Source organism: Acromyrmex echinatior, chromosome 7, assembly GCF_024713525.1.
Source record: "Acromyrmex echinatior isolate Ae372 chromosome 7, ASM2471352v2, whole genome shotgun sequence".
NCBI classification, from domain to species: Eukaryota; Metazoa; Arthropoda; class Insecta; order Hymenoptera; family Formicidae; genus Acromyrmex; species Acromyrmex echinatior.
In genome coordinates this window covers 11,912,268-12,042,489 of record NC_141858.1, presented here as the reverse complement: position 1 = coordinate 12,042,489, position 130,222 = coordinate 11,912,268, and the positions used below count along the sequence as shown (strand labels likewise).

At 35.6% G+C, this 130,222-nt stretch overlaps 6 protein-coding genes and 3 long non-coding RNA genes across 16 annotated transcripts; 4 read left to right on the top strand and 5 right to left on the bottom strand.

The window, feature by feature from the left end:
* Positions 1-17,257: 17,257 nt before the first annotated feature.
* Positions 17,258-65,810, bottom strand: LOC105149990 (homeobox protein Nkx-2.4). Its single transcript, XM_087407592.1, has 4 exons — positions 62,035-65,810; positions 53,498-53,799; positions 35,569-35,655; positions 17,258-21,954 (listed from the first exon to the last, which is right to left on the bottom strand). The coding sequence occupies exons 1-4, from the start codon at positions 62,798-62,800 to the stop codon at positions 21,604-21,606; spliced, it is 1,506 nt and encodes a 501-aa protein (XP_087263718.1). The 5' UTR covers positions 62,801-65,810; the 3' UTR covers positions 17,258-21,603.
* LOC147909206 (uncharacterized) lies at positions 22,830-26,150 on the top strand. The gene is made up of 2 exons (XR_015545722.1): positions 22,830-24,610; positions 25,552-26,150. It is a non-coding gene; the product is annotated as an uncharacterized LOC147909206 (long non-coding RNA).
* A 3,099-nt stretch (positions 65,811-68,909) lies between the features above and the next one.
* Positions 68,910-72,539, top strand: LOC105149989 (luciferin 4-monooxygenase). The gene is made up of 5 exons (XM_011062767.2): positions 68,910-69,278; positions 69,456-70,252; positions 70,734-70,912; positions 71,303-71,710; positions 72,056-72,539. Exons 1-5 carry the CDS (start codon positions 69,162-69,164, stop codon positions 72,175-72,177), a joined length of 1,623 nt encoding a protein of 540 aa, XP_011061069.1. The 5' UTR covers positions 68,910-69,161; the 3' UTR covers positions 72,178-72,539.
* Positions 72,540-72,830: 291 nt separating this feature from the next.
* On the bottom strand, positions 72,831-77,000 carry Tbp (TATA binding protein). Its single transcript, XM_011062765.2, has 6 exons — positions 76,714-77,000; positions 75,916-76,327; positions 75,167-75,294; positions 74,829-75,072; positions 74,458-74,656; positions 72,831-74,237 (listed from the first exon to the last, which is right to left on the bottom strand). The coding sequence occupies exons 2-6, from the start codon at positions 76,183-76,185 to the stop codon at positions 74,161-74,163; spliced, it is 918 nt and encodes a 305-aa protein (XP_011061067.1). The 5' UTR covers positions 76,186-76,327; positions 76,714-77,000; the 3' UTR covers positions 72,831-74,160.
* A 1,134-nt stretch (positions 77,001-78,134) lies between these two features.
* LOC105149986 (tonsoku-like protein) lies at positions 78,135-82,844 on the top strand. Its single transcript, XM_011062763.2, has 2 exons — positions 78,135-78,269; positions 79,018-82,844. The coding sequence occupies exon 2, from the start codon at positions 79,074-79,076 to the stop codon at positions 82,842-82,844; it is 3,771 nt and encodes a 1,256-aa protein (XP_011061065.1). The 5' UTR covers positions 78,135-78,269; positions 79,018-79,073.
* Positions 78,144-82,735, bottom strand: LOC147909205 (uncharacterized). Its single transcript, XR_015545653.1, has 4 exons — positions 82,646-82,735; positions 82,291-82,516; positions 78,774-78,919; positions 78,144-78,343 (listed from the first exon to the last, which is right to left on the bottom strand). It is a non-coding gene; the product is annotated as an uncharacterized LOC147909205 (long non-coding RNA).
* A 36-nt stretch (positions 82,845-82,880) lies between the features above and the next one.
* LOC105149985 (U6 snRNA phosphodiesterase 1) lies at positions 82,881-84,980 on the bottom strand. Of its 2 annotated transcripts, none has more exons than XM_011062761.2 (4): positions 84,728-84,980; positions 84,300-84,442; positions 83,806-84,140; positions 82,881-83,483 (listed from the first exon to the last, which is right to left on the bottom strand). In XM_011062761.2, exons 1-4 carry the CDS (start codon positions 84,820-84,822, stop codon positions 83,295-83,297), a joined length of 762 nt encoding a protein of 253 aa, XP_011061063.1. In that variant the 5' UTR covers positions 84,823-84,980; the 3' UTR covers positions 82,881-83,294. The 2 variants fall into 2 exon arrangements, with proteins under 2 accessions (XP_011061063.1, XP_011061064.1); XM_011062762.2 differs by having other exon boundaries at positions 84,736-84,980.
* Positions 84,981-101,553: 16,573 nt separating this feature from the next.
* Sidpn (bHLH protein similar to Deadpan) lies at positions 101,554-127,279 on the bottom strand. Its single transcript, XM_011062758.2, has 3 exons — positions 126,079-127,279; positions 115,996-116,223; positions 101,554-106,125 (listed from the first exon to the last, which is right to left on the bottom strand). The coding sequence occupies exons 1-3, from the start codon at positions 126,241-126,243 to the stop codon at positions 105,112-105,114; spliced, it is 1,407 nt and encodes a 468-aa protein (XP_011061060.2). The 5' UTR covers positions 126,244-127,279; the 3' UTR covers positions 101,554-105,111.
* Positions 106,132-123,971, top strand: LOC105149982 (uncharacterized). 7 transcript variants are annotated; one of them, XR_015545622.1, is made up of 4 exons: positions 106,132-107,069; positions 107,688-107,776; positions 112,965-113,185; positions 121,803-123,971. It is a non-coding gene; the product is annotated as an uncharacterized LOC105149982 (long non-coding RNA). The 7 variants fall into 7 exon arrangements; XR_015545621.1 differs by lacking the exon at positions 107,688-107,776; XR_015545620.1 differs by lacking the exon at positions 107,688-107,776 and having other exon boundaries at positions 112,954-113,185.
* Positions 127,280-130,222: the final 2,943 nt, after the last annotated feature.

Sequence of the window (130,222 nt, the reverse complement as noted above, 5' to 3'; positions counted from 1 at the left end):
CTCGTGCACGCGGACGCAGGCATCTAAAGCTTGAAGAACGAGGGGTTTGCTGAAGAGCCGTTGCGCGAAATGGATGGTGGATGTAAATGCCAAGTAGCCAAGTGCACGCCGCCTGCGGCTTTCTTCTACCTTCCCGCTTCGCGTTCCCTCTATCCGAGAATAACGCTGCCACCATTTAATAAGCAGGCATTGCCCGAGAATCGTTTGTAAGACGCATACGAGACCGCGCGGAAAGATCAAGCAGCTGCCGATAATTCTTTTTATTTTTCTCTTCAGTTTGTTTTTTAAGTGGCACGCCGCAGCACGCAACGGTACGACGAGACGTTCTTCCCGGTTTCTCCACCGCTCGGTTACGTTTTGAATGGTTCGTTTTTAACTTTAATCGGTTTTTATAACCCTAAAACGTTTCGCTCTGAAATTTTCTTAACTAGTCCAATTCGCGAGTAATTCAGTGTATTTCAAATTAATATTCTTTGCTTAAAGTTAACGTAATTTGAACGATTTTTTTGTTTTGAAAATCTGAGGATAAGATTATGTTATTTAAAATTATGTAAAGTTGTGAAAAACATTTGTTATAAATAATTTTTCCCAATGTAGTTAAAGAAAATATCCACGTCAAACTGAATCCGAGAATACTGATTAGGATTAAAAGAAATTCTTTATTACGATTCTGTTGAATGAACATAAATCGCATCCAAAATTCATGGCTATCTTCCTCTATATTTAAAAATCGATATTAATATGAAAGTATTATCATATATTCGATTAATGCATCGAAAAAAAAAAAAAGATCGCAATTGCATAATTTAAGCATAATTTGTCATTTGTCATTTTTTTATAAATATAATTATACTATATTAATATTAGAATAGAACTATAAATATAATTATTATTACTATCATTACAGCAATAATAAATATAAAAATGAAGTTTCTAATTGAAAGGCTTTTTAGAAGAACGTTACATCCAACATTTTTTTAATTTTACGGGAAATAAAAAAATATGTGAACATGTGCACAAACAAAATTTTTTTAAATTAAAACATTACTTCATTCAAAAAATAATTGCAATGGTTTTCCAGGGAGCTTTTTAATTATTTCATCATGTAATTATAGTCACAAATGCCAATACTTTTCTTGCAGTTAAAACCACACTTATTTGTTGCTTCAAAAATATTCCCATAATTAAAAGAAAATAACTATGCAGTTTTGATTAATGAAACGAGACTTTCGATTTTGATTTTTACTTATACTGATAATGAAAAAAACAATTTTTGATATTTGTGGCGGTAATTACATTTTACCATAATTATATGGTTACTGATATAATAAGTTAGTGATAATAATTCTTACGCATATATATGGTTCTCAATTCTTAACAAATATATTAGTTGTCACTGAAAATGACTAAATTATAGTTATTACTATATTATTATAAAAATGATTACAGTTGCTACAATTTAACTATAATTTATAATATTTAATATAATCTTAACTACAATTTAAAAATAGTCATTTTTTACACAACTATATTACATGTAATTATACATATCACAAATATCAGAAACTTTTCTCTCAGTGCGTACAAAACAAATTAAAAACGGAAATTATGAGCAGAGGAGAGGAACATTTAGGACCATCACACACAGAATAATATAAGTTGCATAACCACAACATAACCACAGGTGGATCAACATGAATTCGATATAAAAACGCCATATCGATTTACATAAAATGCTCATTGGTCCACTAGCTTTATACTGTAGTTATGCAGCTTATGTGATTTTGTATGTGATGGCCCTTACTATTAAAAAGACATGCTTACTATTAAAAAGACGGAATGATTCTAATATTAAACAGTAATAGTGACAATTGAGAGGAACACGCGTATTTAATACGATCGTTAGATAATGCGGCGCCGAGGAGGACGAGCATCTTGGAGGGAAACCGGTGGGTGGTCGGTCCGCATGACGGGTTACGGAAAGGTGAGTGAGCCCTTCATGGGCGCATCTCGTTACCGGCGACGAACCGGGGACGGGCTCCAAGCACCGCGATGACGCAGCACCAGCTCCTGGTTACCTCTGTCCATTGTTCTCCCCGCATTTCTTCTCAGCTCGTGTTCAAGTGCTCGAGAACTCAATCGCTACCCACCCTCGAAGCCCGGATCCCTCAGCGTCGTACTTTTAAACGTACCCCCGCGCGCGCCTACCGTATACAAATGTCGGCTTCTATTCGATTTCGCGGCACAAAGCCGCCCGATTTAGCACAGTCACCGCGACAGATTCGTCGGACTCGTTTTACGAATCTCCCATCTCAAAAATTTTTCGAATAATATTGTCGCTTATCGTCAAGAATTTAAAGAGCGAGCTAAGCAGAATAGCATGTAACAGAAAACACGGAAAAATAATCTTTGAAAGTAACGATTTTATTAATCAGTGCCATACACTGCTATTATTTAAGATTCAAAAAGTAGTTTCGAATTAATTTGCATTTTAGTTTAGATTTTGATATCTCATAAATTCAGCATTTATAACAATTTAATTTTCATCACGTATTGCATTTATTTACCTAAATTTACAATTATATCAATACATGTAGATTTCACAATAAAATTAAATTATTAATAAAAAAAGTAAATTATTAGAATAAACGAGCAGGCTATATAAATGATTAGAATAAAATTAATATGATGTTATGACGTGTTTTTTATAATACATTTTATAATTTATAGTCATTACCATAGATTTTTATTAAATAAAGTAATGAAATACGCTACGTGATTATAGAATATTTCTCGTCGCTGTTTCATTACATTACATATATCCAAATTATTGAACAGCGTCCAAAATGGTTGATATTCCGAAAAACAACAATTAAATCGCACGTGTCAGATAATTGTAAACGGTTAAATCCGCGCAAATCAAGCTAATGTAGCCAGATTATCTGCGATTTATGATCCATCAATTATATAATGCAGTTATACAAATTTAAATGAATAAAAATAATTTTTGTGACATATTTCTTTATAAAAATCTAATACTGATCAATTTATTATTAAAAGGCAATAATTAATTACTTATTTGGAGTATTAAAAAACAGTGCTTTTAATATTATATTATATATAATATTATATACATAAAATAATTAAAACGTTTTTCAATGTTAAATTTTTCCAATAATTTTCTGTAAGGTTTATATTTCACATTTATTTAGATTTTCAGTTATAATATTACACAAAGATTTCAATAAAATCATATTATTAAAATTAATATTCCAACGACATGTTAATGATGCAAAACATTCGAACTCTTTTCTGGAAAATTTTATTTTTTTTAATTGTATCATTATGTAACGAATGTATCTAAAAATGGCAAGCAAATTGCATTTAAGTTCGTAAGAAATTCGAAACGCAATGCGATATAATAAAACATCACACTTCAAATGTCTCACGAACTTAATTATTATATTTAAACAGCATCATTAAGAAAATTATGATCATTTATAGTATAGTAATCTGTAACTCTTATTCTATATCGGTTTAGTTCCAAAGAGGAACAAACCGAACGAGATATTACAAGTGATCATTACGCTCATGGATCTTTAGTTGTATGAGCTAACAATCGCTTAATGTAGCAATTAAGATATCTATTTAAAGTAAACTGTAACGAGTTTGGAGAAAGAAAAAGTAATAGCCCACTTATATGGTACATACAGCGACGAATATTAAAATGCCACGGACCGATTATTCAGCATTTACTTACATATTTTGTAATATACGTACGTTAAATTTAAATATTATTTTGACGTCGAGATTGTTGGTGCGTAGCCTCGGTATATTTATGTTCATGATACGGCCGTTAACAATGAGCAAGGTCGACGCGTTATCATTCACCCTGCGACATTCGAGCGAGCAGGTAGCAGTGTGTGACGCTCCACAAATCTTTGTATTACCTTTCGATATTTAATCATGATAAGTATTAGATTGATATCAAACGTCGTCGCAAATTCTCAGCTCGCGCGGTTACAGATTTATGTACAGTTTAACGACGTGACGATCGCTCGTTGATCACAATAAATATTTCGTGTGATTTATTCATTTAGAATCAAAATGATAAGAAATGGAAATTATAATATCGTTTTGCGATAGTTAATTAGTATCATAATGACGCTTAAACTTGCACAATTCGTGTTCTGTACATTTCTTTTCTTTGACTAGAAGTATTAAGTAATTAGTTTTAACATTTATGTATATATTTTTGTAATACAACTTTACACTAAAAAAAGAATCTATATTAATTGAAATTGTGATTTAAAATAGACAAATCAGAATTTTCTGTATGTATAAGTGGGCTATTATTTTTTTCTTTCTCTAGACTCGTTACAGCTTATCTGAAATCTATTATAATTCTAGTTGAGATAAATAATATCTTGATATAATCAAAATTCTGGTTTATTTTCAACTAGAAATTTTTCTTAGTGTACAAATACTTTCTAAAGATGTTAAAGTACTTTTAGATTATATTAAGAATATTCTTACATGTTTTTCCCTTAATAATTTTTGTTTACTCGTAAAAGTGATATAAATTAGTGTTGAGAGAGAAACATCTGCTTAATAAAGCACTGGAAAATCATCATGTATACTCACGTCAGAGTAAAATTTAATTTGTCTGGCATTTTGAAATCGACAACGTAGAATAATACGAATTTCTGAATAATATACAGATTAAATAAATCAACTAATGAAACTTCATGATAAATATTTTTCAAGCCGATTTTGAATTGAAACGGCGAGCCGTTTAATTTGTAAAATCGTTAATTTAATATTTAATATAAAAATATATAGATATAAATTCATTTGTATGAATTTATCGATGCTATTCGTAAAAAAAAGTTTCTATATCAGTGATTCTTTTTGAGAGCTTTCGCTTCTAGTTCAAAATTCATTGCGAACTTAATTGTGAGACGTTACGAATATCAAGCGGAGTTTTCTTCAATCGCACAACGATTTCTTGTTATTTCGCAATGAAATGAATATATTTAAACAAGAATGCCATATTTTCGCGAGTGTGTTGTGTTGTGTAAGTACAACGAAGGATTCTGAGCATCCTGAGAAAAGGAAAAGGCGATCTGAGAACATCAAACGAGCAATCATATGGAACGAACAATTTTTTACCAGGTATTTATGCATTATTTTTTAAATCATTGTTTTAAATCATTGATTATGCCGATTGAATGATTCGTAAATAGTACGGATGGCCAGAATTGTTGAATTCGCATTCATTGTTTGCCATTCGTGCCGATTTGGCGGAGAGATCTTCATGGAATCAAAGGGCGTGAAACTATCGGTTTTAAATTTGCATAACAACGAATGTGTTATTCGCGTATTGAATCAAAATTTTCTCGGATGGGATGTCACATAAATTCAATTTTTTAATTTAATTCCGATGAGTATCTTATTTAATAAAAATTGCTAATATAATTATAAACGATATGTGTTAGAAGTACACTATATTATCAAATTAATTTTATTTTAATTATTTATATGATCTATTCGTCTCCATTTATTCATTCAATTTGTTTTATTAATATCCAATTTTGACGTGTGACTGATTATAGAAGAATAAAAGTATGTTCTTTTAAAAGTATGTTCTTTTTTTTTCTAATTCTCTTCCTAGCAATTCTAATAAAATAACAATTGTTAAGTTATGTTGTTGTTATAAATGAACGATATGTATATCGCACGAAATAATATCCTCTACTTTAGTAATTATTTATTGTATATGTGTTGTAACAATTATAAGATATCTTAGTGCTCTCTTAAATGAGTATAACGAGTCTAAATATAAAGCGAGAAATAATCCGCTGCGATAATAATCCGTTTGTTTAAATCGATTTGAAGATGTAGGAAATAAAATTTATTCGGCTCTATTTCGAAAATACAATTTAAACGTTTTGTAATGACGATATCGGCCGGTGCACGGCCTTGGTATTTGTTATTGTAACACAGTGTTTATGCAAAGTTGTCGCACAGGCTGGTCGTAATTCATGCTGTGTGGCTTCGTATCATTTTTCGAGATTCAATCTTATAAGTGTTTTAAAAAACGACACGTTTATTACGATAAAAGCACGTTTAACATTCGAGACCGTATCGGGTCACATTACGCATCGCACTAGAGACTTTGAGAAATTTTTCCGTTTGAAATGTGAAAATCGGAACGGAATAAACAGATAGGTGTATAATTTATTGTTTCACGTAAACTAATTATCGTGTTATTTCAAGTGCTGCAATTTTTTACATAGTTAGAAAAATTTAAAACTTTCAAAAAACGATTAACAAAAAGCTTTAGTCCCAAAGGCCCATATATTCCTTTAGTATCATAAAAATATATATTCCTGTTACGAATTAAATGTAATTTAAGATTTAACATATCTTTTCGAAATTGATAACGCTAAATATGAATGAGCATTTCACTGGATCGAATAACAAATGATACACACGTTGTGCCATTTGTGCATGGAAAATAGATAAATCAAAAATTTTTTTGTTGAATCTATACACATAATTCTGATCTAGTGAACCATGCTTAATTGACTAACAATAGAAATGACTCGATGATCTACGAATAGATTAAATTTTGCAAATTGCGATCTGAGAATAGTTCGAAACAGAGTCGAAACATCGCAAGATGACATCAAATAACATCTTAATATCTTTAATATTAATAAGACATCAAAACGTCATCTTGTTATGTAATCATTGTAGTATTAAATTCACTGTATTTTACTTTATTAATTTTTAATTAATTTCTATATATGTCTGACTGTTATATGCGTTTTTCCCATTCATTTATTTATTTGAATTTTATCCAATTAAAACACAAAATCAACAAAAATTCAAAATGACTTTATTTTAATTCTCGACGTCAATGAACAATCAAATTTTATAACAACAAAATCATTTCGATTTTCATGACGTTAAAATAAAATCATTTTGACTTTCTCAGTTCTCTTTTGCAGTTCATCTTTCTTCCTTTTCTCTTCAGGAGGAAAGCAGAAGAAGAAAGATGAACTAATGTAAAAGTTTAGCCAAAAAGAACAGGACTAATTAGAATTCTAACTGACTATGATTAGAACCTTCTGGTTCGTTCAATATCAACCAATGTTTCTCAGGCAGCACATAGGTACTAACATGACGTCGATTGACTCCCATCTCGTAGCAATCGTAGCCCCCCCGCGACGTTTCCCGCGCAGGGCATCCGCCCGTCGATAATGTCCCGCACCGAGTTACAGGACGAGGACAGGGCCTCACCTGCGAACCCGCTCCCAATCCGCGGTTGACCTGTGGCCCCCCATGCGAGAGTGAAGGGCCCCACCGAGTGATCGACTCCTTGACTCCCGGCCGTCCAGTCTCGCGGAAATAACGACACTCTCGTTCACGGAAAACGCCTCCGAATACCTTCACTACCTTCACTACTCGTCTTCGTCGTGGGGTGCGGGGCCCACCATCGCCCCTGGTGGGCCGCAGGCACTCCGTGTGTGGGAACCGTGTGCGATATTATTCTTTCCCGTGCATTCGTCGCACGTTTCATCGAGTGGTCTCTCTCGTCTCTCTCTCTTACTCTTCCTTCCCTTCTCTCTTCTTCTCCGGATAGGTCCGACATGTTGATGGATATTACGTGCCCTACGTTCGAGCGCAAAAAAAAGGGAGAAAGAGGGGGGGGGAGGGGGGAGCACATTGGCATAATTTGACAAAAGCCGCGAGTGTGCAGCGCGTCTATGTGCCAGCCGCTCGATAAACAATGTGCCATCGTGTACGCGCCAATGGAGTCACGAGTGCCACGCCAGGCACAATGCCATCTTATGACATTTTTCGTGCCAACCGTCTTCGTTCTCGTCCTCGTCGCCGTCGCTCGTCGACGTGGAGCTTAATCGCTTGTTAGACAGGCGACGGGCTTTTGTGCTCTCGCAACTGTTTTTCCGACCACCGCCTGCTGGCTGCTGGTTACTGCGCCTGAATCGGATAGAGGGGGAGGGAGAGAGTCCTTGATTTTGCAGGAGATTTCTGCATGTTCGTTGAATTTAGATCTTTCAATGTGATTCGATAGTTGGAACGTTTACTCGTTCATTTACGGGGACGACTTTCGCGATGGAAAAATAAAACTAAGAGCATTGCGCGCGGTATAAAATAATTAAGGTAACCGCTTTCCTTATAATAACAATATCTAATAATATAGAATTATTGCGGTAAGTAAAATGATTATCGCGAGATATTGACTGTTTAATTACTCAGATAGAACAAAATCATAATTAAATTATAATTAGATAGAAACCATTTTTTTGGAAAAATCAGTGATTTCATTTGATGATTTTATGATAAATTCTTGACGTAATATAATGATTTTTAAGTAATTTTTTTAACTAAAATGGCATTAATTTTGTATTTTATCTGGGTTTTTATATAGATGGAAAAGGAAGAAAGAAATAGGAAAAATAATATCGCTACTTAAAAACTAAATTATTCTTACGATTTATCTTAAATAAATTTCTCTGATAAAATCGAAAAAACAATTATTAATATGATTATTTAGCGCGTCGTCATTTTTATACTATAAATGACCTTTCTTTTGGCATATAATTTTGCATTCATTAATTGTATTTGTTATAGTCATGTTGTGATCACTCAGAATTTTTATTACAATGTAATTATAAATTCTAATAATTCTTATACAACACATACACACACCACGTCACATAATCCAATAATAATGTTACTACGACGTGCACGATCATTGCAAAAATATTAGATAAAAAATCTTGTATCGCCTTTATTGTAAAAGAACGTTTAATGATTCCCTGCGTTTAGCACAGAAAAAACAGCTTTACAATTATTATAAGATTTCTTTAATATGATTCATTTATACCAGATTCAATGTTCAAGCAGAACAAGTCACAATAAATAACGTCAAAATGATATTAAAATGAATGAAAAAGGGCTTTTAATGATCATTTTGAAGTCATTTTGACATCATTTTGATATCATAATGACTTGTTGTTCTGCTTGGATGAGGAACTAAGATGAATCGTATTCAAGAATTTTACAACAATTTCAAAGTTGCTTTTTCTACCGAACGCAGCCATTGTACTTGTTCGAACAAGTGCAGCAAATGTGCTGGCCCAGCTTTCGCACTGAGAGAAAAAAATATTGTCATCGCCATAGCTTCATCACGATGGCGCAAGATGCGCCTCGCTAGTAACCTGTCTTTTTCCGCGTGAATGTTCAGAATTTTAACAGACTGACAGTCATTTCCTCCGGCTTGCCGATTCGGCGTTGCTATTTTTCGGCAACGTCGAATCAATCGGATCGCTCAGAGCAATCACTCGTCTCCGTGTCCAGAGAGTCTCGGTCAGTAGGTGGAATGTCCTGAAACGATTCGTCTCATTCGGATAGAAAGAGAAAAAGAGAGAAAGAGAGAGACATCCCTGCCACCCACGCTGCCGCTCTGGGCTTGTTCCTGGGGCGTATCCGTGGGGCGTTCACCCGCCGTGGGGTAGGGATTCGTTATAGGCGGAGATGTTCCCACCAACGCGTTCCCCACCTCGCGGTCCACGCGGCCGGATGGTACGCTCGCGCATATTTGATCGCGAGAGTATGCGGACATTAACGCTCTCCTCCGCGGAAGACGGGAACCCCCTGCGCGGCTTGAGCTGTGTGTGCGGCTAATGTCTTCGTTTTTCCTTGCGACCGTACGTCATCACGGTCCGTCATCGGTGGAAGTTAGTCGGAAGTTACGCGACGGCTTTTTTTGGGGTGGGAGGGGAGGGGTTTGTTTTTTGTTAAGCCCATCTCGCGATTTTCTCAATAATATACGATAGTCCACATATTGTGCCAAAATGATGTCCATCTCGGTGTCTTATTTGTCAAAAACATAAGCGGAAGTTGGAAAATATAGTGGCAAGTTAATAGGATGCTGTATATGTTATGTATTTATTTTAAAAATGTATCACATATATCGCTTATCTAGACGTTGTTACGAGCCTGTTTTATTCTCGAATTAAACGTTACATTGAAGCTTTAACAATTATTATTATTATTAATTTTGATTCATACGTATGGAAATAAATAAATGGAATTATTCGGAAGAATGCATCTCATTCGTTTTGATTACATGTAGATTGATTAATTCATGAATTCACGCTGTTGATATGCTACATAAAAAATTATCTTTTTTATTTGCAAGTTATGAGATAGAGTTTACATTAACTTTGTCTGTTTTCATTTTTTTACAATATAAGTATCTTTTACAATATAAATGATATCCTAAAAATATCGCTTTAACTGCAAATCTTAGAAAAATTAAGTGTTGAAGTAAAAGATTCTTTTAGAAAGATTTCCGAGTATTAACGTTGTTCTGATTTCGTAATTTTTAAAATAATAACTTACTGTTGTAACACGAGACACATTTCCAAGTTAAATCATAAACATGCAATCTATAATTATGAAGTTCAGATTGTAACTGACAAGTTTATAATGAATATTTCTATAGCATAAAATTATGAAATTAATATCAATGTCGATACATGAAGACTTAATATTGATATAATTTTTATACAACATGACAGATTTAAAAGAGATAAATGTTGCAAAGTATAAATATATTATGTGAAATTATAAGGAAAAATTATCTTGCAAAATATTACTTTCTTTAGTCACCGAGATTAGAGACAAAGTTTCGAAATTTTTTTCTTATACATGTCATCCTTTCTATTAATCTCAATTTTTGGATGCAATAATAGCAAATGAATTTTAATAACAATAGCAGAAAATAAGAATTGGAGTTTATTTTTAGATTTATAGATTAGGAATTTAAGCTTAATGGATGAATCTTTTTCCACACTCTCTTTTTAATCGATTGAATTTCGATTCAGATTTGTCTACCGAGATTAAAATTTATTTGGGATAATGCAAAATTTATGGCGTGAATATCTCACAGACGTTCGTTTACACAGATGGAAATGCAGCCAGTCGGCGACACAAAGCATTCCAGTCGGGATAACCGAACTGAATAACGGTCCAGATATTGCTACTCGACTCCCTTGTACCGTAGGTAATTGCCATGGTAGGATGCCTTTGCCCTATGGAGGACAAGGGAATTCGCGATATTCGCTCTTGCACCCATGTACCAGGTATCTATATCGCGCCATGGTATAGCATTACCTCTGGCAAGACAGAAATTGGCTCTGACTCCGTCGCCCTGCTAAAGAGATGGCGGATTTGGTCGGGGCGTGGATCATTTATTCAATCATGCATTTTGATTTTCCTCATAAAGTACGATCTTTGCAAAAGTGCGGTGTTTCCGCAAAAGAATCGTTACGTTACAATATATAAATTATACGTACTTCCTACAATCTTCGTGAGTTCTTGTTTTGCAAAAGAATCTCGTCGGACGTGAAGTCATTTATTATTATTCACTGAAAATAAGTTTAACAATAATAATCAAGTTAGTTGGTAAAACTGTAGAAAAATAAGTTAAATCAAAATTAGTTAAATCTGGTTGAAATTTATGCAATTTAAATTTAACTCATCTACCTAATATTACTAATTATTAAATATCGAACGGTTGTATAATTACTATTATTATGCTTGATTTACGAAATATTGTATCAATACATTTTGTTCGTTTCTACGATTTTTGCATAAATCTGCGTTTCCTGCAAAAAAATGATCGCATTCTACAAACTATACGAATTAACTTCTGCATATCTAAACATCGTAAGTTATTGCACGTTCATGATTTATCTCGCCATCTGATGACTCGCGGCCACTGATAATGTAAAATCGTTATCAAAATTACGGCATGAAAAATTATAACAACGTTAATATCAAACAAAAATTTATCTTTCAAAACATGTTAAAAAACATTCTCGACGTCACTTTCCATGTCCGCCGCGAAGACGTTTGATCGAGGAGCTGCGGAGAGGAAGGTATTCTTGCGGTAATTAATAAGCATTTTATTCGGGACGGCACTTCCCTGTAATAACAGTTTGACGGGAATCTAATTGAGTCCCGGGGGCGCGCGGCACGCCGGGGGTAGACTCCGATATAATCTACGGTCCCATGAATTACGAGTACCAGCTCGAAGACTCGCCCGTTCCTACGGCAAACAAGGCAACCCTTTGCGAGGGAGGCAGCGACGACCCGGGCGGGCATTAGCATCCTCTGCAGCAAGAACGTGGCACCGCCATCACGTCACTGCCGTCACCGTCTGCCGCCGCTCCTGCGAGGCATCTTAGACCGAGAGACAACCCCATGATTTTGTCTCCTCGGTATTCATGAACGGGGCTGGTGTAGGGTGGCAGCGTCTCTTCTCCTTTTCCTTCATGAATTTACAATCGGTACAGCATCGAATCGCAACGAGATACCTGCGCATGCTGATTTCGATAAATCGAGAATAATAATCGTTCGCACGCTCTATTAATTTTATTGGATTGATGCTTTATTAACCCTACATTACTCACGTGACTTTTTAATTCTTTCTATATGTACAGTGGTATTGTCAGTAGCTTTAAAAAATTATACCTTTAGTGAATATTAAGTTATTCAGTTCAATTAAGACTTGTGTTAGAGTAAATTGTTATATATTGTTATTTATTATATATTGTTAAACGAGCGTAATTTTCAAGTCTTTTATACTTCAATGATTATATAGATAAAATAACTGTTGATGAAGAAATACTATTGATTGACTTATAGATGCGAGGAAAATTTTTGAATCTTCCTACGTAACTTTTACCAATTTCATTATCAATTACTTGATAAAACATTAATTATAATATTATTTGATAAGTAAAATTGTCACATTTTTTTCATTTTTCAAAGAGTTTCGATCTCATCCGTCAATTTTTACGTTTCAATCTCATTTTTTAGCGATATCCCATACAAACTTTTAAAAATAATTAAATAATACATGTCCCATAAAAAAAGTCAGACTTCAAAGAATTAAGGTACACTAAAAAAAAAGAGTTTGGCAATAGTTAAATGCTCTGTGATAATTAATTTTACTTTTTTAAATATTTAATAAGTATTATAAACATAATAATTAATATAACCAATCGTTGATAATAATTGCTAAAAATTTAGAAACTATATCAAATGATTTTTTATTATAATATATTATAAACATTTAATTGAAATTATTTCACTCAACATTTGGTAGCTATTACCAGACTCTTTCAATGTAATTACTCGCGGAATGTTTCTGACATTTCAATATGTATTATATTTCAATTTTCATTGTTCTCTTTAATAATTTACAATTGAATAAAGACTGATAATATTCTATATATTCTTTAGATAAAAATAAATGCAAAAATTTTGTTTAATTATGAAACAATTTATACTAAATATAATTTTATATATATATATATATATGTATATATAAAATGTTTAAACTTTTAGCGATGGTTTTATAAAGTTGGGATTCTGAACCCACACGAGTAATGAAGGGTTAATGATTAACTTCGTCAGTGGTTAATAAAGAGGCATGATCTATACGCGTTAAACTATTGTACTTTTTTCCCATTGCTAACTAAAGTAGTTGAATTGAAATATTTCGAGAGAAATGATTTTGGATTATTTATCAGGTATTAAAAATTGTCTATGTCCGTTGCACACGTGATACTTTATAGCTAGTTTCATTGCCTCGTTGTCACGATATTGCGCTGTATGTTATCGTGTAGAGAAACGGGTCTCGCTGCGGGAGACAAGCCCATATAGCACGATTGATTTAAAATCACCATGGAGATTATAGCGAGCATGCTACTTGTACGCGGCAAAACATGCAGAGAGGACGACGCGGAATTTATCATCGGAAATAGGTAACAAAGCAGACAAAGCTGCCTGCAACCAGCATCGCGGCAATTAGTATAGCTTGCATAATGAACCGCAAACTGATCCGACAATGAAACATATACAATGTGGAATTATCGACGTATCTTTTTAATATAATCCTATATGGATTCTTGTAACTCTCTATCTCTTTCTCTCTGTTAAAGTGGAGAAATGAAAAATATTCTTTCACATTTTATTCTCAATATTTCGTTTTTATTATCCGGGAAATCGAAATTAATAAATAATGAAAATAAATAAATTGAAATAAATTGAAATAAAATAAAAATTAATAAATAGGAATAAATAAAAGAAATTTGACTTTGCCTCTGAAGACCGAAGATTAATATTTTGCGACATGATTTTTCCTCCAATTACAATTTTATGTTGAGTACATTTTATCTTTTATACATTTTTTAAAAAGTTTCTACAGTTTATATACGATAATTTGTAGTGCAAATATATTTCAGCTCGAATATTTCCAAAATTTTTCGAATAGCCATAAGAGAAAATCTTATTCTATGAACTGAAAAAATGTTTCTTAGGATACGCCAGAGGTAAAATCACTTTATTACGTCCGTCCTGAATAGATGATCATGAGTTCTAATTCAGGTTCGCAAACCCAGACTGGAAAATATTTTTCACACAGTAAATTATTTACAGATCTTTAAGATGTTTATTAGCTAGCTTCACTATTAAAATGGACAATCAATCTAATTTGAAACATTAATTTCAGCTTCCAACAAACCTTATCGACAGTTTATAAAACTGAAATAACATATTTACAAAAATATGCATTTTATTATTAAGTCCTATGATCCGCTTTGGCCAAAAATAGGATTACCTCTATTAATTAAATTATTATTCCTTTCTCGAATTTAGAGAAACCTCGTTCATTCGGTCCAAGTTGAACTTACGTGTGCGTGACACCTTTTCACAACCCCCTCACGCGTTCGTCACAGAGACCGTGTCCAGTCTGAGCTTCATAGCGTCCCTGATATAATCGCATCAAACGACAAATCTGCAGCACCGGAACATAAGGGCGCGAACTGCGGACGGAGAGTCCCGGGTAGGGGAGATGAACCGGTGCGGTGTGCAACGGGTGAGACGGCGGGAGGGGTCGGGGTCGGGAGATGATCGTAGGCAGTGTCACGTGCTGCTGTCACTAGCACGGATTATATTATATAGGAATGGCAGCGAATAGGTGTAGATATAAGCACCAGAGCGGCAGTTAATAAATATGATAATGGCGGGCGGAATGAGAGAAAGAGGGGGATGTGTGGGGTACGATATGGGATACCACTGTATAAGAGTGACCACCAGAAGCGGAGGCCTGTCATCGTCAGGACCTCTCGTCGTATGTCACACGACACACAGCCATGTGGTGCACACACACACACACACACACACACACACACACACACACACACACACACACACACACACACACACATACGCCCCCAAACGCGCGCGCGTCCTGGCGTGGATATTATTTCCATGATTGTGTTTTTCTTCCCGCGCGGGGTCCTCGATCGAGCAGCAGAATCAGCGAGTTTCAAGGTGGATTACTTTCTCGCTCGTTAATTTTGTTAATTCTCTTGTCCCTGTCGCTCGCATATAAATTCACGGCATATAAATTTACCCGACCGTTCCGTTCCGTTCCGTTCCACCCAGCGCGCCGTCTGTTTGAGTTAATAATAATTTGTCGCAACAATAATTCGCTCGGTTTCCGCTCTTCCTCTACCTCTTGACCCGACGGTATAATTTGCGTTCTAAACGTGCCAGGGGGTTATTCCGTCGGCGCATTCCGCGCGTTCACGCGTATCCGCGACGCCGAGCGTCACGCCGCTCCGCGTCTCTCCGCACCGCACCGCGCGGCGCGGCGGAGCAATTAGTCACGGTGCATTTAATAAATCGCCGGCTCTCCCGTTTAGCGAGGCGAGGGTTAAGTCTTGCCTCTCTTCCGCTTACTCTCCCCCTTTGGAAAATATCCAATAACGACCGGCCTGACTCCTCTCCGTCCGTCAGCGTGATCCCGCTCCGCTCCTGCGCCCAGCATTAAACCTTCACCTATCCGTTCGAGGAGATCGGCTTACCTTAATAATTGTAGGTACACGGTCGCGCTTCAAGGGGGTTAGAACGTTACCGGGCCGTGCCCTCGGTTCTCTCGTCAGGGCGCGCAGGGAGTTCACCCTTCGCGCAAGGGTGTTACCATGGCGTCTATCCGGCCGACGCCGAAAAGCGCGTTGTCAAGGCGAAGTGATCGAAAGTCGCGAGAGATGTAATGAAACATTCTTAGCGCGACGAGGGCTCGTATTTTGATTGGTGAATGGCACTCCTCGCCCAGGTGATGAGAGCGCTCGTAAGGGAGTCGGAAACTGACTCGATGAGGACTAATGCAAGGTATCTTAGTATACGGCTAGTGCTTTTTTTTAACGCCATGATAATCTGTAAATAGATAGCGCTGCGTTGATAGGAATGTGGCACAAAATGACATAAATGGTACAAAAAATAGTATTTTTGAGATAATGAAAAGAAAGGGCTTTCTTAAAGACTAACATATTTCTGTGGAAAAACACAGATTTGTGATTCATTTGCTTATGTAGAAAAGTACGACAATTTTGATAAGATAAGTAAGAGATGAAAACACTCGATTAGGGTTACAATGCTCGAATTTTGAAAGTTCATAATGGTTTTAAAGAATACATTATAATTAAAATGGAAAGAAAATGAAGATATATGCGGAAAGGATTTTGTTGTTGGATCATCAAAATAATTATGTAGCTAATTGCTAGAACATTAAAACGTTTTGCAACATGATTAATTATCATGCTTGAGATTCTCATGTAATTATCTTAGTGATTCAAGACAATTATTATTAAATCTGTTATTTGTAAATTAAATTTTTAATATTGCAGCATTTTTTTCGTGTAGAAATTGTATATATTCGCTTTTCTAATTAAAATTGTTTTAATTGAGAATTTATTAATTAAAAAGCTCTAATGAAAAAATTGCTAATTTTGAGATGTATCACTTTTCTATTAACGCAGCGATATGATTTTTGATATTACATAGAGCAATAATAAAATAGATAATATCAGAAAATATTCTGAATAAACAATCTATAATATAAAATATTCTGAAATTCTGTTTTATAATAGAAACTATTAAGAATAAACAGATCCAATTATAATTTCATTATAATAATTCAATATTAATTATATTCTGAAGAGGGCTACAACAAAATATGAAAGAGGAGTATATACAAGAGCACAAAGAGTACTTAAGCGTTTTTGCAATATTTGTATAAATAAATAATTTGTAAATAGCACTTGATGATATCACAAATTGTCAAGAACAAGATTCGTTGATGTTTGAATAAGTATCGTTTTATTAATATCTCTCTTATTATTTACAAAACTTTATAATAATCTCTAGCTGATTTTCTCACCACGACACACTACTCACTATCGTCAATTCTATACTTTTTTTTTGTTTTGCGTAATCGTTATACTGTAATGCTCGATAATGCTCATCCTCTAAATCATTTATGTATAATGAACGTCGCTCGATTTAGAAATTCGTTGTCGACATGCGCGCGACACTTCCGTCTCTCTTCGCACCACACAACGTCGCTTATAACAAACGTGTATTTACAATATAAGTGTCATTTACAATTGAACGTGCGAAATCGTAAACTTGTTCTAAGATCCTCACTCGCGACGCGAACGCGCGGAACGCTCGTCGAATTTCAAAAACGCTTCGGTCTGTCCCTCGCGTTCTCTCGCAATCTTTCACTGTCCCATTTCGTTTTTTTTTCGCCGAAAAGGAAAGCTTCGAGAGCTCTCTCTCTCTCTCTCTCTCTCTCTCTCTCTCTCTCTCTCTCTCTTTCGCGAATAAAATCGCGTTATTGATTTGTAGAAGTAAAGTCGTCTCGATGAATCGACATATCTCGATAAATCTTGAGTCTTAACAGAAAAAAGAAAATAGAAAATTTTACCATTTAATCTAATCCTCTATAAACTTTTCTTGCTTCTGAAAAAAATTACACTGAAGAAAAATAATGTTGTATTAACAGCGTTATTCTAATTGATAATAATCTTGTTAATTAATTCAATAACACTATTAACACCTAAACGCTTTTTTCGATGCATCATATCTAGCTTTTTCCAATGCTTATTTTCACTATACTTACAACTTTTTTATTAATCAAGAAAAAATTACACATTTACGGACTATTGCTTAAATAAATATTCATTAATAAATATTCATAAAAAATTAATTTTGGAAAAAAAAGAATTGAAAGTAAAAGTTATAGAAAGATTTCCTAAGAATCGAAGACGGCTAGTGTTATGAATTTAAGTTTTTCCAGTTCGAAGAATTAGTTTATAATTAAAAAAAAATATAATGAGTTAGTAAATGGAATATGTATAATTTTGTGATTTTTTTTATCTGTCAATAATTAATTAAAAATAATATAAAACAAATCCAAGTTCAATAGTCACTAGTCGACTATTTTTACTTCCTCCTCAAAAGTCTCAATTCTAATTTATCCCCTTCCTCTAAATAAAATTTTAGCTACACTCATGATTAGATATCCATATTCAAGCACTCTGATATTTACTGCCAGTGCTGAAAATAGTGCACGTAACGTAGATTTTTAGTACTGGCAGTGAATATCGGAACGCAGCCCGAGTATGTGTTCTCTTATAGCGTTTTCGAGTGGAGTGGGGTTGAACTCAACCCAGATCGGTTAACTCGAAAGTACCATGACCTCGTCCAATCAGAAACCAAAGTAGAGCATATGACGTCATTAATCCGACCTGGGTTGGGTTCAAACCCAATGCACTTGAAAACGCTATACGTGTGGTGTTTAAAAGTCAATGAAACAAGTATATCGTTCTCTTTTAATAAAATGTCGTCTGTTTCATAAATACTGTACTATAAATTAACAAGATTATTTTCAATTAAACTAATGCTATTAATACAACGTTATTTGCTTCCATGTACGCAATCGGCAAAAGGAACATATTAAATTATTAAATTTAAAATTAAGATTTAATTTAATAATCTTAATAATTTAATCTTAAATTATTAAGATTAAAAAGATTGTTGATGTTTACAACTTTCAAGTCATTTGGCGCTATAAAGGATTAACTTACATATCTGTGTTGTGCGAATGTAACAAAATTTTGCTTGAATTTGACGGAAAGTAAAATCGTTATCCATATCGCAAGCGTCCAGATTGACGAGGTTCTGGCATAACTGATAAAAATGCCATATATGTATATAGATACATATCGCGGATAAAATAATACACGTCAACGCAGCGACATATCTATATACATATATACACACACACACACATATATATATATGTGTGTGTGTGTGTTGTATATTGTATTTGCGCGCGACAATGCAGCAAAATCTGTCGCGTAAATACGGGGCGCGCGCGGCGCCGGAAATTCGTCGAACGTTTGACAAACGTGCACATTGTCTGGAAGCGACTTTCCGAGCGACAATGTCGCTCGCGAGAGCGTGTCTCGGATGTCGCGCTGTCGGTGAAATCGAGTCACAATCACGCGACGCCAGTGTACTATTTCGTAATTCGAATCGACGGATTTCCAATCCATCGAGTGGACACCCGGGCCAACGATAATTTCGCGAGCGAACAATCCGTTTCGGCTCCCATGCTCGATTGTAGCACGGCGCGGCCGTGTTTTGTTTCCTGGCGCCGCGGCGCTTTACAATGTCGTTTATTTCGTGCACAGGCGAGCGATCCTCCGCAAATCACCGAAATTCGGATATACGAGCTTCCCCCGCGCGCGATTCTACAAAAAAAAAAACTAGAACTTTTTTTCTCCCTCGACCGAAAACATTTTTTGCATACGTTTTGCGAAAAATAGTGTACTTTAACGACGGCGTTGACGCTAATAAAAGTCGATTATTATTTTACACGAAGAGATCGTACGAATTCATAAAACTCTTTTTATTATATTCTATTTTTTCGAAACGCTGAAGTCTGAATGTCGAGGTGTATAATATTATATATTAAAAAACAGTTGAAAGAAATAAAACGAGTTAAGTAAATTTTTGTTAAAAAAAAATCAGAGAATACCGTTCGCAAACAAATGTGTTATCTCGTTCGCAGGTTTAAAAAATACGGTGATCTCGGCGGGCAAAGTGAGAGATTAAAATGCGTTACTGAAATTTTCGAATGCAGGCGATTCTTCTTCGAGAAGAACAAAGATGTGGATCGCGTCGCGAGCACTGTTTAATGGTCGTTAATTGAGATTTGAAGGAAGTGAACACTGGCTCCGGTTGATCCGTAGAAAGATTTACAACATGCGCGTTGTAAATCTCTTCTCGTGGTGCAACTCCGGGGGAGCCGCCATTCCACGTAAAACGTGAATGCGTGAGGCTTCATTCGATTCGACGTGTGCACTCACGATCGATTTACGCGATGACAGATGTAAAATCACGGTGACGGTTACTATAGCGATGCACGATGATCCCGATTCGAGTGTTCTCATCGTAATATCACCCTTGGCTGGCGCATTTTCAACCGCGAGCGCGTACTCACCGACCACAGGCGGTCGCTAATTATCACACTAATAGTCCCTACAATCATCGAGCAAATACCCATCGATTGTCGATTGCCGTAACGTCCCAAACAAAGTCCATAATCGGACGTAAGATGTCTTGAGCTGGTATCGGTACATTAATCGCAAGTCAATCCTAAGCTTACTGCGTTCAGCAGAGAAAACTAATCAATTAGTGCTTAGTGATTATCCTTAATCCTTAATATGATTTCTTACTTTTAGTTCTTCGCTGGATCTAAGCGTAGGATCCAATCGTATTAAAGAATCACTAAGCGCTAACTGATTTTTTCTACTTGGGCATTCAAAAACGTCAATAGTGTTACTGTAAGAGGCTTACGATCGATTTGCGACTAACGTTATAGAACCAGCTTTATAAAGACAAACGGGTATTTCTTAATTTTCCTATTTCTTATAAGATCTTTTAGACGATTTTCGTAAAAACGTCTTTGAGATGTCTTTTAGACGTCTTACGTACCAACTTTGGATTTTTGTTGTCTGGGGTCACGTTTCTAATCGGGCAGCATGTTACCGGACTATGTACGGATGCACTTCACAAAAAGGAAAGAAAAAGAAGACTGTCCTTTTGGTATCCACGTGGGCATGGCTCACGGGGAGTCTTTCCTTACAGCAGATACGTAGAAAGAGAGAGCGGTCTCACTCGCGCAATCTCGAACCCGCGATGGATCAGCCGTGACTGTAGAAAGCCAGAAGGGAGAATGAAGCAAGAATTACTTGCCTTGAGCAAGAATTACTTCGGCCAATTAGAAATTCGGCGCTCCTAAGAATTATTTCAATCACAGAGAGACTCGCACGACTATTGGCGTCTCTCTCCCTTTAGGCTCTCTAGCCGACCGCAAGCGGCGGAGACGAGGCTCCAGGTTCATCCCGAGCCATCGGCCGTTGATTCGTGAATCACGAATGACGATTCGATGAAACGACAGCAGAGCAGATCCGCGTATCCACACACACACACACACATTTCCCTCCCACTCTCTTAAGAGTCTTAAGGACTGTCGTCGGGTATGGCGTACCAGGCAGCTGGATCCGCGGCGAGGGCCCATGGGCCTGCGACGGAGGGATTGGCGTAGGCCGCGGCCCCCGCCGCGGATGGCGCGCACTACCAGGCTCGACCCTGTAACGGTAGATACGCGCCGCACTGTGGCTGCTGTTGCTGCTGCATGCCCTGCTGCGCGCTGGACCGCGTGTACGAGCAATGCTGCAGGCTCTGGCTCGAGCTCATGACGTGGCTGACGCCAGCGACGACCGAGTGATGGGACACCGAGGAAGTCGCCGCGTGATGGGTACCATGAGGACTCGAGGCCGCTGTCATGTGCGGCGCAGGACTTGCCAGGGCCGCGCTGGGCCCGCCGCGGCTACCCTCGTTCCCGCCGCCGCCGCCGCCGCTCCCGCACGGCTTCCCGTCCTTCACCAGCACCGGTACCGCCACCCGCCGCGGCGAGCTTGCACTCTGGAACAAATGTATCATTGCTTCTTGATGCGACATTGCGACGTGCACAGGGAAAACGCGAATTGTCAAATATATATATATATATATATATATACAGAGTGGTTTGGAAAATAATGATAAATCTTTTGCATAGGGGTAGAATAGACTAAACTGAGAAGAAAAGCCTTCTACCATTTTGCAATTTTCGCAATAGTTAATAAGATATTAATTGCTAAAGTATTAATTGTCGAAAGTTGATCTTCAATAATTTTTTACTCAAATACTTTTACTCAAATACAGAAAAACTGCAAGAGACAAAAATTGTTTATTTTCTTTTCATGGAATTGTAAGAATTTTTTCCAGAATTTTTTATCAACTTTTTAGAACATTTTAGAATACGCATACGGTATTAAAAAAAATTCTGAAAAAATTCTGAAAAAATTCTCAGAACTTTATGAGAAGAAAGTAAAAAAAATAAGAAAATTTTTGTCTCTTACAGTTTTTTTGTAAAGTTGATAGTATTTGAGTAAAAAATTATTGAAGATCAATTTTCGGCAATTTTTAACAATTAATATCTTATTAACTATTAGCTAAAATCGTAAAGAGAATTTTTTTCTTCTCAGTTTAATTCATTCTGCCCCTATATGGAAGATTTATCATTACTTTCTAAACACCCTCTATATACATATATATATATGTTTATAATAATCCGTCTACATACTTTATTTATTCGTATATTTTAACATCTCGAAATAATATACGTCGCGATATCGCGATACAAAATTATTCGATCATAATCGATTATTTTCCTCGCATTCGTGATTAGTCAATTTCTTTCAGCTTAAGACTTAAATAGGAATTTCGGAAAAGTCATACGATCAATCAGAATTGTTATTTTGTATATCATACTAAACTTAAAAGATTCTGATTGATCGTATGACTTTCGAAATTCCGACTATCATGAGGAAGCACCCTAAATTTCACGCCTTAAAATCTCATTGTGGACGCCGCTTTAGAACGTCACGGATTTGGAAACGAATCGAGCCGAGCGATCATTTCATCTGCTAGTATAATATCGTAATCAAATTCTATATTCTATCATTTATGAATTAACATAGATCTGACTTTTGTATATACATCGATGATTTGATATAATAGAAAGCGCGTTTCGGAAAATATCAATATAAAAAGTTTTTACGTGATTATAGTAGTCAACGAGACGATGCGACGATCGCATTCGGTTTACGAACGTTTAATCGCACGGATATTCATTTTAACTCATATATTTACTTGTTTGTGATATTAATTGTCACAAGACACATACAGCATATATTATTTATTATTTCAATATACAATTAGGTACGAAAGTGCACGGAAGTGCAGTTAGGAGCAACAGGTGTAGCGTCGCCGCGACGGGTATACGCGTGAAGTTGTCCGCGCGACATTCGCGAGTCTCATCCGCCATTAGCATTTTCGTCCGATTTTGTCGGTCGCGATAATTCTAGTCAGTTCTACGAATTCGTCGATCGGTGAACATCCATGGATATCGTGGCTTCGTACAATCATATTCTTTTTCGGAATGTAACAAAGTGTGCGAGAAGTGTGCAGTTAACAACCGGGAGTGCCGTGAAAAGTGTCGCGCGTCATTAATTTTGTTTCCGCGAGTGTTGTATTGTCAAGTACGAAGGAGACGCAGAGAAGCTGAGAGGAGGCGGAGGCTTGGAGGCGTCGGGCAATGGCGGGGCAATCACAAGTGATTTGTTTTTATTTGTTACTTGCGATGTTAATTGTTTGTCGCACAGTGTGTTTCATGTATCATTTTGAATAATATAGAATGTTAATAATATAGAATTATTAAATATATTTCATGGAAAAGACAGTTTTGCTGAAATATCTAAAAATTTAACTAGATACAAATCTGAAAATAATTTTATTGGACATCAAAATAATTATGTAGGACGCTCAAATTAGATTGCTAGAATGTCAAAAGTTTTCACAGCGTTGTTGATCATGCTCGAGATTCTTACATAATTATTTTAATGGTCCAATAAAAGTATTTTCAGATTTGTATTTAATTAAATTTTTAGATAAAGCAAAATTGTTCTTTCAAAATAAATATTTAAAGATTAAAATATTAGAAAGTTAAAATATAGAAATATTTAAAACTTATAGAATCATAATTTTCTTTATTTATGTGTTATTTGCAATGTTAGTTGTTTCTTTGCAATTGCATAACGTATTCCATAATAATATATATTAAATATTTGTTATTTAAGCTACTTAAAATATTCAAAATATATTTTACTTATAATATTTTATTTATATTTATAATACTTTCAATGTATTTAAGATTTAGAAAATTACGAAAATTATTTTAAAAAAAAGTTAGAAAATAAAAGTTTATTTCTTTAACTAATAAGATAACAATAAGAGTATTAATAACAATAAAAGATTATATTAATATTTAATTATAATAAAAATTTAGATACAAAAATTTTCCTCTAAAGTTATATATATATAAATATTTAAAAACATTTAAAACATGAGTAAAATAATTATCTCACAATAATTCACTCTTGAGAATGATTAATTATCACAGACATTACTTTAATTTGGATAAATTTGTTTTTGTTTACAGATTACGTACAAATAAACTCCGCTGCTGTGCATTGTATCGGTGAGTTCGATAAATCATTTTATTGGATTGAAACAAAAGTTTGTAATGATAACTTTAAAGTATGTAATTTCAAAATTTAAGCAGCTGTAACTTCGTTAAAAACAAACAAAATTTAAAATTTTTTATAAAATTTAAAATTTCTATACTTTCGAAAGGTCACTATGTTTTTTTAATTTTTGCGAGTTTAATGATTTTTGCAAATAGAAAACTACAATTAAGTTGAACGAAATAGAAAATTTTTGTTCACTTTGTGAGCCAATCACGTTCCAAAAAAAAACATGCAAAAATTTTCGACTGTTTATTGTGAAAACTAAAAGTTTTTCCTACGAAATCGTTTTTAAAAATTTTCTAAAATTTTTTGTTATTGAATTATCGCGGATTAAATAAAAAGGATAACATTTCAACTTTGCTCATAATTTCGTTAAAAATAATCGTATTGCAATTCAAGAAACAGGTACAATTGCGCAAAATTTTTTAGAAACATGGTACAAATGAAATAGCGCTGTGAAATTTTTTGTTTCGACCCATATTTCAATTTAAAATAAAAAAAAAGGATATTAGGATCTACTGTGTGTGTGTGTGTGTGTGTGTGTGTGTGTATTCTCTAAATTTGAATCAGTGGCTAATCACTGTGATATCAATCCCAAGTATGCCACTGAGAATTAGTACATTCACAGCGAAATTCAACTAAAAAAGTCAATGAAATGTGGAATCCTTAATCTAGCTAACCTTGCTTTAATGTATAAATTCAATGAATATGATATTGGAACTGCAAATATCGATAGTTTAATCACACGATACTCGAACTTCCTTTCTTTTTCAGTCGAATTTCACTGATCCAGAGAGTATAAATTCAGAGAGTATAATTTATTTAGAGAATAAATTCTATCTAAGCAAATCCATTGACTCGACACAGATATTTACGAACTATTCGTTTACAGTCTTTTTAAACGGACCTGTGTGTGCTCATGCACGCGAGCTACCGATCATCTCCGATGGATTATCGAAACGCCACCGTTTGCCAAAGTTTCTTAGTACAAGTGTACGCACTTTAAGCGCACGTTCCAGCGCAATTTCCCAGCTCGACGAGCGTTGCGTGAACAAACGCGGGATACGTAGGCTGGCAAGGACTTGAGCTGAGCGCTTCTGTGTTCCGAGTAAATACGCGCAGCGCGGTAGGCCCGGTAAGACACTTAACCCGCACGATATCCCGCGATCAGCATTCACTGCTAGACGAAGTACACGATGGACTCTCTCGTTACGAATAAACAGTACCGGCTACCGTAGACTCGGCCCGCGTACTCTCCCATAGCATAAAATTTCCCCAGTTTAGAAATTTTGAATCAAAGTGAAACACTTCTTGATATATCTATACGATGATCTATCATATATATGATGATCTATCTACGTATTGTATATGTAGAAAATATATTTCAAGTTCATGTATTTTACAATTGAAGAGGGAGGCAATCTTTCTCGTATTTCTTTAATTTTGTATTAAATTTGTAATTCTTAAATGAATAATAATTTTTCTTCTGTTGATTTATATCTTTTATATTTCAAATTTGTATCTTTAATTAAAAGGAGAAATCATTCACATATTTTCTTAATTTTTATTAACTTGGTAATTCTTAGATAAATTAATCTTTCTCGTTATTCTTTAGATTAATTGACTGTATTTCTTTCGCTTTGTATTTCAAATTTGCATCTTTAATTGAGAGGCATTCTTCACATATTTTCTTAATTTCGAATTCTTAGACAAATTAATCTCTTTTTTTAATCTATGGGTTAATTAATAAACTTTCTGTTATTAATTTACGTTTTCCTGCTTTGCAACTATGCGAGTAGAAGATTCTAAATTTTGTTATCAACTCGATTAAAAATTCAAGACTGCGATATGTTAATTCGAGGGAAATCATTTTCTATTCGCACAAGAGATCCGTGGGTGTAGAGACAGCCCTGTTCTGTACATCAACCCCACGAACCTCACGGCATACCAAACAGAAGCCGGAGCAAGCAGACCGAATACCTGCCAGAACGACCACTCAGCTGTATCAACATTCGGTACACGACATTCCTCTTCGATCTCTTCGCCAGTGAGACTTTAATAATACGATTGCGCTGAAAAATAACGTCCTTTGCTCGCCTGATGCTCGCGTGATTTCTCGGTAATCAGTGTCATCTGCGTGAATTTTTCGAATTTTATTTATCCAATCATCTCGTTACATCATTCGCCTTTACTGTGGTTAGATCAAATTAAATACAGCAACCTTTTAGAAAGTTAGTAATAATTCTGTATTCAAAAAAATCAGTGTAGATTTAACACCATATGCGGTGTCTATATAATTCTCATCGTGCTGATATTAATATTAACACCAACATGATGTGGATTTATAGTACAAAATTTAGAAAGAGAAAATATGATAGTGGATTTATAGCTCCTGGAGTTAATATTGATACCATCATGGTGTGAATTTAAAATTCATAATGTTAAATCCACATCATTAATATTAATATCAACACAATAAATTATATAGATACCGCATGGTGTTAAACCACACCGATATCTTTTAGAATGTGACTTTCTATTGTTAAAAAGACAAAATTATCAAGGAATTTATCAAGGAAAATATGTAGAATATAATTATAATTTCTTGTTCTTTATGACGAAAAAAAGAGCTTCAGAATTTATGATATTTTCACGTTTATTTCCACAGTTCCAAAATCGCTGCGATGAATATGTGTAGATAAAAAAAGGGGGCGAGAGAGAGAGAGAGAGAGAGAGAGAGAGAGAGAGAGAGAGAGAAAGAGAGAAATATTAAACCGACCGATGGAACGCAGCGAAAAGGTTTATGCGGGCAATGAATTTTTTTTGTCGCGCGAGAGCAGATACTTTTATGCAAATCCGGCCAGTGTCGAGTGCCCGGGAGGTATACGACCGATTTGATTCGAGTGGCCGGTACGAACTTACGTTTCGCGTTGCCGTTTGCGAGGGCATAAGTGCAGGCATGCCGTGCACTTCAAGCTGACAAAGTGACGATTACGCTAAACGCATGACGGTCCGCGCGCGCGTCACGCGTCACGCCACTTTAGCCACTTTAACGCGCGTTAAACGATTTCCGGCGAAAATGCCTGCGTTGTTGGGTGCCCGAGTAGTAATACCTTTATGAAGGCCAGGCCTGGGTCGCGTTGCCGAGATTCTGAACTTCTGCACCCCGATCGCCTGGACCGATTGCAACGAAATCAATTCTCGAAATCATTTCTGTTGTATCTTATCGAATATTTTTATATTTTTATATCGTGTAGTAGATAATCCATTTCCCTTCATTTCATGAATTAATTGTAAACAGAAAGAACGGATGAAAGTATCTATAATCAAAATTTAGATACAGTTCTGAAAATAATTTTGTTTAGACCATCAAAATAATTATGTAGGACATTCAAATTGATTGTTCGAATATTAAAATTTTTTATAGTATTATTATATCAACATTTAAGCGTTTCACATAATTTTTTTTTGCTTTGATAGCTCAACAAAATTATTTTTAAATTTTGTGTTTACTTTACACGAAAAAATGTTTATCTGAAAATAATTTTGTTGGCCAAAATAGTTGTGCAGAATGCTTAAATGTTGTGATAATGCTGCAAAAATGTTTAATATTCTAGTTAAAAATTTGGTTACAAAAATCAAATTTTGATTAGAGCAATATTTTTTAATTATAAAATAAGAAAGCTTTGTTGCGTTTTTATTTGTATTGTTCTAATTAAAATTTGATAACTAATTAAAAATTAACCAAATTTTGATTGTGGAACAATAAAATTTATTTAATTAAAAAGTTTTTGTTAGTCACACCAACAAAATAAATGGTTATTATAGTATCAAGCACTCCTTTCAGTATACAATTTGAGCGTTCTGTTACATGTAATTATTTTGAATCTAAACAAAATTTTGAAATCTATATTTAATTAAATATTTGGATACAATTCTTCATTAAAATTTCTTTTCGTGTAGCTAAATTCTTTTTCTGTTTAACAATTCTCGGATGATAGATATACAACAAAAATAGAAAATCTATTTTTAACCCATTTTGCAAATGTCCGCATGAATTCATAATTACCAGTATCAGTGTATTTCCGATATTAATTTCAATTCGCGTTCAGTAGACACATTAACGCGTATGATTAATAAATCATTAGTAAACAGAGTGAAACTAGCCTTCACCATCTCAAATGCACGACACGATGTGTAATGCAATTACGCGCGCGCGCGATGACGTAACAGTAGTTATTAGATTTTAAAAGCAAGCAGTGCGTTTGCGAGACTCATTGAATTCCATTTCTCGCGGAAACGAGAGGTCCCGACGGAAATCTTTTAATGTCTCCTTTGTTCGGCGGGAGGCCACTGGGAAGAAAAAGGCGGTGCTATCGCATAACGGGGCGGCTTTCTGATTAATTACATTGCCCTTCCCCTTGCAATACATTCCTCACATCGTCAGAAACCTCGGAATACTTAATTCTAATTCTTCTAGTTTTTTTAACGTTAGCTTTGCTAGGAAAAAAACAAACAATAAGAAACCCTAAGTTGTCCTTAGTGAAGAGCCAATGAGTGAAATTTCTTCTCATTGTCAGACAATAAAAAGTCCAAAATTGAGATGTAAGATGTCTTAAAGATGTTTTTTAAGAGTCCTTTAAAAACCGTTTCTTTAAAACGTCTTATGTTTTTGGACGTGCGTGTTGTCTGAGTTCTCTCCGAGAATGGAAATCTGCAACTCGTGGAAAACGAGAAGTTAGTGATAAAACTGAAAGTTAAGCGGCAGGTAATCTCTATTTGCGCTCAGGTATTGCGCGTGACTGTACTCACGGCAAGATGGCGACCGGTCCTCGAGAGCCTGTTTCGGTGCTCCCCTGCAGAATCTCTCTCTCTCTCCCCCCTCTCTCTCTCTCACTCTTTCCTTTTTACTTTCCTTGTTTTTCTCTCGGTCGCTTTCATCCTTCCATATCTCTCTCTCTCTCTCTCTCTCTCTCTCTCTCTATCTATCTATCTCTCTCTCTCTCTGCCCTGTAGTCTCCTTCGCTCTCCGTTTTTCCCTCTTCGCCCTTCTCTACCCTTCTCGCTTGTTCGCTCACTGATACTTGAATTTTTTTACCTTCATGAAGGGAGAAATGGAATAAAATGAAAAAAGGAGGGAAAATCTGAACGTAGGCTACACCGGCGCGTCGGAGAAGTCGTCCCTTCGTCGACGTCGTCCTCACGAATGACGAAGGGACGCTTTCTTCCTTTCGTGCGATGATCTATCCTGAACATATAGTATTCTATATCTCTCAACATGCAATAAAACTGTGTCTAAACAATTTCGAGGCAGACGAATCGTATCTACGCATTTCTATATTCTAACTATTGCTAAAAACCTGAAACTATATATTATTGATTAATTTAATATTGTGTAATCTATTTGTAACCGTGTATTCTCAATCTTTCACGTACATCAAACGCAATGAGTCTTTCAGAAGCCAAACCGTAATTTATGATTAACATCATAAAATAAGAAGTATTACAAAATTGATGAAGTTACAAACTAACCATGTCGCTCTGATACTGAAATTTAAAAAATTTGTAAAAGATGATTGATCAGTTTGATTCTTGAAAAGTTCATGTATTAATAATTGATGTAATTGACATAACAAGATGACGTAAATTGCAAAATATTAAATTCAAGAATGAACATTCAATAAAATCGTTCTTTCTGTGTAGGCACTTATATTTCTATCTAAAAAATTAGAATAATTTTGCAAATGAAAAGATATAAAGATGGACTACTCGCGCAATTATTTCACATCGGAAAAATTGGGACATAGTAGTTCCCAAGCTATGATCGGCCTTCCTTCGAAGCAATGATAATAACGAAATAAAATAGCCAATCGTATTATTGACGGTAACAACACGGGTGGAAGATCGCGTCGGGAAGAAGAGAGAAGGTAATGAAAACATGTCCACGGAAGCACGACGAACTAACGAGTAAATTACAGGGCGGCTGCTGGGCGGAAGAATCGCTTGCCCTCGCAGATCGGCCCATCAGATAACTTTCAACGCCATTAATGCTATACGGCTGTTTACGAGGCAAACGCGACGCAACGTTGAGTCCATTGTGTTGCCAGGGTCCAGGACACAACTCCGATTTCGATGGCCTACGTGATTCCCATCGATTTTTCGCGGTGGGCACCGTTCGAACCTCGTTTAAATCGAATTTAAAAGAGAGACACTTTAATACACACTTTTATCTCGATGTCAAGAATTCTTACACAAGGCAAAAGAGGAACAATACATTTCGTATTGTATTATTGTTAAGGATTGTATGCTTTACGGTAAACTAAGTTCTCTTTAATTCTTAGAATGCTATCAATATTGAGTGACATAATAATGGCTATCGATCATAAATTTTAACGTGCAAGGAAATAGGCCATTCTTAGTTAACGTAACACAAATTAATATTCACGCTTTTAATGACAAAATATTTTTATAATCGAAATAAATGTTTATAAATATAAATAACAAACATTATTTCCAAATTTGTATTTAGCTAAATTTTTTAATATTCAATAATATCGTTCTTTCAGTGTAGATCATTTTTTTTCTATGAATAAATCTATCGGATTTTTTGCTCTTTCATCAGTAAAGTGGTTTGACTGCGATATCGAACGATCAGTCGCGCCAGTGAAATTTTGCCACATTTACATCCTGTGTACAGTATCGACGGTTTCTCCGCGATAGTAAAATTCCTTTTTTTCGGAGGCACATTTCTGAATAATCGATAAACGCGCAAAGCTCATCGGACATGATAATACCGCGAGGTGGAAAAAATTGCGCGTATCTATTTAAAAATATGCTTCGTAAACTATGCTCGCGTAAACTATGCGTATATTTTCATCGAATTTCAATGAGCGATGTTATACGCGCGTCGTCCCTCGACGTGTAAAAGTGCGCTATGTAAATCCGCTTATGCCGTCGCACTGCATCCGTGTGACACTTGTCCGCATATTTCGTGAAAATATCATTTGCCTAAAGCGATAACGAAGTGACGAGTGTCACTTTGGCATGTGAAGGACAGGCGCAACCTTGTGCCTATAAGTAAAGAACTGCAGTTTTGCTGAAGCATCGAAAAATTAATAGACACAGATAGACACAGATCTGAAAATAATCTCGTTGAACTATCAAAATAATTATATAGGATGCTCAAACTGGTTGTTAGAATTCCATATAGGGATTCTAACAGTCTAGAAACCAACGCTTACAACTGTCAACTAAGTCAAGGCTCTAGGCCTGTTCTTTTTCGAAGAATTCTGGACTAGTTCAGCTAGTGCACAAGTTAGAGTGAAATAAACTACAGCTGTCTCACTCTAACTTATGCATCTTATGGTCTACACCAGTTCAGAACTTGAGGTGGGAAAAGAATAGACTTTTGTCAACCAGTACTGGGCCATCACTGACAAATGACTGACTAAAATGACTAGGCCAGTACTGTTTGTCAGTACTGCACCCAAGTTATCATCCAGTACTTAGCCAATATTAGATCAGTTTATCAGTACCTGAATTGTAGCAACTAATAATGATGTAGCCGATTGTAAAATCCTACATGGGATATCAACATTTTTACAGAATTGCTTTTATTATGTTTTGAGTTTCTTATGATTCTGTTGATGTTTCCAACAAAATTATTTTTAGATCTGTATCTAATTAAATACTTTAAATACTTTAGCAAAATATCGTTCTTTCTGTGTAACTTTTATGCTAATTTAATTATATCTTTCTTCTTTCTTCTTCAAATTACTTTTTACAACTTAGATTTTTGTGATAATCAATATTATCAATTCCTCGTGCAAAGATCGTATTGCTATTTTTTACCTCGATACTTTTGACGTCATTTCATCAACTTTTGCAATTATGATAAATATACTTTTATATTTAGCATTTTTTCTTATACAATAAATCAATGTTTGGTCGTAATAATCTATACGAAATAAATACTCTCGAATAAAATTTAAATGGCGATAGAAACTTTATGTTACAAACATTTTCTACATTTTAAGATAAAAAGTACGGATATAAAAGTTTGAATTTGACTTTCTTTCTTTTGTTTCTTGATCATTCAATTGCATTCTTACGAATTTGTTATTACGTGATGTCGTTTACAAGTTTATCGTGCAATCGTATTTATCGTCGAGGAAGTAGTCGAGGAAACGAAGTTATTTTATAAGCTTCTTTTAAATTTTAAGGCAAGAAAAAATATAGAAGTTTGAATTTAATTGACCTTTTTTTCTTGTATTCTAGACTTGGAAATTTTTTATCACGTCAACGTTTAGAAATTACCAGAGTTGTAACAAACTCCTCATCCTAAAATTCTACAACTTTTCCTTGATTTTCAGACAAAATTTCATGACTTTCTCTGATGGTTTCAATAATATTTTGAAACTTTTGGAATTTTCATTCTGATTTGAAAACCCTCAAATATTTTTTATTGAGCAATTTAACATATGGCAGCGTAAATATTATTAATATTGTTGACACCATTTTTATTTAATTATTAAGTTGGTAATGATCCTGCATAAATATAATGTACGGATATTACATTTATTTAAAGCCAAGAATTTTAATTTTCCAAAAAATTTTGCAAAATCCTCTGACTTTTTCCTGGTTTTCTTGATTCCTGATTTCTAATTTCTCTCATTTCTCTGATTTCCAGTTTTGTGACAATCCTGATTATGTAAATCGCGCAATCGTATTACCTTCGTATGGTTTGAGAATCCGTCGTGTTAAAGTGGGCCCGCTACTTTCGTGACAACGCATACGTGACATCCTAATTTATTCAAAAAAAATTCGAAGTGTGTATCACGATGATCGTTCTGACGTCTCTTTTGAATAATATTCTTTGAAAAAGGGGAACATAGAGAGGGAGCAATTCATATTCGGTTTTATGTGAGTATCTGATAAAAGATCTGGAAGACACGGCACGTTTCGAAGTAGCAGCTACGGTATCTCGGCGATCGCGTCTGTTGCCATTAGAAATGCTCGTGATACACTTCAGTATATTCAAGTACTCGATTACTACCGACGGTAAAGTATCGATTATTTTAATACAGCGATACAAGTCGAGTATTCTTTACGTGTGTATATGTTTATGTATACGTGAATGTGTATCGCTTATTTCAGTAGATAGACTCTAAAAATCTGAAAGACGATGCTGAAAATTATGATGGTCAAAAGATTAAACGAAGATGTTAACAGATTATTACGGTACTTTTTAATCCGTCCGTGAATTTATTTTCACAAAAAAACTAATTGTTAATTGCAAAATTAATTTTGTAGATAATAAGAAATGCATGTACATATTTTTTGCAATGCAAATATTTAAAAAGAAACCAGTCAAAAAGGATATAATATTAAAACGATTTTATTACTAATTAATTCGTTTACATTAATGATATGAGTGAATAATGTAAATGAATTAATTAGTAATAAAAAATTAATAAATTAAGATAAAATCCTTTGTATTTTTTTTTTAATTCTAAGTAAGTTTGATCTCACAATTAGCTAAATTTTTCAATGCGGAATTTATTTATTTCAGTATTTAATGTCAAAAAATGAGTTACAAAATATAATGCATGATCAGATTTTTGTTAAATAGTATTGTCTATTTAACATATAACTATTGACATTATCTATTTAACATATAACTATTGACATTTGACTATTTATACATTTGTTAAATGGTCCATACAATTTAAATTTCATTTAACGAATAAATTTGATTCAAATTTTATAATACTTGTTAAGAGCGCCTTATAAATAATTATTTTAATGATTCAACAAAATTATTTTCAGATCTGTAACTAAATTTTTAAATATTTCAGCAAAAAATCTTCCTCTCCGTATATATTTCGTGTTTATATTTTATCGATTTAAGAATATTCTGTGCGAACTGTTCCTCATTAAAGTCACGCTTTTTTTTTTGAACTGCGAAAGTAATATACATTAAAGCGTTTCACTTCTACCTCCGCATGTGACGTAGTTATCCCGGTCAATATTACTCAACGTCCCACGTATTTTTAACTTGGATTATAGCGAATATTGAATTTCATCGGACGCACAAATTCGCTATTTTACTCGACTCTGTAATCTCGCGCTATATTTTTGAGCCATGTGAAATGCGACGGGCGCGTGATTACGTGCTCAACGCGAGCAATTTTATCGTTCTGTCGACGACGCACGGCGCGATATCCCTCGGAAATCCCAAATGACATAACAAAATAAATGCAAAATCGCTTCGAGCGGTCGAGTGGTACTCTCGAAACGAAATATGATGCGGATGCGAGGATTTATGCGGCTTCCGCGATATTTCTCATTTAAAGCCATTTCATTTCGGATTGGTCGACACTACATGACGCGACATTTTCGTCGAGTGCGGACTGTCATTGTTTTAAAATCGCTGGAATGATCCGAAGACGCGATGGTATCTCGATGCCGAATGCACGAAATAATACGTTTGACATCCGATTGCATCGGTCGCGATTATGAAAATTTTGGTGTGATTTTTTTTCCAGCCAAAAAGCTCACACAAACACTTTTTACTATATACATAATATATTTTATTACTTTCGATATCATCTATAACAATACATTGCGCATTTGTTTTCAACAATTAAATTTCTTGACCAGGGAATCACAAATTTCTTATTCTATCTATATAATTTCATGACAATAAATAGATTCAAAGATTATATAAACTATGCAATATATGCGTGTATCACTTAACGATTATTACAAACAAGTAGCATTTATGAATTCCTTAGACATAATAGAAATCATCGACATGGTGCGTTTTCGCGAAATTCGTAATATTATATTCAACGTACGTTTCACTTTCGAAGCGGTTTGCACAAGACTTCGAAATTTGCGTAATTACCTGATTTTGGGCGTTTTGCTCGGCCATGGCTTTTTCTTTCGCTTGCCTCTTACATTTATACCGATGATTTTGGAACCATATCTTCACCTGTAAAGCACACATAAAACGCACAATTAAGTCTTTATTAAATACAGCAATGTTAATGTTATAACCTATGTTTTTATATTAAATGTAAATGGATCTCTCATTGAAAAGAAAGGAACTTTTTCCAGCTCTTTTAAATTATTCGTGCATCTTTGATAAAAGGATTAGACAGGAAAGAAAGAAACGGTTTTACTGAAATATCTAAAAATGTAGCTAGATATAGAATTGAAAATAATTTTGCTGAACTATCAAAATAATTATGTACGCTCAAACTGATTGCTAGAATATAAAATTTTTTATAGCATTTTTTTATCGTGTTTGAATTTTCAACTAAATATTATATGCAAAGGTAGTATAAAAGAAGGGCAACGAGCCAATGACGCAAATAAAAAATTATAATTCAGCTAAGAAAACTTAATACAAAAACATTTAAAATACAATAAAATGAAACAAACGTTTCAACTCCAATTGAGTCATTTTCAATGCCATCATACAATAATATAAATGTCGTTCTAAATTGAAAATTAATACATAATCTTACAATATTCTTAAAATTAACAAATAATTCTTTCCTCTTTCGGTGTAATACGCTGTGAGTCATTTTTATCAAGAATTAACAAAGTCATAAGAAAGTTCTGGAAAAGTAACCGTATACAAAAATAATTAATATTAATCATATAAAAATTAAAAATATGATGATATACCTTAGTAAATCTGTTAAAAGTCCCATAATACACAACAAGAAAAAAAAGTGAAATGTGGTCCATTTTGTGGTACAGTAAAATAGTCTTTTTAATATAATAGGTTATTCAAGCAAATTCGCAAAAGTAACGAGCATCTGACTTAAACGATGTCACACAACGAAATGTCAAACAGAAAAACATTATCAATAAACGGAAAAAGGAAAAACAGGAGGAAAAGGACAGAAGATGTTAGAAAGGAGAAAGTGAATGTATAATGTCAGAATACAATTCCGGCAAAGACTCCGTGTCATTTTGTCTATTAATCCCATGCTTCTGTTTTTTAATATGAACCATTTCTGATATCAACCTTTTGTTGTATGAAGGCTCTATATCCAATATTTCTACTTTATCCCATTTAAAGTTGTGATTCTCCACCATGCGATGGTTGGAAATCACTGATGGAGATTTTGAACTTATATTGATATCAGAAACATGTTCATGCAATCTGGTCTTTAATTGTCTATATTTTGTTTGTGTCATCCGAAATTCCAACAAAATAATTTGATTGACGCTATTAAGATTTTTTTACAGAATGGATATCCATTAAGTTTTATTTTTTCGACTATTCATAATAGAATAAAATATCACATTAACAAGTTTAACAATTTTAATAAGAATAAGGATGACAGTGGGGGAAGGTTCTTTACGATTCCATATGTTAATACGATATCCGAAAGATTTATACCTGTTGTTAATATGCTTAATTGTAAATTGGCTTTTACTATTCCTAACACATTGAGAAGTTTCATAAGGAGAGGAAAGGATGATTTGGAACACGTTCAGAGTCAAAATGTGGTTTATAGAATATCCTGTGATGATTGTGATGCCAGTTATGTTGGCCAAACTAAAAGACAATTAAAGACCAGATTGCATGAACATGTTTCTGATATCAATATAAGTTCAAAATCTCCATCAGTGATTTCCAACCATCGCATGGTGGAGAATCACAACTTTAAATGGGATAAAGTAGAAATATTGGATATAGAGCCTTCATACAACAAAAGGTTGATATCAGAAATGGTTCATATTAAAAAACAGAAGCATGGGATTAATAGACAAAATGACACGGAGTCTTTGCCGGAATTGTATTCTGACATTATACATTCACTTTCTCCTTTCTAACATCTTCTGTCCTTTTCCTCCTGTTTTTCCTTTTTCCGTTTATTGATAATGTTTTTCTGTTTGACATTTCGTTGTGTGACATCGTTTAAGTCAGATGCTCGTTACTTTTGCGAATTTGCTTGAATAACCTATTATATTAAAAAGACTATTTTACTGTACCACAAAATGGACCACATTTCACTTTTTTTTCTTGTTGTGTATTATGGGACTTTTAACAGATTTACTAAGGTATATCATCATATTTTTAATTTTTATATGATTAATATTAATTATTTTTGTATACGGTTACTTTTCCAGAACTTTCTTATGACTTTGTTAATTCTTGATAAAAATGACTCACAGCGTATTACACCGAAAGAGGAAAGAATTATTTGTTAATTTTAAGAATATTGTAAGATTATGTATTAATTTTCAATTTAGAACGACATTTATATTATTGTATGATGGCATTGAAAATGACTCAATTGGAGTTGAAACGTTTGTTTCATTTTATTGTATTTTAAATGTTTTTGTATTAAGTTTTCTTAGCTGAATTATAATTTTTTATTTGCGTCATTGGCTCGTTGCCCTTCTTTTATACTACCTTTGCTTATTACTACAGAGCCTTTTATATTACTTTTAAATATTATATAATATTTTATCATCTCTGGACATTCTATGAACATTCTATGAAGTTCTTTGAAGTAAAGCTTAAAATCGACCTCGTTGAGTCGCTCTTTATGTCGAAATAAAACGAATGACATATCTCGAACTATCGCCAGGTAGACCCTTGGATGTTTTTTCAGAGACGAAGGCACGAGCCTTTGTCAAACGCATTTTGAATCGGCCTCTAGCTATTCCTTATTCCGATGCTCTAAGTCCGTAATCCACGGTTTAGAGGACTGTGTTATTTCTTCGAGGGGAATTTAACGCCTCGTTCACTTTATGCGGATACTCAGTGTTGAGGAGGAAAATAATACGAGTTTTATGTATTATTTTTATCGGAAGAATCACCGAGAGTCTCTCAATTCTATTGTGTGAATTTTAGGTGAGGATCTCAAAAATAATCTCATGGAATTACAATTGTTTGTCCCTTGCGAGAAACAGTAATCGGTACTTAGAAATTCAAAATCTTGATCAAAATATATCTTTTGTCTCACATCTATTGCATAATAATACATAAAAACATGTCCCAAAATTAATGAAAACTCCTAACCATTTTACCACTCACAATTTTTTGTAACAAAGTTAATATTCTTCTTAAATGAAAATATTGAAAGAGAAATAAATCTTAATAACAATGATTTGTCTATTTCTTTTAGTAATAAATTCTGTTGTGTCCATTTCTATGTAGATTAATCTTAATTTCGGTTTAATTAATTTTTTACTTTTTTTTAATAACTCAGAACTAAAAAGAAGATAAAAAGCAAGTTAATCTACATTGATAGAAATGGACATTATTAATAAATTATTGTTACTGTCTATTCCTCATTCAATATTTTAATTAATAATAACTTGTTTTTATTCGGATATTTGAAAATAAGAATATAAAAATGAAATACTGTAGGTACATATATTACTAAACTTATATTTATATCGACGTTACCTTATATACGTTTTGTGGTAACAAAACCTGTTAAAAAATTTAATCAAGCAGTAAGATATATTTTGAATTATAAAGCCTCAGATGCGATCAAGCCTCTATGGATCGTACATAATGCATATAACGCGGATTATAACGCGTTTCTGTCATAAGCAGATGTCGATCTCGATTCCGTCCAGACGACTGCACAACTTCCACGATCGCTTAGCTCAATTGCCGTAAAAGCAGTCTCGAGTGACCCTAATCGCACGCGACTGTTCCAACTGAAAACTCAAAAGCTACCTTCTCTGTTCTGGATAAATCAGGCAACAAAATTCATCCACTAACTCTCGTTATATCAACAATTACGAAATACAGAATTTTTCTTTTTGAACTGAATTCTTCGATCAATTTCAAATCAAATCGTCTCTTACAAAAATATCAAGATTTTATCATTATTTAAACTTTTTATTGTATTAATTTTCCTGTGTTTTCAATGTTACATATATTTAGCACATATATAAATATTAAATTAAAAATCAAGCGAATTAGGTCTATTTAAAATTAATTAAGAAATATAATTCATATTTATTGTATTTAACACATTTATTCATCCGAAGGTTAATTTTCAAAAAGTCTTATATTCAGATGATAAATTAAATTTCAAAAGTTCAACAAAAATGAATCCCCTAAATTAAATTTAAGAATATTTTTATTGACTGTTCGTTTCTCTATCTTGTGACGATCTCGTAGAAACTGTTATTTCTGAATTGTTATTTTCATAGCCCGAATTTGTCAGGTGTGTCAGGCGGGCTCTTCATCGGTGCAGTGTAAACTCAGCTATTGCGTATCGTTTTGCAGTAGCTGATTTTTATCGTCCCGATCCATAGAGCGCATATGTTACCGCGTGTAACCTCGTCGAGTGGCTGTTGTACGCTCCGACCTCGTTTCCGAACCCGATATAACCCCCATTATACATCGGAGTTGCGTGTGTCGAGAATGCAACGAAAGCACTTTAAGGGGTCCGTCCAGCCGACCGCGTCTCGAGGACCCGCCACCGTCTGTCTAATTCTTTGAATATTAGCGGGATCGGCCGCCCTCGAAAATTCCTTTCACCCCTCTCGGATGTCGCCTCGAGCGTGGCCAGAATACCGGTGGTTGTCCCGCGTGTGGTGTACTACTTTTTTCTATTGTTTAATTTTGGTTTTCTAGAGTTCGTGTTGCTTTGAATATATTGTTAGATTCAACTTTATAAAAACGATTACGACGAACACTTTCGTCGATGATGCAGTTTTATATGCACGAAAAGAATGATTTTGCTGAAATATCTAAAAATTTAGTTACATACAGATCTGAATTTTGTTGGCCATTAAATTAATTATTTAGGAATCTTAAGCGTGATTAACAATACTGTAAAAGTTTTTGTTTTAATAATTAATTTGATCGTTTTAATTATTTTAATGGACTGATAAAATTACTTTCAAATCTGTATGTACAGATTTGAAAAATTAAAATTAAAATTTTAGATATTTCAGCAAAACCGTTCTTTTTGTGTAAAAAAACATGAAAAAATTAAGAATTTTTGATACAAAGCTTCTTTTTGGGAAAAATCGGATTTAAATACAGAAAGAATTAACAATTTTGCCGAAACATCTAAAAATCTAGGTAGCTACAGGTAAATAATTGTGTTGGACCGTTAAAATGATTATGTAGGAGAAATTTAGACATAATGAGCAATGCTGCAAAACCTTTTGACATTCTTGCAATCATCGAGAGTGTCTTATATAATTATTTTGATAATCCAACAAAATTATTTTCAGATCTGTCTAGCTAAACTTTTAGATACTTCAGCAACACTATTCTTTCTATAACGAAGGGAAAAATATAATATAATATAAGTAATATTTTTCTTCTATCTTAATTTGTATAATTTTCAACAAATCCTCGCTGTATCATCGATGGGTTTGTCATAATAGTTCTTACAAAATTGAATCTCATGACATATAAAATCGATTTGATAATTCTATCCTAATTGAATAAAAATTCCATGTCAAAGGTTTCTATAAAATCAAAAAAGATTAAAACTATTTAGATATATAAAAAAAACTCCACTTATTGACTTTAATTTTATTCTATGCTACTTTTTAAAAAATAAAATATTACAAAAATAAAATATTATTTATTCAAAGTTTAAATAAATCCAACTTGACAACTTCTGAAAATGTAATATATACAGATTTCATTGTTACACATATTTGCTTGAGACGATTTTTTTCAGAATGGCTCATCATTAAAGTGAACCGTGTAAATTCATCTTAAGGAGCATTACCGTGAAGGAAAGTAATACTCGCAGCCCTCGCCGTTGTTCGTTGCGTGAATTTTTACGTACGCTTTGTGGCACGGCCGGTTTTGCGTAGGGGGTGAGAGACCTTATCTAAAAGCCACGAAGAGGCACTAGACGAGGGAAGTACCTCTTTTGCTGCTCCCGTTCGTTAATTCCTTTTCTACCGATAATCCACTCGAAGCTCGTCGAGTTTTCGGCTACGTACGCCATGCTCTGACTTCGAGAGATCTACAAACAGCCATTTACTTATGCGCGAGCTTACGTAGAATATATGATAGATCTTCTAGATCCGCGCTCTCGTAGGATTTTGATCTTCCGAACCAAATCGATCTCTTTGCGAACTTTTGCATTTAACATCCCTGGTATGTTTTACTTTCGAACGAGAGGTTTGAAAGATTGTTAGGAAATTATTCGCACGTTGGGAAAGGTTTCCGAGTAGTTTCGAGTGAAACAGCGCGCCGATGCGTCGAAATTTTGAAAAGAATTCAAATAAAAATTGTAGGATTTGAGAAAGACCATGAGATGAGCTATTTATAATAAGGTCCAGGTTAATTTTTTCCTCACTTGACCTTGGACTTAAAATCTAAGTAACTCATTTGATGGTCCTCTTCAAATCTTATACAACTTTTATCCGAAACATTTCTTTCAAAACTGCATTGTTCTTGAGATATTTTGTATCTAAATTAAAGTGGCCACACGTTTATATATTAGAATCTATAAAATACCAAGATTTGACTATCTAGAATAACTATTTTTTAAACGTGATCTTTTGACTAATAATGTTAGTTTTTTGACATTATTTTTACAATTTGGAATCCTTGTGAGAAAAGTGTCTGGTTGAAAATGTACGAAGATGTAAGAAGATGAAAATGTAAGAAGATTCTGATTACATCAACCAATATTCCGATTATTTGAACTAGAATTCTATATTTAACGAGAAAATTCTGATTCGTCCATTTTCAATTAGAATTCTAATTAATCCAACCAGACATTTTTCGCAGTGCGTGCACGATTCGCGCGTACATCGTGCTTCGCTGTGCCTAAACTAGCGCGAGTAAATCCAGAGGCTGCGCTCTGTGAAAGATTCGACGATGAAAACGGAACGCGCGCGGCGAGCGGACGCGCAGCGAATTGTTATTTCAAGGGAACTGCCGTCCGTCAGTTCGTTTGTCCATCGCTCCCGCCGCGATGCGGTGTGTAAACAGGGAAAGTTAAACAAGATAGGGATATATAACTGGTGTGTACGTAAGAACACGGTGCGCAGGCATGAAATTCAAGGCTAACAATGTCGACCTCGAACGACAAGCGCTTCTGATGTGTGAATTTTGTTCATTGAGTCCCAGCACGTCTTGTTGCATCGGAAAAAGTTGGACGCTTTACCGTGAATTCAATCTTATTTTAAAGCGTGTTTCATACATTTGGACACTTTTGGACAGCGTCACGAAATAAGATCCTCACATTTACCTTACCCTCGCTTATCTTTACTCCACCAAATTTGTTTGCTCTCGATAAGCATGTCACGCAGAGCTGTATTGAACAAGATGTAATAAGACTTAATGTAAATCTGCGATAACATTGGTCGACAATGATTTTGTTAAATGTGTAATTTTGGTTAATTTTTATGTAATTTTTGATATTAAAAATCAGGAATTTATTCTATGAGAATTTATCCAATTTTTTTGTAATCAACATATCTATTTTTAAAAACATGTTGCTAACAATAATAACGTTTTATGGAGTCTTTTTTCATTAAAATGATTTATTCATGTTCGATTTGCCTTTTATAATAAATAAAAAATCATATTAAATTATCACGTTAAATTTAATAATCACTTTCTATGAATCATTTATTTATATCTAGATTTAAAATCAGAGCAAAAATATTATTAAAAACACTCAAATCAGTTTAACATAAAAAAGGTGAAATTTTTATCAACCCATGTAGTTATTGATAGAAAATAAAAACATCCGCAGAATTTGGTTTTTAATTATGAAAGGATCAAATCGCGAAGTATCACAAAGTGCTGCTGTCCCCAGGTATAAACGTTTTTCAGGTGGGACGTCAGTCCATATTTATCTTAGAGAGACGAGCAGGTCGTACCCTTTGCGAAAAGGCCCACAGGAGTCCAGCAAAAATTTACTTAACGCGAGGCTTTAACTTCCGATTAACTTGCAGTTTACTCTTGTTCAGACAAGTAAATGAAACGCTCGGCATGCCGAACGATGTGGTTCTTTTCAGGCACCGGCAAATCATAAAAACACCTGTCAACATTTTTCAAACTAATTGGCGGAAACAAATCTATGTAATCTGTTTAGGTGTCATGGATCTTTCTAATCGCCGTGCAGCGATTGCTTTTTTATTCATTGATTCTTTTGCTACCAATATATGTGTTAATCTTTTTATTAGTACACACAATTATTCTTGTCCTGCGCATTTCTTTTCTTCGAAATACTTATGTATTAAAAAAAAGTTGTGTATTAAAAAAGAAGGAGAGAGCAAAAACCATTATATTTAGCCAGGAGCACTTGGCTAAATATAATAGTTTTTGCTCTTTCCTTCTTTTTTAATACATAACTTTACAAATATTTTGTAAAGATGTTAAAATATATGTAAAAATCATTATACAATAATATAAAAATTTAATTATATAATTTTATATTAACAATTTTAATTATTTTAATTACTTAATAATTTTTGTATAATGTTATAGGTACTTGTAAAAGTAATAAAAATTAATCCAGACTCATGTTATATGTAGCAAAGGCTTGAAAATACATTGTACGTGTATTTAATAAGTATATAAAACGTTCGTTCTGTTTTTTCGAAAATCAAATACATAGTATCATAGAAAAGTTGTCAAGATTTATCTCAATAAAGTAATTTTAATTAGGTTTTTCATTTAATTTTGTGATCATTTGAAGTATCTCGTCATTTACTCTCCATTGTTATTTTGTTACAAAAACAATGAACGTATGATTGCGGAACATGAGACAAAACAGCCTGTAACAGTCTCTAAGTACGCAAAATTTCAAAGTGTTATTTTCGAATTGTTATATAAAGCAGATTCTGATAGTATCTCCTTACACGTAGGACAAATGTACAAGAGAGGGTCAAACGTAATTCGAGCTTCTTTCCGTCCGTTCCACTTTACGAGTCAAAGCCCACTCAGCATCATCCCTTTTTCTCTTTCTCTCTCATTCTCGCTCACTCGTTGTAACGATCTCTCCTATATCCAGGTAACGCGTGTCGCCGTTTGACATTAGTTGGCCCATTAAATGCCGATAAATCTCGTGGGTGGCACGCGAAGTCAAGGGGAGGCGCGATTATATCGCGCGTGTGCTATGAACACGTCGGACACGCGTTCGGGAGGCATTGAGTATCTGTTAGCCTCTGCTCGAACAGAGTCAAGCCCGTAGGTAGGTAGGCGGCCCAGGACGAGATCGGTCGGGATGAGGAAGAGAGAGGAGGCGGATAGAGTGGACGATTGATCAAGTTAGCGTAACGTCATTACGCCGCGAGTACATCGGGGGTTGACGCAAAACGACGGGCTACACCGCCTGCCCCTCGCTAGGTACAACAGGCCTCCTCGGGCAATTTGACTCGACACCAACCTTCGCCCGGATTATCCGGCTGATGGCTTATACAGCCTCCGGGTGATTCTCTCGGTTGGGGTTCGTTATGACGCGACGTGGCACAAACGAGCCGTAAGCCTCCACCACTCGCGTACGTACATTTTTCTTTAGTGAGATTCTTCAATGCTTGTGCGTTCGCGATAAAACAGGTCATATCGGTACCGATAATCGCGACACCGCAAATTTGGATGAAATTGACAATGAAAAAAGGGGCTAGAAAGAAGATCTTTTATTTGTAAATAAAAAATAGTATTTTATTGCGGTGTTTTTCGAAATAAATAGTAAAATTCTGAAACTTCAATCTTTATTTTGTGTTGAAAGTGATTTTATTGTAATGTTAACATTGTTTTTGTGAAAATGAGAGTAAACATAATATAATATAATATAATGTAATATAATATAATATAATATTAGTTATATCCCAAAATTTGCAGTTTTACTTATCATGCTTGAATGAATATAATTAATGAATATAATTAACAGTAATTATGAAGAGAATTCAAGCATGACGAGCTGTAAAAAATATTAACATTCTAGCAACCAGCTTGAGCCTTCTATATAGTTATTTTGATAATTTAATAAAATTATTATCAAAAATTTATACATCTAGCTAAATTTTTAAATACTTTAGCAAAACCATTCTTTCCATGTATAATTTATTGCGAATAAATATTGTTTGAATGAATAGAATTTTTTTCGGATAATCGATTCGGATAATCATCGTGTTATTCAGTTAGATTAATATCTATTATATTTAATGGACATATTGCGAATAAATATTGTTCGAATGAATAAAATTTTCTTTCGGATAATTGATTCTGATAATTATCACGTTATTCAGCTAACGCTTAATATCTGTTTAATGGGAGCATTATGTCCATCGATAACAGAGACTCATAGTTCGCTTCGAGGTAGAGGATTAACGCGTGTAGATGTCTGCGTGCAAAGAGCCCACCGGTACGATGAACCTGCGAATACCGGGGATCAACTAACGTCAAATTATGATTAGGGCTGTTAATTGTCCCATGTTGACCCTGCTGAGTGGTAGCCCGAGGACAAACACGATTCCGCCTCCCTTTTGTTGTTTTAACTCAATGCCGTCGGCCGGAGATGACTTACCGATTACCCAGCGTGATGTCTGAAAACCAGGGGTCTTCCAGCCCTCAAATAGAAATGACTTTCTGGTTACCGCGAACCGATGCGTGGAGTAATTTCTTGCGAAAAGATGGCGCGTGATTTTATTCCGCTTTATCTTATCTTATTTTTATTTGCGAATAAGTCTGAAAGTGATCAATTTCATGGCGTAGTTTACGTAAAATAAAAACATATATAGCTATATAGAATATCTTTAATATCTCTGAAAAGAGCTTTAAACCTTGGCATAAAAATATCAGCATCATTATTGACTGTTTTTACTTTTTACTGTTACATTTTTTGTGTATAAAAGATAGAATTCTGAAATTTTTTTATCTTTCAATAATTATAAAGCCTTTATACTGATAAAATATTTGGTTTTTTATCACTTTCTTCATTTTTATAATAATTAATTCACTTGGTCTTTTTAGTGAGTAAAAAATGTTGATACTTCTAGTGTTAAAAAATTGTTCACATTATTAAGAAATACTTAACTTCAAATTACTCAAAGATTTTTTATGTAAAAAATGTCTCGTCACGTCATCATTCACTCAGTCATTATTCAATGAAAAAGAGCGGAGAAGAAACGCTAAATCTTATCGATACATAGATCGTGCTTTTTCGTTAACTCGGGCTTTTAATTTTAGCATCTTTTCAGAATCGGCAGGTGAGGGAATTAATGTGATAAAGCGCTGTTAAGGGATGCCGATGTTTGCAGTCCGAATATATGCACCCTCGGCGCGAGTACCACGAATGCGAATTACAAAGAACTAGTTCGCATGCTACAGGAAGCACAAAAAACCGTTTTCATCCGAATATTAATCTAAATTTAATAATAAATTAAATATCTTACTTTAAAAACATAATTATTAATTCATATTTTAAGCATACCGATCGTGTGAAAAGAAATATTCAAAATTTTATGTAAGTAAAGTAACATTTGAAGCAAAATCAGCATTGTGTTCACGTTAGATTTCTTTAGGAGAAAATAAAGAATTTAAATGTGAATATAAAAAGTGAAGAATGAAAACATAATGAATTATGGAAAACACATCATAAAAAATGAATGAATAATTCATAAATGAATGGTTCTACTGAAGTATCTAAAAATTTAACCAGATGCAAATCTGAAAATAATTTTATTGGGCTCATCGAAATAATTATCTAGGACGTTCAAGCTGGTTGCTGAAATGTTAAAACTTTTTGCAGCATTATTTACCATGTTTAAGTTTCTTATGTAATTATTTTGATCCAACAATATTATTTTCAAATCTTTCGTATACCTCTATCTAAATTTTTAGATATTTCAACAAAATTATTTTTTCCATGCAGAACTCGATAACTTTTGTACTAATCTGTAAATGCAGGTCGTCGGGGCAACTCGCATGCATCAATAGGCAAATATCTTCCGCACGAATGGCACAGAAGTGCAGAAAGGAGTGCAATTATGTCGGCCGCATTCTGTCCGTGTAGATATCGCGACGAAACGCGGACTGCAAAAGCCAGTGACATATTCATGTGTGCATTATTATGCGAGGGTGCTGGGAGTGCTCTTGAGAGATGCGAGCACGCGTTGCAGGACGTTCGATTAACTGCATGCATTTGACAACCAAGAAATCGCCAATCTGTGTAATTCAATCGAGATGTGTCAAATTCTTGAATTTTGGATTACTAATTTTTGATAGCCAAAAATTTCATTCCTCAATTATACAGCAGAAATCTGTGAAAAAAATTTCACAATAGTATAATTTTTCGTGTGACTCTTTATACCTCTATCTTCTTTATGAGAATATTTTGTCAATATAATAATAATAATAAGAAAGAAAAAAAGAGATAGTATCATAATATTAGTGAAATTCATAAATTGATTTATAATTAATTTTAACTCATAAATAAATCCTATTTTAATAATCTTAAGGGAAGATCATGAAAATTAAAGAATCTATGGCCAAGATAAAATACGCGATATACATGAAATTTCGTATAGAAAGAATGGTTTTGATAAAGTATCTAAATATTTAGCTGACACTGTTCAACATCCAAATTCTTTCCGAAGTGTCATAGTACAAATTCTAAAGATTTTTTCACGCTGAACACCAAATCGTTGGCAAAATTTGCGTAGCACGTCAAGATTTTGATTAAATTGATTAAATATTGTTTTTTGCATATTTTCAACATTTTTTTTATCGAAACAAAAATTTATTTCTAAATAAAGTCTACGACACCTAAAAGTACAATTCAAGAGCTTTCAAGTGAATTTTAATTCATGATGTATCATAATTTTAACTCAGGAACAATGTTCTGCCATCGCGAGTATCGGCAGCCGCGCATTTTCCCCATATAAGTTTAGAAAAATTGACAGTTGATTTTAAATTCAATTCTTGAATTTCTTAGGTGTGGATTTCTACATCAAGCTAAATTTTAAGTGTGGATTTTTTCAAATTCACACACAACTCACCTGATCGTACATAATTATTTTGATGGTCTAATAAAATTATTTTCAGTTCTATATCCAGCTAAATTTTTAAATACTTCTACAAAAAATGATCTTTCCATATATTTAAAAAAAAAAATTAGAAATAAAAATGTTGCGAATGTATTGTGAACTAGAATTGAGGGGGTTAATGCTAATGTTAAGGGCGAACATCCGTGAATTAATGACGCCATTTCTCCTATTATCATGTCAAAGAAAACCGTGACGGTGGCACTAGTCGTACCATTGCGCTGTCGATCGTTTCGTCTCTCATCTCTCGTCTATGCCGATCTCGAAAACGGCGGTAGCGACGTGTTTGCACAGCATTGAACTCGCCCTCTGCTCTACGGGATTCGATCCCTCTCCTGACGTGCGCATCATGGGGTTGCCGACCACAGTGCAGGGGGATGAAACTAGAGGAGAGAGAGGGAGTGCGAAGACTCGGTGGTACGCAAACCCATTATTATGATTATTATTCACGTAGCTGAATCGTGCGCGATCGCGATCTTCCTGCTTTCTCTCTCTCTCTCTCTCTCTCTCTCTCTCTCTCTCTCTCTCTCTCTCATCTGGTTTTTGAATTCAAGAACAATAAGTCTTCATGCTAAAACTTAATCCCCCCCTTCCCTCTCTCTCTCTCTCTCTTTCTTTCTTTCATTTGTTGCTACTGTTGTGCCGCACAAAGTTTTTTAAACAATCTTTTAGCAACAGTGCTGCGGAATTTTGGAATAATATATCATGAAACATTCACTGTATCACCTCTCTGCATGATTTTAAATACAAATTAAACAATAATTTATTAAGTATAAATTTGACTTGTATTTGTGTCCTACGTCTTGTTTTTCCCTTAGTATGTTATTAGATAGGTATTCTGTTTTTCAATTTCTTTCATCTTTTCTATTTTTATATTTTATTTCCTTCTTATCTTTATTTTTATAATCTTATTTTATGTATCTGATGCTTTGAATTTTTCTTATTTTGTTGTTACAATTATGTACTGCTTTTTGAGAGAATTTCGCGATTCTAGAGCGCTTAATAAATAACGATATCTATTATATCTTTCTTGCCAGTTCTCTTATATCCGACATTATTTTATAGTTCAGTATCCTTGCACTATTCGTTGTAATCAAAGATACTTCTGGCAGTCATATCTACATATATTATCTAGAAATATTTAAATACTAAATAATAAATATTTCAACACTATTTTATAATTAGTTCGGTGCACGTTGTCAACATTCGTTAACGTGTAAACAATAAAAATGCAATTGTAACAGCGCTTGTTTCAGATAATAAAGATCTGATATCACCGACAGGTTTTCGCGGACAGCTCGATAGGTCAAAACTTTTCGGAAAAACGGAGGGAAAATGGAGAGGTAGGATAAAAGCTACGATAGGCTGGCCAGAGGGAAGGGGAGGGGAGGGAGTGTAATTTGCCTCTAATGCGACACTCGATGTAGCAGCTGGCTTCACCGGCCCTCTGCTTTTCCATTCGCCACTCGGCCGCAACCGGCAACAGTAGCGATAATAATAACAATACTGGTAACAATGCAGGAGTGGCTAGGCATTGTAACACCGCACCGCGCGAAGGGGAAGGGGGGCCGGGTACTTGGAGTAACAATGCGAACGCAAAATGGAGGGACCCATCTGTGTGTGCCCCGTGCCAGGGGGACAAGAGGGAGGACGTGCTCCGGAGGGAACGGAACGAGAAATCGGCGGGACGGGAAAGACACCAACGAGATAAATGCAATGCGTCGTCACGCGCTCCGATATCGCCGCCATTTTTTTTGTAGATTGCATCCTCGCGGCAAGAGATTTCCTATCGACATGGCGGGCAGCCGTTCGTCCGTGATTTTGCGATTTGGTGGCCGCGAGATCGATGTAGTGATTTGAAATGAACGATTGTATAAAAAAAATGTTAGTAGCGAGACACGGAGGAGAGCTAAATGTTAGATATTATCGTATTTATACCGTATTTGAATAAACATTTATGAAAATATATAAAAAAAACGGTTTTGCTGGAGTATCTAAAAATTTAGATTTGAAAATAATTTTGGCCATCAAAATAATTATTTAGGATATTTAAGCGAGATAAGCAATGCCATAAAAAATTTTAATATTTAGCAACCAGATTGAGTGTCTCTTGATAACCAACAAAATTATTTTCAGATCTGTATCTAGCTAAATTTTTAGATACACATGGAAGAAAAGAAATTTTGCTGAGTATTTAAAAATTTAGCCAGATACAGATTTAAAAATAATTTTGTTTGGACCATTAAATTAATTGTTAAATGTAGAATACTTAAACTGGTTAAAATGAAAAAAACTTTTTGCAGCATGGCAGTCATTAATATTTAAGTGTTCCATATAATTATTTTGATAGTGTAATGAAATTATTTTCATATTTATATCTAACTAAATTTTTAGATACTTTGGCTGTTCTTTTTAAACAGCAAATATTTTTCTGTGTATGTATAATGTGATCTCTAAAACGCGAAATCGTGTAATTCGTATTTTACAAAGCGTGTACGATGATAGGCAGACTTATATATGTATATGTAGGGAGAAACGTAAATTGTCCGCAATTTCCTTCCCTCGCTCGATCACGTGGCTCCCACGATCGCTGCAATCTTCTATAAAACTCGTCGAAACTTATGTACCGCTTGTACTCATTCGCCCCGGGTGAGCATGAAAATCCCGGCTGATTGCAATCAGGGCTCTTTGCCGACTTCCGTACTTGACATGGAATCGACTCGTCACCATCGCTCGAAGACCCGGGCTTCGTGCGGGCGCTCGACTCTTCCGGTTTAAGGAAGCGTTCCGTTTCCATTTTGAGAAATCTCTCATTCCCTGTATGTAGCTTCTCTTTAGACCTAGCTACCGCTAATTAGTCGTTTTATTCGCTCTTTTTTTTTGCAGTAAATAATAAAATAGTTACAAATATCCGTACACGACGCGCGTTCTTTTTGAGAATATTTCCAAGGGAAGCATGTGAATATTTATTTTTTCAAATTATTTCTCGCAAATTAGTAAATATAATCAAATACATTTCAATCTCAATTTTATCAATATAATTATTTCATTTCATCTACACTGAGAGAAAATGGTTGCAATTACCACAAGTTGACTATAATTTAAATATACACGGAAAGAATAGATTTCTAAATTATTTAAAAATATAGGTAGATACAAAACATAATTTTGTTGGCAAAATATTATGTGACAAACACAAATATGATGAGCAATCCTGCAAAAATCTTGACATTCTATAAGCAATCAGTTTTACATAATTATTTTGATATTAGTTTAAAATTTATTTTCAGATCTGCATCTATATAATTGAATTTTTACTTCAGCAACACATGGATCTTTTTCGACTACGTGTAGAAATTATAAATATAATTTATTACTAACAAATTATGACAGTAATAACTAAAAATTCAGTTCCTAATCATAATTATTTTTCCATGCAATTATAGTACAAAATAGTAAACATTTGCAAACTTCTTTCACACAGTATACGTTAATCTAATATTAATAAATGAAGTTTTATTACTTTGAAGAATTTATATAGAGATCAAAAGGGGACTGTAAAAGATATTTTAAGATTTTTATGGCGATTAGCGCTAGTTAAGTTAAGTTATATCGATAACGTCGTCCTTATTGCATTACAAACGTCGCGATGACAAACGGACAATTCGACGCGCTTGTTTTCAAAGGGCTGATAAGTGAATTGAACCACAGACGGAGAGACGAACGGTAGACGGAACGATAGACCGAATAAGGGGGAGACCCGCGCATGAACGTGCATCAACGCAGGATGCGGCCAATGAGCCACGTAACAATTATTTATTGTTGCCAGACCGCTATACCGCATCTCGAGCCGGCCAGACCTGTCTGCGTATTCAATGAAAATGAATACATATTGAATACATGTATACATATTGTTAAAATCTGCGTATGCCGGAACCAGCTATCTTATCCGTTTGATAGACGATAACTATCCACTACCGTGGATCTTCGTCAAGACTTAATAAAATTGTGCGAAGTATATTTAACGGACAAGTATATAGTTCGTCCCCCGATTAATTCACGTATTGAATATTAGATAAAGGAATCAATTAGTTAACAATTCGTCATCTTCTACCATGGCACACAAAAAATCTTAACGTAAGCAATAAACGAATTGGCTAATCACAGTAGAGACTGTAGTAAGGACAGGAGCACTCACTGCAAATCCAAGGGTATAAAAAGTACTTTGATTGATTGATTTTCTTTCTTGTGCTTTATGCGTTATGCAAAGGTCTGTGCTCCTGAAAATTGACGTGCTTACTGCATACGTCTTATTGCTAAGTTTTTTTGTATGCCATGGCTGCAGAGTGATTAACGAGACTTCCTGATTTTCTCTCTATAGAGATGTCCCGAAAGAATCCTGGACGCCATTTGTCCCGATTTATAAATTAACATAAAATTCGTACCTTTAACTTTAATGGCCATCGTCTGTAATATAATGAAAATGATACACCCATAACAAACCCAGAAAATAACAAGTCCATATTTAGAATATAAGACATCTTTAAGATATTTAAAAGATGTCTCGAAGAATTGTTTAAAAGATTTTATGTTGTGTTATTTGGACAAACAATAGCGATAAATTTAATCACGAAATCACACTACACTAGACGAACTCAGTGAGTTTCATCAGAAATTTACAAAAAATTAAAAATGAACAACATTCGGTCCGAAGTACGAATACGTTCGAAACGGAGTGTCTGTCGTAAACTAAAACGACTACAACTTACGTATAAATAACAAGTAATTACTAATTATAAACATACCTGCGTGGGAGTTAGATGAATTAAGGACGCCAGATGCTCCCGTTCGGGCGCGCTGAGGTACTTTTGCTGCTTGAATCGCCTTTCGAGCTCGTAAACCTGGGCCTGGGTGAAGAGTACGCGTCTCTTCCGTCTCTGCGCGAGAGGGAATTGCATCGCGCCGACGCCCATGCCGACGCCGACTCCGACGCCGACGCCCACCCCCATTCCCGACGACTTGGTCACATCGCCCATCGACTGGCCCACCGAGCAGCCGGCCATGTTGGTCCCGGCGCCCGCCGCCGCGGCGCCCATCAGTCGCGAGACTGCAAAACATATTGAACAAACCGGGAATGATACTTTGCAGCCTTCTTTTTCCGCATGCATCTTCATTATGAAAATTTAAGGTCTATACTTAACGAAAGATGTATTTCTTGTTTTCGACGCCGCATTCTAATTCCGATATCTTACTTTAAATCTTATTTTAGTTATCCATGCGAATAGTTTTAGATTTTACGTATTCAATGATAGGGTAAAGTCGCCTAATATGAGATACCTTTTTTTTAAAGAGGTGTAATTTATTTAATTTGTAACTTTAACTCCTATTTTCGTGTCAATTTTATGAGAAATATATTCAAGATTTACCACCTAAAGTTAGCGATCGATAGTAGCTATACATTATTGTATGTGAAATTTTTTTATCGAAAGCGCTGATTTTGCTGATTCAAAAAATAAGTTCCTAATGTGAGATACAAGGATTTTCTTGTATGAGGTGATATCTCGTAACAAAAAACTAAAAAAAAAATAAAGATAAACTTTTTATATATGCTTTATTATATACAAGTAGGAACAAAGAATTTGAATGTTACATAATAATTGTATAATTTTTTTATGTGTGTGTATGTGTGTGAGTAATCTTAATAATAGAATCGTTTTTAACGAATTTTAACATTTCGTTCAATAATATGCTTTGAAATATTGAATCATTTAGATGCTCTCATATAATTAGGAATACCTTGTTGAGTATCTCATATTACGACTTCCATGCCTTGCGGTTTCATGATCATCAAATCTAATTTTTACAGTTCAATCATTATATCACGTGTTTTCCTAATAATACGACCTTACTTTATCACTGTTTACAGACTTTATTACCAAATATTTATTTATTATATAATAAAACAAGATTTGAAGATTAATCTCAATAAAATTCGACAACATCCAATTTCAAAAATCTTTTTTCACGACTACTACACGCATGATTTAATAATGAATTTTCCACTAAATATGTTTCACTCTATGAGTAACAAGTTCATAATAAAATCGACCACATGCGCTTATTAGTTTAGCAGAAATCCTGCTATCTCATATTGGAAACCTATCTCATAATAGACCTTATCCTATACACAGAAGAAACGATTTTGCTGAAATACATATAAGTACAGTTGAGCACAGATACGAAAATAACTTTCTTACAATCTTTCTTTATTTTTTTTTTTTACAGTGAACATACATCCACTCACATTATTCTAGACACTGTAGTCATGATTTTTTTTACATTCTTTTAACAAGGATCTTTCATTTCTTCCGCATTGAGACTGTTAATAATATCTTAAATTGAATTACTAATTGTAAGCTCAGAACGACTCCAAGAAGAATTGAAACGTTCATGTTCAATAATTTATTATTTTTTATTTAAAAATAACTAATTAAGTAATATTTTATTCGCGCACCAATTACAGAAATATTACTCTATGTTTTTTCTCTTAATATTTTAATGTGAGTTGTATATAACTTATTGAAAATAATTTTGTTTAATCATCAAAATAATTATTTAGGAAACTTAATGAGAGTAATGCTGCAAAAAAATTTAATAAAGCAACCAGCTGGCTAAAAATCATTTTTGGATGTCAAAATTTTTTGCAGTATTACTCATCATGTTTGAATTTTTTACATAAATATTTTGTATGTATTTTGATGTTCTGTATCTATAGCTAAATTTATAGATACTTTAAAATTCATTCTTTCCATGTACAATACGAAACATCTACTCTCGCGTTAAACATAGCGAGAATTAAATTCTTGAGAACTAATTAAAAGAATTGTTACCAACGATTTCAACGTGTGGCGATAGAGATTATAATAATTATGATTATATAATGACATATTCATATTTTCATAAGTATACGTCTAAGCATATATGGCTGAACGATTCTCCTCTAAATTTGAGCTACCGAAGGCTACCCAGACGAGCAAGCGAGCGAGCGAGCGAGCGGTCGTCTATCCCTTGTCAGTTGGCGAGGAGCTGTCAAAAATGAACGCGCTTGGGCGCGGACAAAGGGAACGATTTAGGCGCTGCGAAGTGCTACGTCATCGGAGCACGGGAGGTCCCCGAGATGAAGTTCCGAATTATTATGCCTGTGAGAACCGTATTTCTCGAGCCGTCAGTGAAGTCGAGGGCGAGAAAGAAATACCACTTGAGCGCAGGAACAAACACCGTCAAATTTGTTTACCTCGGCGCGCCCGTACGGGAGAAATCGTACGGAACTCGTAGCTCAAAATCCGGAGTGCACTGTGCATCGAGCAAAAGTAATTGTCGTGTTTTCGGTGAAAGAAGTCGACGCGTTTTTCGTCGAAGGCCCCTCGCGTTACGCGGATATCCGGAGTTACGTTCGATAGCCTATATTCGATAGCCGATTCGAGTACTCGATGAGTTTTCGTGGCTTCGCCTCACCTCCTATCGAGATTAATTGTTGCACTGATTACCAGCCGCCCTGCATTCGAATTAATCAAAATTGATTCGCGAGCCACTTGTCTGGTATCGTATAATTTTATAAGCACGTGATCTCTTAAGATCAACTTGATAATTATTTTTACAAGATCGTATATACGATCTCCTCTTATCTATTGTGTTTGAATATGTACAGTCAGTATTGAAAATCTATAGTTCACGTTACAAATACATATATACAGATACTATAGATTTTTTTTTGTGACACGGTCTAGATTGTTACACTGATTGCAACATGTATTGCATTCGAATTAATTAAAACAAACTCATGTCACTTGCCTGTTACGATGTATTCTATCCACAAATTTTACAAGCCCGCGATCTCTTGAAATCAACTTGACAATCCTTTTTAAAAATTCGTATACGATCTCCTCCTACCTGGATTGTTGCTCTGATTACCAAACGCTCTACATTCGAGTTAATCAAATCTATCTCATCACTTCTCATGATATATTCTATCCATAAATTTTCTACACCTGATTTCTTGAAACTTGACAACCTTTTTAATAGACCTTTTTAATAAACTCGTATACGATTTCCTCCTACCTAGATTATTACACTGATTATCAAACATACCGCATTCAAATTAATCAAAATTGACTCACGCGTCTGTTATATATTCTATTCACAAATTTTATAAACCCACGTTCTCATGAAATAAATACTTGATAATTTTTAAAAATTATGGTCTCTTTTCGTAAATTTATACAATTTCGAAAAGAGACTCTAAATATTGATACGCGATTATCACGTGTTAACGTTAATTGGTACTGCGAGGAATTTCACGTAAATCACATCGGTGATGTAAATTATTATGTTTCTCGTACGATGCCATCCTTTTAAAGCTGCTCGTCAGCAGTCACCGAGAACAATGCGTGAGGGTACGACTGACGGGACGGGATGTTTCGATGTAACTTCTGCCAATACACGAAGGCAGATCCCGATGATGGGTGAACAACGCGCGTGCAGGAACTCGTTAAATAAATTGACGTTTCTCCAACGTCTACCTGACCACCGGCGTCGCACTCTGCCTCACGTCGAACATCCCCGTTTCAAAACGTAATTATGTGGCATAGCGACGGGGTGGGGAAGTCTCCACCGTCTCGACTCTTCAGCTTCCAATTAGGTGACAAAAGCCCAAAAGATTTCTCGCTCCGAATCACAGACGTCTTCGCGTACCGCCCACAGTGTGAAAGTCGTCCAATCCAGCGGGATAAAAATATCTCGTCTGATGGCATATAGATATAGACGTAACATTTAATTTCACGCGTCGATTGCATAATTTTGCTTATTACATAATTTCGCGTTTCACTTTAATTTTACTCTAATTAGATCTTATTTAAAGCGTCACAATTCATGTATCACAGAATTTGTAACTTGTTATTAAATTTGCTACGGAAATCCTATTCACGATCTCAGTTTGCGTAATGCAAAGACAAATTATTGATGAAATTGATTCTCAAAATTATGTGTTTTTTTCTATCAAATATATTCTAGATAGTAAATAATTTGATTAGAACAACTAGAGATTAAAACTGTATTCAAGATCTTAAACGTTTTGCAAGGATAAAGTAGAGCGAAAATATAATGAATACCTATCAAGATTCTGATAGGACAAAATTCTGATAGTTTATTATCATTATAATATTAGGAAGTTTCATATTTGAAAAAACGTAGAAAATCAGATAGAGAGAGAAAGAGAAACATACTGAAATGAATGAAATATAGAAAAATATAGAAAAAATGCAATACAAAACAATTTTAAAAAAATCTTGCCGAGTTTAGAATGTAATAACAATTAAAATTTTTTTAATAGAGATATATTTAATTATTTATTTTATGGGGACAATTTTTAGCTGAATGAACTACAACTTCTGATTTATATTTTAATATCAATAGTTATGCATTTTCAATAATATATAATATTTCTATTGTATATAATTGATTTAATTTGATTCATAATTTCAATCACGTAAGATTAATAATAAAAAAATGGAGTTGCATTGTCGTTCACGACACAATGCTACATACTCACACGATTACATGTGTAGACGATACAAATCGCAAAAAGTTGTAAAAGAAATTCATACAAATAATGTTTATGTGGCGATAAGAGCAAAAGTTTTCAATAGGACGTTTCTAAAATGCAAATCGCAAACGCATAGCACAATCAATCGATGTAATCTATCATTGAAAAACGTCAAACTGGAATAGCATGATGATATTAAAAAAGTCAGATTGAAAACATTAATGAGTGGATTCTCCTTGATCTGAAATTTTTTTTTGAATGCACAGCGAACAATATATGACCGGTATTTAAATTTACAACTTGCTCTTTATAGAATTCACAAAGAAGTAAAACAAATAGATTATAAATCAAAAATCAAATAAAAGAATCCTTTTTTTCAGTCGGAGCAGATCTTAGTGTTTAATAATATTCATACGTATTTTACAAATATTAATTATAAATTTGCAAAATAATTTACAAATAATAATAATAATACACATTACTACAAATTATTTTCAGTTCTATAACTGCGTATCGATTGTTTGTCGGACTTGAAACACAATCATAAATTGAAGCTGGAAAATAACATATCATAAATTACATTGAACACTTTAATAATGATGTTAATAAACATCTTAAAATACTCAAAGAATTTCCACCTATAATATAATTGATAGATAGATTAAATTATAATATAATTGATAGATAGATTACATTTCACATTAAATACGTTAATGATTTGACAAAAACTCTTTCGCGATTTACTTTATACTATCGTTTCGCGACACGCAATCTACGTAATACTGCCACATAGTCGCAGTTTTTAGAAAACGAATTCGGACGATCGCGAAGCGCATCAGGGAAACGGTCTCGTTTGCAACTCCATGGATGAACATGGGGTTTCCCTGCGCGCTCTGTTTATTTTACAAAGGGCGACGATAAGTCCTGCGAAATCGAATTCGTATGGTGCTGACGGGCATCCGCGCGTCTGAGGCATTTAACTCGAGGACCAGTCCCTCTTATTTGTTTAACTAAAATCCTCAGCGCCGTCCACTAGTCGCGCTTTCTCGAATTCTGGATCGATACGGCGAGAGCGACGAGCGATCGGCTCGCTAAAGTGGCGCGTGCGATGGACGAAAATCCACAGAGGAGAGACGAATGCCTTGTTGACACAAGTCGCATGAAAGATGCGCGCATTGTTGGCCGACGGTGGTATGCGCGACGTTCCTTTTGTGGACACTGAAACGCGAAACTTATGCGGCGCCCTGGACATCCAAATGGATCCCCGAAGTGTCAAAGCTCCTACACTTCCCGAGGATGCTTTTACGCCAATCCTTTTAAACTGTTCCACTTAAAGAATATCACTGCAAACTGCTGACTGCTCTATCTCCACTTACTTCATGGACGATTAAATTCAAAAGTCTCGTTTTTAACTCTCCATTTACAACCATATTTTTACTTTCTCTGTCTGGGTCTTTTTTTTTGTTTAGCCCAAGTTTTTTCAGTGCTCCAGACTTTTAAAAAATGTGCAAAAATTCAGGGTTACTTTTCAACATCTCTATACTACGTTATCATAATAGTTGTTTAACTCAAATGTTAAAACCTTTAAATTAGAATTTGAGAAAAATGTACAAGAAACTTGAGAGTGAAATTTTGCTTGTGCTAAAAAAAGATCCAGATTGCGGAAGGGTTAAGATACAAAAATAGATTTAGAATCCTTCTTCTCTGTTATATCTAGAATCAAATGATTTGAGAAAGATCAATCTGAAAAAATCCATTTGCATCGTCATCTTTCATGAAGCCGTATCATTGCAATCTTTTCAAGAGTTCCAGCAAATCCCTATCCTCACAATTTGTTGGCTTATTTGTAGAAAGTTCCTACACGCTTTTGAAGAATAAAATCTAGTCCTCTTTCTCTCGTAGAACACTTGGAGACAGTTGTAAACTGAGAAATGCCGACGGGTTTCTCCTTACCAATTAACGATAGCGCATTTTCGTCAACTTTGTAACGCGAAACCGATACTCTCTCGTCGATCCCTAAATGAAGCTAAGATATCCATGGTCTTGTCGTTACAAGACCGATAAAAGCCTGACGGACGTGACTCTTGGAAGGCGGAAGGAATAGCTCGTTAGAAGATAGGTTTTTATCCGAATACAACATGCAGCATACATCGTTCTCTCTTTATTTTTCCTTCTCTTTCTCTCTAGAGTCGCTTCATGTCGTGCTTCCGGCATTTATACACAAAACACAAGATTTTGATGAATATCTGATAACATTAACTCTCGCGCGTGATTCTCTGACGTTCCTACAGATTTCACTCGCCATTTTTTCAATTAGTGATTAAATAACAGGTGTAGATCGTACGTCTGATGTCGGTTTTCATGCCGACGATCGTCAGGGAGAACACGTCTTCTTTGAAAGTATAAGCGTCATATTCTATGAGACTACACACCGAGCCTCTCTGATAAATACAGACCCCTCGAAACTCATTTAACAGGCTGACAGAATGACTGTTTGCATTCGATAACTCGGTAACGTTAGCAGACAGACTAACTGTCCAAGACATAATTCATCGAATGACTGAATTAATCAATATGTAGACGAAGTCCGTGAAGGCTTTTTGCTCATCTAACGAGCATGTAAATGTATGTAGATATATCAAACAAAATATTCCCTCCATTAACGAGCGTAAAATCGTTCCTCAAATTTCGAAAATGATCATTTCTACGCTTATCTGCTACAATTGACTTTTAATACAATATAATCGCATTTTTGGACGTCTATATAGTTGCAGTGATGATTAATGATTTTGCGAACAAAACCGTAATAAAGAAAAATAAGTCTTTTTGAAAATATTTTGTATAATAGAATGTAATAGTAGTTTTACCTAAAGTTGATCGAATTAACGAAAAATTAATATTTGTTTATTAATTTGTTTATTAATTATCGATAATATGATATTTTTCACATTTTTATATTACAATTTTATATATTCACAAATTTGATATCATAACACATATATGTATATTATATTAGGTGTTGGAATTAATTCGTAGCGTTTTATAAGTGATGGGAAGTACTTTCATTAATGTATTTTTTAATGCTCATGTGAAATAAATAACATTTTCATTAAAAAACGCTACGAATTAATTCCAACACCTAATATATTTATTTGTATTGAGCGACAATTTAGCTAAAGTTGCTCAGGTTTCGTTCATCTTATGCAACATTAATTAATCCCGATTTAACTTATTTTTTATCGTTTTTAGTTCTACATGAAAAGAATGATTTTACTGAGATCTAAAATTTTGCTGGATTTAAAAATAATTTTGTTGGAAATGGATTGTTATGTCAAAATTTTTGTAGCATTGTTCATCATTTTTTACTTTTCAACAAAATTAATTTCAAATCTATATCTAACTAAATTTTAGATTCTACTTCTTTTAGCAAAATCGTTCTTTTCGTGTAAGAATTCGTAATTAATCAGAAAAAGATAAAGAGTAAAATAAATTAATCATTAAAATTAATCTATATCTACATCAGTATAAGAAATAGATTTAATAGATGTTAGACATCACTATACGTCTCCCAGTCGACATCAATTAAAAATCACAGAACATCAACAACGTAACTATTATTTTATTAATACCATGTGTTATATTACATTTATATCGTTATATTGATGTTACTTTTAGTTAGTGTCGATTGGGACTTGGGACTTTCTTCAAAGATTTTCTCTGAATAAAAGACAAGCTACTCACTGGCAAAGCGCGGGTCATTGGTGGCCGGTGGCGCTGGTGCGTACCACGGATGATGATGCGAGGAGACCGCGTGGGACCTCATGGGGTCCGTGGCTGTGGCCGTGGCGCCCACGCCGGGTCCGGCATGATGATACGGCGATAATTCCGCGGCGCAATATTGATATTGCGACGTGAGCTGCATAGTTGCGTAAGGGTTACCCATGGCACTCATGCCTCCGCCGGCACCGCCGGCACTGCCGGCGCCACCGCCACCGGGGGCGGCCCCGTTGGCAACGGAAATTGGTCCGGGGGTGCTGCCGCCGGGCGTCGAACCACCGTGCAGCGGCGGGCTGCCGCTGCTTGCGCTCGAGCTACCGGTGTTACCACCCACCCGTGCACCGCATGCGTTCCCGTAAGGCGAGCCCTGGGAATGCGTTACGACGCCGACACCAACACCGACGGCGGCGGCGGCAGCGGCGAGTTCGAGCTTCCGGTAAGACTCCTCGATCGGCGACAAGATATCGGTTACGCTGAAAGGCGTAGTGTGGGCACCAGCAGCTTGCACGTGGGATGAATGCTGCTTGGGCGACAGGCTCATCGCCAGGTCGATGCCATTGAGATCTGACAGCAGGCCGGCCTGCTCCAGCGATTGCTGTTGCTGCTGTTGCTGTTGTTGTTGCTGCTGTTGCTGTTGCTGCTGCTGTTGGTGCTGATGATAAGTCGTGGCGTTGCCATTACCGCCTTGATTACCGCCACCGTTTCCGCCGCCGCCGTTGCCACCGCTCATCTCGGCGAGCCCGACGCCGTCGAAATACTTGAAGCTCGCGCTTCGCGGAATGATGAGGCCGGCGCTAGCCGTAACAACGGCGCATTATGACTCTACTGCTCTCCTTCTCCTCTCTCTTTCTCTCTCTCTCTCTCTCTCTCTCTCTCTCTCTCTCTCTCTCTCTCTTTTTCTTGTCTAGTTCGCGATTGCCGATCGCCAACGTAGCTTTCACACGATCGTCGGCACCTCCTTTTGGATCACGTTCTCGATGGACGATTTATTAACTCCGAATGTCCAATCTTCACCGTGAAATTTCGACAGTATGTCACTCGAACAATCGTTCACTCAGGAAATCTGTACACACGACTAGTTAATCCTACAATGCCACAAGTCACTCGCTCACTTATTACTATAATGAATCACGGGCGCACAATAAAAAATTCCCCGTCTTCACTAACATTGGGACCGTTTGTTCCCGAAATCAATGTACAGCCCGCAATCATTCGCCGCGAGCCGAGGTTTGTCCCTCTTTCTCTTTCCCTGATCTCGATCACGTTTAAACGCACGCATAGCTCTTGCAATCGCGAAAACCAATTCCTATACACAAGCACGACAGCTCACCGGAAGTACTCAATCTGCAAAACACTGACTTCGTCTTCAAGCTCCACTATCACTAGATATTGACCGAGAGTAAGTTTCCGATTACTTGGGGGTTTGAAAGTGAATTCAAGAAGAAGAACTGGAATTTCTTCACTGCGGATATATTTTATTTGTCAACGTTGTTGGTGAACGTGTTATCCATCTTCTTTCTTACATTCGTCGTCGTTGGTTTCTGGATTACTTTCTCCGGAAACCAGGGGTCTCGAGCCGCGAGATTGACGTTAAGAGACGAAGGGATGCGATGTCACGTGGCGCACGGCGAACTGTCACACGTAACCGGGAAAAATCGAGGCCGCGGTCGGCCGGCGGCCGACTCGGATGGCTCTCCTGCGGTCGTCGGACTTCTCGACACTGTCCCGGCGGAGAACACAACGTAAGTCGACGTGTTGTCGTTGCGTCTTGCTCCTTGGAATCCGAAAACGGACGAAGGATAACGCGGTGACACGGCGACCTTGCCCACGTGGTCGAGGATAGTGGCCGGCCAGAGCCGGCCGGCGGCCGACTGAAATCACACGGGGGTCTTGGGAGTCCTTGGATTAAGCCGATAGAGAGACGATGGTAGATGTACCACTCTACGCTTCGCCTCCACCTTCGTCGAGGATACACTCTCCGTAGGAGAAGAGCCGTTCTATGGATGGATGGATGGATGGATGGCTGGCTGGCTGGCTGGGTGGCTTGCCTGCCTGGCTTGGCTTGCTGGCTTGGCTTGGCTTGGCTGGCTTGGCTGGCTGGCTGGCTGGATGGATGGATGAATGAATGGAGAGGACTTCTGTCGGGTACTCCTGGAGAGGTCCTCACGGCCGCTTAGACCCACTCGACCAGCGCTCGCCCGCTCGCGCTCGCGCTCGTTCGCTCGCTCGCTTGCTCGCCCGCCTGGGCACAGGCCCCACAGCCTCTCGCGGAGAACCCGTACGACGACACGATGAGTGGAGTGCCCACTACGGAGAAGTGCCTGCTACCAAGAGTCGTGATGAGATGTCCCCTTTTGCGTGTGAGAGAAGGGTTTCCATACGCCGTAGAGAGGAGCGGTGAGGCCACGACTGGGAGAAGTGGATGCTGAAGATCCCCCGTGTGATCATTGGATGAGCGCTCTCGTACAGGCGGCGCGATCGTTTCGTCTCGTCGTTCATTGGATCCCATCGGTTACCGCCGCTACCCGGCACCGGACGAGCCCACCGTGTTACTCGGCACGCCGTTGGTGTTACGCCCGAATGAGCTGAAACGCGTCTACCTATCGTAACGCTCGCGCGAGGCTTCGCCCGACATTGTGGCGGCCGCTACGCGCAATACCGTGCGATCGCTCGACTCGGGGCGGTCGTCCGTTCGGCTCCACCTACCCGCTGACAAAAGGGCGGGGAAAAATCGACGGCGGAAAAATGTTCGTGGCACACGCGCCGAAATCCTCGTCGGGGCTCAGCGACCGACGGTACTTTTCGATCTTCGTCGGCCGTCACGCATCGCTTCCAAGCGTACAAATCCGAAACTTCCTCGGCGAGAGGAAGCTCCGAGTTTCACGTCATTTCACTAAGATTCTCCCGCACGTTTTTTTCTTTCCGAACGGAACACGCGGAGGTTCCGTCGTTCGGTCTCTTGTAGATGTCGGCGAAAGCGTGGGAATTGGCATTGCGTTCAGTGGTGTTGATTCGATGAATCTCTCACGCGGGTGATATCGGCGACGACGTTCGCCTCCGTCTCTTGTGCATCCGATAACGAATCTGATGCTGTTAGTGCATGCTGGAGTGCAAACGACAAAGGCTGTTGTACACAAACTTATCTGATTGCAAAAGTTTTAAAGTATAAGCGTCTTGTTGACCAAGGAAACGTTTGACAGATATCCCGCCAAACTATGTGATAATTCGTGCTGAGCATTTTATACAATACATGCATAAAGTCCATTCTACAATTGCGTGGCGTAGTTGTGATTGTAGTTGTAAGAATTTACTAATCACAGTCGAACATGAAGAGAATATTCGACAATGATTGAATCATCAATAGGTACTTGCAACTACAACTACGTTTACGCAATTGTAGAATAGATTTAATTTGTTTTGTGTTGCTTTGTGTATGACAGCCTATAATTAATATACCCTTGTGAAGAAATACCATTGAATTAGTGAAAAAAAAACTATTGAAATGAATAGTGTACAATACTTATTCGATTCGAATAGTTTTTTTAAATATTTCGTTCTTCCGCGAATCCAATAGTATTTTTTCATAAGGGTGTAATAGTGCATCCAAAAAATGTCATAAAAAAAATCATCAATAGTTTAATTTGCAAAAAATTCACAACAAAAGATGTGCAATTATTTATATAAAAAGGAAAAGCACGTATTTGGACACTTATAGAACAATTTAAATATTGTGCTGCAATAGAGATGCCCCAAGTATTCTTTGCGTTTTTTTTTTAAGTACGAGAAGAGTTACTTTTGACAAGTGCAAAAAATGCCACAAGCTTCTAATTTTGCGATGATACATTTAGATTTCCTTTTCCTGATGTGTAAGCATTTGTCACAAAATACTTTGACAAAATAATGTACAAAGTTTAATGTTAAAACTAACAAATCGATTATTTAAATGGCTAAAATATTTCTTTAATAGCAGCTATTATATTGTGTTATTGCAGCATAATTAATTAAAAAGTTGTAATTCTTGAATTAAAAAGCTGTAATTCTATGTTGAAGAATCTAGAAAAAATTATGAGTGTCAATTCTATTATCGTCTTTAGAAAAAGAAAAAAAGAGAGATAGAGAAAGAAGAAATTTGTTTCTAAAATACTATAAATTTTATATATACATATATATATATACAGGATATCCCGGAAGTTTTTGCCAATCACTTTTGTGTAAATAGGGCGGACTAAATTAAGTCGAAAAGTCCTCTACTATTTTGCAATTTTCGCAAGATATTAATTATTAAAAATTGCCAAATATTGCTTTTGAATAATTTTTTATTCAAATACTATCAACTTTATAGAAAAGCTGCAAGAAACAAAAGTTATTTATTTTCTTCTCATAGAATTCTAAGAATTTTTTCAGAATTTTTAATACTGCAAATCAACTTTTTAGTATTGCATTTTCTTATTTTTACCAACATGAGAAAATACGGTATTAAAAAATTCTGAAAAAATTCTGAAAAAATTCTCAAAACTTTATTTTTGTTAATTTTTTTATAGGACAAAACGTGAGACATCCATAAAGAAAATATCTAAAAGATATACTCTTCTTTGAAATCCTCGGAGAATATAAAAATATTATTAAAGATAATGTGAACATTTGACTGTAGAAATATAGAAAAATATTCATAGTACTTTGTCAAAATTTCAACATTCTCGAAATTTTGTCAAATAATAAAATGTATACCGTTTTAATCACTTATAAATTTTACATATATGGTAAAATGTAAGAGGGAGAAAAACGCTTTTTAATTAATTATTATTTTTTAATTTTAGTTATTTATTAGTATATAAGTTATTTATTAGTATATAAATGTAATAAGATATTATTATTAATAAATTAGACGGAAATGTAATTTAAAAAATTACGAAAATTTATTATTCTTTAGATTTAGCATTAATACTTGACAAATATCTATAAACTTTAAGAAACTTTTAAATATTTTATATATTTGAAATTTGGTATAAAATCTACATAAAAATTTGTTAATCACATAAAAATAAGAAATATTGTACAAATAAAAAACTTTTTAAACTGTATTTCAAGTTACAAATAATCATTGTTTTATTCAGAATCTTCAATAGATATTAAGTTTTTAAATTATATTTATTTTGACATCTTTTCATTTTTTTCTTTTTGTTATAAAAAAATTTTTTTATAACGAAAATAACAAACAATTTCGTAATAAATACTTAGGGATAAAAATGTTCTTCGAAAATATTCTTTCACCCTTCGAGACCTTTATGTAAATCCAAATGGATTTACATATAATCATGAAGCCGCGCATACATAGAAAAATCAATCAGTCGCATGTTTAATATGAAAAATGCAGCAACATGGCACTCCTTACATTATATCGACATATGATTTCTCTATTCATATTACACATGAGGTAAATATTCTGGTTTATAAAAAATTACGAAAATTTATTATTCTTTAGATTTAGCATTAATACTTGACAAATATCTATAAACTTTAAGAAACTTTTAAATATTTTATATATTTGAAATTTGGTATAAAATCTACATTATAAATGTGTGGTGTGTGTGTGTGTGTGTGTGTGCGGGGGGGGGGAGGAGTGGAAGAAGATTTAAAATGGATTTCATTTGAAATAGATTCTATTCTCGGTTTATACATACATCTATATTTCTTTTTTTATATATACAAATACGAAAAACGTTGTATAATTTTAGACTTGGAACCTAACTCTAATTAATTTGAGCAACCCATAGGTATGTGTCATCATTTCACGTAAACATTAAAAACGTTATTTTGACATTAAAATGACAAATAACATCAGCTTGCTATCTGGGAAATAATTTATTCAATTGACATTTGTATCAACTGTTTTGCTATCATGATAGAATTATTTTTTTTTTATTATAGATGGAAAAGAAAATTTATTATAGATTAGAGACAACAATTACGTAATCATATAAAATTTTGCTTTAGGAAATTCTGCTGGTTAAATTAATCACTAATAAAACATTGATTTTTTTTTGTGAATATTTTTCTGTGAATTTATTTATTTTTTATCATTTTTGAAAATAAAATTAGAAACATATAATATATTACATTCGATAAAAATTTTATTTTAAGTAATTCTGTCGGTTGATTTAATCGCGAATTAACTTATTAAACAGCATGGATTGTATTTTATTAACGTGCATAGAATTATTTAATCAATTATTAATTAATTAATTACTTAATCAATTTAATAAATTAATTATTTCAAGTGAATTGCTTAAATATTTTTTTTATACATATTGGGTCATCTGAAAAGTATCCGCGGTACTTTGTCAGTAGATATATGACCATCAACACACATCTAGTGACAAAAAAACCGCGGATACTTTTTAGATGACCCAATATAATCAAATAATTATCATTTTTAACTTTATTGTTCTTTTCATATCAAATAATAAAAAATAAATAATTTGTTATTTGTCGTGGAAAGAACAATAAAATTAAAATTAACAATTATTTACTTCTATGTATAAAGAAATTGTTAAGCAATTCTGTTAAAATATAATCAATTTATTAAATAACATATTATTTTATTAAAGTAAGTAAAATAATTTATTTTTTGTTATTTAGAACGCGATAGGAAAAATATAATAGGAATGACAATTATTTAATTAAAAAAATTTCCTTTTAGACGATTCTATCGACTGAATAAAAATCGCTGCTATTCGATCAGGTAGAGTTCATGTTCGATTTGAATCACTTTTAGAGACGCATATGCCATCTAGCGAATATTCAGAGATACAATTGTTCATATTTCGGTCTAAAATAGTACGCGTACTGTCATCTAACCGCGAATTGGCAGAATCACCGGCTTTTTTGAAACGTGTTATTGATTAAATCTGTTTACTAAGTAAAAAAAAAGATTGAAGGTTAAGTGCGAGATATGCTTATCACATTGTTCTTATCATGATGTAATCACTATTCAAAGTCGCATATTTTTTTAACATTAAAGTATCAGAGATACTTCTTAACCTACGTGAAAAAAGGAGTCCTTCAATTTCATATTCAATTTCGTATTCAACATGTCACAACAATCAAATATTTTACGTAATGAAGAGGAATTGTTGCCGGAATTTAATATCTCGATAGGACAATGCTTATTAATGCAATTGACGACGCATGGTACTCGTGTAGCACATGTAAGTGATTGACTTAATTTTTGTTATTAATTTTGCATAATTAATGTACATAATTATATTGTAATAAATTAATATACGATGTAGAAAATAATTGGAATCTTGATCTAGATTTGTGTTATATAATTTTTACTATATACATCTACAACTTTCTACAATGACAATAAACTTTTTTGCCAGATAAATCCCCATACTGGCAAAGAGCAGACGTTTCAATACATCTTAGATACTAGCCGGAGATTGGCAGTTTATCTGCAGAGAGAAGGACTAAAGGTGAACGACACCATAGCTGTATGCAGTGAAAACAATCTGGAATTTTGTATTCCAGTATGTGCTGCGTTTTATCTGGGTGCTATTGCCTGTCCTTTAAATCCTCTGTACAGTGAGAGAGAATTTAAACATGCATTGTCCATTTCAAAACCAAAGTATATTTTTATTTCGACAGTATCGTTTAATGGCATAAGAAAAATATTCAGAGAGTTGCATTGGTCACCAAAAATCTTAATGCTTACTGATGGTAACAACAATGTTTCATGGGCGAGCATGTATAAAGTAATGTCAAACGTTTCCATTGATGATGCAAATGCACTTCAACCAGCTTCTGTCAATTTAGATGATCATGTAACAGCAATTTTATGTTCAAGTGGAACCACAGGACTACCGAAAGGCGTCATGTTGACAGATAAAAATATTACTACAGTCATACGCATGTATATGAACACTAACACAATTCCTGAAAATGCGGTTTCTCTGTCACTACTCCCATTCTTTCATGCATATTCCTTCGTCTTCATGATACTTACCATATTAAGGGGAAACTGCAGCATTATATTCTCACACTTTGAGGAAGAGCTGTTCTTACAATACATTGAGAAATATAAAATTGAATATATGCCTATGGTGCCGTCGCTTATGGTATTTCTGGCTAAACATCCACTTGTAGATAAATATGATTTGTCCTGTGTTAAAACGATATGGTAAGTATATTACAAATTAGATACAAGATGTTTAAATCTTCGAGGAAAATGCTGCAATTCACAAAATCAAAAATAAAAAAAACAGATGTGACACAAGCTGAGCATATATTTGTTAATGATAAGCTTAGAAAATAAGATATGAAAAGATTGTAAAGATTAGTAAAAAAAAAGGCAACTATTCATGTATGAATATATATAGTTTGTACATTGTTATATAAATTAATATCTTACGTAACATAAAAAATAAAATTTTTTAATATTTTTCTATTTAGATATTAAAAATTATTATTTTAATAACACAAACATAGAATAGAAGTTGTGTCTTGTGGCAATTTTTTTTTTTAATATTACATGCAGGAGTTCAATGGAACTGTAATAAGCTGTGTGAAAACTTACACATAAAATATATTTATATCAGATATTAGATTTATTTCGAAAATTACTACGAATTATGCAATTACTGAAGTTGTTATTTAATTAGGAGTGGTGCAGCTCCATTATCAAAGGAAATTCAGCAGGCTGTCGCTAAGCGATTAAATATGAATATTATTGATGTTAAACAAGGTTACGGATTAACAGAAACTACTTTAGCTGTATTACGATCACCAGATGGAAAAGGAAAATTAGGCAGCGTTGGCGTAGTAGTTCCAGGCACGTTAGGTAAGATTCTTGCGATTAGGAAAATACAGTGTCTGTTTTATTTAAAACGTAATTATATGCTTTAAATATCTACTACTATCATATAGATTTGCAAATGTATTTTTTCTGAGTCATATTATTTTAAAGTCGAACATTTTTTATTATTTAATTGTAAATATTTACTTGTAAATATTTAATTGTAAATATTTGCAGTATAGTATTGTGAAACAGTATCAGATATATATTTGATAATTCATTCTAATATTGATCCTCTCCAAAATATGCATTTCTTTTCACAATATGCAATATTTATAGTTTTAAGTATGTATTTTTATATTAATATAAGAAATATAATTAATAGAATATATATCGACAAAGTTTGACAATATATAATACTGATTTTTTTTTTAGTAAAGGTAATACCAATTGGAGAATACGAGACGGATAAAGCTTTAGGACCAAATTGCGAAGGAGAATTATGTTTCAAAGGAGATTTGATAATGAAAGGTTATTATAATGACGAAGAATCTACTAGAGCGACAATTGACAAGGATGGTTGGTTGCATACGGGAGATGTAGGATATTATGACGAAGATGGATACTTTTACATTGTCGATCGAATAAAAGAACTCATCAAATATAAAGGCTATCAGGTTCCACCAGCTGAGCTCGAAGCGATTTTGTTAACTTTTCCTGGTGTACAAGATGCTGCCGTAATTGGCATACCGAATGACAAAACTGGGGAGTTACCAATGGCCTTCATTGTAAAAGAAGAGAATTCTAATATTTGCGAAAAAGATATAATCCAGTATGTTAATGGTAAGAATTTTCAGTGTCACATGTAATGGAACTAACCTAATAACAATATATGAAATATTTCTATTGCATTCCTGTCTTAACCTTGATTAGATTTCATCATTTTGCAAAATTCTTTAGGAGAAATAAAAAACAAAAATGTTTTAGCATCATTGGAAGAAATAAACACTGAACTAGTTTTTTAAGCTTTTCTTTTGCAGTATTAAATGGAAGTCCAAAAGTCTACTTTGTAGTGTCTTCAAAATTCTTAATATTTTCTGCTCAATATAGTATTATTATATTATATAGTTTTAATGTGTTCATAAATTTTTTATATATATTGCTTGTACAATTATATTTTTGTTCCAGAACGTGTATCAAATCCTAAGCGACTTAGAGGTGGTATAAGATTTGTAGATAGCATTCCAAAGACTCCATCTGGTAAAATATTACGTCGAGTACTACGAGATAGATTAAAATCAAAATTATAAGCTTGTTAAACGATTAGTTTTTCGTGACTCGCATCATTATAATCTTGTGTACGTAAGTTTTTTGTGTAACGAAAATGGATTATAGTACTTATCATTTCTGTAATAATTAAATACAAATATATGTATACAAGTATATATACTTATATAAGTAGTATATAAGTATATATATATATATATACATATGTGTGTGTAATTTTTTTTATCAAGCATTTTACGTCTGACAAAGAAACAAAGAATGTTTTTATTGTACATAATTTTATTATAATCAAACATGCGCTATATGCAACAAATATAATGTATCTATAAATATATAATAGTACCAATAATTACGCAAATTATAGCTTATGTATTTAAAAAACTAATTATGAGTTTTTCTTTCTATATACATTTTCTTCGAAATGGATTTACAAAAATATTAAGCCTTTTCTAATAAGTCAAGTAAATTCTATTACAAGTATTTAATATTAGCAAAAAATTTTTTCCGAGAATTGAAAGTTTTAGTTCGATGACCTTATGCTGTATAATTCTGCTATGTAATTGAACAAGAGCTTTCCGATAAATGGAATAGATTTTATAGTAAAAAAAAAATAATTTTGAGAAAATATTCTCAATAAATAAGGATGTTGGTTGTAATACTCATTCAAAAGACGAAATTTTATATCAAATTACTTTTAATAAGTAGCAATTGAACTGGAGAAAATTATTCAACAGTGTTACAATTTTTCCAAGTGTACATGTATATAATAATAATAACTCTTAGCAGATATAAATTTTTTTGAAGTATCTATTTATAATACATATAATACTTAAAATAAAAAAAAAGTTTTATTGATTAATTATACATCATGTTATATATCATAAAATATAATCATAAAACATAACGGTAAGTTTTTTAATATTTTCTATTACATAATTAGAATTTTATGTGATTTATAAAATCTCATAGTATCTGCCATTTTCCTTCCTTATTTGATATATAGTATCTGCTAAGAATTAAAATTGATAAATACACATTAATCACTCGTGTAATCTTATTCGAGGCACTGTATTACTAGAAGATACTATTTTGTAAATATAGAATTATATGCACTATTATCTTTAAGGAAGGCAAAAAGGGAAGGTTTAGAAACGTCTGGTTACAATGTACATAATTTTTATACATACTTTTTTAGAATTTCGATTATCATCAATTAATCAGTTAATTGATTTAGTAAATGGCGTTCAGCAGACTCAACAGTTGAATGAGCGCTATTGATGTATTCCTTCCAGATCTAAAATGTTGATTGGATGATCTAAAACAATACATCAATGACAGCGAGTCAACTGTTGAGTCCGCTGAATGCAGCTAATGTGAAAACGAAATCGTTGTAAGATTACACAAGCTGTACCTTCACTCTGTCTACTTTTTACACATTGAAAAAATTAATATTTTTTATGAAGAAATGAACGGGCATATATTTTATAAATTATATTATCTAATCTGCAAAGTCAATTGCTTTATACATTATGCTCTAAAATCAGTGGATATTTTTTTCATTCGCGGCTTTTTCATTCAATGTAAAGATGATCTCGTCATCTTCAGTATTGAAGAATTTATTTCATAGAAACTTATAACTGAATGGAAGAAAATTTTTTCACCTATTTTCTTTTTCATAATCTGATTAACAAAAACGTTTATTTTCAACGCTTATTACTAAAAAATTATATGCGTCAAATTTTTATTAAAAAAAGATGAGTTTTATAGAGACTAGAAACGATTTACAATAAGAATATCCAACAATTTTAAGACATCCTGTATGTGTTGAACTTAATAAAGATATTTAACAACTCAACAACATTAATGTAGTAATTTGATCTACATGACTTTATATATTACAAAAAATAACTAAAATCTATTAGAAATGGAGTTGGTTGGAAATAAATTGTCATATTAAATTATAGAAGAAAATACATAGTTTTTCTTTTATAATTTAATATGTAGATTCACTGCTTTTTAAAGCTCTTTAAAATTGGATAGATGTTGTCAAAAGCTTCATAAATTTCCTTGCGAATTTTTGCACCTGATAACATATATAGATATATATAGACATACAATAATTATTTAAGTACAAATGTGTAATAATTTCCAAGTTTAATTTCCGAATTCTTACACAGGTCTGGATAAGTTATATTTGAAAATTGTAAAAGATTTTAAAAATATTCCCAAAATGTTTTGCAACACGTATATACTTCACTACAAAATTACTATACATATAACAGATATAAAGTATGAACACTCACCTGTCAATACTACTTTTCCTGAGACAAATATAAGCAATACAATTCGAGGTTTAACCATCCTATATATTAGACCTGGAAATAGCTCTGGTTCATATGACGAGAATTGACCATGAGAGAGCACTAAACCTTCTAATCTAATTGGAAACTTAACATCACAGCTGCCGACCATATTTTGGATTTTAAAATCTAGGAACTTTGCCTAAGTAAAATTAAATCGTAATATCAATTAATAACGATTTATATTATTATTAAATATTATAAATATTTTGTCGCGATAAATTGTAAACAATTCTATATTTTAAAAAACCTACATTGAGAAAAATAACTCATTTTGTACCATATTTTTATTTAATAAATTTGCCGGTACTTACAGGAAAACCTAATTTCTGGATAATTCTTGCGTACTTTCTGGCAGCAAGACGTGAATCTCCCTCACTCTTGGCGCCAGTACAAACCATTTTACCGCTACTGAATATCAGTGCGGTAGTTCTTGGTTCTCTTATTCGCATGATAACAGCCGCAAACCTTTTCGGATTATATTCGGCATTTCTGGCATGAAGTGCTATCTTTTTCAAGTCAAGTTTGCAATTTAAGTTAACGGTAGACACAATATTCCTAAAATAAAGCGGAAATATGATTAAAGAAATAAGAAAAGATAGATGACGTGAATTATTTGTTAATTGTTGTTTTTATTGAAAGAATTATTTACTGCAACTGTGGTAAAATTCCAGGATCCGCGGAAGCTGGGGTCATTGGTGTCATTGGCCCTGGGGTCGCGGGACCTATCGACGACGGTGCTATTTGATTTTGTGGTACTATTGGAGACATCATATTTTGCTAAAGAAGAAGGAAAAAGCAATTAAAATAATGAAGTAAATATTAATATGCTAAGAATACTTAATTGTATTCCTTTATAATATCTTAATTGTATCCCTTTCAGTCTCTAAAATTCTTTACAGAATTGCACGAGGTCGTTATTGTATAACAGAAATTTAATGTTCTTTAATAACTCGTTAACATTTGCTTTTTCAATTTTAAATTAATTTCTGATACTCAAAATTAATTTAACTGGATTTACTAGGATATTTTTTCAGGAAAATATCCTAGGATCTAAAATCTAGTTATGGATTAAGTTTGAGAATCAGAAACTTAAAATTGAAAAAACTTCCTAAAAAAATTTTCTAAAAGAATTTTTCTTTTAAATAGTGTAATGATTTGGAATAATCTAGTTTCATAATCTTATTTAATTTATATTAAGTTCAAGTATTGTAATTTTGTTATATAGTTGACAATTTTTAAACTTTTAAAAGTAATAACAAAAAACATCAAATTAAATATTCCTTTAGCATCACAAAAAATATACTCCTGTTATATATTACTATTAACAGGTCTAGAATTTTAAATTCCATCGCAATATTATACTTAGCATAGATAACATTAAATTCAACATTGAATTACTGGTGTTTGTGGCTGCATAAGACTTTGTGGTGTCGCAAACGATGGTGTTGGAGCATATGTGTGCAAATTTTTTTGTGGTGTCGTTATCATTAGCATGCCACTCTGCATGTTGGGACTCATCGAGTGCAGTTGCTGCAGTTGCTGGAATTGTTGTGACTGCTGCTGCTGCTGTAACGCATTCGGCAGGATCTGTTGATCCTCCTCTGGTTGATGCAGAGGTGTGCCGATGCTAGGTATACTGAAGCCAGGACTCGGAAGCATCTGATCCATTTTGCACTTTTAATTAATATATACGTGACTGATGCTGTTTACAACGAATCTTATGTGGAAGTACGAAGAGATGAATCCTTGAGGTTATACTAGCATCTTCACAAAGTAGTGATTTATTTTAATCAACAGTGAATTACAACCTCTGAAATTTTAATAGATTATTAATTATCAAGAGATTTCTACCTTTATGCCTTTCTAAAAGACACCAAAAATACAAATATCATATAAAAATCTTCGTAAGTAAAAGATCAACAGAAATTCCAATCTTAATATTTGCTGTCTAACTCTATATTATAAATTTAAAGATCTAGTAAATGTGCAGTATAATGTTTCCATCTCTGATTTTCTTGTAATTTTGTAAATTTATATATTTTCATGCATAGAATATATTTTGAGAAAAAAATCGTCACTTAAGTCTCGTTTGTTTTTAAGAAAATCAGAAGTAAGGGCATTATATTGTATACTTGTCAAAAATTTGACACTAATTTTATCTCGTTAAAATATTAATATTATAATCTGAAAATTTACCTTGCCACGAAATCGTTTGAGTTTTATCATGGAATTTACAGGATGCCTATTATCAACTCGTGACTCCACCGCGTTAAGTTAAATACAAAGAAATCGATCAAATCGTGAGGAAATAATTCCTGAGAAAACTTTGTCTCATAAATCAAATGGAATCGAATTCAAACGGTTTATTAATTACTTTTCGTTTTCATTTTACTGTCTGCAGCGTCTTGTTTACAACCACTTTTAAATCATGAAACTCACGTCCTATAGACGCTCACTTCTTCATGCACGTTCTTTTCTAGAAACTACTTGAAACTAGCCAAAATATTGTATTGGATCATCTAAAAAGTATCCGCGGTACTTTGTCACTAGATATATGACCATCAACACACATCTAGTGACAAAAAACCGCGGATACTTTTTAGATGATCCAATACAATATTTCGTACATTTAAGTCTAACAGCCAATAAAAAACGTGACACCATATGTCGCCATTTTGCCGCGGTTATTTGAATTAGGTGTTATGTCATAATAAAAATTGATTTTCCACAAGCTTGTTTTCATTTTAATATTAACGCTTTCTCTTTTGAGAAGCAATAAAAATGTATATTTCTGAATTCTTTTCGATGATTTTTATGTGGCAAGTATATTTATTTTGGTCTCTCGAGCTATCACTTAAAAATTATTCCGTCTCAATGAAATTCGTCTTGAGAATACACACACCTTTCTTTTCATCATTTCTCTGAGAAACTTTCTATTTTGTAGCATGTGTGAGCTGGGTCATCGATTTACTTCTTGTATTTAGAACCAGGTATTTCTTTAAGCTCATATAAATATTGGGTCATCTAAAAAGTATCCGCGGTTTTTTGTCACTAGATGTGTGTTGATGGTCATATATCTAGTGACAAAGTACCGCGGATACTTTTTAGATGACCCAATATTTCTTTATATTCTTATTTTTTATTTATATTTATATTTTATGTAATGCGAGATTTTTCCATACTTTTATGGTCGATATTCTGGCATTCATAGTTAATTTTTATTAAGAATTTTTAAGACTGCTTAAGTATAGTTTTAAGATGTCACGAACCAGTCAAAGAGCCGTATTAGCTTAAAGGTGCCTTTTTATGCTGACACTTCATGTTTATTTTTAACATCAAAATAAGTTATGTATCGAAATTGACACTTTATATTCGTCAATTTTTATCATGATTTATTTTGACACTGAAAATGAGCATCGAGTGTCAGCATGAAAAGACACCTTAAATTTCGCGTGGCACATTCACTCATTTTTTGATGAATTTTGGAACGCATCAAATGGCGCCAAAATCGTAGGGTTATTGGCATCAGTGATTCGATCAGATGATATGACAGATTCGCAATCTCATAGGATGTTATTCGAAATAGATTGGAAGATATTAAAAAATTTTATTTAAAAAAGGGGAAATCATTTAGTTATGAATTTATTATCCTTTCATGATGTTGATTAATTTAGATTGTGAAAATTTTGAGATCTCATTACATATCAAAAGTGTAACAATAGTAGGTAGATACATCTTTGTCAAAACTCCAGGTAACAATAAGTCTATTTTTTATTCCTTCACTGTAGATTTTTAATAGAATCTGACGAGCGATTTTGGCAAAATCCTATGAAAGAAAAGAATATATTTTCTTGTACATGTATAATGTCTCACTCTAACTCATATGGTCTCTCTCTCTCCCTCCCTTCCTCCCTCCCCCTCTCTCTTGTCCATTTCTCCCAATGTAGATTAACTTTAATCTTTGTTTACTTGCTTTTTGTCTTCTTCTAGTTCTAAGAATTAGAGAAAGGTAAAGAATAAATTACTCAAGATTAAAATTAATTTACCTTAGTAGAAATGGTCAGAGTTAGAAAGTATAAGTTAGAGTGAGAGACAATACATATACAAGGAGGTAAAAATGGATGTTGATAATTTGAATTAGAGTTATAAAGTAAAACAGTATAAGTTATATATAAAGTGAAATAGTATATATATATATATATATATATATATATATATATATATAGGGAAGAAGTATAAATGTCTTTCACTCTTACAAGATTTTAATAAAGTCATTCGTGGGTCATTCCAGATTCTATAGAGTTTTTATTCATCATTAGAACTTTCTTTCTCACTTTTGCCAAATATCAGACATATACCTATTTCATTTTGTTTTAAGTTCCAAAAGTAAATATTAGTTCAGCTAAAAGAAAACAAACTTAATATCTTAAATCTTTATCAAATCTTCAGTTCTTTATCTAATCAATCTTTTCGATGAAATTAATATCTTATACTTTGTAGGAATTTAAAAAGGAATTTAAAGCAAGACATTTTGTAGACCTAAGAAAATTATCAGAATGAACATCGATAAACTCATTAAGAGGAAGCAACATGCCAGACGTGACAACAATCTTCGTCAGTTAGCCGAAATCACAAATACCTTGGGGGACATGTACTTCGAGAACAATCGATTAAAAGAGGCTCTGCAGGAATATTCTGAGCAGCTGATTGTTTGTGAACAACTACAAGATAAACTAAGCTGTGCGATAGCGCACAGAATGATTGGAGAGGTTTACGCGAATTTGGAAGATTACGAACAGGCCCTGAAACATCAAAATTTACATTTGGAAGGCGCCAAAGGCATGAAAAACTCGATAGAGGAGCAACGAGCATTTGCTACTTTAGGTAGAACTTATTTCTGTTTAGCTGAAAGCTTAATCGGAAAAACTCAGAAACGAGATGAAGCATTGGCAAACGCGAAGATGGCTTATGTACAGAGTATGGAGCTGTGCGACAAATTAACAGCCACAGAGATCAAAGTGGAAGAGAAGACGCTGATGCGGGCGAGATTGCTGCTTAACTTAGGTTTAACGTTGGAAGCACAGAAGGAGACGCAACAAGCGATTAGTTTAATCGAGCAAGCGACTGCATTATGTGTATCCAATAATTTTCAGGAAGACCTGCATCGAACGTGTATTTCTCTAGCGACTATATACGAGCGGCAAAGTAATTTTGAACTGGCATTAAACTATATCGAAACTGCAGCCACTGTAAATGATGAGCGCCTGAAAGCCGAAGCGAAAATAATAAAGGCTGAACTGTTCATGCGAACTGGACAGTGGATTGAAACGCGTAAAGTATTAGTTCCCCTGTATACGAGTACTGGATTGCCAAAAGACATTAATCATCAGGTGGAGAAATATTTAAGAATTATTGTAACGATTTGTCGAGCAGAAAACAGTCTTCTTGTCGAGACTGATATTCGAGTTAAGCAGAAGCTGTATGAGACCTTAGGTGATGCAGCAGTTGCCGCGCAATGCTTCGACAAAGGTGCGGAATATTATCGACAAATGTTGACTTGCGCGGAGGAAACTGGTGAACAGATAGGTATTTCTTTAATGAGCCTGGCTCAAACGCTCAAAGATGCAGGACGTTACAAAGAAGCGTTGCCATTCGCGCGAAGGGAATTGGACCTTTGCATCAATCCACGAGAGAAATACAGGTCGGCATTATTTCTAGCGGATTTATTAATAACGGCGAATGCCGCTGATGTGGAAATACGGGAATGTTACACTTCAGCATTGAGCGCAGCGAACGAAAGTGATAACGTTAAGCTACAAAAGTTTGTCACAAGAGAACTCATTAGTTATCTGGAAAGCGTAGGCCAGTTCGATGAGGCAGAGAGTATAAAGCAGAAAGTAGGATTAACATTTTTGGAAGCACTGAGCGATACAGAGAGTGAAGCGTCTGAGGAAAGCGATAGAATCGGTGCAGATATTTGTCTGGAGGATCTGTCTGATCTAGAACTCGAAGAGAGTGTCACGAAGTCAATTAGTACCAAAAGAAGATCGAGGAGGGGAACGTCAACTGCAATCAAGAGGAATGAGAAGGGTGAAACGCAGCTCCACGTGGCGTGTATCAACGGTGACATCGGTGCCGTTGAGAGGCTCTTGTCATCCGGTCATTGCACAAATGTCAGAGATAACTATGGATGGTCCCCGCTTCACGAAGCTGCTAATCACGGTTACGTAGACATCGCGGAACTGCTTCTGAAGCACGGTGCTAATGTTAATGATCCGGGCGGTACGTCCTGTAAAGGTGTGACGCCGCTTCACGACGCTGCATGTTGCGGACACTTCTCAATGATGCACCTCTTGATGCATCACGGAGCAACAGTGACGCTCAAGACCCACGACGGCGAAACTGTGCTGGATTGTTTGGAAGATTGGAGAGATCGCGTGGAAGATTTAAGTCCGAAAAATTTAGTCGAATATGACGCGATGTATAAAGAGCTTTCGGCTGTTATTCCATTGAAAAAGAAAAGGAAGAGATCTAACGACGTTCGAACTCCGGACCAAAGTTCTGCGTCGTCCGAGTCATCTGAGGTTCGAAAAATATCCGCCGGTGAGGATTATAAGAGAACAATAGCAAGCTTGCGGACCTTTAATAAAATTAACACTGTTATTGCATCTAAAGGCAATAATGAGGTGGTAACTAAGGCCGTTACGCCTTTAATTAACGAAGAACAAGTTCTTGTCGACGATTGGCTTGAAGACGATATCGGAGATGTAGCGAGGAAAAAATCTACGAACAATCGTCCAACCACAATCAAACGAAAGTCTTCCGACGGAAATCTGGAGAACGCTACTAAAAAGTTGAGACTGAACGGTTCATGTCAAAGTAAGAACAGTATTAGTACAAGCGAAGGCAGCGATGATGATTTCTCTGACATTGTTGAATTATTTGAAGAACCTAAGAAACGTAAGAAAAAACGACAGATATCTTTGATTTCAAGTGGATTCACCATGTCTCGCAGTCGTACACCGTCTCCAGTGGCTCATTTGCAACCGTCTCCTGCAATAAGTTCGAAACAGCATGACAAAGAGTACGTACATTTACGTACATTTGTCAAAGATAAGGTGTTCAATCTAAAAGTAGCAGTTTGCGAAGACGAGCAAGAGTTCCTGACGTACATTATAAATACTACCGAACGTATGTTCCACGATGAAACCGGTTGTACAGTTAAACTGTCGTTTCAACCCATAAATGGGACTGTCGTGACGAAAGAGAGTATTCTGAGAATCATGAGAGAAAATGCGAATGATAAATTGGAATGTGAAGTAGTCGAACTGCAGGTTACATCCATCGTCGAACGATTCAAGACAATTTGTTGTACTCACAATCTGACGCCTTGCGAAATCGTACTGAAGTGCCTGAGATCCTGCGAGAATACGTCGATATTTCGTGTAAAACCTGACGATATCAATAAACAAGTGCTTGTGCCGTTATTAAAGACCTTAGAATACGAAAAGAATATTAAACTGTTACAATTGTCGGGCACTGTATTGCTGACAGTGGGAATACATTTACATCAATGTCTCTCGAATATGTCGTCTCTACAGGAGCTCTATTTAAAAGGCTGTGATATTGACTTCGCCTGTTTACGCCAAGTAAACTCGTTGCCTTCTCAATTAAGAGTCTTAGATCTGAGTTATAATCCGTTGAGTTCCGAGAGTCGTGAGACCCTGCGGAAGCTAATTGCGCCCTTGAGATACTTGCAAAATCTTAACTTACGTTACTGTATGCTGGAAAACTTTTATCTTCCACTTGACAATCCCAATCTAACAAGCTGCGATATTTCGTGGAATAAATTAAATCGTGATGCAGCGACTTCTTTCTTGAGTAAGCAACTGTTTGATTTGAATTTGTCTAATATTCTGTCTTCCAATCGTTTTGTCTTAAGTCTGGATACGACGAGTGTAGCTCTGGCGCCGAGCTTAGAGTCGCTGGATCTTTCGTTCTGTGACATATCAAATGCTGATGTAAAGATCATCTTAACGCAATTGCCTAGACTATTAAAATTAATACTTCGTGGGAATATAAATGTGTCTGTGTTCTCCATAAACTTATTGTTAAGTCGTCAGCCTACATTAACTTATATTGATGTCAGTGGTTGTAAAAATATTGTCAGTAATCCAGAGGCAGGATTATTTATACAAAATCCTGAAGTTTGTACGCTACTGGCTAGCATAGAGCCAAATTTATGTGATTCTTGGATTAAATTGTGGCGAGGAACAGGTATTGTAATGAAATTGCCTCATAACTTGGCGATTTTTAAACCAGTATGACTTTCTGTAAAAAACATTTTGTACATATATATATAATTTTGATACAAAAAATAATTTATTAAAAAAAAATATCTTACAATTATATGTAGATATACCTCTAAAACAAATTTATATTTTATAATACAATACATATTTATAAAAGCAATACTATTACAATTTATAAATTATTATCTCTTATATTTTTAAAGTAAAAAATCAGTAGATTCAATCAATTCAGAGAAGCAATCAAGTAATAGTTTTGCTTTTTTATAATAAACAGATATATATTATATTAGGTGTTGGAATTAATTCGTAGCGTTTTACAAGTGATGGGAAGTACTTTCATTAATGTATTTTTTAATGCTCATGTGAAATAAATAACATTCTTTCATTAAAAACGCTACGAATTAATTCCAACACCTAATAAATTGTATAATTTCCTAGATTTTATAAGTTAATTTATAAATTTTATTATTTCAATTTAAAGGTATAACATTTATTTCCAATTTTGCATTGTATATCATTGACATGCACATATGCATCTTCCATGTTTTCTGCCAAAAATTTATTTAGACTACTAGTAAGAGGTGGCAGAATTTCTTTTAAACATGCTTGCTTGTCTCCAAGGCACCAGAAGAAACTTATGTGATATGAAGTATCCTGTATATAAGAAAAATATATCAAATTAATTTAAATCTTCTGATCTCTCGTTGCACTCATTTTAAGTTATGATTCGCACGAGGTCTGTTCTTTTTAACTGAACTTCTTGCATTATTCATTTTTTTCTCTTCATGTTGGAGAAAAAAAAAGAAGGAAGTTCTGTTAGAAAATGAATAGGCCTAAAATATTTTATTTCTAACATAATCATGCAACATAACAATGAAAGATCAGAAGACATAAAAATTATAAAATCTGTTACTTATTTCATATATGTATAATACATATAACAAAAATGCAAAAAAGAAATATTAGTTTCATGTACCTTATAAAATGATGGTAATTGATATTCAGCTAATAAATTATCAAAAATTTCTGTTAGGCACTTCAACATTTTATCCTCATCTTGACAATAAATTCCAAGGAATGTACGAGTTCTCTCCTCATTGCAATACACTCTTACATCTGTAAGTTGTATAATAAATTTATTAAAGCTACGACACGCCAACTTTATGTCTTCTACAAAAGATTCAATCCAATGAAGCTTTAAAACTAAAGTACGGCTGAGACTAATATGAAGACTAGAAATGATGTTGCCTTCAACAGGCAGTTTGTTCAACACAGACTTCATCCATGTATGAAGACAATCGCTGGGTATATCTGAAATCAATTTAAATTTTTTATTTCTTAAATTTTTTTAAATAATTTTAATATTGATTATTTAATATATCAATATTAAGCAAAGATTCTTTGATCTATGTTTATACTTATAAGATTTAAATTAATACTTATGTTATTGATATTATTTCAAATACTTACAGTTTATGTAAATCAGAGTTGCCCAATTACCACGCTCATGTTTAAAGCTTCGTATTCGTCCATCATGATCCAGTGGATCATCGATCACTTCTTCATTACACGTAACTCCTTTCCATGATAAAATACTTGCAGGTAAAGTTAACCTATAAATTTATTCAACATTATTTTTTGTTCTTGCGTCATGTATCAATATTTAGAGAAAAATTATGTGGAACTTTAACATTATACCTCATATAATTAATCTTAAATTATCTACTAATTATATCAAGAAACACATTATTTTGTATGTGCAAAGTGTTTTCCCTTTTATAACCTCAAACTTAAGAATTATAACTTTCTGATTGTTTCAAGTATTGCTTTTCATTTTAATAAAAAAATGGATTTTCAGAAAGAATTGTAATCTAGAATGAATAACATAATTTATGTACTTGTTTACAATTTTGTGATCATCTTTTCTCGTCTCATCGTGCTCGTCTTCATCCGAGTCGGAAGAGTAAATTTGTATTAAATGCAAACCTGCCATATTTTGTTATTTTTATATTTAACATTAAGTATTTATTATCACTTCTATTACATAAAATATAACAGAAATACAATGCCGGAAAATGAATATAAGGTTATGTTTACACACCATGCACACAAGTTTAACAGTCAAGGATTTTTTTTTATAGATGCGTTGCTTCTGCATTAAAAGTCGAGTCATTTTCAGCTTCTTACTGATTGGCTGGTGTCGTTAAGACCAAATATGGCGAAACTATCAACTACATTCAAAAATACTAGATATATTAAGAAGGAATAATAAATTTTTCAAAAATAAAGAAGTATTTATTATGGATAGAAATATATTTTCTAAATTAAAAAATTTTGATTTTCAAAACACACTAATCCAGATATTAATAATCAGCAAAATAAGTATTCAAATAAAATAAACGTATAGTAATTTTATATTATTCAGAGAATATAATAAAATCATATAATAATAATAATAAGAGAAATCTTAAAATTTGGAAGATATCTTTATGAAATAATTAAATATTCTTATATGACATCTTTTAGATTTTTTCCGTATCATTCATCGATTTGTACAATATGATGTTTTTGAAATAAGCTATTCTAAGATATTTGTTTTAAAAACATCTCAGGATCTCTTTTACGTGTAATTTTAATTGATATAGTTTAAGCAATAATGCATAAATATATATATTTTTTATATTATATATAATATATATATATATATATATATATATATATATATGCATTTAAATATATAAAATTAAAAAATAAATGTACACAGAGTATCTCATAATTCGCAGATTATCTCTGGAGGAAGATGGGCAGGTAGAGCGCATTAATTAAATAGAAAAATTCTCTACCGTTCTGTATTTGCAATAATTAATAAGATAGATAATAATTAATAAACGCGTGGGCTGTCCTTTCGCACGGATGCACGCTTATTCGCATCTTTATTAATTATTACAATATCAACACTACGCAGAAGTGACGCATATATATAAATATTATTGTGCTGTATAAAGAACACTTTCAAATATCTTGCCACGTTTCTAACAACAATGAACGCGTATAGGACTCTCTCTCTCTCCCCCCCTCCCTCCCCTTTCTCTTTGTCTCTGCCTTTTTATTTCAATGTTATGCTATTATATAGTATAATATACATAATTTCTACGACAGAATTCACGTTAAGAAATATAGCGTTTCGCCAAGCGCGTCAAAATTTGTATCTCTTGTACAGATACCATCGAATTGTGCGATTATCATCCACTCTCGCGATGTCCTTTCCGTCGAAAATTCTTTACTTCCAGGCGTTTCTTTTCGATATTCTCTCACTAGTCGATTCACCATGCTCTTTTACGTAACGCTCTTCCTTTCCAGTTGCCGCAATCTCTCTCTCTCTCTCTCTCTCTCTCCATATTTCCCCCTCTCTTTCTCTCTCTGTTTCTCTGTGTCTCTCTGTCTTTCTATCTCTTTGCGGACATCGAGAAATAGTCGTTTCGCCATTTCTGCAACTTCGACTCTGGCCGCCCGAGGATTTTCAATATCCTCGCAATACGTGGCTCTCTTTGAAATTCAGATATTGCGAGCAAAGAGTCCTTTCGGCGGTAGCTGCACCTCAAATTTGCACAGGGCAGTCCAAGCCTGCGAGCAGTCGACGAAATCATTGCGTCCCGCGATATCCTCGCAACACGGTACTGTCATTCATGTGTACAAGTACGACCAACGTGATTGCTCTGTACCCACGGGAAAGATTCTATTTAATCGTGTGAGCTTTAATGAGATCAGCTTTGCGAATTAATTTTAATTAAATTCGACGAATTTGATTTTCGACGATTCAAATGATATAAGAATTAAGAAAGGAAGTACACGCATACATGCACATATCAAATTTGGTGAGAATTTCTTTTTGATAATTAACATTACATCAAATCATTATTCATATATTGGGAAAAATGTTTTAATTAAATCAACAGAAATTTCGTAAAAAGGAAATTTACAAGAATGGCATTTTGATAAGATCGAGTGAACTTTTTGATTTTATAATTAAAAATTCTGTTTGTCTTCTCCATCAAATATTATTCTTTAGGCCTTTTTGTTGATTTAATCAAAATAAGAAATATCTAAACATTCGTTTTGACCGAATATAGGAATTTTCGTATTTAATTAGATTTATTCTTATCGATCTAAATTTATATCATACTGTTAAGCAAAACATTTGTTTCAATGTAGCGAATTTTGTACTCTCTTCCTTCTCTGCATGAAATGCAACGATAGCAACGTCGAATTCATATATATTTTTATAATTTTTAGAGTATTTAAAAATACAAAATTTAAATAAAACAGGAATCGATCCTAAAATATTTTTCAAATATACAAGCGATGAGTTCATAATAGAAACTATTAACTATCTCGAGCTATTTACTCGTGAGACTTTAGTACTAAGCTAACAGTAAGAGAATTAAAGCACGATGCGCGTGCGTTTCATATTTAGTAAATGCGTTCTTGTTTCATGGAAAATGCAATTTTCTGGCAAATGCTGAAGAATACATTCTCGATATAATTAAGGAAATGCCAAAATTTGCACCCTTATCATTAATGTATAATTTTTTACTTTACATTGCATAAGAAATTTTAATCTTTCTTGACAAAGTACATGAACAAATGATTAATAAATGATTGCAGCAGCATAATTAACTATATTTGCATAGTTAAAGTAATTATATAAGTTAGTTATATTATATAGTCATCACAAAAAATGACTAAATTATAACAATTAAATTGCAGTAATTGCAATAATTTTTTTCTCTCGGTGTAATTATTTCGATGATCCAACAAAGTTAGTTTCACATCTGTGTCTAATTAAATTTTTAGTTTCAACAAAATCATTCTTTCAGTGTAGGATTCTAAAACCTCATGGACGGGATTTCCCTTGGTTTCGTTCTAAGGAAGACCGAAGTCCGATACTAATTTCTCGAGTATTTCTCGCATCAACGCCGAGATCCGGCTGACGAGGGTCATCGTCGAAGAGGTTCCTCGAACACGATCAATACCTGATATATCGCTGGCGTGGCAAAAAGGTGGAGGACACGCGGTACTTCCCGAGAATGAAATCCCGTCATCGACAACGTGCGATGTCTGCAACGGCGGATCGACAGTAATTGGCGGCTGCCGGAGTATGCGGTCGGTTGCGAACTTTGAACTTTCGAAAAATAGTTACGCGACAATCGATAGCACAACAAGAGGCAGGACACCTGGACGGGACACGACGAATGGGATTCGAGGCTTTTAATTGTGACATTTCGCGGCATCGACCACGACGGATTTATCATCGCGTCGAGAGAACGTTGCGGGCGTTCACGAGGGAGACAGACACTGACAAATTCGACGACGACGACGACGACGACGGAAGGGGAGAAGGAGGGTGGGGGTGAAACCCGGGTGGTGCCGTGGGTGGTGCTCGCGTGTTTCGCGAAAAAGAAAAGCACGGAAGTTCAGCGCGAGTCTCTCGGCGTAACAGGTGGTTAAACAGGGCTGTAAAGCAGCTTGCAAGCGGCGGGAAAGGGGTGGGAAAGGGGGAGAGAGAGAGAGTTGCATCGGGGAGGAAGTCGAGGGAAGGGTTAAAAAGGTCGGACTTCGCGAGGTGCAGCCGAGAGATCGTGGCTTCTCCGCCACCCCCTTTCCTTACGCTCGCGCAATACGAATTACGAATTGTCCGGATTATATTTCGCGCGTCGTTCTCGAAACTTTTGTACGTCCTTCACGAGAAATCGGACGAAATCGTGTCTCGCGGCTGGAAAGAAAAAATACGATCGGTATACGTTATCAGCGAATCGAAATTTATCACGATAGAAGATATTTAGGGGATTATCGCGAGCATCAAAATTATACATCACCGTAGTTAAATTTAATTAGAGTCGAAACGGGCTGCGCAAAATTCATGTTTTTAGAGAATTACCGCTTAAATCAGCATAATAATAACGATGGCAAAAAACCATTCCGAGCGATTAGGTATCGCAATAATTACACTGAAAAAAAATCTGGCAGCGATAATCAATTAAGCCTAGATGATAATATTACTAGTAACGTTTTTCATTGGCAGAACCAGTGCACTTTAAAACCGTTGTACACAAATCGATCTAAGAATGTACATTTAATAAAATGTAGAAACGAGTTAAACCGCGAAATTCTTAATACACTTTATTGTACTATTTGATAAAATATACTTTGGGCATTTTATCAATTGAGATATCTTCTCACTTTTACATTCAGATTATAACGGCTTTAATGTGCACTGAGTGCAGAATACCAGTTTCTGCCAATGAAAAATGCTATAAAGCTTTGGTGAAATTATTTCAATATAAAATGTTTGATTAATATAATCAACTAAACTAATTTTGTTTTTCTCAGTATTATAGCTTACTTTTCTAATTATTACCAAAGGGTTGATTACTATCATTACTAATATTTACTAAATGAGGCATGCAGGTAACATTGTGTTTTTAAAAGAAAGGAAATACTTGAAACTGCAAATGCTTTGAAGCATTTTTTGATTGATCAGTGGTTTATAAAATTGATTGCGTTTAGCAAAGTAGTTTTGCAATTATTATAAAATCCTTTAGTATGTCAATCTTGTTCCTTACTGAATCTAAATGTATAAATTGAACATATTAAAGAATCTCACAAAGCTTATTTTTTCTGCTAAACGCAATCATTCTTTCTTCTGATTGGTCAACGAAACATTTGCAGCGTTAAATGGATCGCTAATGCACGAAACTGTTAGACTTAAAAATCAGAATAAACGTTAGATCTCGACACAACTACTGCGACGAAAAAATTTACGATATTGAATCGATTATTCGTTCCGAGGATTCTGCTTTTCCTATATTATCGAGATCTCTCGCGCATTGAAATTATCGATCGGCACGAAAATGACGACGCGATCGTAAAACGCATCTATCTAGGAATATCTCCACAAATACCGCCACAGGCGGGCGAGCAGCGGTCTTAATTAATTCGATCCTGCAGCCCTTCCGTAGCCCGATGCCATTTCCATCGTCGTCGGGAGCACGGTCGCTTTGTCGGACGACAAGGAAAAGCGGGTAAGAGGGAAGAGAGTTCCGCGCACCTCGGGCGACGAAAGGAAATTGGCTCGGCTCGGAGACGTCCTGCCTCGGACGGAACATCCTTAATACCGTAAAGTAAGTTTAATGGAGGATGCAGTCGCGCACCGACGCCTACTGGGTGTTCGGGGATATCGCACTCCCTCGGCTCGTAGTTAAATATTTAAATGACGTAGTAATAAATATCCATATTAAATTGCGCTTAAGTGCCCGAATTAGCGCAGACCTAGACATTTGAGCAATAACGATCAAGTTGGGACTTAAACGACGATTGTACTGCGCTTTGCTTTAAATATTAAAGTTCGCTATGATGCCTTAGTCAATTTAGCTGCGTAATTTTTTTTTTTTTTTTTTTTTTTTTTGATATGGAGAAAGAATTAATAAGAAATATAAAAATTATATTATACAGGAAAAATTATGTATGTAAATTATATATTAATTACATATACAGAGAGTGTCGCAAGATTGAGAAATAAAAATACTTGGTAAGAAAGTTTGAAAAAAATTAAGCAGAGAAAAGTTATATGTTTCTCATTTTAAACGATAATTTTTGGAATAATAAAAGGTTATACAATTTTATAAGTAGTAGTTTTTGAGAAATAAGGATTATAATGTAATTAATTATAAATTATATTTTGATGGTCACTGTAATACTGCCATATACGCGAAATAGGAACAGTTTATCAATTAAACGTAATCTATAATCGGCCGTATTTATACATAAAAAATTAGAGCTTAAAATAAAAATTTACAAATAACTTTTTTATTTAATTTTTTAAGAACTTTCTTGCTCTAATTCCGAATTTTGAGACACTCTATATATATAATTAATATATAATTTAATAATTTCAACGTCAATCGCAATTACTATCTCTTTCGTATAAACGCACAAGGCATAACAAATGCATCAACATTCAATAAATTGGCAATTCGTGCGTAACAATTAAATTTATAGCGACGAAGAAGAGGGGAAGAAAAATAGAAGAAGAAACTGGACGGTGGAGAAGCTGAGAACTTCGGAAGTTGCGAGCGGTAGAAGAGGGAGCGCACGAAGGGCGCAAAGTGATCGCTGGAGGGTTGAAAGGAGGGTGGTTAGTAAGAAAGGAGGGCGAGCAGGAAGCTCACGGAGAAAGAGAGAGCGATAGAAAGTGGATCGGACAACGGAGGGTGTCGAGAGACGGAGAACTCATCAGACGCGTCAGTTACCCCTGGCGCCGCGCTTCATCCCCTCGAACTGCGCGTTTCCAGTGTCTCCAGAGTCTTTTCCGTCCCTTCCTCATCGGCGCCCCGCTTATTTCCCTTTCCTATGTTTCATCCGATATCTCACAGCGCTCTCTGAAGGGGAGGGAAGGGGGGATCGCGCAATTTTGCGTCATCACTTAACCCATGCGCTTCCGGTACGCTTCCTAATGCTCGGATAAACGTATCTTTAATCATTGCGAACGAAATATATATTATATAAAACGGAATTCTCAGTTGTCCTCCCAACTTAAACGCGCGGGTTTTTTGGCGTTTGAAATACGGAGAACAATCTGTTACATTTATATCCTGAGAAATCTACTTCAGAGTTTTGAAAATACTTGCCATTTACAACTTCGAAACTTTTAACGTTTCAACATTTTCATTGATATCTATATCACGATTGACTCATTCAGAAGATTAATCCTTATCTGTGCGATAAAATTTAAACAGAAGCATTTATTACACAGGGTGTCCCAAAATTCGCGATTCAAAATACTATAGAAAGTTCTTGAAAATTAAGTAAGAAAGTTATTTATAAATTTCCTCATCTCTTTCTAATTCTAGAATTGAATTTCGATTAAGAGTTAATCGTAAATTATAAAATTGGACCTCACAGTAATTATCTAAACATAGTCTGTAACTGAAACTCTTATATCTAAAACACTCGAAATGGACATTAGTTTATTTTTATAATAATAGCGAACAAATTAAATGAATAATCGTTCTTCCGACGGAGTTCAGAAAATTTCAGAACATCGAAATGAAACATGATTTTATCACAGAACTGATAGTGTAATTTTATCCAGTAATTAGAAGTGTAATTTCGAGGAACACTCCTCTGCTTCTACTCGACCATCGTGATGGACACCGAAGAGAGATCGAAGAGATACGATGATACTCTTCTTGTTTTTTTCCGTTGATAGTGGCGATCTAGGAGGCCGCGGTTGCTAGGAGACCTGTTTCTCTCCCGAGGCGAGAAAGATCCGGAGAGAAAGATCTCTCGCTCCATTATCCGCGCCGGAGGATCACCGCGGGCGACGTCGAAGTGCGGCACAGGATCAAAGTGCAATCTAATCGCGTAATGGCTGGAGTATTAGGATAGCCGCCTGCTACAGAGTCGATCACCCCTCCCCCAATCCCACCCTCATCACCCCACGTTCATAGACGTGGTGGTAATTAAGGAGCACGATCGGTCGCGCCGCTCCTTATTACAAGCTGGGTCCGACGTTCGTGGCGTGAATTGATCTCCCACCGACGTCCTGATGACCCTCGAGATGCTAATTACTCTTGGCCACGCGTCCGTCCTTTTCACGCTCCCTTGATCCGACGTTTTTGCCTTTCGTGTGTCAATTGGAGGTTGTAATAAGGGGATACACAAAGAGTGGCGCCTCTCTTTCTTTTGCTTTCATGAAAAGAAAGAGTATTCTTTGCCATGAAACGCGAGGATGAGTAGACGCGAGTGAAGTGCCTTCTAATCGTACATCTAATCGAGGAATTTCTTGAAACTAAATCACATTCCACATGTTTCAGTTAAATAATAAATAGTAAATTATAAATTATAAATATAATATTATACATTAATGGATTGTGCATTAAATCTTGCTACATTGAAGAAAAAATTTTATATTTTTATTAATGTAAAAAACGTAATTAGTTGTACTCTTCATGTATGCAAAAGAATATCCAAAAGTTTCCGGAATTTGCATTTTTCGAATTGAAGCTACTAGTTCAAAATTATGTCACTAAATATCGCGAGTCTACAGATTATGAAATTACGTGATACTGATATTAAAAAATCATGTCATTGTTCACTACTTTTTCAGTTTGCAATTTGAGTTTGATGATTTTTTTATAAGAAGTTTCAAGTAATTAATATTAAAAAATAGTAAGGCCCGATTTCCAGGGTTGGAAAAACTCGGGCTTTTAAAAAAACTCAACGTAACTGGGTTTTATGGGGGTTTTATTGGGTTTTTTTGGGGGGGGTTTTTTAGGAATTTTTTAAAATAAAATTAATTATTTGATATTTTTTTCGTATAATATTTAGTTTACGTTATATTTATCTTTATTAAATTACATATTCAAATAAAATTAATTATAAATAAATTGTAAAAATATTATAGTGATAAATTTTTCAAATGTAAAAAAAAACATTTCTATATAATGAAAACTGAACAAATAGAAAATAAGAAATGTCAACATTTTAATACTAATCTAGAAAATAAAAATATTACAAAAATTGTCCAAACATTTAAAATAAATGATTGTCGAGGTTGTGAATATAAGATACTGTACACATTTTTTCAAAAATTTGAAAAATTTTGCCAGTTGAAGATCGTTTAAAAAAAATCTACAAACAGAATTTTTTTTAATATTATAAATAATGAAAAAAAAACTTCTTGAAATGATAAAGACAACATTTTAATGATAAAGACAACGTTGTCTTAAAAAAATTAATTATAATTTTTAATAATGAATTAAAATTATGTCGTAACATAATAATATTTCCATGAATTAAAATTATGTTCCGATATAATTAAAAATCGTGAAATTATTATGTCGCGAAATAATTTTAATTCATTATTAAAAATTATAATTTTTTTAATTAAGTCGTTGCATAAAATTTGTGTTTTTAATATTACCGAATAAATGGCAAGTCGTTTTATTTTTTAACAGCAGAAAATTATAGCAAGTCATTTTATTTTTTAATAGCGTAAAAGAAATTTAGTCTAATGTTAAATTCTTAAAAAATAACTATCTCAAAAAAATGACGATTTTTAATAATGAATTAAAATTATGTCGTAACATAATAATATTTCCATAAATTAAAATTATGTCAAGGCATAATAGAAATTCCGAATTTTTACACCACTATAACAAAACTAAAATAAAAACAAAAATATATATACAAAATAAAAATAAAAACGAAAAATAAATAAATAAAAATAATACCAAAAAAATATAAAAAACTTTTTAAAATAATTCTGAAAACTTTTGGAAATTCCTCCGTACGTTTGAACATTATATGTACGTTACATTTACGTGAGTCTATTGTTGTATATAAAATATAAAATTTCTGGCGTTATTGACAACTAATTTGTCAAAATTTCTCCAAATTCAAAGGAATTTTAACTCAGGAAGTCGAAAACTACCGATTCCTATTCTCAATAACAAGGAGCGATCATGAAAATTGGCCGCCATCGAGTGGACCATAGTGGAATGATGCCCTCATTTGTTCGGCGAACGATTTCGAAAATTGGGAACCATCCGGCCAAGATTCACTAGATCGTTAGATACGTAGACAGGCATATAGGGATCACAGCTAACTATCGTAATCGCGCGATATCTTTCCACGATCCAACCGCACGCACCTATTAATTGTGAGTTTCTTTTATAATCACACGTACTTCGGAAACCTTCCCGCGCGAGATCCTTTCCATTCACATGCATCTTGCAATCCCTCATTATTCAAATTTATTACGTGTTTATAGTATCCCAATTTTATTCAACGAGAATCTTCGAATCCCTTCATCAGAAGGATCACCTATTATTATCGTTTCCTAGACGATCTTCCTCCTCTATCGCGATCTGAATTTCATCGAAATCGATGAAGAGCTAAGTAACTAAAAATTCAACTTTCCTTTATCCGTTTTAAACGAAATTTATTACTACGTCATTTTTTAATTTTGCCATTGTTTGTCCTCACAAGTGCATTTTTTACGGCGTCAGTGATTGGCGTCAGCCGTGCATCGATCTCACCGATCACGTCGTTCAGAATTCCTCGAACTTATCCCTTCGTCTCGAGAGTCTCTCGTTCTAAACAACGCGATCCACACCTGCCATAATCAATCGAAATTGGCCATGTGCTACTCACGAGGAGGATAGATAGCTGCTCGCAGCGCCCTGTGATCTGATGCGTTAACCGGCGACGTCAGGACAATGATTATCTTGGTGTAGCGCAGGTGCATCCTCTCGTAAACAGGTAGTCCACGAGATTTCTTTCGAATTCTCGAACTGCCCTAAGGGAGAGGTTCCTCTATCTATCCTCTCGGTAAGCAGATTCTCGTTATACGTTTGGAAGTTTTGCACGCGCTCGTTTCCTCTTCAGGGAACGCGGTTGCGACACGCAATTTTCAATTCCACGGTGTAATTAATTTAGCGAGGGTGAGACAAAACGGGAAGAAGGCGACGGCTCGGTTAATTGTTCGCCGACGTGCGTGTCCGAATTTCAACGAAGCTTGCCACGCCTCGCGTGCGCGTATATATGTGTGTGCTTCATTTCATATAGTTGCATATAGTTCTATCCTCCAGTTGCTCCTCCGAGAAATCTCTTCCGCGACCGAGAAATCCGAAGACAAATGTAAGGCAAATTTTTAAGGATTCCAGTTTTGTCTCTAAAATTGTATTTGAATATATTTAAGTATAATTGTATCTAAAATTTGTATTTAAATTGCACTTAAATCGCGCCTAAATTGCAATTAAATTGCGCTTAAATTGTAAATAAAAACCCTCGAGTCTAAGCCTGTATCAGTTAACTACACAATGGAGATTACAAATTGCAAATTGGAGATTATAATTCAATTAATCAGAATATGAAACGGATTAGGATTAAAATTACTCGGTAAAATTATAATTTTCAATTCATAATTCAATTTCCAATGCGTAAAATATATTAAATGTGATCTTAATAAGTCGAGATGGCATCAATTTCTGCATGGATGGGACACAAAATCGGTAATCACGCTCTTCTCGCCGCTCATCTCAAATCGCCACTCGATCGCGTTCAATCAATTGCTACTTTGCTTGCCTCGAGATAGCTATTTTATACACGAAGATCGATTGCTCGAAAGAATTGGTTGGCAACGAAAGATGTTGGCGCAAAACTGCCAAGTAGGGATCGCGGCCGCAGGGAGAGAAAGATCTGAAGCGGAGAAAAAGGTCGGGGAAGGGGATAAGAGAGAGGAGAGAGGCGAGATAATGTGAGAGTCGCGGTTGTCACGAGAGACGAATCGGCCGATGGAGAACTGAAATTATGCGCGCGCCCGCGTAAAACCTCGAAATAATGAGTTTTTAATAGCCGGTCAGGTGCCTGACGAACGGACGCAGAAGCGACAGCCTATGCTAATGATACGGCTCAATTAACGTTCATACAAAGTTGAGAGAAAGGAAGAAAGAAAGGAGGAAAGCAAAAACTAAGTCGAGAGAGAGAGAGAGAGAGGGGCTGAGAAAAGTACATCATGAATCTCGAGACGGATGTGATCTAAAAGCTCTTGATTTAAAGACTGCCTTTGCCAGCGGTCGACAACACGCACCTTCTCTCGCACCTTCTACTTTTTTTTTTCTCTCCTCTTTTTATCCTCCTCGCTACCTCCTTTAATAAATAGCGTTCCTCGCTCTCTCTTTATGTCTAGCTAATAATAAACCGATGTCTCTTTTCATCTGTCCGCCGCGTCTCTCGTCTCCATCTCTGCATCTGTAAAATTACAACTTTGGATCCGGACCTTACAGCCTCGAGGTGATAATAAAATTCAGTCGCTCGATCGTTCATTTATTTATCTGCTCGATTCTTTTTCCAGATCTGACTCGCGCATGCACAAAGAATACCGATTTCGTGCGTCTCTTCAAGATTAAGACCGATATTTATACTTCATTACTATTTGACGAATAATCACAGTTTTATATTATAAATCTGATTCGATGTCAATTTATATTTATTTTTACAAAGATTCATAGGCTTTAAATATTCTTTAATTCATGAACGTTGATTTATGAATTATTAATTGTTATTTCAATAATTTCAGATTGATGAATCGTAGTTTAATCATCATTTATTAGGATGATAAGCTCTATGTACATTTTACAAGCATTTAACATGTCATTCTCTTCTTCTAATACATCTTCAATCATATAATTATATAGTCATTCATAATAAATTATTAAATAATAGATTTGGAATAGATATTTTTTATATAATTACTATCTTTTTTTATCTAAGGTTAAACCAAAAAAAATGTTAGAAAAATCATCACTTTTTTTTATGAATCTATAATTATTATTTGTACTATTAATTGAACATTGTGCCTTTAATTACAAATTAGAGATTATTATTATTTACTATGAATCGTAAATAATAATAGATTTTTCAAATATAGATTCATAAAACAAAGATCTGTAAAATATTAATTCAAAATATGTGAATATATAGATATTTAATTATATTTCCAATCAAAGATGGAAAATTATTTACGACTCTGAATTCCAATATGAATATGAGACTTTCTCTGCCGATCGGACTTCACTGTACCGGAGATACAATTTAAGTTCGTCTGCATGACTATTTTATGAACTTGATAATTTTCAGCGTTTCAAAAATATTTCACGACGTATAAAAATTCGACTGATCGCGGTCACGTGACAGCTTCTGCACGTGTACCGCGCGGATTTCACGCGGCAGATAAGGCGCATTAATAATACGGAACATTGCGGTGCCTTCTCTTGCGGAACAAGAAAAAGCGCTGCGGCGCTACATATATTATACATTAGACGAAGGAAGAAGCCGTAAGTGAACGAGCAACGAAGAAAGAGAAAGAGAGAGAGAGAGAGAGAGAGAGAGAGAGAGAGAGAGAGATATATGAGTGGGAGAAAGAGGGAAATTTACCTTGTTTTCGGGTGAAAACTGCCGACAGTTTTTCGCTAACAATAAGTTCCGACGTCACCACACGCATATCAGGACATTGCTTTCTCCCACCAAAGTGCACGATTGTATTTTTTTTTTAATATTCTGAAACACTTCATGTATCAAATTACGTAAAATATCAAATAAGTACAATATTAGGTGAAATATCTAAATAAGATAGAAGCGAAGTGAAGAGAACATCCGAAACTTCTAATTTAAATGAAAAAAAAAATATAAATAATATAACAATAGATAATAATATAACAATGATAATAATAATAGATTTTATTAACGTACAAGTAGTGGTGAAATATAAATTTATAAACGTGAACGTAGTGTAATTTAGAATAGCAGAAAGCTGAAAAGGTAAAGCATCAAGCAATAGTGCTGTTTGTAAGTTTAAACTTTAATAAAATCAAATAACAAGAATGTAATAGACAAAAATTACACGATAATAAATATCAATATTTAAAATAATAATATTGATGTAATATTGATTGAAATAAAAGAAAACCAGAGGCAGAAAACATCCAATATTCCTAATTTAGATAAAAAAGGTAATGCCATCTGTGTATTAAAAACTGTATGTATATTATATATTTAAAAAAATTGTTTTAATTACTTTGAACAAACAAGATATTTCTTATAGATTGTTGGATCCTAAAATGATGTCTCCAAGTTAAATTTCACTAGCATGTCAGGTTTCCTTTTTTACAAAAAATTTCAAATATCGTAAAAAGAATCATTTTACAGACATTAAACCTCAATTATCTTAGAAACCTGACGTGCTGGAATTTTTTGGCTTGCATCATTTTTAGAAAAATTTATAAAAAACATTTAATCCAATTCAAAGTAACTTTTTACTACAAACTAGTATCATTAAAGATCAGATAATTTTTCGGTGTTCCTTCATTATGAAAACAATCGAAGCCAAGTGCGGATCGATATTGCGAATCTCTATCTCTTTTTTTCTCACTCATTTCCTTTCTCCCTCCCACGCTCTTTCCGTTAGTGCGAGATGATCGCATACGGTGTTGATTGATCTTTCGTTCATAATTGCTGCGATTGTTATGCGATCACGTAATTTGATCTACGCTCTAGAACTGATCCATTATTATAAATAATGGATGTGTGTGCATGCGTACATGTGTTAAATTTTATTTGCCAAGCGACAAAAAATTGATTGCGTCGCGTTACGCACCAGCCGAGCTCAGCCATTGCGTATATTTGCGGCTTGGAGATTGTACGATAAAAACGCCGATTGTAAGTTCATCGGATAATGATAATCGCTCTTTTTCCTACTTGCACAACGCGACCTCGATCTATTCACTCTAATTTCTCTTCAGATGATGAGGAACATTTTCTACAAACGCTCGAGACCTCAACGACCTTGAGATTTTCTGCGAATGAATTTTCAAGCGAGAATCTATGGATTCCGCTGTTGTGTAAAGTGGATAATTCATGAGATCAAAGATCGGAAAGAGAAGAATGCGGTGTTTTATTCGATGTTCGATATTATATTTTACATAACGTGATGTAATGAAAATTCTCATACCGCGCAGATCATTCCAGCAATATTGCAACGTTCAAGGAGTTTTGCAGCGACATTGCAGTAATGTTGCTGCAAGTTCTGTGCTGTATAAGTTAAAAGATCTTTAGTCGAAAATGTGAAATTATAAAATACACTTGGACGCATCTGTGCTCTAATTTTTTTTATATTTTTTACAAACGCTCGAGGTCGCTTAACTTAAAAAATCTTTATGAATGAATTTTCAAGCGAGGATCTGTGGATTTCACGGCATAATAAACGACGTGGATAAATAATCCACGAGAATAAAAAATCAGAAAAGATTTTTTAGTCACGATTTTTGGGACACCTGTACATAAAAAGTTAGACGAAATAATTTATATTTAAAAGTATTTTTGTAGCTCATGATATTCCGATCTCTCCTATACTGTTAACAGTCGTTACGTTTTGCTTTAACGATTAAAAAAATTGCACCACTCTACATTTCTTGGAGTGAAATTTCACACCAAGAAATTTAGAGAGAGAGAGAGAGAGAGAGAGAGCACAGATGCGATTATTCAAATTACCTAATTTCTTCATTTTTTAAACCTTAATACCTTGGCAACCTAGAGCTTCAGCTCAGATAAACTGCGATATAATCGTGCTACGATATAATCTGAAAATGATCGAAGATACGCGGAAGCGATCTCTACTCGAAAAACATATGAGATTACACGCGGGCGTGTCTATGCCCTAATGCATATTTGCTCCTTAGGGAACGGCACGACTCTAAATAAGGTAATCCGCGCCATTGAAGTTCCGGGAAAGACGCGTCGTCCTTATCCGAAAGGCGCGGTATGTTCGTGAGATGTATCGTTTTATCGTTTATCACGTGTCCGGATCTCGCGTTCCGATAAACCGGTTTCCGGTAAGCGGGCAGTCGCGGAAACGGATTTGGCTCATTTGCCAAGCGGACTTTACGCCCGTTTACGTTACGGTTATACGCGGGCAGGAAAGGCGTGCGAACGGTCAATTCCGCCGGGCGCAAACAGGCAGACTTTAACGATCGGTAATCGGTTTCTCCGGCAGCGCTCGCCGCGCCGGGACGTCCCAGCAAAAAGTTTAATGGCCAGGAAAAAATCGCATTAACGATCCCGCCGCTCGTCGCCGCCGTCGCCTTTTCCCTGCGAAAGGCGCGTTCACCGAAGGTCGACCGCGCGAAGTGATGCAAATTATTCGACGAAAGAAAAAAGAAGGAAGGAAAAAAGTGAAGGATATAATAATCGGCCCGGAGCAATTTTGGGCGATGCCACTCGATATTTTTTAGAATCGCGACAAGAAGTGAGAAAAGTATGACGAGAAATAAAATTATACGAAGAATTTTGAAGAAGAAATTAATTTTATTTCAATAAGTTACAAATATATATGTATATATATTCACATATTTCAGGTATACATTTTTTTACTTATATGTTAATGTATGAGTTTGAATCCCTACTAGATTAATGCAACTCTTTTTCTAGGGTAGAAGAATGTTGACATTTGCGTAAATTATAAATGAAATCGAGAAAAGAAAGAATTCTAGGGAATTCCGTATTAAAATGTATTGAAAATTATAGTTTATTAAATACTTACCTCAGACAATTCTTGCATTTGATCGATGATAATCAGTTTCGATATTGAGAAAAATGTTCTGATCATATCAAATCAAAATTCGGATTATCGGAGAATTGAATTTCTGGTCTATCTTGACTAGAATGTTTAATGCTTTTAACTATAAGTGTCTATTTGTACTTTTGTGGTTTATTTAAGAATTATTCTAGAATTAATACAACTAGATTTTTTAATAAAAAAAAAATGTTGATATATATACAAACTACAATCAAGGGAAGAAAGAATTCTTGAGGACTAACTTTTAGAAAGCTTAGAAACTGCACTGAGAGAAAAAATGAATTATAATTAAATTATATTAATTGTAATTATTTTTATGATAATAATAATTATAAATTATATTCATCTTCGGTACCAACTATGTATATTTTTTTTATAAAACTACAAATATAATTACTGTTACTAACATTGTAGCAATAACAATCATAATTATAGCATCACGTAATAATAATCAAAAATTTTTCTCAGTGCGCAGATTGCAACACCGATTTCGATTGGGCAGGGAATAATAAAAAACACGGCGTAGTGTACAGTTCAATATACATGCCTATATTGACTGCGTGTCTAAGTACATCGAATAAGGAATTCGAATCCCAGGATATTTAGCAATTAGAGACGTAAATTAGGTGGTGAGATGGTGGACTCCTCGCTACGCTGAGCGCGATTTGTTGGTCGCGCCTCCACAGACGAATCGCTCGCTATTCACGCAAAATACACGCACACAAACGCATCCTCTCTTTCTCTTACGCCGTATATATACACCTAGATAACATCAAAATAAATCTATATCTCGCAAATAGCAATAATTCCGATCGAGAGGCTATGTACACGAATGGCGGACTAAAACGCACGCACTCTCACTCTTTCTCTCTCTCTCTCTCTCACACACACACACACACACACACACACACACACACACACACACACACACACACACACACACACACACACACACACACACACACACACACACACACACACACACACACACACACACACACACACACACACTGCCCTTTCTCTCCCTCTCTCCCACTCTCTCTTTTTTTTTTATTAATAATCGTAAACTAAATTACTCCATCATTTACATACATACAGTTATCTTGTAACGCGTTTTTACGCGCAACTACGTCAGAAGAATTTCTTTTTGTCGCTTGCACAATCGCAAAGTTACGGGACCGAATGGCCCCGCCAGAAGAGGCGGCAGTTTGCCTCCTCGCTGTGTTTTCTCAGAGAAAATCGCAGAAGTTTAGGCGTATAGCTTTTTTTTTTTACAATCCTGTCTCGCACTCGCTCTATTTTGGCATTCGCTCCTCGAAACATTCGCGTCGCTACGTGTCGTCGCTTCTGCTCCGCATTCTCAATTCCATACTTGTTCTCCGTTAATTTTCCTCGATAGAGAGAGGCGCAAGCTGATTCAGATCAATCCGATCGATTAGTTCGATCAATCCAGAGGAGTATACGCAAAAATATAAGTTAATCCTCTCTTTGGAATCATATTTTTATTCCACCCGTCTGCAATCTGGATCTTTTTTATTCAACTTAAGTTTTTTTACTGTTTTAGTCTTTCAAAAAAAATTCAGAGTTATTTTTCAATATCTTTATCTTATACTAAAATAATTTTTTTAAACAATGTCTTATATGTTAATATCTTAATTTAATCATTCACGATTGCGTGATCACTATTTTGCTAAACTAACTAATCACTCAAGTACTTCTTAAGAGATGATAACAATATTCCTGCAGTAATCTAAAAGCTGTAGTCTAAAATTCACTACCAATGTTAAAAATGCATAGCACACATAACGTAAATTATACACTGCAAAAAGTCTGACTGCATTAATGGAAATTCTAGTGGAGAGAAAACAGATAAATCAGAATTTTATAGTGAAATCTGTTATAATTCTAGTTGATCAGAAAATCATATGTCCAATTATAATAACCGAATTTCAAATGATTGATATCAGAATCTACTAATTCATTCATCTTCAACAAGAAATTTTTCTTAGTGTGAGATTTTCAATATTGGCAATGAACAGTCAAAATATATATGTTATCTGTGCATGTTAGTTGTATTCATCAGTAGGCGGATTCAGATTTCTATCTGGGTAAGGAATCTGTCTTCTGATTCTCCAGGTGTCATATTATCCTTGTCTATGTACAACAAGGATGGAGCAATACTTGAGTGACGCTCTAATGAGAATCTGAACTCAACACTATGTGATCCCTGATGATCATCATGATCCATTCAGTAAGTCATGCCGTTCAACAAGAAACAGCCGAAATTATGTGAAAGAGCAAAAGTAAGAGTGAAATTTGAATGAAATTTTATTCGTGCCAAAAAAAGTCCCAGATTACAAACGGAGGGTTAAAATAAAGATTAAATACTCAGCTGACGGGATGGGCAAAGCCTGGAAGTGGCTTACTTTCACATGGAACACAGCTACGTTTAACGAAATTAGAATAGCCGTCAGAGATTAATACGTCTTCGCCTTTCTGAACGCTTCTAAAAATAAGCCGCTCGCGGCAATGCAGGGTGGTCTTTGAAATAAAAGGAAACGCATGGCGCTTAATCTTTCCCGAGTCACGCTACAAGATCGTTAAACGTTGGCGCGTTACATTACACGTTTCGCCGCGATTTCGCTCGTTACGTTCATCCCCCGTTGAATTCGCCCTATTCCGGAATCGTTTCGCCAATACGAGAATCCCGCTGCGATGCAACCGAAGCCGGCAGTCGAGAACGCCGTTATTCGAGCGGTGTTTTCGCGAGATTTTGCAGCGGATTTAACGACCGCGGCGACGGCGGCGGCGCTTTTGGACGCGATGCAAATTAAAGGCTTCATTAGCGCCGTCGCAAGAAACGGCGCGTACGGCAATGCTGACGTCACACGTTCTCGCGCGCCGGAGTTATTAAGCGAGAATGCGCATACGCCTTTTCCGTGTACTCATTTCCACAGTCGAGCACAAGTGGTGCGACAAGGGGGAGAAAAAAAAAAAAGAAAAAAAGTTGGCCGCGGTTTTCCTCGGTTTTCTGCCTCGAGCGTCGAAAATCTAGAGATCGGTGAAATCATTTGTATCTGGGGAGGGGAAGGAATAAATTACGATTTCGACGTACGTAAAATACAACGACCTTGCAGCTGCGTGAAAGAGTAATTTTAAGTGCCCTTCTCCCTACCAATTAACATACTTTTCGATATTAACGTCAATCGCGTTAATTTTCCGCGCCTGTGAAAATTCGCCGATCGCACAATCCCCCGATTGCGGATTGTATTATCGCGAAATTGTGTCATTGCCAATTCTATAATAATAACGTAAATAAATACCGCGCGTTAATTACTTTTGGCTTCGCGCACCGCCACTCTTTTGAGAATTACATTACGTTAATTGGGGAGCACTTTTTGAAATGTACGCGCATTTTCGCCCAGGGACGTATTCTCGAAATCGCACGTGCCGAATTGAATTTTGCAACATCAAAAGAAATCCTATAACACGAGTCGGATCACGATTTTTTTCAAAATCTTACGAGGGAAAAACGTTTATTTACTTTGAATATTGAAATCACAAAAAATTTGTAAAATTCGCAAAAAACTGAATAAAGAAAGGTGACTCACTATGATCGTAAAGAGTTAATTACAGTTGTAAAATAGATTAAAGTGAGATAGTATACAACTATATATTTCTTTTGGTAGGATTTTGACAAAATCATTCGTGATCAAACTGTTATAGGGTCTCTAATTAAAACAAATGAAATTTTTTTTCCTGCAATCTTCGATTTCTTAGTTAGAAAAAAAGATTGAGTCGTATCCAGACTTAAAAAATTTCAATGACGCACTACCTTAAAAATAATCTAAAATCTACGACAGTTTTACGTCTCCAAAATTATTCTCAATAATAACCGTTAATTTCGCTTTACCGAGACCGATAATCCAGATACGTATCGAATATACACGATCCGATCGTAGCCATCATAAGGAAGATTTCCGCAGTAGACGACGATCGCAGCTGCGCACCGGCACGACTTCCGGTTTCGCACGCACGCTTCACGAGATACACTTTTATTTACAAAGATAAAGAGCCTTTGGATCTTTACCACGGTCTCCACATACCCTCCTCATCCTTGACTGGTTGCTGGCCGACTGGTGACGGAGAGGGCATGCCGACGGCGACCTCGCTATCCGCATGACTAGACGGTCTGTCCTCGTGGATGATGGGACCGCCGGTCTCGGTCGGTAGACGGGCTTGCTGCTGTTGCTGCTGCTGCTGCCGCAGATGATGATGATGATCGACCACGCCGGAATGCGCCGAGTTTCTCGAACCAGCGGTCTTTATCTTCTTGGACGTGGTGGTGAAGTCGAGTGGCTGCTCTGGCTGTTCCATTCGCGGGCTCTTGCTAGGCTTGAGGCCGGTAGGATCCTGCCATTCCTGGCCGATCTCCTCATGCGGTCGCTTCGCCAGCTTGTCGGTGGCTTTGAGCAGCGACATGTTGGTCGCCGCCCAGATCGCCGTTGGCGGATTAGGCCCGATGCTGATGCCGTTCGCCGCGGCCGCCGCTGCCAATTGCACGTAGTGGCTCGGCAGTAGAAAGACCACCTGGCCGTCCGGCAATCGGGAGGGTATTACTTGTACCACCGAGAGCATGTTGGGGTTCTGTTGCGACGTGGAGGCTTGATCGACCGGTAAGCCCGACGGATGATGTGGATGATGCGGGTCCAACGTTGCCGGATTCACCTGGCTGAAGGCGGAGGTCGGTCGGCTGCTGTTATTGTTCTCATCGCCAGCGGTGGTGCTGCTATCGGGTCGTGCCGCCTCCACCATTTCTGGGATCTCGGACTTGATCAGACCCGCCGGCGTGAGCGCGGCGCTGCAATGCGGTCCAACCGGCACGTGGTGATCCAACGGGCCCGGGCTCGTCGTCCCCGCCACACGATCCGTCACGCTACCCGGGCTGCTGCCCAGGCCACTGTCCGGTCGCGAGCCCAGGTCCAGATCAAGCTCTGACACGCAGCTATCGAGATGGCGAAGCAGCCGCTGCTTTACCGCCGGATCCATTGGCGTGGTGTTGCCCGTGATGATGTCTGGTGCATCGAGATAGCGGCTCACCTGAAACACGATAATGAGAAACCGGTGATGCAAGTGCTGGTCAGAAATAAACCGTCTTTTCGTATAACGAAGAGCTGTCGATTGGACGCTAGTAAAGTCGCTTCCTTTGTGGAAGAACATAAGATAGTAAGACAATTTATGATACTCTCTTGGCTTAATGGAAGTTCCTGCCTTAAATCACGACAATTGAATTGTGGTACTTTTAGCCTTTCTATATAAGGATCCTATATAAATTCTGGAGGGAGCAGTAGAAAAGAGAAAAAATACTGGTCTTTTCACACGAATATATACTGAAGTAAAGATACTTTCAAGTAAAATTTTGGACACTCGTGCTTATTTCGATCAATGTAAGTTAAGTTTAATCTGAATTCAAGTTTCGTCTTTTCTAGTTCTAAGAATTAGAAAAAGATGAAAAGTAATATTTAAACGAAGATTAAAGTTAATCTACATTGGTAGAAATGAACGTCAGTAATCTTTTCACGAAAGAAATATGGCGGCAATCACTATGTATTGTAGAGTATGTAGGATGGATTATGCAAAGCTTCACGGAAACCTATATACTTTACAATAGAGTCAAATATTGTCGCTATATTTGTCTCGTGACTAGACTCTTGCTTGAGGGTCTCTACAGTAAACGAAGAATTGTAACGGTGGGGAATGCGCGCTCAGTTTGTGCGGATGAATCATGCTGAAATCCTTGAATTTTATGCAAACGTGCAAATAGTCACGGAGACACATTGATATTAGAGAACGGCACGGCGCCAGAAACTCATGTCGTTCAGAAGAGACCGAGCATCTCGCTTTGTGCGACAGCCAATCCACGTTACCGCGAATAATTTCACTATATTTCTTTTTCTTGAACTCCCTCAACGGAACGAGGGTTGGTGCCAAACCTATTATGCAGGCCAACATCAAGTGATGATTAACATGTATATTGTTCATGAGTGAGTGATTTTCGTGACATTAATATGTGAACATTCTGTGAAAATTATTTTGTTGTTGTGAAGTATACGGCATATTGAGAATGCAAATCAAACTTTTCATGAATTAGCTTTAATTGGGATCCTCCAAACGCAAACCTGAGTCTTTTTTGGCGCAAGAAAAATTTCATTCTCCGAAATTAAGGACAGCGTCTGGTTCTTTCTCCTAAAATATCTTAATAAAAAACTATTTGATAATGTAAAGGAAATGTTTAAAAAAATAACTCAAAATTTTTCCACATTTTTCGAAACCCTAAAACAATAAAAAAATTTGTGCTGGACAAAAAAGATCTCGATTGCAGAGGATTAATCCTAAAACTACAAATTATATCTAAGTTCTAAAACGTTTAAAGTACAGAATGCAACCTCTTTCTTACGGTGATTAATACAAGAAAGTTCCAAGTTCTTTACAATTTAGAATCTCATAGTACAGATCGTACCAATCGCGTCTACAATTTTTACTTCTGCTCCTGTTATTATAATCGAGAATTAATGAGACAATATAAATATATAAAATCGGAAATGTGTATTCGTGTGTGCCTATAATGTATAACTGTATGCATGCACTAAACTCTGAATCAGTTATAGATTCGCTAGGGCCAAAGAATCGTGCGGATCGATCTTCCCTGGAGCACGAACAATTTCACGAGAGGAGGCGACTTTTGCGGGAGGTAACGCCAGCGATAAACAAACATTCGTGCGAGTCAACGTCGAAATATATTGCGCGCTGGAAATTCCGCTCCGGACCGCGAGCGCGGTGTATCGCGCGTCAGTCATTATCGACCGCCAGAGCGTAATTGAATATTTCGCTCTTTAATCCGCAGTACGGTCGAGTAACGGCGCCGCGTGATTATTTGTTGCCCAGTATCCCTCCCTGGCGCTGCGCGACCCGGACGGGCCTTCCCGCGGCCTCGTAATTTATTTCGTACGTGCCGGCGATAACAACCGACGCGATAAAACGCTCTTTAACCCGTTGGCCGGGCGGAGCGACGACGCAACTGCAAACTTTTCGCAGGCCGGCATTATCGGCCGCGAATCACTAATTAACGCGCGCTTAGAGCGGCCCGCTGATTAACGTGCCGTGCGCGGAAGGTAATCGGCTGGGATTTTATAATAATGTACCTCGGTGGTTCAATATTTCGAAATAATTAAAGGGAAAGATTGAATTGCGCATTAGACGAAAATTCGCCGCAAGCTTTGTTTTTCGTTCACTGCGTTGAAACTTTCTCTTTTTTATTTTTAAATTTCGAATTGTATATTTCACTTTAAGTACAGAAAGTGTACGCTAGTTTAACGATGAAAACAGACCTGCAAGGAAGGAAGTATCTAAATGAGTGAAGTATATCCCTTTTGCTGAAGTATCTAATAAAAATTTAGGTAAATAGAGATCTGAAAATAATTTTGCGGAATCAAAATAATCTTATAGGAATCTCATGATAAGAGCAATGCTACACAAAGTTTGTTATTTTAGCAATCAGTTTGAACGTCCTATGTAATTATTTTGATGACCCAACAAAATTGTTTTAACATTTGTATCTAACAAAATTTTTAAATACTTTAGCACAATTATTTTTTCTGTGTAAGAATTTAAGATAATATAAAAAGGGAATATCTTTTATGAATTCGGAATAAATTTTTTTAATACATTATTTTGATGGTCTAATGAAATTTATTTTCAAATTTGTATCTAGTTAAATTTTTAAACACTTTAGCAAAACAGTTCTTTCCATGTAAAGTTACTGTTACACAAAATCACCAGTTTAGTGATAAATCATAGCTAGAAAAATACAATTTTTACATTATTATCGGATTGAGCGAGTTTAAATCTAAGCCAAAAGTCAATCAGAAAATAAAAAATCGGGTCTCTGTATTGGCTTTAATCTGAATGTTAAATAATCGCCACATTTGTTAGTTGTCCGCAAGCAATATATAAAAGTAAAGTTAGTGAAGTTACTTCGCCTTTATTGGTTGATTTTCTAAATCCAACTGTAGCTCTTTATTTGAATAGAAACTGATTGGCAAATATTACAATCGCCATATTATTGGTTACGATTCGATTATGCGCGAGAGAATTATTGATATGATTTTTTGCAGAGTGAGTCCTTTCCATCACTTTAATATATTGCGTGGCAAGCGTCTCTGCATTTTTTTTCGCAAGTTAAGAAGAAATTCGAGAAGTCATCAGCGTGGATCTGAAATTTCGAAAACTAGGAAATTGTATTCGCAAATTACATCGCATTTAAACGATGGTACGTGCGCGCGAAAAAACGACGATGAATCGCTGAAAAAGTCAGTAACGCGCGACCGCCGCGACACGAGCTTGCGGTAGACCGGAAGAGAGCCGAATTACGAGTGGAAGCGGCGGCGATTCGGGCGGAAGCGGCGCGATTGATCTCTAATCGCATAGCGTATCGCGCGCTATATTTTACACGGCGGCGTATCGAGCGTGCATTGCACGCCGGCAGAATTATCGTCGTCGCTGCTGCTGCTGCGCTGCACTGGCGGGACAATAGTTTTGCGGCGAGCCGCGAATGCGCGAGAGAGCTTTTATGGGTCGCTGCTTCAAAATAAAGCAACCGCCGCCGCCGCCGCCGCCGCCGCGCGTTGAAAAGAGACCGACGACTTCGAGGGCATGAAAAGATCGCGCATCGGATAGATATCTGCGAATGTGGGTTAATCGCGCGCGTTAGCAATTAGGAGAAGCGGAATTCGTATTTTCGACTCTGTGGACGTTTCTGAAGAATTAGAAATTAATTTAAATCAATACCAGGAAAAGAGGGCAATTAATAACAATCGATAGTCTTTGGTGTACAAAGTGGCAAAAAAGTTTGGCTATAAAGTTTTGTATATTTATCAAATTATTACTCAGATGACACACTCAGTTGACGCTATTTGTTGTTAAAATGATATTTGAAGATATCAAAATAACGACGACAAATGTCGTCAGTTTGCTCTACCTAGGTAATAATTCGCTGCTTTGATAAAAAAGTGACAGCTCAAAATTGATAACTTTTTTTTCAGAAGAATATTTTTAAAATTCTCTTCAATTGGGACAACGTTTCAAGGAACCTTTTAAGGAAAAATGACATGACTCGAAATACAACGATCCTTCACAGTATCACTCCAAAATGCCTATAAATTATCTGTTCTATAAACAATCATTGCGAATTTAATCAGATGACGAGCGATACTTTTGTGTTCTAGCGGTAAATTGAGAGTTACAGACGTATCGTTCTGCCAATAAAAAATATGTATTATTTTTAACAAAAATAGTCTTTAGAATTGATTTTGTCTTTATCTAAAAAGTGGACAATTTTAGTTTTGTTACATTTTTATTAAAGCGGTAATACATTAAAAGAAAACAAATTCTGAAGTATTGTGTTAGTTTCGTTCTAATTAAATATCAAAAAGATTACACCAAAAGATTACATTGAATTGAAGATCGTTGGTTGCCTGGTAGAGAGAACTTATCCATGGAAAGAAGCGCGACCATCGTTAATGTATTTTCGAAGCGCCTTAATAAAGCTCGTATTAAAAATAACAATTTTGAATGCTATTTACTATCTTTAGCATTTAACAAGCTAATAACTAACTAAATTCCAGAGTCGTTTCGTTTGTAAATATACATTATTAATGATTTGATAAACAAAACTTTGTTGCTAAACTTTTTTGCCCTTCAGTACACACATAAGTATATTTTAGGAATAGATTTCTTCATACAACATTTACGTATTCCATGTAAAAGAGAAAACATCTACGCGTGGGTGGGTAGTTTTTGACCTGGTTTTCGTGTGCATCGCGTTTCTCTCTCTCTCTCAAAGTGTACCGCGTCATTCCTCTATCCTAGGAATATATACATATACGAATACCCTGGATCCCTCAACACGTTCGTAGTCGAGTATTTCAAAGAAAATTCGACAACTGGCCTTCAACGTCGAGTGTATGACTGGTTTAGTTTCAAAATTTCGTCAAGTTGAGATCCGTTTCAAAGAAACCGATTTACAGTTTATTACACGATTGCACTTGCTCTAAGAATTTCTCGGAACCCGTTAATCTTCATGCGCTACCGATCTCCCGGAGTTTCTGGGAAATACCGCCTGGGAATATTTCGCCGCGTTAGTTTTCCATTTTACTCCTTCATCTCGAGAGGAAGGAACGAATGACGGCATAGTGCATTTTGCGCTTGCAGAGACGAGCAGAAATGTACAATACTTTCGACGGATGAGACGAGATCCCGTAGAAAGGATGGGAAAGATCGCGAGCGATGGTACAGAGAACATGTCGCCTTGGTCGACCGCTGGTTTTATAAGACCATAAAGTTTGGCTCGCAGGGACTTATGCTACTTCTTTTCTTTTTGTCTTTCTTCCTTCCTTCCTTCCTCGCTTCGTACATCACACGCGTCGTGATTTTGCCCGGTGCTCAACTCGCCATCCGAAATTTCAGGCACGCTCTTCTAGCTCCCCGAAATGTAGAGTTGCAAAATTTCCTTCCCATCCCGTGATCTATTTCTGCAGTCGAAATTAAAAGATTTTACATTCATTGAGAAAAATTTCTGGTTGAAAACGAACCAATATACGCTGATCATATCAACTAGAAATCTGCTCATTATAATTGGGCGTATCTGGTTATCTCGACTAGAATTCTAATAGATTTAATCAGGAAATTCTGTGTTATCTATTTTTCATTAGAATTTCAATTAAAATAACCAGACTCTTTTTCTAACGTTTTAATATCAATTTCTCTCTATATGATACCAATATAGATTAATTACACTTTCGATTAATTTATTTTTTATTTTTATTTTTTAGAACGAGAAAAAGACAAGATTAAAGCTGATCTGTATTAGTAAAAATAAACACGAAAGAAATTTCCAAATCTCCGCGCGAAGTTGGCAAATTAACTGAGGCTTATTTTTGCGTATCGATTGTTAATAAGTAAAAAAATAAGAATAAAAAATGTAATATACAGATATAATTTTTAACACGTTGATTTTTTTAGTTTCATGTCCATGTTTATGTATACGTCGTTAAACCAGTTCCTTTAACTGATGGAAAAATTCCCTGTATCGTTCTATTTTTGATGCTGTGACATTGGAAGAAAACTACCTTCATGTATCAATGATCTATCGAATACATACACTTTTTATTACATTTTAAAACAATTGGAGAACGTTTAGTGACGAATTTTGTATCATCCTCTTTAAAGAAACGGCTGCTGTTTCTTGTTTTTCATCAGGAAGAGATTTTCTCTTACCCAAATTTTTCGAGATCATGAAATGATCAAGAAAGATAAGTGACGAAATGACATCTGAAAGAGAGCCTGATGTTACCATTTTCATTTATTCCTTTGTCGCAAGAATGGAAGAGATACTCCAGTCGCCTTCTTAAAGAGGATGTCACAGAATTCACGTTGTACGTTTTTGAGCTCTCGGAGTTGCTGCCTGTTCATTGTACGATTGATTTGACACTTCGAAAGTTTCTCAATTGCTTTTTCGAGGCGCCTTTTTGGCGCAATTAAAGAAACATCTACTCGAGCCATATTCTAGAACATATAGCGAATTATAGAGCGTGAAAGCTTACTTACTGCTCTCTAGATCGGTGTGCAAGCAGAAGACCTTGGCCTTGCAGGCCGTCATCGCGGCGTTACGCAATTGCGCGCGGAATATGTACAATACAATCTCAGAACTTTTCAATTAACACTCGTGCGTTATATATATAGTACACACATATATATATAATACATATATGAATAATATATGCTCGAAAATAATTACGCGGCTGCAACAAAATGGTTCGACAAAGGTTGCAGTGAAATTTGAAAAGCAATTTCGTAAGAATTATGTAACAGTTTTATTACAGTGATTGTTCTTCGACGTGAGACCCCCGCGGAAGATTAAAACGCTCGCCGAGGATACAGGTGTACGTGATTTTTCAACGATAGCAATAACTTCCCAATTTGTTCCTCCTTTATCGGACGCCAGGGCACGGTTACTTCCTAGCACGCGCGGCCCCATGCGGGCTGCATCTTTCGATCGGCAGTATCCCAGCGGCAGGAGAGTCGGAAGTCGGCGACTTTATCGGTGAGTATTCTGATAAGGCGGTCGCGCGACAGGTACAAGCGCGCACGGCCGGGCTTTGTGCCGTGACAAGTGCGCTTTGTTGAGGCGAGCGAGCCGACAATCGACTCGACGCCTCGAGTTCTACGGCACGCTTGTGCTGTGTCGTGCCGCGCCGTACCGACGAAGATATAAGACGGAAATGCCACGATGTATCGCGTAGACGGGGCCGAGGTGCTCGAAAAAAATACGTCTCGAATAACGGGTTTGTCAAGGGACTGGTAGATACCTGTAAATGGGACTACTGTTTAATGCTATTATTAATTCAATACGTATTGCGAGAGAGAAAGGTAAAATGCAGAAGATATAAGGGTTACGTAACGACTTAAATCTCCATCTGCAATCTTTTTTTGGTGTAAGGCATAAATTTCATCCTCATTTTTGTTAAAATTCTATTTTTATTAAATACTTTATTTTGATAAAAAAAAATTTTTGAATTAAGAAATTATTTGGTAGTGTAATAGAAATGTTCAAAAGTAATCTCTGTATTTTTTTTCACCTTTTTTGAAAGCCTAAGAATTTAAAAGTTTGAATTTGAACAAAAAAAAAAGACTCGGATCGTAAACAAAGGGAAAAAAATGGAATTTGATGGAGGGATAACAATCAAATGTCACGAATCTGACATATGAATGTTAAATTTCTATGTAATAACAGAAGATTATGATTTTTGCAAAACCATAATCTTTCTCACTTCAATTACATTACATTCTATAAAAATTTGTAAAGTTTTTGCATTTCTTTAAAATTGAATGCTTTTTTTAATGCTCTCCGAAGGAAAATATAGGTGGAAATGATTTTATTAAAATATTTAAGAATTTATACAGGTCTGAAAATAATTTTGTAGACCAGAAAAATTATGTAGAATGCTAAAGATAGTTGTTAGAATGTCAAAACTTTTTTGCTGTATTGTTAATCGTGCTTGAATGCCCTATATAATTATTTTGATAGTATTTTGCTAAATTTTTAGGTACAAACATATTAAACTTAAATTTTTTATATATCTAACCCACATACATTCTTCAACAAAAAAATAAAGTTAATTAAATTAATTTAATATGATACGAATTTAGACCGATAAGAATAAATCTAATTAAATATGGAAATTTCTATATTTGATCATATTTAGTTTTTTTCTCAGTATGATGTTTCCGTGTGGCATGACATTTAATATAAAGTACAATAATATTTAATTTATTATTAAAAGATACATATTATATATCATTATCAATTCGGAGTCACAATTACCGAAATACATCAATGTAGTATTTACTATATATAGAAATTGATTGCCTTTATTTACATACAATTCCGGTCATTTTATGCTGAATCTTCGTACGAAGAAACCGAAAACTAAAGGGCTGTTTCCTTCCCACTTCCTCCAATCGGTTGACTATCTGATTCTACCGGAGACCCGACCGCAAGGTTCATCCGGCAAATTCTGCGCAATAGCACTTACAGGGTGTCCGCTTTCAACGAGTTTCCCCTCGTTTTGCGACTGGACATTCCTTAACGAACGAGCGATTGAGCTTCGCGGAGTCACGCGAGACTTCTTGACGACAACCCGATACGTTAAGATACCTATCGTCGCATCGTCCAAAGAGAAAGGGAATAAGAGAGAAAAAGAGAGAGAGAGAGAGAGAGGGAGAAGGGGGGAGGGGAGGGGAGGAGGTAGGGTGGTTTCGGGTAGATTCTTCCACCGAGTAGAATCTCTTCTTCCCCATCCCTATCCGTCATGTAACACGAACCAGTTCCGCCGAGTTCTCCGATTACACGCCTCCCTGGACGTGCTGGAATTTTTTCACCACCCTCTGCGCTACCTCATCCACGCCCGCGCGTCCCTTTCTCGTGCTACCCCGTGACGAAACGTGCGGAGTATAATGGCAAACGTGACGCACAAAACCCACGTTTTTCCACGTCAGACTTGCTTCACCGACACGATTCTCGTTTTGTTCTCAGAGATATGGTATCAGTCAGGTTTATCGAAACAAAAAAGATATCACTCATTTGCTACACACAGAAAGATATATCTATCTATTGGTAAGAAAAGTGACTACTCAACTTTACTTTCTCTCTTTCAAGTAACGGTGATCTTTAACAAAAATATTTTTTTACAATAATAATCTTAAAATGTATCTATTACAAATTTTGAAAAAACTCATTATTATGTATTTTAAATAGAAATTTATTTTTTTCTTAAAAATATTTTAAAATTGATCGAACAAGCGATTTTATAAACAAATCGAATTTGTTTTAATTTAATAATCTTGATTGAAGTATTAAACTTAATAGGATTCAGAATATATTTCGAATAAATTTGATGCTTATAATGAACCTATGACAGATTTGCGGATATATTAATAAACTATTGAAATACTTGAAACAAGTTATTATTACTTGCGTACGATATATATTTTTCTGTGTGTACAGCAACAACACAATTAACAAAAAACAAAGTTTTCCAGAGAAAGAGTTTCAATAAGTTTTGAATCATTAGAATTTTAAAATATTAATCCTAAAGTGCAATAATTAAGTTTATGTAATAATTATAAATTAAAGAAGAATTTTAAAAAGTTCTTTTTCTGCAATTAATTAAAAAATAATTTTTAAGTTACGTCTTGTTGTGGCAAGTGAATGATATATTTTTCAACTATAGCTTTCCTTTTTTGTCGAACTAAAATTTTAGTGGCCTGTGTTATATCTTACTCTAAAAACCTTGGTGAATTTAAAAAAAAAAATATGTTACGTTATCTCCAAAATTAGAAAAGTGCTCTTACCTCTCTGGAGCAATCCTGGTATCCCGCCTTGTACCTGGACAGGCCGGGCTGAGCGAGCGATCTCTGCCGCTGCAGATGCCTGACCGTAAGCTCCAAGATATCGGCTTTCTCAAGCTTGCTGTGCTTGGTGTTCTCCAGGCGGGCGCTGTCAAGGATGAGCGCCTTCAGCGCCGCCAAGGACTGGTTGATCCTTGCTCGTCGTCGTTTTTCCATTAGTGGTTTGTTAGCCTGAAAAAGAGGAGGCAGAAAAACGATATTTCTTTAACACATCTATCAACAACGTGACCTGTAAGTCTCAGAGAAGAGCAGAACGATTATCCATCAAGCAACAATTATTCTGTTCAAGAGAATGTATCACGGAATGTATTGCAAGTGAGGGAATCGAGATGATGTTTTTATAGTATTTGTATCTATTAATAATAAATAAAGTTGAATATCTATTGATTAACAATTATGATACAAATTTGGATTGATTAAGAATAAGTATAATTAAATAAAAGAAATCCTACATTCAGTCAAAGCGTATCTTAGAATAATATTCATAATCCATTCTTATTTTAAAACCGTCTTAAGCAATGTCTTAAGATGCTAATACGATTCTCTGATTGGCTTATGACATCTTAAGTCAGTCTCAAATATAAAAATTGACTATCGACCTTGTGTTTAAATATTTTTGTGTGAATTTATATACATATATCTGATTCTGCAAACCGTGCAATCTTTAATCTATTGATTACATCAAATTATTCACACTACGTACAATATTTATAGATAATGTTTTTAATAAGAAATATAAGTGGTGCGAAATTTATGAGATACTGAAATTCGCACTTATTCAAAGCAATGCAAGTAATCGACGAATTATCAAATTATCATGGAACTGAAACCATGAACTCTTGCGACAAAGAATAATTTAAAAAGTGTGACGCTAAGTCTCCTTCCGCACATCGAATTAGCTGAACATAATCGCATCTTTTAAGTATTCACAATCCTAGAAATTTCACGAACAAAATTAACAGTTCGAATCGACAGACGACCCTATTACTTACATATATTATAAATTCAGCGATGTTACGATCCTTTGTTCGATCCTTTGTTTATATGTCTGTTTACTATTGTTTGCGAGATGTTTGTTATTTGAAAAGTCGAGAGGTGTTCAGGATTCATTAAAACTTTTGATCTCATTTAACTAGGTTTTATTTTTTAATCATATTCATCAATATGAATCAAGCCATAGTTTTTTGAACATTCCAATCTGAAATACCGATTACTACGTGTTTCTCGATAAGGTAGACCACAAAAGTATATAAGGCGTTGCCTCGGAACCCGAGGTTCTTTATGCTAGAAAAAAAAAATAATAATTTGAAATAGCTTTCGTCCGAGTTCTTACAATTAGCGACAGTAGGTCAACGTGTTGCCTAGATGCAGCACGTTCCTCTATCCTAGCCGGAGTACTATTATTTTTTTTTGTCCGCTCTTCGCGGAAGAGGTTGATTTACGAGATGCCGCCGGCGATGAGCGTGACGAGCGAGCGAGCGAGCGAGCGAAACAACGGCGAGAGAATGACACAGAGCATCCGGGAGGTAGGAGAGGAAAAGAAAGAGAGAGGAAGGCGGATGCGTCCAAGTCCAGACCGGTGCCAAGTCCAGACGCTATCGAGAGTATCAACCTATTTCACGCGCTTCCGTGTCTCTTTTTCTCGAAACTAGATTCAAGGTAAGCGCAGAGTCTGGGTGGTCTAGGACGATTTTACGAGGACATTACCGGTTCCAGATTGAACGTAAGCAGGTTTAGGTCCAGATAAGGTCCGCGAGCTGGACGGGATCGGTTTCTCGCCTTCTTCTTCTTCTTCTACTTCTTCAGTCGATTTCCATTCCTTCAGGAACGCTGCACTACCTTTTCACGTTCGCTTCGTTCCCATTTCATTCTCAAGAAGGTTCGAACGTTGTTGCAGCCGGTGGAGTCACATCTCACATTGTCAAGTCTGAAATATCGATGTTCTTCCATGGGAAGCATACGGAAGGTACGGTCGCATTGGCAAAAGACCAGTCCTTTCTTCTTCTACGGCTCTCTTCTTGGATTTCCGACTCAAGGAGTCGCGCGTACCACACTTCAAAAGTCGTTAAATACTAGGTTTTCAGAGACCCAGGCCGGTCTCCTTTACGAGCGTCTCAACGTGCCGAATAATCTTTCACTTCTTTGTGGCTCTCCGCTCGCTGGCGATGTGCCGACGTCGTTCACCAAGACACGGTTTGAGCGGCAAACGCGGTCGAGGGGAAAAGAGGACGATCATCCGAGACGTGCGACAGCCGCACTTCGTAGATGAGCGGAGATAGAGCCGAATAAAGTGGATCAGGACCGAAATGGATGACGGAGGCGAAGGCGTATATACACTGGGTGTCTCGGAAGCTCAGCGGGCAAATTTAACTCTCGTGCAACTCAGGTGCCCCTGCGATAATTTTGCCGCGTGCTCTAATAGTTAATCTATCGAGATGAGAACCATGAAAGGACCGGAATTGCGGAGGGACGATTTGGAGGCGAAAGAGACGAGGAGTACACGCGCTTGTGGAGACACAAAAAAAGTAAACGCCGACGTTCCACGTGGAAAGAGGATAGCGTGCGAAAACGGCAAAGCGAGGCCGGACCGGCAAAGGCACGTCCGCCGCCGAGGCGGGAGACGACAGATATTCACGGCGTGGATCGAGAGAAGACGGTCGGGGAGAAGAGAGACGGCGAGAGAGCGGATGAAAAGGAGACGATGGGTATTCCCGCGAGAGACGAAGGTAGCGAGAGAGCTACGGAGCGCCGCAGAAAGAGAGAGATGGATAGCGAGGATGGACAGAGACGGAGATCGCGAGCAAAAGCGCCGTGCGGAACGACGAAGACGAGCAAAGTCGGCTCTAACGAGAAAGGGGGGAGGAGGGGGGAGAGAGGGAGGAAATTATGACTACCACGTGAGAGCGACGGAGAGGCGGAGAGACGGTCGGCGAGGATAACAAGACGTGGACGCGTGCGGGAGCGAGCGGGGCGCAGCACCACAGATACGTCGACGGCGACGACGACGAAGAGTAAGTCGAGAAGAAGGGATCGAAGGGGGGCGAGGGGGAGGAAGACGAGGCGAAGTCGGCGCGGTGCGTTCACACGGGAGCGCCGCGACGGGTAAACAAACGAGCGAACCGCCGCGCGGTCATGCGTATTCGTGTGCACGCGTGCGTGTGTCACGCTTGTGCGTGTAACGTGCGCGCGTGTCGTCGCCGCACGTCGCCAACCGGCGCGGCACTCTTGCTCCGTCGCGTCCTTCTATTATTACGAGAGGCGCGCATGAAGGGCGGGCGAGGAGGGAGGGGCGAGGGGCAGCGCGGTGGAGGGAGGGCGAGACGTGCGTCTGTCGACGATGGACTTCTCGCATGGGTCTCGCTCTCTCTCTCTTCTCTCTTGTGTATTGCGCTGCGTGCATTTGTGTGTGTGTGCGTGTGTGTGTGTGTGTACTGAATACGGATGCGTTTGCCTGCGGGTGAAGCGGGAGAGGAATTTTGTAATAGAGGCGTTTAAATTACACCTCGGCGATTCGGAGGCTGAAACTGGGTTAGTCGTGGACCATTTGTTCTCCCTTCCTTTTCCTTTCGCTTTGATTCCGTTCCTTGAACGAAAGCTGACGATGCTTTCGGCGGATAATACAACAGTATCGTCTATCGATGGTACTTGAAGAAAAGTCTCGCGATTTTCTTCTGTTAAATTTTTGTTAATAAAGTATTGATATTTTAATTGCTCGAAAGAATTATTTAGTCATATCAAATTTTGTTTTTTTTTTTGTTTTATCTGATAATTTTCTTTTCGAATGTTTAAAGATGTATCAGATATATAATCTCTGTAAAAAGTGACTAAAAACTGGAAACTTGTACTTTTCATATAAAAATGAATGCGTTAATATTTATATTTAACGCAATATAATTTTATAATTTAAGAACTTTCTCATTCTATCTTAATTATTTTTTAAAAACATGTCTACTTATTGAAATAATTTCTTATCCAGATTCTAAATTGCCGCCGAACTTTTTGTATTACTTTCAAATATATAATACAGATAAACTTTCACAATTTTTTCGTTTTATTAAAATACATCCATAATTGCTCCTCGTCTTTCGAAGAGGAAGGAGAAGAGTCTCCTTTCACGAGACTTCAATTCCATCGCGTTTTCCGATAGCCACCGAAAAATTGTATTCCTCGAGATAATTCCGCGAGCGTCGTGACGCTCTTTCCAGCTGGCGTGACTTAGAAAGATAGGCGCGAAAAAAGAGAAGGGAGATAAAGGGGACAGACTGTGAGCGGCGCAGCGGCGTGACGGCGTGACTTTGACAGTGCCGCCGATTAGCGCGTTACGCGCGATAAATCACATTCTCGTTGTTTGCGACTTCGCGTCACGTACGGCGACGGCATTGTGAATCAGCATCGACGTGCAAACCACCTCGCGAACCGCTGGAATTTTTTTTCCAGCCAGACTGTTTTAACAACAGTCATCGCTAATAGTGAGTCGGTCACGGTCATTTTTTTTTTTTTTTTTTCGGTACAAGTGTATATCAAAGCTAAAAAAGTACGATACAGAGGTAAATCTTTATATAAACACTTATTATCGTAAATTATTTTCATATATAATACGTGAGGAACGTCATCCTTAACAAGAAAAGTTTGTGCCAATCGCATTGTCGTCAGAAAATATCGAAGTTGACCGACATTTAAACTTAATAGCGCTTGTATTCAAAAAAATAATTCTACATTTATTTTTCTTTCTACAGATATATATTTGGTCAACACTAACAGTAACACATTATATCAATATTATATTTTTCTACTCAACAATACAAATGTAACATAACGTAACAGTTCTATCGTTGAGTAGAAAATTGTAACAATAATATCACTGTTAGTTATTGTTAAAGTTTATTGAACAGATGCCTCATAAAAAATGTCAAGATTTAATTTACTGCTTTGGACTAGTTTTTACTAGAAAAGAATAGTTTTATTGAAGTATCTAAAAAATTAGGTAGATGCACATCTAAAAATAATTTTGTTTGGACCGTCAAAATATTATATAGAATGCACACGATGATTCTTTCAATAATATTTTGAAATTTTTTTCTATTTTTGTCTTGATTTAATCAAATATTTTATTGAAAGGACAATTTAATGTAAATTATTTTGATGTAAATTATTACTATTAATGTTAATTGCTGACACCGCATTTAATTGTTAAGTTGTATCTAAAATTGATAGGTGTGATATGCACATATTAATCTTTCTGTAAAACTTTATTTTTCCAATAAAAATTTTCCAAAAATTTTTCAAAATTCTTTAATGCTTTCCTGATTTCCCTCATTTTCTTGATTTCCGGTTTTGTGACAATCCTATTGAGCGTATATGATTATTTTGATGATCCAACAAAATTATTTTCAGACTCATATTTAGCTAAATTTTTAAGTACTTTAGCAAAATCGTTCTTTTCGTGTAAAAAAAGTGCGGTGAAAGTTCATTTTTTAAAAATTCGCTAAAATCGCTTCCATTTAAAGATGTGATATCGCATGTCCGTCCATTGCATTTTCATATTCGGGCACGTCGTCGCCTTCGTCTCGCGTATGATAAATCGATTAAAATGCGCGAACTAGCGGCAACGAGCGACAGGTAATTAAGCCGGGCATAACGACAATCCATTAAGTGCCGTCAATTAAACCGTCGCCCGACGACGACCGGCGTCCATTGCATCTCCTATCTCTTTCGTTATTTTCCTCTTTTTCCCCTTTCTTCTCTTTCAGTTTCGAAATCCTGCGAGGTTTCATCACCCTCACTAGATCAATGACGTCTTTTTGGAAATTCCTTTAGCCATCCGATCTCGCAATAATAATAATCCCACGACATAATAAAAATTCGAATTTTTTATCACAAGAAGAGAAAAAGGAGATTTTCAAGCAAAGGTGAGAAATTCTTTTATGTTTTATTATTCAATCGTTCAACTTCGATTAAATATAATAAGTCTGATTAGACAAAATTTCAAAGTGTTAGTGGATCTTTTATTCATAGCATCACTATGCGTGAGATTAATTATTTCGCTTCCTTTAGTTGTTTACCAGACTACATGAATGAGGGAAGGAAAATTGCGTTTTCAACATGAAGAGGAAGACAAACGAAAACAAAGTGCGATAAAACAGAAAGTTTAACCCTCCGACGGCAACTGAGATCTTTAAAGACACCATCGATATTTTATTTGTGAGTTTTGGTACATTTATAAATCTGTAAAAAATAAAATATAATTCAACTTTTACGATGGTAAAAACTCGTTAAAGCTTTGATAAGTATACCAGAATTTTTTCAGATTTTGGTAATAATCCGAAACAGTAAAAAATTTGTTTTGTTTTCCAAAGATCTCTATTACTGATAAAACAGTTAAAATTCATATTGTGGAGAATTCAATCATACAATTTTTACTGTACATTGTTTTGTATGAAGCGAACCTGGAGCGGATTAAGAACATGTAGGAGACACATGATTCATTAATTAATGAGAATGCAAAGTATTTTGCAGGTGAAAATTAACAAACAAATACGCCCACACTTGAGAAAAACATCGACATCATAGAATAATCAAATTTTGATTACAACAAAATATTTAACTCACTTAATTTACAAAAACTTTCTTACTTCTTAAATTTAGAAATGTTGTTTTAATCAAAAAATTTTTTAATTAAAGAGTTTTTGTAAGCCACATATACAAAATACTTTTCTAAGTATGAACCACAATTATGATTTATTAATGATTAATATCTACGTATCTTACTTCTCTTTTTACATTTGAAACGGACAAATTCTAAAAATTTCACTGAAAATTTAAAACTTTTTTTATTTAAAATTCCTGCACTATTAAGTACATCTGCGCGTATCTCGCTTCGAATTCACTCCGCTAATAAAGACGAGTGCACGAAGTTACGTCCTTTCGTCACTGTGGAAACTTTCCTAATAGGAAGACCGTCGCTCGCGCTCGAGGCGCGCTCGAGCGAACGTACTCTCTCACACGCAACGTGGATCACCTTAAAAGGGTACCCATGCCGCATTTGACGCACGCGTGCACCGTGGAGATCACGCGCGAGTATTCTCGGTACTCAAAACTTCGCGGAACGAGTCCTTGCGCGTCTTCGCGCGTCTTTGCGCGTCTTTGCGCGTCATGCGAGGTCGAATCCGCGTGTTAATCTTTACCTTTAATTATTTTTATCTTTTGTCGAGTAATTTCGCGAATATTTCGCGCAATTTGGAAAAAGAGAGTACAAGAAAAAAACAGATGATAAATTCTAGTACAGTAGCATCTTTAGATCCCTCCACGTTTGAATTTTAACCGACGAATTAATTGGATTACAACTTTTTGAGCGACGCCGACCGCGCGGGCGGGTCGATCTATATGATAACTGCTCGTAAATACGTCCAATTACCGCAAATTGGCGTCACAAGGCTCCGACACGCAGCGTTCGTGCCGCGACATGCCCTTGCGACCCGCTGCGTTTTGATGCACCACAAGAAGTAAAGGAAATGTACTTATCACGTGCTCTGAATAACCCAACGGTTTCGTTATGAAGGCTCGGTTTTTCATTTTTTGGACCAACCTGTGGTTAGGTCAGACTTAACCTGATGATAACATAAAAATTGTATTGTGTCTTTCTAGCTAAAGTTAATCACTAAACTGATCCATAGGAACTTTGAAAGTTTAACGATTAATCGTAATAGTTAAGATAAATACAATTTTTATGTCATCGTCAAGTTAAATGAGATTAAATCTAAACTGTAAGTTCACTCTAGGAAATGAAAAATCTTGCCCGATTAGAGTTACCATTAAAAAATCAACAGTTAATAATTATAGCTAGAAAAGTACAATTTTTATATTAAGTTAAGTGAGATGAGTGTAAACCACGAGTTAACAAAAAAATAAAAAAATAAAAATTCAGGTCATAATTCGGAAAAATTGATGGAACGATTGCCTCTTTTAGAATTGTCATCTTGATATAAACAATTTAATTATACAAAGAATTATATCACTAATGCCCGTTTCTACCAATGTAGAATAACTTTAATCTCGGTTCAACTTACTCTTAATCTTTTTCCGATTCTTAACTCTTCATTTGCAAACCTTATTTTTATTCTTTCCGATCGCAATCTAAGTCTAGGCAAAGTTTTTCGTACTGTTCTTCAGTTTTAAGCTTTAAAAATCTAGGGTCTACTTTTGAACATCTCTATTATTACTGAATAATTTTTAAACTCAAATGTTAAGAATCTTTATTTAATAACAATCGAAATTCGAGCAAAAAGGAGGGTGAAATTTGAGATTGAAACTTTCGTTTCATTCGCATCGAGAGAGACAGATTACAAGGTAGATGGTGAAGTTAAGGAAAAGCTAAAGAATAAGTTGAAACAAGGTTAAAATTAATCTACATTGGTAGAAATGTCGGCATATGCGTGATGACGATACGATCAGTTCTAACGTATCGAATTTTATCTTTCCTCACGGTGTATTCCAATCTCGCCTATCGGCACGCGTATCTCGCCGCTTAATGGCTCAACGGTTCGTGTATGTACCGCGTTTCGTTGCGATTTCAACGGCGCGTCCACGTGGAGAGCGATATCCATTTTATGCCCCCGTGCAGCGCATCTATCACCGGCGTGCATTTTTTTTTAACGATCCGGAAACGAGCGAAGGTCGGACCTTCGAAATCCGCGATCTCGCTGAATCTGCCGAGTTGACCGGCACTGACCCACATCGCAGAGATTACAGAGAGGATGCGGGGTCAGAAGTAATGTCGAGCTGGCGCTCCTTTTTACCACAAGTTTTTAATCGCCAACTTTTCCTAGAGTCATGCTGAACGTCGCGACTGGCAATGTTATCTCTTCCTTTACATTTTTCACAGTTCGAAAGTACAAGTAAAATCTTGGAAATGTAATCTCGATGATTTATGGTTAATCTTAAAATAATTTCATCATCGTAATAAACTTTATTCGACAGCCAAAGTAAGAAGTATTTTGCTTAAATCAATATAAGTCAATATGTCGATAATAAAAAGTATTTTGATAAATGAAAGTAAATAAAATTAAAATTGAGAGTACTCTATCGCGAACGGAAGGAAAGTTAATTTTGTATCATCGAGGAAAGGAAATATTTTTCGCAGCAACGCATTTCGTGTTTATCTAAAGTGGTGGTTATCTACGATGAGATTTTAAGGCATAAAACTTTACGCCTTAAGTCGTAAGAAATTGGCAAATTATAATCGATTATTCCCCTCGCATTTCTGTGAGTAGTTTCTTACGAATTAAGACTCAAAGTTTGAAATCTCATTGTAGATTGTAGTTTACACAGGTATCGCACTGTCGCGTTTTCCATATACTTGAAGGTTCATCTGTCAAATCAGCGAATTCTCACGTAGGGATTGGATGACGAGCGGTTGTATAAACGATGCACGTGTCCAGTATCGGATTCGCGTCACAGGACTTACAATCGCAGATTAAGTGCGCAGAAGGTAAATTGGGAGGTAGGATGAGTTGCGTTTTGGCACGCATAGTCGGTGTACATTGCAAGGGATGAAGATATCGCATTGCCACGGTCGAGTCATCTACTTTTTTCCTTTCATTCTTAAATTCTCGAATTAAATCCGTACCTCCGCGCTTGCGCTGCAATTTTTAAACTTCACTCTCGCACGCACCTCGTACATTTTTCTCGATTAATATTTTAGGAACATTAATGTACCGCTGATCCCGAAATCTCGCATAAAAGTAACCGATATCCTCTCTCAACTCCCCCAAGTTGACGGTGTCAACTTTATTGAATCCATTCGTTGTAAAACTCTTTGTGAAAAAATTCAACTTTCTTTATGTTACAAATTTGGATTACCTTTATTAAAAATATATTTAGCATTTCTGAGTAAATAAAAAAAATGCCTTTTGGTTAACACAAATTATTAAATGATCTTACAAACGATCAGTAACCGAGTTACAGATTGGTGTGAAACTCCGGAGAGTTTTTCATGAAACTGATGGTTCGAATGCTGCTTGTACTCACTCTTCGACCGTCCGAATGTTTCGGGCTCGGGCTGAGGCTGGGGCTGGGGCTCGGTGCCGGGCTCGGACCCTGATGCACGGCCTGTTGATGCTGGTGGTGCTGCCTGTGGCTGCTGCCGGCTGATTTCTTCTCCTGGTGCCTCAGCGAGTGTAAACGCGCGGTCATCTTAGCAGGCCGCGACGGCCCTCGGCACAGATCGCAGCACCCTACGTGATTGGCTGGACTGGACGGCTGAGGCTCTCAGCATCTCGCGGCGGCCTGCGACTGCGAGACCAGATTACCCACCACTGGACCCCGCGCTCTTCCCTTTGCAACTGCTGTTGGCCACCGACGATGATATACGACGGACTAATCACTGTTGCACCATGCTCTCGACCGTCTCGAGAAAGAGAGACCGATGGGCGAAGGTCGATCGTTAACTTTCTCAGGCTAAAGAGCGAAAACGTTTGATGTAAGCCGCAAAGCGTTCCATTCGCTCGCGTAGACCAACGACCGACGACTACCTGTCACTTGCCTGTCGTCGTGTGCACGCGTGATAGTTTAGCACACACACACACACACATACACGCACATATACACACTCGCGCGTTCGTTTGGAAGGGAAAGAGAGTCCCGCGAAAGTTCACGCGCCACCCGAGCTACTGCTGTACACCGGCGCACACACCGCGCCACGTGGTTAACCACGCGTCGCCGACCACTTGTCACTCACGGGGCGAAACGGCTGTCGTGGCACGTTCGCTCCTGCTGTTTCTCGTCAAACTTCTCACCCCTGTCAACAATTGTCCCACAGTACAGTTAACAGTCGATAAACAATCGACGAATGCACTCGTTCACAAGTTTCTCACGCGATAGACGAGTAACGTCCCGCTTTCACTGAATCTTTCACACTGAAAGGAGGCGCCTCTGTCAACAGTCGAGATCGCAATCGAGTCGCGAATCACTCGATCTTCCTTCGAAAAAAAAAGGTCCTTTCTGCAATACCGAAAAAAAAAATCCAATTTTTTTTCTTTAATTTCCTGAACCGCGGAAATTTATGAGCGCTGGATCGAAAGAGCAACGTGGGAATTCACCCTCGTGCATACTACTACCAGCACCCAAGGGCTGATCTAAATCCGTCAGGGTGTCAACGATACGACGACAAAAACACACGCAGCGCGTGCAGCCTGACTGCGGAAACGTCCGCGTGTGCTCGCACGACGAGCGACGGTGACGGACTGTGAGGAGGCGAGCGGTAGCTGGCGGCTGTACGCGGCGAACTTGGCGCGCCGAGGCCGCGCGTCGGCTATGGGTAAGCGACGGCCAGGAGGAACGACGGGGGGCACCGCGCGTCGTGGTTGGTCGTGCGTGGGGCGGGGGATACTGGAGCACACGGATAGCTCGACGCTCGGCGTGGCGACGGCGGTGGCGGCGTGGCATGGCGCGGCGTGGCGTGGCGCGGTATGGCGTGGCATAGCGCGGCACGACACAGCCACAGCAAGGCGAGGCGAGGCGAGGCGAGGCGAGACGAAGCGAGACGAAGCGAGACGAAGCGAGGTTCGACTCGGCACAGCGTGGCGCGGCACGGCGCGGCGCGGCCGGAGGGATCGGTCGGAAGGCTCGCTTGCCTGCTCACGCGCGCCCTTGCCTGCGGCTACGTGCGGTCGTCTCCTATTCTCATCCTTCTCCCTCTCTCTCTCTCTCTCTCTTTCTCTCTCTCTCTCACTCTTGCACGCTTCGCTCGCTTGCGGCCGCGTCCTCGTCGCGCGCCACGTCGTGCCTCCGTCTCTCTCAGGGCCGTTTTATTGCCTAGCCACCGTGAAGCGGCGTCGAAGCAGGAACCGATTTGGATATCAGTGGATCTTTTTCTCCACTCTATCTATCTCTGTCTCTCGCTCTCGGTTTCTTTCTACCTGTCTCTTTCGGTGTCGCTTACTTTTTTTAATCGATGCCTGGTTCGACTGCGTCTCCGCCCCTCCGGTTTCGGGGTAAATGAGAATTAAAACTCGCTGTGCGCGGTGAGCGCTGGCTAAATGCGTTTATGCTCATGGAGATGGATACCACGCGAAAGATAGGTGTCCTGTTTTTTTTTTTTTTTTTAGTTACACAACTTTGCGAGATATATGTATGTAGTTGATCGCATTGCGAAGGTGCCAAAAAAAGTTTTGTTCATTTAGTTATGAAAAGTGCAACATATGTAATGACACCAAAGAGTTAAATACAGTACGTAATAAATAAATTTTTATGAAAATCTTAATAGATGACGATAGAATATCGAAAAGTCTGATAGAAATAGTCATGGCTAGATGATAGTTAAAACTTTGGTGAAATAATTTCAATCACAATTTAATATAATGGAAACTAATTATAACAATTTTACTGTTCTAAGTATTATTAAATAAATGATTGATTATTATATTTAATAATTTTTACTAAATATTGCACCAATACACTAAACAAAATACGTTTGACAGCTATGTTAGAATTTTTTCAGGATTTTTTCTCTGTGCTTGTTTATTTATTTTTAATATTAAATATTAAATTATTGTTAATTTCGATTAAAATAATTGCTATTGCTACTGAAAACAACAGTAAACATTTTTTGCTACAATTTTTTACATAAAGAAGAACAATGCTAAAGTATTGTTGTCTTGACATTAGGAGTTTCGATTGATTTTCTCGAATAAAAACACATATTGTTTCATCTCATCGTTTTCCATCAAGTTTTGTTATTAATCTCACTCATTTCTCATTCGATACATAATATTTACTAAATATTACATCAGTACGTTAAACAAAACACATTTGGTTTTACATCATTACTAGATATTTTAATTCTTGAATTCTCTCTCAATGAAATTGACACTTACAGTATTTATTGAAATCTTATAAAAAAAATTTATTGAGAATTGCCGGATTTTCGATTGCACATATATTTTTGTTCAAAATTCCAGATAAGATCAGAAAATTTTTAAATACAATTTTGAAATAAATTAAAAAGAAAGCAACATAAACAAAAATATATATGCAAATTAGCAGAAGATTCCACAGGGATTCCACAGGTTACATCTATCATTTTCTATAATTGGAGTCGCGAAAACTATAGAACAAAAATAAAACAAATATAAAAAAGGCTCACTAGAAAAAAATCAGCTACTCTTCTGAGTATTGTCTTTTACTGTCATCTTGATTTCTTTTTATAAAAACTCGTAAAACATAAGAATGTACACGAATATACGCGGATGCATATATTGTACTTATTGCTCGCTAATTGTCGATATCAATTATATATTTTGCATTATCAAGAAAAAAGGATTAAAAGAACAATATTTTCAGAAAGAGAGACGGAATTTAAATTTAGAAAGTAAAATTCAAAAATTACCCTATGGCTCATTAAATTTCACAAAGAAAAAGTATTGTTGTCTTGACATTAGGAGTTTCGATTGATTTTCTCGAATAAAAACACATATTGTTTCATCTCATCGTTTTCCATCAAGTTTTGTTATTAATCTCACTCATTTCTCATTCGATACATAATATTTACTAAATATTACATCAGTACGTTAAACAAAACACATTTGGTTTTACATCATTACTAGATATTTTAATTCTTGAATTCTCTCTCAATGAAATTGACTCTTACAGTATTTATTGAAATCTTATAAAAAAAATTTATTGTCTCTCCTAAAAATTTCAAGTTCTAGAAAGTAAACATCTTAATTTTATTTTAAATCTCAAATAAGAAAAGAATGAATAATTTTAAGTATCAACTCTTACATAATGTACTGAAGTAACGTAGTGATACAAATTTTTGCTTCAAGCGCGATCGACACTCAGTTTTTTTTCGTCTACCAGACGATTTATCCGTGGAATGCATCGCTGACATTTAACGGATCGCCGATATCGATCTACGCATCAACGCATATGTTAAGTCGCGTGCGATTCACGTTGGTGAACGCCGCCAGGCCATGAGGAAGAAGATGAGCCTGTGCGCGTTTCTACGCATCGCGCGGCGCGGCGCGGCGATAAGGATCGTCGGGTTCCGCGCGCGCGTCAGCCTTTAATCTCCCTGTCTCGCAACGCGCGCGAAAAGTCGACGGCGGCGGCGGCGGCGGCGGCGGCGGCACGTCGTGTGCGACGAAACGACCGCAAGAGTAGGAAGTGAAGT

Bases quoted from the DNA above. Each gene is read 5' to 3' on its own strand.
- LOC105149985 (XM_011062761.2), bottom strand. From the start codon at position 84,822: ATGGCAGGTTTGCATTTAATACAAATTTACTCTTCCGACTCGGATGAA. The intron at 84,443-84,727 runs GTACATAAATTA...ATAAATTTATAG, and splicing joins GATCACAAAATTGTAAACAA to GTTAACTTTACCTGCAAGTA. The intron at 83,484-83,805 runs GTACATGAAACT...TCTTATATACAG, and splicing joins AATTACCATCATTTTATAAG to GATACTTCATATCACATAAG.
- LOC105149986 (XM_011062763.2), top strand. From the start codon at position 79,074: ATGAACATCGATAAACTCATTAAGAGGAAGCAACATGCCAGACGTGAC.
- LOC105149990 (XM_087407592.1), bottom strand. From the start codon at position 62,800: ATGAGCGGTGGCAACGGCGGCGGCGGAAACGGTGGCGGTAATCAAGGC. The intron at 35,656-53,497 runs GTATGTTTATAA...TGTGCTTTACAG, and splicing joins TTCATCTAACTCCCACGCAG to GTGAAGATATGGTTCCAAAA. The intron at 21,955-35,568 runs GTAATTACGCAA...CATTTGTTCCAG, and splicing joins AGCAAAACGCCCAAAATCAG to AGTGCAAGCTCGCCGCGGCG.
- Tbp (XM_011062765.2), bottom strand. From the start codon at position 76,185: ATGGATCAGATGCTTCCGAGTCCTGGCTTCAGTATACCTAGCATCGGC. The intron at 75,295-75,915 runs GTAATTCAATGT...CTTCTTCTTTAG, and splicing joins TTATGCAGCCACAAACACCA to CAAAATATGATGTCTCCAAT. The intron at 75,073-75,166 runs GTAAATAATTCT...GCTTTATTTTAG, and splicing joins GGAATTTTACCACAGTTGCA to GAATATTGTGTCTACCGTTA.
- LOC105149989 (XM_011062767.2), top strand. From the start codon at position 69,162: ATGTCACAACAATCAAATATTTTACGTAATGAAGAGGAATTGTTGCCG. The intron at 70,253-70,733 runs GTAAGTATATTA...TTATTTAATTAG, and splicing joins TCCTGTGTTAAAACGATATG to GAGTGGTGCAGCTCCATTAT. The intron at 70,913-71,302 runs GTAAGATTCTTG...TTTTTTTTTTAG, and splicing joins AGTAGTTCCAGGCACGTTAG to TAAAGGTAATACCAATTGGA.
- Sidpn (XM_011062758.2), bottom strand. From the start codon at position 126,243: ATGACCGCGCGTTTACACTCGCTGAGGCACCAGGAGAAGAAATCAGCC. The intron at 116,224-126,078 runs GTGAGTACAAGC...CCTCTTTTTCAG, and splicing joins AACATTCGGACGGTCGAAGA to GCTAACAAACCACTAATGGA. The intron at 106,126-115,995 runs GTAAGAGCACTT...ATCGTGTTTCAG, and splicing joins ACCAGGATTGCTCCAGAGAG to GTGAGCCGCTATCTCGATGC.